The sequence below is a fragment of the Hordeum vulgare genome, chromosome 5H (assembly GCF_904849725.1).
Source record: "Hordeum vulgare subsp. vulgare chromosome 5H, MorexV3_pseudomolecules_assembly, whole genome shotgun sequence".
Classification (NCBI taxonomy): domain Eukaryota; kingdom Viridiplantae; phylum Streptophyta; class Magnoliopsida; order Poales; family Poaceae; genus Hordeum; species Hordeum vulgare.
Window position 1 is genome coordinate 411798545 of NC_058522.1, and position 144179 is coordinate 411942723.

The following is a 144179-nucleotide window of genomic DNA, read 5'->3' on the forward strand; positions in this document are numbered from 1 at the left end:
GGCTAGATTCCCGTTCGAGACGGCAGGATACCAGTTGGTCCACTCCTGCGCAAAACACAGTCGGCAACGTCAGTCGGCGGGACAAGAAAAGCAATAAATCTAAGAACATTAAAAGCACTCGACAAGATGTACTCACCTCATTCGGAGGAGGATTGTCGACGCGGAAGGGATTCACCCGCCGGGCTCCCATGGGGTTATCACATGCGCCTGTGATGCCGCGGACCCAAGCACTCACAGTCTCCCCGCTCACGCACTCTGGATGAGACCGAGTGGAGTCCGAAGGCCTCGCGTAGTTCCACATGGCGTGGTGTCGGGCCTGTAGCGGCTGGATGCGCCGACCCAGAAAAGTCTCCAGCAGATCCGTGCCAGTGACTCCCTTACGGACGACGGCTATCAGCGCGTCGACCAAAGGCTGGATCTGGAGCCTCTCCCCCTTAGAGAGCGCAAGCTTCCTGGGAGGGCCCAGACGGTCTAAGCTAAAAGGTGGCAACCCACTCGAAGCATTCGGACAAGCAATGTACTGGCAATAGAACAAGGACGATTGCCAGTTCCTAACTGACTCAGACAGCTGGAGGGGGGGTAGCTACTCTTTGTTTTCTTCTGGAAGCCTAAACCCCCGCAGAGCTGGAGGATATGGGTCTTATCGTCCGACTGGCTAAGCTTTTTGACGGTTTGGGATCTAGCGGAGAAGACGTACTTAAAGAACATCCAGTGGGGGGGGACATCCAATAAAGCACTCGCACAGGGTGACGAATGCAGCAAGGTGGGCTATTGCGTTCGGAGGAAAATGATGGAGCTGCGCCCCGAAGTAAGTCATGATACCTCGGAAGAAAGGATGGGGAGGCAAGGAGAAGCCTCTGAACACGTGGCTGAGCAGCTGAACGCGCTCCCCCTCCTTCAGCGCCGGCTCCGTCTCGCCTTCCGGCAGCCTCCAGGACTTGTTGACGATCATGCCATGCTCCACCAGCTCTAGCAAGTCGTCCTCCGTCACCGAGGAGGGGAGGAAATCCCCCTGGATCCAACCCGTCGGCAGCGCCCGCTGCCACCGCTGAGTAGGGGCCGCCCCCTTCTTCATCTTCTTCTTCTGCGACTCGAGTTTGCTACTCTGCCCCTTCGTCATGGCGAAGGCGATGGATTCACAGAGGAGGAAGGGAAGGAGGAGGCTTGAGGCGTGCAGAGAGCTGCGGGAGGAGCAGGATTAATGCGAGGAAGATGAGTAGTGCAACAGGAAATCCCGCCGGAGAGGCGTAAATAGGCTTCCGACTGGGTCACTAACAGGTGGACCCGAGATCTTATCCCCCCAGCCTGCTGCTGCGAGGTTAGTGGAGAAGATAAAGGCGCGGTAATCGAGGAGGCAAAACCTACTCGATGGTGATGTCGTCATCCCTGCTGAGCGCGCGGCAACCGAAATTTGAGGATCCCGAAAAATCCGGCGTTGTCAGTTTGACCAGTCATGTCGAAAGATTCCGCGGAAGCACTCGGTCCCTGGCGGTTCGTTTCACTGGTATATTCACTCGGATCACTGGTTGAAAGGATAAAATGGATCAAGGCAAACAACGCTAAAGTCACCTCCATACCAGTCGGTTCCATACTCCAGACATCACTTCATCGTTCCAACCCCGATCCATTAGGGGACTAATGATGGGGTTATAGTCCCAGGGTAGCGTCATAGGCCTGTCCTATAGGTCCTACCCAAGGACTACACTTCATAGAGGACAAGGACCTTAGACAGTTCTGACTGAACTAAGGACGCCTCCATCATCCAGTCGGCGACGAGCACTCGGAGCATATTTAACGTACCGACTGGATTCCACTCTGTACATCGTAACCTCCCAAGAGGGCAACGGTCATACGTTTTCATACACCATTACTAACATTTAAGGCTTACGTTACCTGTAACGTAGGCATTTATTCACCACTATTCCACCCCTGTCCACCGGGCCATTATGAAGGGCAGCGCACTCTATATAAGCCGCCCTTCCCCACTGGTGCAGGGGTTGGCACTTGCAGTAATCATGTAATCCACTCGACACTAAGCTCCCAAGAGCACTGAGACGTAGGGCTTTTACCTCCACCGTAGAGGGGCCTGAACACATACATCCTCGCCGTAGCTAAGTCTTTGCCCATCCTTTCGTACCCTACACTTCTACTGTCAGACTTATACCCACGACAACTTCTAAAGGAGGATGATATTTAAACCACTTATCTTTGGGGAGATCAATATGAGCAGCAAAGTATTCACACAATGAAGCTACTATCTCAGAGTCAAGTCCATACTTAGCGCTAAAATCACTAAAGGTATTTATCTCAACAAAGGATTTAACGCAATCAAACGTGAAATTCATACCTGACTCCTTACCTTCTTCAAGCTCCCAATCTTCAGAGTTGCATTTAATTCTCTCCAATAAATTCCATCTGAAGTCAATATCTCTCTTCATAAAACAACCGGTACAAGAAGTGTCGAGCATGGTGCGATCATCATGAGAAAGCCAAGCATAGAAGTTCTGAATGATAATTTTTCTCGAGAGCTCATGATGGGGGCATGGATATAGCATTGATTTAAGCCTCCCCCAAGCTTGAGCGATGTTTTCTCTGTCACGAGGCCAAAAATTGTAAATATAATTCCGATCACGATGTACTAAATGCATAGGATAAAACTTTTGATGAAATTCCAATTTCAACCGATTGTAGTCCCATGATCCAGTATCATCACATAGGCTATACCATGTCAACGCCTTATCCTTCAAAGATAAAGGAAAGACCTTATTCTTGACCTCATCCTCGAGCACACCAGCAAGCTTAAATAAACCACAAACTTCATCTACATAGATCAGATGAAAGTCTGGATGTGATGTTCCATCTCCTCTAAAAGGATTAGCGAGCAGTTTCTCAAGCATACCCGAAGGAAATTCAAAGAAAATATTTTCAGTAGGTGCAGAAGGTTGAGGAGAAACTCTTTGTGCTTCCGTTCGAGGTGAAGATACCCCGAACAAGCCCCACAAAGGATTAGTATCCATAGTGACAAGTGACAATAAATTTCAGCACACTATATGAATGTTTCCTTACCAAGTTCCACTTACAAGAGGCGCTTCACTCCCCGACAACGGAGCTAGAAAAGAGTCTTGATGACCCACAAGTATAGGGGATCAATCGTAGTCCTTTCGATAAGTAAGAGTGTCGAACCCAACGAGGAGCAGAAGGATCTGACAAGTGGTTTTCAGCAAGGTAAAATCTGCAGGCACTGAAATTGTCGGTAACAAGTGATTGTGTAGTGAGATGATTCGTAGCAAGCAACAAGTAACAAAAGTAGCAACGGTGCAGAATGGTAGACCAATCCCTTTTTTATCAAGGGACAAGCCTGGAAAAAGTCGTATAGGAGGAAAAACGCTCCTGAGGACACACGGGAATTTCTGTCATGCTAGTTTCATCCTGTTCATATGATTCGCGTTCGTTACTTTGATAGTTTGATATGTGGGTGGACCGGCGCTTGGGTACTTCCCTTACTTGGAAAAGCATCCCACTTATGACTAACCCCTCTCGCAAGCATCCGCAACTACGAAAGAAGAATTAAGACAAAGTCTAACCATAGCATTAAACTAGTGGATCCAAATCAGCCCCTTACGAAGTAACGCATAAACTAGGGTTTAAGCTTCTGTCACTATAGCAACCCATCATCTACTTAGTACTTCCCAGTGCCTTCCTCTAGGCCCAAATAATGGTGAAGTGTTATGTAGTCGACGTTCACATAACACCACTAGAGGAAAGACAACATATCAAATTACCGAAAAAATACCAAATTCACATGACTACTATTAGCACGACTTATCCTAGGTCCTCAGGAACAAAAGTAACTACTCACAAAGCATAATCATATTCATGACCAGAGAGGTAATGAGTAGCATCAAGGATCTGAACATAAACTCTTCCACCAAACAATTCAACTAGCATCAACACAAAGAGTAATCAACACTACTAGCAACCTTAAAAGTACCAATCAAAGTCGTGAGACAGAGATTGGTTACAAGTGATGAACTAGGGTTTGGAGATGAGATGGTGCTGATGAAGATGTTGATGGTGACGAGTCCCCTCCGATGAGAGGAGTGTTGGTGATGACGATGGCGACGATTTCCCCCTCCAGGAGGGAAGTTTCCCCGGCAGGATCATCCTGCCGGAGCTCTAGATTGGTTCTGCTCAAGTTCCGCCTCGTGGTGGCGGCAAAACCACGAAAAAGATCCTCCCTGATTTTTTTCCTAGACGAAACCCTTCATATAGCAAAAGAGGGGGGCAAGTGGGCCAGCAGGGTGCCCACAAGCCCCCATGGAGTGGCCTAGGGGGTGGCCGCGCCGTGCAGGCTTGTGGCCACCCCTTGCCGCCCCTGTGGCGCTTCTTCGGCCCAGTATTTTTGATAAATCGGGAAAAAATCCTCGTTGATTTTTACAGCATTTGGAGTTGCACAGAATAGGTATCTCAACTTTGCTCCACTTTCAGGCCAGAATTCCAGTTGCCGGCATTCTCCCTCTTCATGTAAACCTTGCAAAATAAGAGAGAAAATGCATAAGAATAGTACCGTGAAGTGGAATAACAGCCAAAGAAATGATAAATATCAACATGAAAACCTGATGCAAATGGACGTATCAGAGCACAAACTTGAAGAAGTCTTGAAGGAGACACCGGTAAGAATTGAAAGAAATGAGACGAACATGAATGAATGAAGATACATGAGAATGAAGAGATAATGAGACACGTGAGAAAAAACACTTGAACAAAGCACCAGAATAATTGAGAGACGAACGAAGAGACAACAATTCAGAAGAATTTGAGGATGAAACCTGAAAGCTGAGAACGAAGAAGTCTTCTGAAATGATGGCCTTCCGAGGAACGAGAAATGAACACAACATTGAAATGCACCGGATAGATATGGAAGGAATGAATCACTCATGATTGGGAACAATTCAAGATGATGCCACAAAGCTGAAAGCTGAATCTCCAAGAGAATGGACCAAGATTTGAGAGAAACACCCCTTTGGTCTTCCAAGCTGGAAAAAATGATGGGGAGAACACCACCAAGAACTACTAAGACACTCCAGAATAAAGAAGAATGAAAGGTTAAACCAAATATGAGAATTAATTCAAATTGATCTTGAAGAAGAAATATGACTGATGAAATTCATACTTACGTCACAGTTGAAAAGAATTAGAGAACTCCGGAAAGATTACGAGAGCCAGATGAGATCCTGGGAAAGAACATGTGGGTTATGGGCCCACTCAAAGAAACCACCATTGGAAATATTGCTCAGAAAGAGAGATGTTGCACCGGTAAAAAGAAAACTAGATGAGGTTAGCACCTCGAAATAACTAAAAGCATTGAAAACAAGAAACTTCTAAGATATCTTCAGCACTCCGGATAGAATAAAGAGAAATGACAGCAAGAAGACTTGATAAGAATCTCCACATAGGAAAGAATTTAAAATATGGAAAGGATATGATGAACACGGATAACTGAACTGAATTTGCCGGAAAAGATAACAAGATTGAATAAAGATGAACATGAATCTCGTGAGAATCTTCACAATGAATCACCGGATAGGAGACGGAAGAGAAGAGAGCGGAAGCACTTGGATGAAAATTGAATCACTGAGGAAAAGGGTGGGAGGGCGGGAAAACAAAGACAACTTGGAACAGATGAGAGAAACTCCGGAAAGAAAAGAGAGATTGAACTTGCCAATATTGGAGAGGATTGAGTAACTTGAAGAGAAGCACATTGGTTGAAAAGGATTGACATGACAACTCCGGTTGACAAGAATTGATAAGACACTTGGTTGAGCAAAAGGATTAGCACTCTCATAAAAATATGAGAACACCTCTTGCAAAGATATGAATTCACCACTTGACATTGAAGCAAGTTGAATTACCATCTCTAACAAAACAAAAGATGAGGCTTATGAAACAAGCCAGAACAAATTCATGAGAGATATTTCGTCCGATATTTTCGTGGACAGGATCGCACGAGCTCGATCCTTGCAGGAGCCATTCTGTGCAAGGAAGTGCACACGACATACGAAGCGTCCCCAAGTCGTAGCAAGCTACAAGGACTCTTTAAGACACAACGAGAACCGTTGTAAGTAGACCGTGAACAAACAAATCCACTAGATGTCGAACCCCAACCTAACATCATGCATTTGTTGGAGGATTGTCCTATAAGTAACTACTTGAATTCCCACCTAAGAACTCCCGAAATTTCTGGTAATGCAATCTGGTCCACGGATACAAGGAGTAATATATCAGTCAACTCCTATACTAACCCGTCCATTGTATCACATCCGTCAACACATAGCCAGAGATCTCGGAAACTCATCTATCTCACATCCTCGTAATCAGAATGATACTAAGCATGGCGATACATCCGGAACTCTCTGCACCAGTACTGGGAAGCCGGGCTCCTCTCGCCACTACTTGTATTGAAGAAATTTCGAACATCTTCCGTCCTGAGATACTAAGAAATCTGAATGATAAAGATGTGCTCAAGAATCCCCTAGAGCTCAACTCCCCGGAAGAAATCAAGTCAGGCAGCAGGCACCAAGACAGAACTCCGTCACATCGACATCATATAGATTTCAAAAATATCCGCGTGATCCTAAAAAAATTGGAGTGAGAAAAGGAGTAGAATTAAAATTATTACGTCAGGATTCCTCACCAGAGCATAGCTGAGGAGAAAAAAGAATCCTACCCTCCGATATATAACTAGGCTCAAAGCAATTTTTCACTAGACTCGACTCGGCCAAGTTCGATCAATCAAGGGGGCTCCTAGGTCGGTACTGCTCTGATACCAACTTGTAACGCCCAAGATGCAATCCTATCCTTATTTTGGCGGGAGGGACTCGACAGGGATAGAAGCGCATCTTGTCGTTTCGCAAGAATGGATATCGTTACAAGTACATGTACTGAAAAGATGAGACATATGGAATTGGCTTACACTCGCCACAAGCTACATCAGAGTCACATCAATACAATACATAAACATCACGAAGAAGAGCAGGGTCCGACTACTAACGAAAACAAACAAGAAAAGAAAATGACGTCCATCCTTTCTATCCCACGCTGCCGGCCTCGAACCCATCCTAGATCGATGAAGAAGAGGAAGAAGAAGCAACTCCAAATGAACAATCAACGCGCTCGCGTCAAATAACCTTTACCTGTACCTGCAACTGGTGTTGTAGTAATCTGTGAGCCACAGGGGACTCAACAATCTCATTTCCAAAGGTATCAAGACTAATAAAGCTTAATAGGTGAGGTATGGTTAAGTGGTGAGGCTGCCGCAAGTGACTAAGCATTATATGAGGTGGCTAACTTACGAGTACAAGAATAAAGAGGGGAAGATCTACGCATAGCGGACTTGAACTACTGATGATCAAATGAATGATCCTGAACAACTACTCACGTCAAACATAACCCCACCGTGTCCTCGATCGGAGAAGGAGCTCACAAAAGATACAGTCACGGTTACGCACTTAGTTGGCATATTTTCATTAAGTTAACTTCAAGTTATCTAGAACCAGTGTTAAACAAAGTTTCCATGTTGCCACATAACCACAGGTACGACTTTCCAAAAGATTTAACCCTTCGGGGGTGCTCCAACTAGTCCATCACAAATTACCACAAGCCGCATAGAAATCCTGAATCACGAAGCTGGCGATCTCATCGGACTCCTTAGTGGAAAACCTCAACTCTGAGATTACCCAAAGCATCACCGGAATCCCCATGCACAAGATATTTTGTAAAAGGTAAAACTAATCCAGCAAGGCCGCCCGACGTGTCGACGAACCCGATAGGAGCCGCGTATCTCATTCTCAGGACACGACTGGATGGAAAAGCCTACACGTACCAAACCTCGAGTTGCCCCGTGATGGCCCCGCAGTCTGCCCTTTTTGGACCAACACTCATGAGGAGCACTGGACCGGGGATTGATTAATTACTCCGCGGGTGCCGGCGGGTCCCTATGCATTACTTAGTTATTAGGAAAATGTAAAACCAAAGTTGGGCCTTGCCAGACCAGCCTTAATCTAAAACGAATTATCAAGGGGGTCCCCATAACAAACCCGATCGTGTTAGGGGCGCTCAATTGTCGAACATATCACCGGTAGCCGAAACTAAGGGGGGCAAAGGTGGAACAAAACATCGGGCTAGAAAGGCCAAGCCTTCCACCTTTTACCAAGTATATATATAGGTGCATTAAATTAAATAGCATCAATATGGTGATATAACAAGGACCCCATGTTATCACATGGAAGCAACTGCACCTGCAACTAGCAACGCTAACACATGGTTAAGCAAGCGGTAACATAGCCAATCAGTGGTTTGCTAGGTTGTGAACAGGTTGAGGGTTATCATGGCAATGTTGGGAGGCTGATATTTAACTTGTGTTAGGCAGTGAGACATAATGATAGAACCCGTAAAACTAGCATGGCAATGATAGTAATGGTATCTGGGGAAATCTTCATCTTGCCTGAGATCCCACTGAGAAGAAGATCGACTCCATGAAGCAGACGAACCGATGTAGTCGAACGGGTCCTCACTTTCCTACACGCTTGCGGAACTCTATAGAGACAAAGGGAACCGGAAACAAGCATCAACACAGGTATTCACCACGACAAAAGCACGACAAGATGCAATCCATATATGATGCATGATCAGTTGAATATATGCAAGACATGGCATGGCATTTCACAACAATCACACACTACACATTAAGTGAAGTTCAATATGCAACGAGTTGCACATTGACGAAACTCCACATACGAATTATTTAGTTCACTCTCGATTAGGTACACGGCAATATTAAATGTGGTTAAACATGTCAAGAGGTTAAGAGTAGTTAATCTATCTATCTAAGCATTTTAAATGAGGTGGGAAACGTCATATAGCATCTCCGAGATGACCTCATACGTCAATTAACAATTCTGGCCAGATCTAAATAAACACGTTTAAATGTTTGTTAACCAGCAAAATAAATAGGTTCACGTGATTCTACGCGTCGTTCCAATCAATTTACACATAGAGAACGTCTCCAACGGAGCTACGGTTCAAAACAAACAAACACCGCAAGATATGATGCATGAATGCAATATGTATGCAATGAAAGTCACAAGCATCCCAAACCAAGAAGGCAACAACAAAATATGAAACTACACAAGATTCCAAGCAAGTTTCATATAGGACACGATCAAAATGGAGCAACGGTTCAACAAGTACAAGCTAAACAAGGAATAGACATAATCTACCAAAATCAGCCACATAGCATTTTTTACACCCTTGAACAACTAGCTTCACAAATCCAAAATGCTCAAACAAGGCATGAGTCAGTAGAGGGCAAGATGCACTACAACATACTACCAATAACATTTAGCATGGGAGCATGGATCACTAGGAAAAGAACTCACAAAATGGCATCCCACACACAGTTTCAGACTTAGTGAAAATATCAGTTTTAGACAGTGTAGTTTTCGATCTGAAGGCATATTGACAGCAGCAAAACTATAATCTACAGGGCTCCAAATGGCATGAAAATTTACAAAATGCTAGAGAATCTTAAAGTCTACAACAAACTCCATGGCACCAACCTCAAAAGAGCTATAGATCACCAGATAAACTCATGGCAAGACAACAACAAAATATAACAGATTTCAGACTTAGAAATATTTCAGCATCTCCAAATCAGCACTAATTTCTAGCAAGTTGAGAACAACCAAACCACACCTAAACATGGATTTCTATTGCAACCAAAATTACCAGAGGCTAGCATACATATCCAAGGGCATATCTCTAGTTGACAACTCCTTCAAATTATGCACGGAATAAATCCCATAAAATAAAGAAAAGGGCAACATGGAAAAATATCAGGCGCACTAACTTGCTTAAAAGCTAAAACTAAAAGCAGAGTTAAATTCTATGGATTTTTCTACCCTGAAAACATATATAACATGTGGGGTTCAAAATAAAAATAACGCCACACAAATATGCGAAATTATGTCCTAATCGCGATATAACAAACTACCGACGGAACCTACATACTAAAATGCAAACAACTACTCTAAAATACATGGCAAAAGGTCACTAAAAACATGAGCATTATATCCACGGGTTTTGAGCAATCTAGGCACGCATGAAAATTAATACGGGACAAAACCATAATAAGACAGCACGCGTTTCTAGGCATATGGCCAGTCAAATCACTTCAAACATGCATGCACAACGCAAATTATGAATCTACGCGAAAAACTACACAAGTTTCATATGTAAAACATTCTGATTCGACACGCGAAATTCTACGAGCGTTAAAATAAGACATAATCCTTAGATAATTAAATCGCAAATAAAATCCCAAATACTTAACGGGCCGAATCTGCAGCTAGTGGCCTAACAGGGGCAGTGCAATATGGCTATCTCGCGCCATGAGCGAGGGATGGCGCTGTCGGGGGGTTCTCACCTTGGGCCGAAAGGCCGACGCGGAGAGGAGGCGCAGGGCCGACGGCTTGCTGGGGAAGGCCAGCCTGGTCTGGGGCCGCTGCGGCGCTGATGCTGGGTCGGTCGGCTTGAAGGGACGGGGCCCACGTGCGGGAGACGAGCAGGCACGCGCTCGGCCGCGTCGTCCTCCCCTGCTCGCTCCCGAGCTTGGGCCATGGGGGCGTAGGGAACGACGACGCTCCGGCGAGGTGGAACGAGGGACGACGAGCCCAAGGATCTTGGGTGGCGGTGGATCCGGCCACAACGGGTCCGTTCCCGGCGGAGGCGGGACGAGGCGGACTCCAAGGCGGCGACGGCGGGACGAGGCAGGCGGACGGCAGGGAGGCCGAGGGCGGCACGCAGGTGAGGTGGAGGCTGGAGGGAACGGGGCGGTGGCGGCCGGCCGGATCTGGCCGTGGGCTCAGGTGACGGGATCTGAGGGAGTGCCGGTAGATCTGGCAGGGAAGGCCCAGGGGCGGCGATGCGGGAGCTTGGGGCGAGGGAGTAGTTGCCTCGGGCAGAGCTCGGGAGGTGCTGGCCAGATGAGTTTCGGGGCGGGCCGCGCGGGCTCGGGCTGGCCCGGTGGCTGGTGGAGGAGAGAGAGAGCAGGTGGGAGGCGGCTAGGGTTGCACGGATTTCGAGGCAAGGGGGTTGGCTGCCCAAAATTAGGAGGAGGGGTCTATTTATAACAATGGGGGGCTAGGTTTAGCAGAATTTCGCCCCAGTTTCAACCGCGCGATCTAAATCGGACGGTTTCGCACGCGCGGACAGGCTAAGCGGCCGTGTAGAGTAGGCTATCCGGAGAAGAGAGGGAAAACGGGCACCCGGCAACGTATTTCAAAACACCGATAAAACATCCGACGATAGACCTAATACGGTGACGCTACGGTCGATCGTTCGGGTACCATACGGACTCCGATTACGACAAAATTTGACACGCGGCCTACCTACATCTAAATAAGACTGCACGCAAAGTTTCAACCGAATCAGATAAATTTTTACACACACTTTTAAAAACAAGATTTGACGATATCGCGGGCGCGTGCGAGTGTGGTCGGGCTCAGAACGGGCAACGACGGACACGGAGAGAACCGAAAACTAATAACGGATGCAAATTTTGAGAACTGACGGCAACGTGATGCCGATGCAATGCGCATGATGCGATTATGATGCGACAAATAAAAATAATCACACGGCGAAAACGGAATAAAGGGTGAATCTTCTGGAACGTCGGTCTCGGGCTGTCACACACGACCCAGCTCGAGCATCCCTTTGGGAAAGAAGAAGGGTTCGGTCTACTGCACCCATAGAAGGTCAAACAATGGTCAGGGTAATAAATGCACCACTTTTGGGATATATTCCTCCTCGGCAATGGTAGGGCAGAAGGCCTCGGCGATCAGGAGGTGATCAACACGTTCCGACAGCTGCCATTGTGAGGGCATCCTTAGCGCCCTCGCCCGTCGCCGAGTCCAAAACTTCACTGAGATGTCAAACCTAGTGCTCAAATATTGCGCCATGGAAAGCACTTAGCAAATGTAGAAAATGCGCACGGAGCCGAGACACATCGAGCAAGCCAGAGGAACCCGAAGAAGGCTTGCTCCCCCATTCTCGGGGTCGAATACATCCGAGCCCGCAAAGAAGAAGAACAAAACGTGGACCAGATTGGTCCTAGCCACACATTACTGGACGAGCCTTGCCACATACACTCGGCCCCGCCTAGTACAAGCTCCACGCACAACTTTTGAGAATGTTGGGTCGTCAGGCAAGTTGCAAAAAGTGGAGAGGTCATCCTAAAGGCTCCAGTTGCAAAGGAAAGGTCGAGACCTCCACTAGTAAGCAACGCGGAGATCCTAACGATCTATGAAACATTTTCCTTAAAAAAATAGTATAAAAATATAAATTACTATGAGTGGTGCAAGTCTACTAGGTTCTTAATTTTTACTGAATTTATTATGACAAAAAACTAGGACATGATTTGAATTGAGTTCTAAGGTTCATAATTTGAAATTTAGGACAGAAATTGAGTTCTAAGCTTAATAATTTATATTAGGACATAATTTTTATTAGGATAGAAATATGTAAGGGTTCTAGGTTTCTAGGGTTCATCCATCTATATTTGGTTTTTGAATTGAGTTTGAGAGAGCATGAGATTTGTGTAGATTTTCTAGAAGTGTCAAACACTAGGAGATGCAAATTTGAAGTGGTCATGTTATCTGCAAATTCCTCAATAGTGTTTGCTCATGTTTATCTACTATTGTAGTTGCTCATGTACATGTTCTTAAGTGGTCCTATTATATGCAACATTGAAGTGGTTCGATTGTGCCCAAGTGGCACTTTGTTGTTTCCAGGGAATGAAGCCGAGTGGCCTATGTTTATGCACGATGAAATTTTATTTGTGATGTAATTAAACCATCCTCCTCAACTAGCGAAGATCACTCTAGTTAGGGCATTTTGGGTACTATGAACTTTGTTATTTATGCTTATGAGATGTTGCTTCTATTTTTGCCAAGTCTACCTCTTTCTGATACTAAACTATATACGTTGCATATTATCAACTCATGTGATGATGCAGGTACATAGATCATCAATAGCGAAGAAGTACTACGCCGGGATTATACGACGAGTGGCCGGAGTGTCGGTCCCAGGTATACCGGTTTCCGAGCGACAACCAGAGAGGGTTAGATAGCTGAGTCGAAGCAGAAAGTAGTTAGTTTAGGTTCACGCTAGTGCGAGAGAGGGATACAAACCGATGCCTCAAGAAGTACTACATTATGTATGATGAGACATGCCATGTAACTTGTATAGCTATATCATGATTATGATGTGACGACATGATTTGTGTTGGATGATATGATGAGACTATTATGTGTATGATATGATGAGCATATTGCCAGTTTATGATATGATTAGAATAATGTATAAAATCTATAAAAAACATTGCAAGTACGTAGCAAAAAAAGAAATGTGAAACAAGCTATAGTTGATGATGCAGTGTGCACTTTCCATTCATCTACACACGCTAGTCCTTCCTACTTGGAAAGTGAGGGTACTCTAGGGACGTACTTGTAGGTCTCATCCCATATAGGTCCTAAGGATGTAAATTTGGTCTGCTTGGTAGTCTGAGTTTCATCAAATTCATGGCCCGCACACACCTTAAAGAAGACCAATATTTTCCAAAATCGATATTTCTCAATTGTCTTCAAAAGAAGAAATCAGATGGATTTATTTATCAGAGAGAGGAGAGAAAGTGTGATGAGGCTAAGGATGGGTGATGTGACCGACCATTGCATCGCCGATAAGGGCTTGCCGAAACCTCTTTGAAGGTAGGACAAGGCACGACGTCGCTGCCAGAGGAGAGAAGGGTACGTGGGAGGGAGCAAGGAGTTGGGAGAGAAATGGTTGAAGGTAATAGATGGTCAGCTGATCAATCAGAAATGAAAATGTTTTCCAAATGATAAGTGTCACACGTGTGGCTTGAGTCATTCTGGTTCTGACATTTTTTCTATATGACTATTAAACAAGAAAATTTGTTTTTCCTCAAAAACACCCCATTTACTACCACTAAGAAAGTAAGAGAAGGCAAATCCAACTTATCATCTCAGAGTCTAATCAGATCATCAATGGTTAAAAATCTTTGTTGAAAAAATCGTTAACGAAATGCTAATCATGCTTCATCTTAGCTCGCACTCCCGTGTGTGCAAAACCGCCCACGCGCCATCGTCCCGACTCCTTCATTTTCTCCAGTAAACAAAGGTCTGTGTTTTCTCCCGCATGAACTATGGTTAGCGGCGGAAGTTACGGCCAGGGTACCGCCGCACTGCCTCTAACCCTTCGTCCGCCATTCGTCCTCATCCTATTCCCACCACTGCCCCGCCTCCTCCCCATGCTCCACCCGATGCACCACCATGGCCCCTCCCGCAATAGGGTCTTAGCTTCCCGTCCACGCGCACATCTCCTCCCTCGGGTCCTGCAAGTTGCGGCAGCGGCCACGATCCATCATGCTCCTCCTCCCACCACTGCCCCGCCTCCGCCCCATGCTCCACCTGATGCGCCACCATGGTGCCACCCGCAGTCGGGTCTCGCCTTCCCGTCCACCCGCACATCTCCTCTCTCGGGTCCTATGAGTTGCGGCGACGGCCACGTGATACGTCCAAAATGCATCACTATTTTGTATCATAATTCGTCTCTATTCATTGATATATTTCACATTATGATGTTGTTCTTATAATGTTTTGGCTTATTTTACACAGTTTAAAACTTTTCGGTGCCGAAACAGGAGACGTAGGATTCAGCGGAGAAAATAGCATGAAGAGTTGCCAAATTAGAACATCTCCAATTGAGCTGAAATTTACGGGGAAGGAGTTTCCGAACAGATCGCGAAGACAGGTCGAAGAAGGGTTGGAGGGGGGCCACCAGGCACCCAGCTGACCTGGTGGCGCGGGTCACCCTAGGCTGTGCCCAGAGGCCGCTTGGGTGGCCGGTCCCACCTCCGGTGCTCTCCTTTGGCATATATGACCCTCGTGACCTAAAAGTTACGAGAACAGAAGTTTTTCCGGAGTTCCGCCACCGCTCCGGGGCGGAAACCTACACAGAAGAAAAGACCTTTCCGGCGGGCAGATCTCGCAGGGGAGAAATCCTACCGGAAGGGGAGATCGTCCTCATCGTCATCACCATCGTCACGGGCATCATGGAGATCATCATCACCATCACCCTCAACACCAGCGCCATCTCCATCTTCACCCCATCTCACTTTACCATTGCAATCAGAGTTGTACCTTTCACTATTCATCCCCTTTACTCTACCGGTGTTGATTACTCTTTTGTGGTGAATACTATTGAGTATTTTTGGAGAATTATTATTATGACCAGATTGTTCATCATATTTTCATCACCTCTTATTATGATCTCTTTTATGTCTTGTGAGTAGTTACTTTAGTTCTTGAGGACATGGGAGAAGTCTAGTTGATAGTAGTCATATGATGTTGAAATAATATGTGTTGATGGATATTTAAGTTATGGTGTTATTCTTCTAGTGGTGTTATGTGAACATCGACTACATAACAGTTCACCTTTTAATGGGCCTAGGAGAATGCATCGTGTATAAAGAATGCTTATGGTGGGTTGCCGGAGTGACAGAAACCTGAAACGCAGTTCGCATGCTTTTGCATGGGGGAGTGTTGGATCCTAAAGCTTATTGCTATGGTTATGCTTTGCCTTAATTTGTCTCTTGTATTTGCGGATGCTTGCAAGGAGTTTAATCATAAGATTGTACTTGTCTTAGCCTAGACGGTGCACTAGTTAAGATTCACCCACATAACACTTGTCAATACAAAACATAGTACTAGACGGAATATGGCGAAATCACATGATTATCTCTCATGTATGTCCTCAGGAACGCCTTAGTCTTTATAAGTTTAGTCCCTCGGCTCATCCTTTGTATTCAAAAGGATTGGGCCACTTGCTGCACCTCAACACCATTTACTTTCCTTGCATTTATTTCCTTGTTGCTTATACCAGAAAACCCATAAGAAGTTACCTTTCAGTACTTGCAGTTATTCCTTGCTCAAGATCGCTTGTCAGTACCTTCTGCTCCTCATTGGGTTCAACACTCTTACTTATCGAAAAGGCTACGATAGATCCCCTACACTTGTGGGTCATCAAAACCATTTTCTGGCGCCGTTGCCGGGGAGTGTAGCGCTATTGGTAAGTGAAATTGGTACGGAAACCTTTACGATGTACGCGTTATTTTTATTTTATTTTTGTTTCCGCTTTTTATCCCTATGGACAACTCTGCTCTTGGTTTTTTGCTTTTGGGGAACCACCCCAACGCTATTGTGGTGGAGAAGCCTCCTCCACCTACGGAAATTGTGCCATTTAAAATACCGCGTTAAGCACACGTACAGCTGATGACGATCACCGCCTTCCTTATCTAGGAAGAGGGGTGGAGAGATGGATGAGTTCTCCAGCACGGCGGCGTGGTGGTGGTGGTGGTGAACTAATCTAGCAGGGCTTCGCCTAAGCACTGATAAAACTAGACTAGAGGAGAAACAGATCTAGAGAGAAGTAGAGGGAGCACGTGGCAATTAGAGTTAGCTATCCCCTCTAAATCCTCTAGTATATATACTAGGGAGGGAGGTGAGGAGGCAGCCTCAAACCCTCAAGGTTTGGCCAAAATTGGAGGTGGAGGAGTCCTACTCCAATCCTACTCCAAGTAGGACTCCTCCCACTTGGAATATTCCCCCTCTCCTTTTGGAAACCCTTTCCACCTTTGAGTATTTCCCACCCCTAGCAGCATGGGCCTTAGTGGTTGGTTTGGCCAGCCCACTAGGAGTTGGTTTGACACACCCCTCCCAGTGGTCCCCTGGTACCCTCCTGGCACTCCCGGTACACTACCGATGAGCAGAAAACTTTTCTGGTGACCAAAACAGGACTTCCTATATATTAATCTTTACCTCTGGACCATTCCGGAGCTCCTAGTGACGTCCTGGATCTCATCCGGGACTCCGAACAACCTTCGGTCACTAGCACCTATAACTCAACTATACCAAAATGTCACCAAACCTTAAGTGTGCAGACTCTACGGGTTCGACAACTATGCACACATGACCTGAGACACTGTCCGGTCAATATCCAATAGCAGGAAATAGATGCCCATATTGGATCCTACATATTCTACGAAGATCTCTATCGGTTGAACCTCTATGTCAAGGATTCAATTAATCCCGTATGGTGTTCCCTTTGTCCTTCGGTATGTTACTTGCCCGAGGTTTGATCGCAGGTATCCCCATACCTATTTCAATCTCGTTACCGGCAAGTCTGTTTACTCGTTCCGTAATACAAGATCTCGTGACTATTCCCTTACTCACATTGCTTGCAAGGCTTGTTGTGATGTTTTATTACCAAGTGGGCCCCGAGATACCTCTCCATCACACGGAGTGACAAATCTTCTTCTGGATCCATGCCAACCAACCAGACACCTTCGGAGATACCTGTAGAGCACCTTTATAGTCACCCAGTTACGTTACGACGTTTGATACACACAAGGTATTCCTCCGGTGTCCGGGAGTTGCATGATCTCATGGTCATAGGAATAGATACATTGACATGTAGAAAACAGTAGCAATAAACTGACACGGTCACATGCTACGTTTATAGTTTGGGTCTTGTCCATCACATCATTCTCCTAATGATGTGATCCCATTATCAAGTAACAACACTTGTCTATCGCCAGGAAACCTTGACCATCTTTGATCAACGAGCTAGTCAACTAGAGGTTCACTAGGGACAGTGTGTTGTCTATGTATCCACACATATATTTGAGTTTCCAATCAATAAAATTATAGCATCTTATATTTACTAATTGAATGCACGATACGAGCATTCACATTAATCCACATCAACTAAATTAATTTGACCGTTAGATCTGAAATTTAATGGTCATGATCTATTAAAAAATATTGGCTCATTAAGCGAAGGAAACACGTACGTAAATAGGATTTAGGCCACGTATACAAAAGTGAGTCCACAACTCCCACACTAGGCTATGACAAAAAACAAAACAAAAGTGCCTTCCCTCCTTGAATTGGAAAGAAAGATGTCCAAATAAAAAGTCATGCCCCACTTGCATTATTTACTAATTAAATGCATCATACGAGCATTCACATTAATCTACATCAACAGAGTTAATTTAACCATTATATTTGAAATTTAATGGTGATGATCTATTAAAAAAATACTAGGACATATGCCCGTGCGTTGCAACGGGAAAGAAACTCAATGTGCATTTACAAGCACAACCCCCCATACTTTGCTACAGAGAAAACCATCATTCCAAGGTAATTTAAGTCATACAATTGATCAAACACAGTTGTGTCCTTAATCAAATTATTTCATGTGCAAGAAACCTGTCTACGGAACACAACCGCACTGAGTGCAAACTGATTACACCGGAGACAGCGATCCTATTGTCTTTCTAGCCAAAAGTGGGAGCCAGATCCTCTAACATGCACAAATGTAGTCACAAATATTTAGTAAACTCTATGTATAAAATGAAGAAGGATGTCAGGGGGCTAGCACTCGCCATGAATTAGTGTAGACCGAATACTGCTCACGAATTCCTACAGACGATCACTATTCACAAATCCATGGGTTAGATCATGGTTTAAGGAAATCTAGAGAAGGGATTTCAGGGTACTGTAGCATTCCATATCATGTGCACCCATTGGACTTGTGTCTTGTTGTAAAATTTGTGCATTTGTTTCAGCAACAAGCCTTGGTTTTGCACTTTGAGGTTGATTCACACAGGCCGCCTTTGTTCTTAGGACGGCGGAAAATGGGTGATAACAGTCGAATGTGATGTTGAAATATTGGTTGTTTATTACCAAGTATAAACACCTAAAGATTCCAAAAAAACTCTTGGAAGCAACCAGAGTTGGCAGGTACCAAAGCACTGGTTAGATTGAGTGTCCTTAGTGTAAGTGCAGAGAATCATGACAAACAAGTGTATTTCCTTATTTCTTGTTTAACATATAGTTTTTATACTGGGAAATATATTTGACAACCCAACTTCAGACAGGATAAGAGCAGGGCTGCGCCGTAGCTGGTTTACTATCTGGCATGGCGCAACGAATCTGCAGGAAGCAGCTGATATTGGCCCATGAGTTGTGAGAAGAATTCAATGATTCATGCTGTTGTGAAAAGCTAGATGGAAATTTTACTCTTTCAAGAACACATCTCTATATGTTTAGCCGTAAAATTGGGGCGCTCTCGGCGGAGTGTCATGACTATCAAATAACAGAAAATGAGGATATTCTGCGGCCTACTGTAGACGAAGTTAAGAAAAGGGTTGGCTAATTACAAAGGTTCATCTTTTAGTGAATGTAGTGGACATCAAAATTACTGATAGGCAAAAATCCTCGTTCCTTTAGTAGCACTCCAACTTCATCCATCCATTGGAATTGGGACAATGACAAAAATAAAAGCAATGCCTTAGAGAAAGCTTGTGGGAGATGATCCACCATGTAAAATGGGTGTGAACAATAGTTTGTCAATATCTTCGAATAGTTTGTCACTATTCTCTTTGCAGTAAAGCCCTACCTCAGGGTATTAACCGATGACAAATACAGCATGACGACACAATTAACCACAGGAAAGCCTAAAACCAAATGACCAAAACAATGTAACTGATCATTTCGTCTACCCTACAGTGATCAATAGTTGAAGCTAGTCTGTGACCAGTTGACACATTTCGCATGGATAAAATTGTGACGAACAAGTGTATATCCTCATTTCTTGTTCGACCTATAGTTTATATACCTGGCAATATATTTGACGACCAAACTTTAGACAGGACAAGAGCAGGGCTGAACAGTCACCCGTTTACTCTTTGGCATTGTGAAAGGAATCTGATGGACGCAGATGATATTGACGCATGGATGGCAAGAAGAAGTCAATGATTCACGCGGTTGTGAACATCACTAATATGTTTAGCCATAAAATTGGGGAGCTCTCAGTGGAGTATCATGGCTATCAAAATAATAGAAAATGAGGAGACTCTGCAGCCTACTGCAGATGAAGTTAAGTAAGGGGCTGGCCAATTACAAAGGTTCATCATTGTGGCGAGTGTGAAGAGGATATCAAAATTAATGTTAGGAAATAGCCATCCTTCCTTCAGTAACACTAAAACTTCAGCCATTCAAGAGAATCGAGATAATGTCAAAAATAAGGCAATGTCTTTTGGAAAGCTTGTAGGGGACGATGCTCCGTGTTTGCAGAAAAAAATGCGTGCAGACAATAGCTCCCTAGCTCCCTTCCTAATTCCGATCCATCCGAGAAGAGGCGCACCTCGTTCACGAGGCCAACGCCCTCGCACCACTACGCCCCTGCCGCACCGTCGACCCCCTCCAGCGCTCGTCCACCGACTCTCAGCTCTGACGAGCTCCTGCCTAGGTTGCCACATCGTCCCTCCTTGCTCCCTTCTTCTCTCCCTCACCTCCCTGTCACCTCTCTGCCTAGGAGCCGCGGATGCCATGGATGCGCCCGGGAAGCCGCGCTCCAGCCTTCCTCGTCATCATCGGTGACTCCCGTCTCGCCGCCCACCTCTGGATCCGTCTCCCGAGCACCTGCCACGGATGGATCTGACCCCTTCAACTCCAGTCGCCGTCGCCTTTCTGCATCGAGCCGCTTTGTCACTCCGCCGCCTCCAGCAGCGGAGATCGGGGTGAGATGAGGCGGCGGCAGAGAGCGGGGTGAGGGGCGGCGGCGAGCGAGGTGCGGGGAGATGTCGGCGGCGAGCGGGATGAGGTGTGGCGGCGGCGAGGGAAAGGCTCGGGATGATTCGGGACGGGGTTCGCTCTGGCTCGGGTCGGGTCAGGGATCGCGAAACGGTTTTCTTTTTAGCAAACTTTATCCCAGATCCACCTATGTAGGGACTATGGGTTCAAATATCAGAAGTAGCAGGGGCGTTTTTGAAAAATTCCATGACGGAAATTCCGACAGAAGCGATAGGCTCTTTATTATTATTAGGTAAAGATTGGCTCATTAAACGAAGGAAACACCTACGTAGATACTAGGATTTAGGCCACGTATACAAAAATGAGTCCACAACCCACGCTAGGATATGACAAAAAAAAACAACGTGCCTTCCCTCCTTGAATGGGAAAGAAAGATGCCCAAATAAAAAGGCATGCCCCACGTGCATACAAAAATGAGTCGACAACTGCTTTCCCGTAAAAAGAATGAGCCCACAACTCCCGCACTAGGCTGTGAAAAAAAAAACGTGCCTTCCCTCCTTGAGGCCTTGTTTGGTTGCAACAGATTTAAAAGGGATTGTAGTGGATTGAGAAGGATTAAATCCCTTGTAAGTGAAATTCCACCTCAAGCCGCTTCAATCCTCTTTAATCCTTTTATGGTGAGGATTAACCGAACAAGCCCTGAATGGGAAAGAAAGATGTCCAAATAAAAAGTAACGCCCCACGTTACGAGGTGTCAAACTCCCGCGGTACTAGAAAAACAAAATCTGTGCAACTGAAAAAAAGGTGACCTTCAACCTCACGCTAAAAAAGGAGACATAAATAAATAAATAAAACAAAACGTACATGAATATAATTTTTTCATGAAACTAAATAAATAAATAGAAATATGGCCATGCGTACAAACAAGAGTCCCAACAACCCACTTCCAAATTATAACAGAAAAAATTTGCCTTTTTATCTTGAAAAGGGAAGCAAAGACATGTAGAAATAAGAAGTTAGGCCCCACGTTATCTCTCCCTAATAATAAAGCAAATACGGTTTTTGGTCGTCCGTCATTTAAATTACCCTCATAGTTGGCTAAAATTACCCACCAATGCCACTCGTAAGTGAAAAAAAGGTTCGTTTTTCAGATTTAAGAAGTCGCCGCCGTTCTTTGTTGTTATATCGTCCGATACATTAGCAGTACAAGAACCGACGAGTAGCGCGATGGCTAACGCTTCAAAGCTCCACACTTTTTCCTTCTCTAAATTAATTCCAGATTTCAAAAGAACAAAGTATAAAAAATTTATGAGTATAAAAAATGTAGGAAAAAGCAAAAACTGTTTGTGTATTCGAAAAATATATTTAAAAAGTCATAAAATATTAATGAGTTTGAAAATATTCATTTCTTTTTCTTCTCTAAATTAATTTCAGATTTAAAAAGAACAAAGTATCAAAAAATTATGATTATAAAAAATATAGGAAAAAGCAAAAACTGTTTGTTTATTCGAAAAATATATTCAAAAAGTCATAAAATATTCATGAGTTCGAAAATTGCTCACATATTATAAAACAAATCAGTATTTCAAATAAATTGTAATAAAATTCTAAATGATCATGATTTTTGTATAAAATTATCCAGTAATCAAAACATATTCATGAATTTGAATAGCTTGTCCATCATCTTTTAGAAAATCTTCATAAAAATTAATACACATCCATAAATAATGAACAAAACCAACTGTCGCTTACATAAAGGTTTTATTAGGAGTTCAGTAAAGGTCATTTTATGATTTTATTTAGACCTTTGCATATCAAAAAGTTGCGAGTCTGAAAAAAAGTAGGAAAATGATAAACCATTTGTGAATTCAGAAAAATATTAGAAGAATCGTAAAAAGTTCATGAGTTCAGAAATTGCTCACACATTATAAAAAAATCACAATTTCAAATAATTTTTCATGAAGTAAGAAATGATCAAAAATTTAAAAATCATCCGGTATTCAAAGGATATTCAGGAATTTGAAAAACATCTCCATCTATTTTTTGAAAATGTTCGCAAAAATTAAAACACATCCGTAAATAATGAACAAAACTAAATGTCGCTTACATACAGGTTTTATTACGAGATCTCTGGAGGTCGTTTTATGATTTTTTTAGTGCCTCGCGTTAGGCAAAGAAAGGTTTTCGTGTTTTGTACAACACTGAGCCCAATCAAATTGACACAACTTTTTATGGGTTAGTTTTGTACATAATTATGTTTATTCTCGTACCTGAATACTGGTTATGGTAAGCACCGCTATGCTAAGTTAAGTCGGGGCACATCATTCATCAGTATAGCTCAGGCAGGTCCGTAAATGCAGTTTGCTCAGCCACAAAATATAATGTTGTGACGCCTTAAGAAATCAAGTCGCGATGAGCATCAATTTTTTTGTTTATGAAATCATACTTTTTTATATCTACCACACCTGCATAATGTAATAGTTTTTTCCCGTTGCAATGCACGGACATATTTGCTAGTTAAAGACTAAGATCCCATAGAGCGAGAGAGACAGAATCCATGCACGTATAAAAATAAAGGGCACTATTCGGCGACGGCGCGTCGGTCGCAGCGCGGCAGTTAAATCCGTGGACCGCATCGTTAGATCTGTCCATGCAGCAAAATTCTCCCGATGCAGCAAATTTCGGTCATGATGCAACAATTTTCGTCTACGGTCGCAACAAAAATATAGTTATAGCAAAAAAATATCAACGCATTCGTAGCAAAGAAAACGACGCTGATGATGCGTGGTAGCAAAACAAAATATGGGTTGTAGCAAAAACAATTCGGTGAACTCGGGTTGCAACTGTGACGAACGTGTATGCAACTTTTTTAGTGAACGTTGCAGCAAAAAACGATACCGGTTATAGCAAAAATTAACACGGTTATAGCAAAAATCAAACGTCGGTTGTATCACAAATCCAACGAACACAAGTTACAACCGAACGTGGATGCACCTTTTTTAATGAACAAAAAATAGTAAAATAGAAAATGTTTATAGCAAATTTAAACATTGTTGCAGCAAATCTGAATAAGAAAATGTTACACGACTGGCCAGCAAGGAGCGCGAGCCGCGCGCGACCGGCCAAACGTTTCGGCCGGCGCGCCGGATGGAAACGTTTCTCAAAAATAAAAGTGATCAATCCTCACGTTAATAAGGAGAATATATGCCTGATTTTGAAAAGTAAATTTCAACACGGAGTAGAGCAAGCCAAACGTGTTGCCAGCGCCGAAGTCATTTCTATATGCATGATGCAGTGGACAACATGTTATTACAAATAATATTGTTTCATCTATCTTTCTATATGCATAACGCGTAGTGTACGACTTATCATTACAAATGACTCCATCGAAACTAATCAGTGCATGATATATGTTTTCATAAGTAGGTTTCATTTGTTTCCTTTAAGCATTAAACACATCATTTTCTCCTTTTAAAGGATTAGATCATTGATGTATACGTTCACATTCATGTTGCTAGAATATCATGTCTGTGTGTGTTTCTTACCTTTTGTTATAACAATAAAGCACTAAATATACTACATATTTCTATATTTATTACTTATTATGTTGTATAGTTGTTATAATATAAAACTGATTTTTTCTCTATTGTTATTTTGATATATATGGAAAGCTAGAAAATTCCTAAAAGTATATGTGCCAACTTCACATGCCTATTCATACCAATGATTTTGAAGTTAAAGAAATTATGTATGCTTACCATTCCTTGTTTCAAGAAAGTTTGAGATATGACATAGCATGAGGGTATTCAAATAAATTTTTTTAGTGAGGAGATTTATTTATTTTTAGTTAGTGGGATCGCGTATAAAATGATGTCTCACCCTAATCTCTCTGTGGCAATTGTTATTGATCCTGGCATATTTATGTCAAAAAAATTAATGCATAGTAAATAAAATACATTCGCCTGTGTAATCATATATAGGATGTAGGAATAGGAATATTGAACACATTTCTGAATCTCTTCAAAGTATGATTTTGTAATCAAGTTTGTTAATTATTTATATAAATATTAACATATGCATTGAATGATTTCGGAGAGAACATACTCATAAAAAGTTCGACTGGGGAAGATACTACCTTCCTTTTAGAAGACAATTCATTCAAACATACTCTAAAGTAGTAGGAATTCATGTTTGGAATTTAAACAATAATGCTGGAACATGGTAGTTCCTAGCCCGCGCAGGGGCGCGGGTTGATGTCTAGTGGATAATAAACGATTATCATGAACAAGCAAATATAATAATAACCAATTTATAATTGCCTCTAGGACATATTTCCAACAGTGTCCCACTTACGTTGCAATGGAACAAAAAAATCATAATCCCCAACACAAATATATGGATTTTTTTTGTGTGCTGCGTTTCGGTGTCGATGGTTTATTATGCAACATCAGGCAACTGGTAATTCTCTAAATATTTTAAAGAGCATGAAACTGGTAATTCAGCAAATAACATCACATTACCAGGTATGCCCAACCGTGGTCCAAGTGACTTGAATTTCATCAATTATTGCCATGTAGAAGAACAATCGATTATTATACCATAAACCACGTTTGAATCGATCAACACATCATTCCAATATAATATAGATGCAGTGCCATGGAGCTCATCTGCTGGAAGGAGCTTGCTCCCTTGCGGGTACAAACGACATGAATGAGTGAGGGAGCGATTTGTACTTTGAGTGACAACATGAATGACATGGTTTTGATTTTGAATCTATACTGAGATGAAACTGGAGACACCGAAGGAACAAAGCATCACAAACTGGATAATAAACGATTATCATGAACAAGGAAATATAATAATAACCAATTTATAATTGCCTTTAGGACATATTTCCAACAGTCTCCCACTTGCACTAGAGTTAATAATCTAGTTCACATCACTATGTGATTTTAACGAATCCAACACCCATACAGTTCTGGGGTTTGATCACGTCTTGCTTGTGAGAGAGGTTTTTAGTCAACGAGTCTGAACCTTTCAGATTCGTGTGTGCTTTACAAATTTCTATGTCATCGTGTAGGTCCTGCTACTATGTATCATTCGGAACTATTCCAAATGACCGCTCTACTATACGAATCCGGTTTACTACGCAAAGTCATCCGGATTAGTGCAAAGCTTGCATCGGCATAACCCTTTACGACGAACTTTTTTATCACCTCCATAATCGAGAAAAATTCCTTAGTCCACTAGTTACTAAGGATAACCTTTGACCGATGTCTAGTATCCACTCCTGGATCACTTTCATACCCCTTGACAGATTCATGGCAAGGCACACATCAGGTGCGGTACACAACATAGCATACTATAGAGCCTACGACTAATGCATAGGGGAAGACCTTCGTCCTTTCGCTTTCTTCTGTCGTGGTCGAGCTTTGAGTCTTACTCAAATTCACACCTTACAACACAGCTAAGAACTCCTCCTTTGCCGATCTATTTTGAACTCCTTCAAAAACTTGTCAAGGCATGCATTTCATTGAAAGTTCTACTAAGTGTTTTGATCTAACTCTATAGATCTTGATGCTCAATGTTCAAATAGATCTATCCATGTTTTCCTGTGAAAAACTCCTTTCAAACAACCTTTTATGCTTTCCAGAAATTCTACATTATTTCCGATCAACAATATGTCAATCACATATTCCATTGAGAAATTTTATAATGCTCCCACTCACTTCTTTGTAAACATAAGTTTCTCGTAAACTTTGTATAAAACCAAAAACCTTGATCATCTCATCAAAGCGTATATTCCAACTCCGAGATGCTTGCTCCAGTCCATAGAAGGATCGCTGGAGCTTGCATACTTGTTAGCATCCTTAGGATCGACAAAACCTTCTGGTTGTATCACGTACAACCTTTCCTCAAGAAAACCGTCGAGGAAACAATATTTTGACATCCATCTTCAAGATTTCATAATTGAAAAATGCAGCAACTGCTAACATAATTCCAACAGGCTTTAGCATCGCTACGAGTGAAAAATTCTCATCGTAGTCAACTCCTTGAACTTGTTGGAAACTTTCTTTGCAATAAGTCGAGCTTTCTAAATGGTGACTGCACCATCATCGTCTGTCTTCCTTTTAAAGATCCATCTATACATAACAGTCTTATGACCATCAAGTAGTTCTTCCAAAGTCTACACTTTGTTTTCATACATGGACCCTCTCTCGGATTTCATGGCCTCCAGTCATTTGTCAGAATCCGGGCCTACCATCGCTTCTCCATAGCTCGTAGGTTCATTGTTGTCCTAGCAACATGACCTCCAAGACAAGGTTACCGTACCACTCTGGAGCAGTATGTGACCTTGTCGACCTACTTGGTTTGTAGTAACTTGATCCAAAGCTTCGTGATCACTAGCATCAGCTTCCACTTCAATTGGTGTAGGCGCCATAGAAACAACTTCCTACGCCCTGCTACACAGTGGTTGAAGCGACGGTTCAATAACCTCATCAAGTTTCCACTATCCTCCCACTCAATTCTGTTGACAGAAACTTTCTCTCAGGAAAGGACACGTTTCTAGAACCAAACACTTTACTTCCGAATCTAAGATAGGAGATATACCCAATTGTTTTGGGTATTCTATGAAGATGCATTTATCTGCTTTGGGTTCGAGCTTATCAGACTGAAACTTTTTCACATAAGCGTCGTAGCCCCAAAATTTTAAGAAACGAAAGCTTAGGTTTCTCCAAACCATAGTTCATATGGTGTCATCTCAACGGAATTACGTGGTGCCCTATTTAAAGTGAATGCGGTTGTCTCTAATGCCTAACCCCAAAAATTATAGTGGTAACTCTATGAGAGACATCATAGTATGCACCATATCTTAATATGGCGTGACTACGTTGTTTGGACACACCATCACACTATGGTGTTCCAAGTGGCTTTTGTTGTGAAACAATTTCCACATTGTCTTAAATTATGTACCAAATTCGCAACTCAGATAATCATCTCTACGATCATATCGTAGGCATTTCACCCTCTTGTCACGACGATCTTCAACTTCATTCTGAAATTACTTGAACCTTTCAATAATTCAAACTTTTGTTTAATCAAATAAATATACTAATATCTACTCGAATCATTTGTGAAGTAAGAAGATAATGATATCCACTGCGTGCCTCGGCACTCATTGGACTGCATACATCGAAATGTATTACTTTCAATAAGTTACTTTCTTGTTCCATCTCACTGGAAAACGAGGCCTTCAGTCATCTTGCCCATGTGGTGTGATTTGCATATCTCAAGTGATTAAAAATCAAACGAGTACAAACGATCCATTTGGATGGAGTTTCTTCATGCGTTTTACACCAATAGGCATGGGTTGCATGTCTCAATCGATTTAAAAACGAGTGAGTCCAAAGATCCATCAGTATGGAGCTTCTTCATGCGTTTTACACCAATATGACTAAAGTGTCAGTGCCACAAGTAAGTGGTACTATCATTACTACTTTGCATCTTTTGGCATCAATATCATGAACATGTGTATTACTACGATCGAGATTCAATGAACCATTCACATCGATACATGACAATTGAAGGTATTATTCATGTAAACAGAACAACCTTTTATTCTCTGACTTAAATGAATAACCGCATTGCAATACACACGATCCAATCATGTTCATGCTCAACGCAAACACAAAACAACATTTATTTTGGTTCAACACTAATCCCGATGGTATAGGGAGCGTGCGATGTTGATCGCATCAACCTTGGAAACACTTCCAACACATCGTCACCTCGCATTTAGCTAGTATCCGTTTATTCCGGAGCTTTTATTTCAAGTTACTAACACTTAGCAACCTGAACCGGTATCTAATACCCCGGTGCTACTAGGAGTACTAGGAAAGTACACAGCAACATCATGTATATCCCATATACTTTTGTCGACTTTGCCAACCTTCTCATCTACCAAGTAACTAGGGTAGTTCCGCTTTAGTGACCGTTCCCCTCATAATAGAAGCACTTAGTCTCGGGTTTGGGTTCAACCTTGGGTTTCTTTACTAGAGTGGCAACTGGTTTGCCATTTCATAAAGCATCCCTTTTAACCTTTACCCTTTTCGGAACTAGTGGTTCTACTAACCATCAACACTTCATGCTCCTACTTGATTTCTACCTTCGTGGTGTCAAACATCGCAAATATCTCAAGGATCATCAACTTTATCCCTGATATGTTATAGTTCATCACGAAGCTCTGTAGCTTGGTGGCGGTGAGTTTGGAGAACTATGTCAATCACTATCTTATCTAGAAGATCAACTCCCACTCGATTCAAGCGATTGTAACACCCAGACAATCTGAGCACATGCTCAACGATTGAGCTTTTCTCCCTTACTTTGTAGGCAAAGAATCATGTCGAAGGTCTCATACCTCTCAAAACGAGCATGAGCCTGAAACCTCAATTTCATCTCTTGGAACATCTTGTATGTCTCGTGGCATTCATAACATCTTTGGCGCCTTACTTCTAAGCCGTTTAAGCATTACGCACTGAACTATCATGTAGCCATAAAAAACGTGTATGTCAGATGTTCGTAACATCTACAAACCACGCTCGGGGATTAGCACACTCAGTAGTGCATTAAGGACATAAGCCTTCTCTGCCTCAATGAGGACAATCCTCCGTTTATGGACCTAGTCCATATAATTGCTACTATCATCTTTCAACTAAATTTTCTCTAGGAACATATCAAAACAGTAGAGCTACAGCTCAAGCTACAACATAATTTACAAAGACATTTTGACTATGTTCATGATAATGATCTCAATTAATCATATTACTTACGAACTCCCACTCAAATAGACATCCCCCTAGTCATTCGAGTGGCGCATGATCCAAATCCACAAACTCAAGTCCGGTCATCACGTGAGTTGAGATTAGTTTCAATGGTGAACATCTCCATGTTGATCATATCAACTATATGATTCATGCTCAACCTTTCGGTCTCTTGTGTTGTGAGGCCATGTATGTACATGCTAGACTCGTCAAGTTTAACCCGAGTGTTCTGTGTGTGCAACTGTTTTGCACCCGTTGTATGTGAACGTTGAGTCTATCACACCCGATCATCACGTGGTGTCTCGAAACAACAAAATGTCGCAACGGTGCACTGTCGGGGAGAACACAATTTTATCTTGAAATTTTAGTGAGAGATCACCTTATAATGTTACCGTCGTTCTAAGAAAAATAAGGTGCATAAAAGGATTAACATCACATGCAAATCAGAAGTGACATGATATGGCCATGAACTTGTGCTTCTTGATCTCCATCACCGAAGCACCGACATGATCTCCATCGTCACCCGCGCCGCACCATGATCTCCATCATAGTGCCGCCATCGAGGTTGTCGTGCTATCTATGCTATCACTACTAAAGCTACAACCTAGCGATATAGTAAAAGCATTTGCAAGCATAAACGTTAGTTTAACGACAACCATATGGCTCCTCTCGGTTGTCGTAGCATCGACGTGCAAGCCAATATTTAACTATTACAACATGATCATCTCATACATCCAATATATCATATCATGTCTTTGGCCATATCACATCACATGCATATCCTGCAAAAATAAGTTAGACGTCCTCTAATTTGTTGTTGCAAATTTTATGTGGCTGCTATGGGTATCTAGTATGATCACATCTTACTTACACAAAGCCACAACGATGATTTGCAAATTTCTATTTAACCTTATCCAAGGACCACCTCGGTCAAATCCAATTCAACTAAAGTTGAAGAAACAAACACCCGCCAGTCATCTTTATGCAACAAGTTGCATGTTTGCCGATGAAACCGGTCTCTCGTAAGCGTACGAGTAATGTTGGTCTGAGCCGCTTCAATTCAACAATAATGCTGAATTATGAAAAGGCTAAGGAGGGAAGCTCGAACATCAACACCCAAAAACTCTTTTGTGTTCTAATCGAGATATCATCTACGCATGAACCTAGCTCATGATGCCACTGTTGGGGAACGTAGCATGGGAAACAAAAAAATTCCTACACACGCGCAATACCTATCCATGGTGATGATCATCTACGAGTGGGAAGATAGAATCTACATACCCTTGTAGATCGCTAAGCGGAAGCATATATAATGCGGTTGATGTAGTGGAATATATTTGCGATCGAAATCGCATCCCGTCCCGTGATCTCATCACGATCCTTCCCGTGATCCCATCACGATCCATCCCGATCTAGTGCCGAACGGACGACACCTCCACGTTAAGCACACGTACAGCTCGATGAAGATCACCGCCTTCTTGATGCAGCAAGAGGGGAGGATAGATAGATGAGTTCTCCAACACGGCGGTGTGTTGGTGGTGGTGGGGAACTAATCCAGTGGGGCCTCGCCTAAGCAGCGCTGAAACTAGACTAGAGGAGAAACAGATCTAGAGAAAAGTAGAGGGAGCACGTGACAATTAGGGTTAGGTATCCCCTCCAAATCCTCTAGTATATATAGGAGCGAGGGAGGGTAGGAGGCAGCCTCAAACCCTCAAGGTTTGGCCGAAATTGGAGGTGGAGGGATCCTACTCCAATCCTACTCCAAGTAGGACTCCTCTCACTTGGAATATTCCCCCTCTCCCTTTGGAAACCCTTTCCACCTTTGGGTTTTTCCTCGCATGTGACTTAGTGGTTGGTTTGGCCAACCCACTAGGGGCTGGTTTGACTCCTCCCACAGCCCATGAGGTCTTTTGGGTCATCACACCCCTCCCGATGGTCCCCCGTAGCCTCCCGGCACTCTCGATATACTACCGATGAGCCCGAAACTTTTCAGGTGACCAAAACAGGACTTCCAATATATCAATCTTTACCTCTGAACCATTCCAGACATTCTCGTGATGTCCTGTATCTCATGTGGTACTCCGAACAACCTTCGGTCAGCAGCACCTATAACTCAACTATACTGAAATGTCACCGAACCTTAAGTGTGCAGACCCTGCGGGTCCGAGAACTACGTAGACATCACATGAGACACTCTCCGGTCAATATCCAATAGCGGGACCTGGATGCCCATATTGGATCCTACATATTCTACAAAGATCTCTATCGGTTGAACCTCTATGTCAAGGATTCAGTTAATCCCGTATGTTGTTCCCTTTGTCCTTCAGTATGTTACTTGCCCGAGATTCGATATTCAGTATCCCCATACCTTGTTCAATCTCGTGGCCGGAAAGTCTCTTTACTCGTTCTGTAGTACAAAATCTCGTGACTAACTCCTTAGTCACATTGCATGCAAGGCTTGTTGTCATGTTGTATTACCGAGTGGGCCCCGAGATACCTTTCCGTCACACGGGGTGATAAATCCCATTTTTCATCCATGCAAACCCAACAAACACCTCGAGAGATACCTGTAGAGCACCTTTATAGTCACCCAGTTACATTGCAAAGTTTGAGACACACAAGGTATTCCTCCGGTCTCCGGGAGTTCCATGATCTCATGGTCATAGGAACAAATACATTGACATGTAGAAAACAGTAGCAATAAACTGACACGATCACATGCTACGTTTATAGTTTGGGTCTTGTCCATCACATCATTCTCCTAATGATGTGATCCCGTTATCAAATGACAACACTTGTCTATGACCAGGAAACCTTGACCATCTTTGATCAACGAGCTAGTCAACTAGAGGCTCACTAGGGACAGTGTGTTGTCTATGTATCCACACATGTATTTGAGTTTCCAATCAATAAAATTATAGCATGGATAATAAAAGATTATCATGAACAAGGAAATATAATAATAACCAATTTATTATTGCCTCTAGGGCATATTTCCAACAAGCAACACCCGCAGTTAGGTCCCGCCTTCCCGTCCACCTGCACATCTCCTCCCTCGGGTTCTGCGAGTTGTGGCGGCAGCCACGATCCGTCGTGTTCCTCCTCCCACCACTTCCATGCCTCTGCCCCATGCTCCACCCGATGCGCCGCCATGGCATGAACTATAGCCGAGTCTCGCCTTCCCATCCACCCGCACATCTCCTCCCTCGGGTCCTGCGATTTGCGACGACGACCACGATCCGTCCTGCTCCTCCTTGATACGTCTCCGTCATATCTACTTTTCCAAACTCTTTTGCCCTTCTTTTGGACTCTAATTTGCATGACTTGAATGGAACTAACCCGGACTGACGTTGTTTTGAGTACAATTGCCATGGTGTTGTTTTTGTGCAGAAATAAAAGTTCTCGGAATGTCCTGAAAATTTACGGAGATTTTTTCTGGAATAAAAGAAAAATACCTGCACAAAGATCCACCGGAGGAGGTGGACCAGTGGGCCACAAGCCCACAGGCCGCGGCCACCCCCCTGGCCGCGCCGTGAGGGCTTGTGGGGCCCACGTGGCTCCACCGCCCCGAAACTCAGCTCTATATCTTCCGTCTCACCCGGAAAAAAAATCAGAGAGAAGGTTTCATCGCGTTTTGCGATACGGAGGCGCCGCCACATCCTGTTCTTCATCTGGAGAGCAGATCTGGAGTACGTTTCGGGCTCCGGAGAGGGGAAATCGTCGCCATCGTCATCATCAACCTTCCTCAGTCGACAATTCCATGATGCTCTTCATCGTTCGTGAGTAATCTCATCGTAGGCTTGCTGGACGGTGATGAGTTGGATGAGATCTATCATGTAATCGAGTTAGTCCTTGATGGGGATTGATCCCTAGTATCCACTATGTTCTAGATTGATGTTGCTACTACTTGGCTACGCTTAATGCTTGTCACTAGGGCCCGAGTGCCATGATTTCAGATCTGACCTATTATGTTGTCGCCAATATATGTGTGCTTTAGATCCTATCTTGCAAGTTGTAGTCACCTAGTATGCGTTATGACCCGGCAACCCCGGAGTGACAATAGCCGGGACCACTCCCGTAGATGACCATAGTATGAGGAGTTCATGTATTCACCTTGTGTTAATGCATTGGTCCGGTTCTTTATTAAAAGGAGAACTTTAATATCCCGTAGTTTCCATTAGGACCCCGCTGCCACGGGAGGGATGGGCAATAGGTGTCATGCAAGTTCTTTTCCCTAAGCACGTATGACTACATACGGAATACATGCCTACATTAGATTGACGAACGGGAGCTAGTTACATATCTCTCCGTGTTATAGTTGTTACATGATGAATCACATCCATCATACTCATCCATGACCGATCCACTGCCTAGGAGTCTTTTACTACTGGTCCTTGCTACGTTACTTTGTCTAGGCTTGTCCCTTGCTACAAAAGGGATTGGGCCACTTTGTTGCTACTGTTGCTACCGCTGTTACTCCGCTGCTGCTGCTACTGCTGTTCCTTGTTACTTTTTTGTTACTTGTTGCAAGACCTTTTCCGACACCGCTGCCGGGGAAGAATATTTCCCATCCACGTGCAACCTACTGGCGCCATTGATACAACAGTTAGGAATAGTCTGCCATCAACAGATCGTTTCTTGTACCGTTGCTATCATACTACTTTGCTACTGATACTTTGCTTGCAGACACTAATCTTTTAGGTGTGGTTGAATCTGACAAACTCAGCTGCTAATACTTGAGAATATTCTTTCTCTTCCCCTTGTGCGAACCAACAAATTTGGGTTGAATACTCTACCCTCGAAAACTGTTGCGATCCCCTACACCTGTGGGTTATCAAGGCTTTTTCTGGCGCCATTGCCGGGGAAGCACAACTATATTCTCTGAGTCACTTGGGATTGACGTCTGCTGGTCACTATGAGGAATCCGAAAGATCCAAGAACTAAACTCTTGCCTTCCACTACGAGGAGAGGTAAGTAACTGCCATCTAGCTCTGCACTTGATTCACCTTCAGTTTTGAGTAAGTTTGCGACTTCGTCTCCTGCTAGAAATCTTGATATGTCGCCTGTGCTTGATGATGCTACTTCTGCTGCCCATGATGCTATGCTTGATACTATGCCTGATGATGCTATGCTTTGCTTGATACTGCTTTGCCTGATGATGCTATGCCTGTTACTGCTTTGCCACTAAGTGCATTCCTTGATGCACATATTGCTAGAGTTGCTGCTAGATGTGATGATACTTCTGAAACTGTTGATACTATTGAAGTAGAACCTGCTACTATGCCTGTTATGCCTGATACGCGCTATGTTATGGAAGGAGAGATAGCTGAGGACTTTCTTGCGTGTAAGGATAGCTATGATGTTGAGAAACTACTACGCAAGTGGAAATAAAAATCTTTGAACGCTATGATGAAATACGACCCGAAGTTTGCCACTTTGCCTATCTTTGTGACCGATAAGGATTATGAATTCTCTGTCGACCATGAGTTAATCACTCTAGTCGAATCTGATCCTTTTCACGGTTATGAGTTTGAAATGGTTGTAGCCCATCTTACTAAACTGCACGATATAGCCACCCTATTCACTAGTGAGGAAAAGATCCGCCACTACTATATGCTCAAGTTGTTTCCTTTCTCGCTAAAGGATGATGCTAAGACCTGGTTCACTTCTCTTGCTCCTCGTTGTGTGCGAAGCCCCCAGGATATGGTCTACTACTTATCTAAGAAATATTTCCCTGCCCATAAGAAGCAAGCTACCTTGCAGGAAATATACAACTTTGCTCAAGCTGAGGAAGAGAGTCTCCCACAAGCTTGGGGGAGGCTCATCCAGCTACGGAATGCTTTGCCTGATCACCCTCTTGAGAAGAATGAAATACTTGATATCTTCTATAATGGACTTGGCAATGCTTCCAAAGACCACCTAGATAGTTGTGTCGGTTGTGTTTTTAGGGAACGAACCGTAGAACAAGCTGAGATCCTATTGAATAACATCTTGTGCAATGAGAATTCTTGGACTATTCCCGAACCACCTCCTAAGCCAACTCCAAAGAAAAGAGGTATTCTATTCCTCGGTCCTGAAGATATGCAAGAAGCTAAGAAATCTATGCGAGAGAAAGGCATTAAATCTGAAGATGTCAAAAATCTACCACCTATCGAAGAGATCCATGGTCTCGATAACCCGATACAGGTAGTTGAAGTAAATTCTCTGCGTAGGTTTGATGAGAGTGATATTCCTTTTGATAAACCTGCAAGCTTATGCCTGGATGAATTTGATAACTTCGTTGCCAAACAACAGAGTTTCAATGATTATGTTAGCAGACAATTGGAACAGAATGCTCGTATGCTTAGTCATTTAAGTGCTTGTGTGGACAGAGATGTCAATGATGTTAAACTTCTGAGTAAACATGCTTTTATGGTTACTACTCAGGTAGAACAAGTACTTAAAGCTCAGAATGATTTGCTCAATGAGTTGAATGACAATTCTGTCAGAGTCGTTACTAGAGGCGGTAGAATGACCCTAGAACCTTTGTATCCCGAGGGTCATCCGAAGAGGATTGAACAAGATTCTCAAGGAGTTAGCAGTGATGCACCTAGTCATCCTAGAAAGAAGAAGGAAGATGATAGGAACCTGCACACTAGCAACCCTGTTGCTGCTACACCCGAGAGTCCAAATGATGCCTCTGTCTCTCATGCTAAAACACAATCTGGTGATGAACATGAGCCTAATGATAATATCAATAGTGATGTTCATGAAGATGCTCAACCTAGCAATGATAATGATGTGGAGATTGAACCTAGTGTTGATCTTGATAACCCACAGCCTAAGACTAAGAGATACGATAAGAATGACTTCGCTGCTAGGAAGCATGGTAAAGAAAGGGAACCATGGGTTCAGAAACCTATGCCCTTTCCTCCCAAACCATCGAACAAAAAGGATGATGAGGATTTTGAGCGATTCGTTAAAATGATCAGACCTGTCTTTCTGCAAATGCGTTTGACAGATATGCTCAAAATGTCTCCGTATGCTAAGTACATGAAAGATATTGTGACAAATAAGAGGAGGATACCTGAGGTTGAGATTTCCACCATGCTTGCTAACTATACCTTCAAGGGTGGAACTCCCCAGAAACTAGGTGATCCCGATGTGCCCACTATACCTTGCTCCATTAAAGGAAACTACGTTAGAACTGCGTTATGCGACCTTGGAGCCGGTGTTAGTGTTATGCCTCTCTCTCTTTATCGTAGACTTGAACTAGATAAGTTGACACCCACTGAAATCTCTCTGCAAATGGCCGACAAGTCAACTGCTTTTCCTATCGGCATTTGCGAGGATGTGCCTGTTGTGGTTGCTAACACCACTATCTTAACAGACTTTGTTATCTTGGACATTCCCGAGGACGATGCCATGGCTGTCATCCTCGGAAGACCCTTTCTAAACACTGCAGGGGCTGTTATAGATTGCAACAAAGGCAATGTCACTTTCTATGTCAACGGTAATGAGCATACGGTGCACTTTCCGAAGAAACAATATCGAGTACATTGCATCAATGCTATCGAAAAACTTCATCGATTCTTATTGGGAGCTTTGAATGCCCTATTCCTCGTGTCAAGATGAAGTATGACTTGCTTGTTGGGGAGATACACATCCCCACTGAGGTGACCTAGTGACTGTTCGAAAATTCTCTGTCTTCTTTTGCGATTCGAAAAGCTTTGTCGAGGGGATTTGATCAACCCCATTGACGGATTTGTTTCGACGACCATGAGATGGATGAATCGAGGAGTCACAAACCTTTGTTCCAAGCTTTCACTTTAGGTTGCTTAGAAGAAAAGTGATAGATTTAGTTTAGTTTTCCCTGTTTTCTGTTTTAGCGTCTGGTAGAAAAGTACCCCGAAAATAAAAGTTCTCCGAATGCTGTGAAAATCAAGTATGATTTTTTCTGGATTTTTGAAAAATACTGGGACAAAGAGTCTGTCTGGGGGCCACACCAGTGGGCCACAAGCCCTAGGGGCGCGGGCACCCCCCGGCCGCGCCACCCAGGCTTGTGGGGCCCACAGGCACCCCCTCCACTACTTCTTGCTCTTATCTCCTTCTCCTACCTCCAGAAAAAACCGTTTCGCAGCTCAAACCCGTGTTCTTGCTGCTCTCGCTGGGATTTTCGATCTCCTTGCTCAAATCACCATTCTCCGAACTGTTTTGGGGAAATTACACCTTGGTAAGTGACTCCTCCATTGGTCCAATTAGTTTTTTCTCTAGTGCCTTATACTCCACGTATTTTTGCTGCCTTGGTGGCCATGTTCTTGAGCTTTGCATGCTAATTTTAGCTGGTCCCAAGTAGTTTTCATGCGTAATATGGCCTCTAGTCATTTGTGGGAGTAGTTGCTACGAGTTTTGTTGAGCCTTATTCACTTTTCCTTAGAATCACTAAAAATTTCAGAAATTTTCAGAGATAGGAAAAGGGAAAAGATGAGGAGGTTCTTAAGAGGCTCGTCAAGCCGTGACCCCAAGGATGATGGGAGTGAGAAGAGGCCGAAGTATCTGGTCCCTCAAGTCGCGGATGTTCGAGCGTGCGAGTGGCCAAGCGATGTGTTCTTACACGCCGCTGGAATTTATGAGGACTTTTATCACCTGGTAGAGAATGCAGGCCTTACTGCCTTCGTTCAAGATAAGTGCCCGCAATACCTCCTCCTCACTAATATCTTCGTAGAAAGCTTTAACTTTTATCCGAGGAAGAATCCTCCTATGGTTGAGTTCAAACTTTATGATATACCCCAGCGCATGTCACTCCAGGATTTTTGCAGTGTTTGCAAATTTCCTTATGTTGGGGATATTCGTGAACCTCGTCCACGAGACTTGGAAGCTTTCATCGATACTATTACTGTAGGAGAGGAGAGAGGAGTGTCTTGCGCTAGAGCTGCTAGCATTCCTTTTCCCGTGCTTCGGTACTTCTCATTATTTGTGGGAAAATGTTTAATTGGCCGTGGGAAAGCTGGGTCACTTAGTTCCCCAGACCTTGCGGTCTTGCGCGAAGCCCTTTATAACAATAAAACTTATAGCTTGGGCGCTATAGTAGCTCAACAGTTGACCCTGAACCGTTCTAAAGGTGTTGTCTATGGAGGAATCTATGCTACTCGTCTTGCTACACACTTTGAGATACCTATTATACTGGAGGAGGAAGAAGAGATTCTTCTTCCCGAGAGATATCTAGATTACGATAGCATGGTTCGCCATGACTTTCTTGATAGAGATATAAATAGAAGGATGATTTATAACCTGGTGTTTAGTCAGGGTACTCGCGAGACTATTACTTTGCCTGCTCCTTCTTTGTTCAATCTTCATGCAGGCAGGTACACTATTATGCCCTCGAACATCTACGCATATTGGGGCCTAGCCCAACCACAGGTGCCCGTGCCCGAGCCACCAGTCGAGTACCAGACGTCGGTTTATCAGTGGGAGCCAGAGGAGCTCACACAACAGTGGCATCCTCAGTCCACTCTGGAGTATCCCGGAGCTGGTTATTTCCCTCCTTGGGAGTAGACCAACTTAGGCCAAAAGCCTAAGCTTGGGGGAGTACGTGTTCTCACCGACTTTACATTCTTGCTTATGCTTTCACTCTGTTCGTCGGTGTTCACACTTTGCCACTATATCATCCATGTTAGTTTATTTTCTTTTTCTCGTTTTCTTTTCGTGTGTCTGTCTAGTTTGAGAAAAACCAAAAAGATTTTCGTTTTTTCTTCTTTTGCTTGTTGGGAGCTTTCCCGTGTAGATAGTTTTCTTTTTCTTTGGGTCAAGGTAGAAGATATTGGTTACAATGTTTAGTGGCTCTTGCATGCATACCTGTTTAGCTTTCAAAGAGCCATATTACTTTGTCTTCTCCTTTGTGTTTGCCTGCAGATTCTAGCTTTAGTCCAATGCACGAGCACTCTTATTATTGTTCACATCGTGCGGTCGTGCAAGTGAAAGGCAATAACGATGATATATGATGAAGGGGGGTGAGCCTGGAAAAGCTGGTATGAACTCGATCTATTTTGTTTTTGTAAATATGACTAGCTCATCATGCCTGATTCAGCTTTGTTGTGAGAGAAACATGTTTGCAATGACAACTTAGAGATCATAGTTGCTTATGCCATGCTTACTTAGCTAGGAGCTTATAATGGTTTGTCTTGGACTCCCACATGAATTTTGAGATGACCGTGTTGTAGTATGATAGGATGGTATCCTCCTTTGAATGATTCAAGTGGCTTGACTTGGTGCATGTTCACGCATGTGGTTGAAACAAAATCAACATAGCCTCTATGATATTCATGTTCATGGTGATTTATGTCCTACTCATGCTTGCACTCAATGTTAGTTAATCTCAATGCATTTTGATGAATGTTGTCGCTCTCTAGATGGTCGCTTCCCAGTCTTTTGCTAGCCTTCACTTGTACTAAGCGGGAATACTGTTTGTGTATCCACTCCCATAAACCCAAAGTTGTTCAATATGAGTCCACCATGCCTAGCTATGTGTGGTATCTACCTGCCATTCCAAGTAAATTTGCATGTGCCACTCTCTAAACCTTCAAGAAATAATCTGTTTTGCATGCCCGAACCGCTCATGTTGTGACAGGGGGCTATCAGTAACTTCCATGCTAGGCGTGTTATCCTCGATATGTGTTTATTCACTATCATTCATGAGAAAGGGGGCGGTAATTGGAATCCCAGTTCCATGCTCAAATCAAAAAGATAATTGCAAACAAAACTCCCCCAGGATTGATGCTGGTATGGACGGTACCCGAGGATTCGACTAGCCGTGGAGTGTGATTGATTGGTGGTGGGGGAGTCAAAACTTTACTTTTCTGTTTGGGAACCACCTATAGCTTGTGTAGCGTGGAAGATGTTGAGAACTCTTAGTCATTGCATTGACAATGAAAGCATGCCACCCAAAATTATTATCTCTGTTTTCAAAGCTTGAGCTCTGGCACCTCTGCAAATCAATGCTTCCCTCTGCGAAGGGCCTGTCTATTTATGTTCCTATTGAGTCATCCTCCTCTTACAAAAGCACCAATTAAAGAGCACCTCTGTCATTTTTATGCTTTGCTTTTAACTATGTTGAGTATAACTATGACTGGATATTCATTGCCTTGAATTACAATGTTTAGTCAGCCCTTGGTCTTTGAAGGTGCTCTGCATTTATGTTTTGCGGTCACAGAAAGATCTAGCGAGATGCAATCTATTCGTACTGCTTCATGTTGTTTTGATTGAAGTGTTGACGTTTGAGACTTATTATTATTTGCTCGCTAGCTGATTATGCCATTGATATGAGTTTACCCTGATACCTAGATGTCATTTGCTTATGTTGTTTGCTTGTGATCTTGCTGAAATTCTGGTTATGAGTTAGACATAGTGGCAACAACAAGATCAAACAGAGTTCGTCAAAGTTTTTTTCTTTTGTCTCTTTTAGTTTGTCAACTGAATTGCTCGAGGACAAGCAAGGCTTTAAGCTTGGGGAGTTGATAAGTCTCCGTCGTATCTACTTTTCCGAACTCTTTTGCCCTTGTTTTGGACTCTAATTTGCATGATTTGAATGGAACTAACCCGGACTGACGCTGTTTTCAGTAGAATTGTCATGGTGTTGTTCTTGTGCAGAAATAAAAGTTCTCAGAATGTCGTGAAAATTTACGGACATTTTTTCTGAAATAAAAGAAAAATACCTGCGCAAAGATCCACCGGAGGAGGTGGACCAATGGACCACAAGCCCACAGGCCGCGGCCACCCCCCTGGCCGCGCCGTGAGGGCTTGTGGGCCCCACGTGGCTCCACCGCCCCCAAACTCAGCTCTATATTTTCCGTCTCGCCCGGAAAAAAAATCAGAGAGAAGGTTTCATCGCGTTTTGCGATACGGAGGCGCCGCCACATCTTGTTCTTCATCTGGAGAGCAGATCTGGAGTCCGTTTCGGGCTCCGGAGAGGGGAAATCATCGCCATCGTCATCATCAACCTTCCTCCATCGACAATTCCATGATGCTCTTCATCGTTTGTGAGTAATCTCATTGTAGGCTTCCTGGACGGTGATGAGTTGGATGAGATCTATCATGTAATCGAGTTAGTTCTTGACAGGGATTGATCCCTAGTATCCACTATGTTCTAGATTGATGTTGCTACTACTTGGCTATGCTTAATGCTTGTCACTAGGGCCCGAGTGCCATGATTTCAGATCTGAACCTATTATGTTTTCGCCAATATATGTGTGTTTTAGATCCTATCTTGCAAGTTGTAGTCACCTACTATGCGTTATGACCCGGCAACCCCGGAGTGACAATAGCCGGAACCACTCCCGGAGATGACCATAGTATGAGGAGTTCATGTATTCACCGCATGTTAATGTGTTGGTCTGGTTCTTTATTAAAAGGAGAACCTTAATATCCCGTAGTTTCCATTAGGACCCCGTTGCCACGGGAGGGATGGACAATAGATGTCATGCAAGTTCCTTTCCCTAAGCACGTATGACTACATACGGAATACATGCCTACATTAGATTGACGAACGGGAGCTAGTTACATATCTCTCCGTGTTATAGCTGTTACATGATGAATCACATCCGTCATACTCATCCATCACCGATCCACTGCCTACGAGTCTTTTACTACTGGTCCTTGCTACGTTACTTTGTCTAGGCTTGTCCCTTGCTACAAAAGGGATTGGGCCACTTTGTTGCTACTGTTGCTACTGCTGTTACTCTGCTGCTGCTGCTACTGCTGTTCCTTGGTACTTTGCTGTTACTTGTTGCAAGACCTTTTCCGACACCTTTGCCGGGGAAGAATATTTCCCGTCCACGTGCAACCAACTGGCGCCATTGATACAAAAGTTAGGAATAGTCTGCCGTCAAGAGATCATTTCTGGCACCGTTGCTATCATACTACTTTGCTACTGATACTTTGCTTGGAGACAGTAATCTTTCAGGTGTGGTTGAATCTGACAAACTCAGCTGCTAATACTTGAGAATATTCTTTCGCTTCCCCTTGTGCGAACCAACAAATTTGGGTTGAATACTCTACCCTCGAAAATTGTTGCGATCCCCTACACCTGTGGGTTATCTCTCCTCCCACAACTGCTCCGCCTGCGCCCCATGCTCCACTCGATGTGCCACCACGAAGCCGCCCGTAACCCAGTCTCGCCTTCCTGTCCACCCGCACATCTCCTCCCTCGGGTCCTGCGAGTTGCAGCGGCAGCCATGACGAACTGCCATGGGTGCGGCTAATCCGAGCTCCGGTGTAGGCAGGTCGACCGGGTCTCGACGGTGGCGCGGGTCAGCCCGGCGGCGATTGACGCTGCCAATATCGGCCGCCGCGTTATCGTGTGGATCACGCTAGACAGTAAGCCTCGTCTACTGATGATCCCCGCCCTTTATAATTAATCCAAACTCCTCTTCAATTCTCGCTGATTTGTGGTTTTGAGACCCACATGGTAGGGTCCGCGCTCATGGAGGAGAAGTTGTTGTTCCTGGAGGTCTGGCAGGCAGTTGACCGCGCTACTACCACAAGTTCTCTCTATGACGAGCCGATGAACATATGGGAATGACATGTATGATTGGAGATGCCATGTTGTGCAAAATCTGCTTGTACTGCTATCCATACTACCCTTGCAATATAGTTTATCTGCTGCATCAATGGCTCAGAGTTTTGCAAGTCATCACATGCCCCTTAATATTGCAGAAAGTACAACCGAATTTGATAATTGGATCAAAATCAAAGTTGTCATGCACCTCCTTTGGTTGAATCTGAAATTCTATTAGAAACATGACAAACCACTTAGATAGATCATCGATCTGTACAAAACTGATAGATGTCGTGTTTTTACAGTTATGGCGTCTAATCAAAATTTCTTATCCCACATTTCATTTTAGGTTCCGCAACCTTGGATGATTTGTTCACCTTATTCTTGAAATTGTTTCCCTTTTGTGAAGTAAGTCTGCCACGCAAGGTGCCCTCACGAGTGTATATTTATCCATTGGCTACCCATTGAAGCATTACTTGCAGGACTCTCTATTTACACAAAAAGTTCATGTACCCTTTCTACCGTTCTATGTATAACTACCTTTTTCTTAATTTAATTTAGCAAGGATTACTATATCCATACTTTGTTGGCATAAAATTGATGCTCAGTCTTGTTGCATACTTTCTGCAATAGAAGACACTTGCGCCAGATCTAATTCATTGATGGAACTAGAACAAATATGTACATAGTCTTAGGTAATTTATGTTCTAACCAAGTTATTTGGAAAACCAAATTCTGAATACTTAATCTGAGCTATTTCTCACTCAATTTCCTCTAGGTCTACCAATCAATATTTTCCTTTTAAGGTGAATGCGGCTGCTCGTCATAATTTAACCACATGTCAAATATAGGAGTGCAACACTCATAACCCACAAGTATAGGGGATCAATTGTAGCCTTTATCGATAAGTAAGAGTTTTGAACCCAACGAGGAGCTGAAGGTAGAACAGATATTCCCTCAAGTTCTATCCACCACCAATACAACTCCACGCACGCTTAACGTTCGCCTTACCTAGAACAAGTATGAAACTAGAAGTACTTTGTAGGTGTGATGGGATATGTTTGCAAGATGATAAAGACCACGTAAGTAAAAACTAGGGGCTGCTTAGATAAAGAATCAACTAAGTTAGTCTTAGTAGAGATCTTTTTGTCATAAGAAGGTTATTTGTCCCTAGGCAATCGATAACTATACCCGTAATCATTATAGCAATTCTATATGAGGGAGAGGCATAAGCTAGCATACTTTCTCTACTTGGATCATATGCACTTATGATTGGAACTCTAGAAAGCATTTGCATCTACTAAAGATCATTAAGGTAAAAATCCAACCATAGCATTAAGTATCAAGTCCTCTTTATTCCCATACGTAAACAACCTACTTACTCAGATTTGTGCTTCTATCACTCACGCCACCCACCATAAGTGAATCATAAACATATTGCAAACCCTACAACAGGGATCCCTCACGCTTGCATGACACCGAGAGCACCATAGGTCATCACCAATAATAAAACATGAAACTCAAACTAATCATGATCATCAATCAACCCATAGGACAAAACGGATCTACTCAAACATCATAGGATAGCCATACATCATTGGGAAATAATATATAGCATTGAGAACCATGTTTAAGTAGATATTACAGCAGGGAGAAGGGGTGTTACACTGCTGCATAGAGGGGGAGAGAGTTGGTGATGACGGCGACGAAGTTTTTGGTGTAGATCGCGATGATGGACCCGGTGGTGTTCCGGTGGCACCGGGAGAGGGGGGAGAGAGGCCCCCTGCTTCTTCTTCTTCCTTGTCCTTCCCCCTAGATGGGAGAAAGGTTTCCCCTCTGGTTCATGGCCTCCATGGTGGCGGAGGGGCGAGGTCCCCTCTGATACTCTCTCTCTCTCTCTCTCTCTGTTTCTTTCCATTTCTTCCTTCTTTTGCGTTCCTAGATTCTCACGTTTCACTGTTGCTTATATTCCCGGAGATCCGTAACTCTGAATGGGATGAAATTTTAACATGATTTTTTTTCATAAATTAGCTTTCTTGTGGCGAAAGAAGGGCACCAACCGCCTTACAAGGTGGCCACACTAGTAGAAAACAGGGCTTTGGTCCAGGGCCTGAAATCCCAATAGTCTCGGTTCACACACGAACCAGGACCTAAAGTGCCATTGGTCCCGGTTCGTGAGGCCAGGGCGCCGGCCGGGCATCATGGGCCATTGGTCCCGATTCGTCTCACCCCTTTGGTCCCAGTTCCAGACACGAACCAGGACCAATAAGCCGGCAACTATTCATATCCCCCTTTAGTCCCGGTTGGTGGCTCAAACCGGGACTAAGTGGTTGTGGCGGGCATTCGTACAACCGTTGTATCCCCCTTTAGTCCCGGTTGGTGGCTCAAACTGGGGTGGCGACCCTCCGAATCACCCCTTTAGTCCCGGTCTGTTGCTCAACCCGGGACTAAAGGTCCAAACAGTTCGCCTGCCGCGTCGTTTCTAGTGATGAAAATAGCAACCGAAGCAGAGACTATTGCCATTCTCTGTTCTTCTCCTCTAGCTCTCTCCTCTCTTCTTCTTCTTCCTCTCTTCTTCCCCTCTCTTCTTCCATTCTTCTTCCACCATGACAACTCAAACTGGAAAGGTGCCCGCACTATTGGAAATATGCCCTAGAGGCAATGAGAAATAGTTATTAATATATTTCCTGTTTAAAGATAATCGTTTATTTTCCATGCTATAATTGTATTATCACATCTACATAACATTGAGACCAAAAGAATTAGAGTTAACAATGATAGCACCATGTTTTTGTGGCACCGCCGCTTAGGTCATATTGGTGTAAAGCACATGAAGAAACTCCATTCCGATGGACTTTCGGAGTCACTTGACTTTGATTCACTTGACACGTGCGAACCATGCCTCATGGGCAAGATGACTAAGACTCCGTTCTCCGGAACAATGGAGCGTGCAAGTGACTTGTTGGAAATCATACATACCGATGTGTGTGGTCTGATGAGTGTGGAGGCGCGCGGCGGATATTGTTATTTTCTCACCTTCACTGACGATTTGAGTAGATATGGTTATGTCTACTTGATGAAGCACAAGTATGAAACGCTTGAGAAGTTCAAGCAATTTCAGAGTGAAGTTGAAAATCATCGTAACAAGAAGATCAAGTTCCTACGTTCTGATCGTGGGGGTGAATATCTGAGTTTCGAGTTTGGTGCTCACTTAAGACAATGTAGAATTGTTTCACAGTTGACACCGCCTCGAACACCGCAGCGTAATGGTGTGTCCGAATGTTTTAATCGTACTTTGTTAGAGATGGTGCGATCTATGATGTCTCTTACCGATTTGCCATTATCATTTTGGGGTTATGCATTAGAGATAGCTGCATTCACTTTAAATAGGGCACCATCAAAATCCGTTGAGACGACACCATGCAAACTGTGGTATGGCAAAAGACCAAAGTTGTCATTTCTTAAAGTTTGGGGATGTGATGCTTATGTCAAAAAGCTTCAGCCTGAAAAGCTAGAACCCAAAGCGGAAAAATGTGTCTTCATAGGTTACCCAAAGGAGACAGTTGGGTATACTTTCTATCTCAAATCCGAGGGCAAAGTGTTTGTTGCTAAAAACAGAGCTTTTCTTGAGAAGGAGTTTCTCTCGAAAAAATTGAGTGGGAGGAAGATAGAACTTGATGAGGTTGTCCAACCTCTAGTCCCTCTAGATGCTGGCGCAGGGCAAGGGGAAACCCATGTCGTTGCAGCGCCGGTTGAGGAGGAAGTTGATGATGATGATCATGAAACTTCGGATCAAGTTCCTATCGGACCTCACAGGTCGACAAGATCACGTCCTGCTCCGGAGTGGTATAGTAATCCTGTCTTGTCAATTATGTTGTTAGACAACAATGAACCTGCGAATTATGAAGAAGCAATGGTGGGCCCGGATTCCACCAAACGGATGGAGGCCATGAAGTCCGAGATAGGATCCATGTACGAGAACAAAGTTTGGACTCTGGAAGTACTACCTGAAGGCCGCAAGGCTATTCAGAACTAATGGATCATTTAGAAAAAGACGGACGCAGACGGTAATGTGACCGTTTATAAAGCTCGACTTGTGGCAAAGGGTTTTTCACAAGTTCAAGGAGTTGACCACGATGGGACGTTCTCACCAGTAGTGATGCTTAAGTCCGTCCGAATCATGTTAGCAATAGCTGCATTTTTCGATTATGAAATCTGGCAGATGGATGTCAAAACGGCGTTCCTTAACGGTTTTCTTAAGGAAGAGTTGTATATGATGCAACCTGAAGGTTTTTTCGATCCAGAGAATGCTAACAAAGTGTGCAAGCTCCGGCGATCCATTTATGGACTGGTGCAAGCATCTCGGAGTTGGAATAAGGGCTTTGATGAGGTGATCAAAGCATTTGGGTTTATACAAGTGGTTGGAGAATCTTGTATTTACAAGAAAGTGAGTGGGAGCTCTGTGGCGTTTCTAATATTATATGTGGATGACATAATGCTGATTGGAAACAACGTGGAGTTTTTGGAGAGCATAAAGGATTACTTGAATAAAAGTTTCACTATGAAGGACCTAGGAGAAGCTGCTTACATTCTAGGCATTAAGATCTATAGGGATAGATCGAGACGCGTGATAGGACTTTCACAAAGCACATACCTTGATAAAATTTTGAAGAAGTTCAAAATGGATCAGTCCAAGAAAGGGTTATTGCCAGTGTTACAAGGTATAAAATTGAGTAAGACTCAGTGCCCAGCAACTGCGGAAGATAGAGAACAAATGAGTTCCGTCCCCTATGCTCTAGCCATAGGTTCTATCATGTATGCAATGCTGTGCACTAGACCAGACGTCAGCTTAGCCATAAGTATGGTAGGCAGGTTTCAAAGTAATCCAGGAGTGGATCACTAGATGGCGGTCAAGAATATTCTGAAGTACCTGAAAAGGACTAAGGAAATGTTTCTCATTTATGGAGGTGACGAAGAGCTCGTCGTAAAGGATTACGTCGACGCAAGCATTGACACCGATCCAGATGACTCTAAGTCGGAAACCAGATACGTATTATTCTGAATGGGGGTGTGGTAAGCTGGTGCAGTTCCAAGCAGAGCGTCGTAGCATATTCTACATTTGAAGCGGAGTACATGGCTGCCTCGGAGGCAGCAAATGAGGGTGTCTGGATGAAGCAGTTCATGACGAATTTTGGAGTTGTGCCGAGCGCACTAAATCCAATAACTCTGTTCTGTGACAACACTCGTGCCATTGCCTTAGCAAACGAACCAAGGTTTCACAAGAAGACCAGACACATCAAACGAAGCTTCAACCTCATCCGCGACTACGTCGAAGGAGAGGACGTGAATATTTTCAAAGTGCACACGGATCTGAATATGGCAGACCCGCTGACTAAACCTCTTCCACGGGAAAAACATGATCAACACCAGAACTGTATGGGTGTTAGATTTATTACAATGTAAATCGCATGGCGATGTGAGGACTAGATTATTGACTCTAGTGCAAGTGGGATGTAACATCCCAAATTTTGGAATGTTAAAATAATTATTAGATTGTTTGTTTGTTTGCTTGAGTGATTGAAACTTGTGTGAAATTTGAAACTTTTCAAAAACTTTTGAATGAGAGGGAATAAAATGACTTTCCCCTTCTCCGGTGAATTCAAATTCAATCATTTGAAAGCAAAGAGAGAAGATGACATGACTTCTTCAACTATAAAGAATTTGAACGGAGATATTTGCATTTGAATTCTTTTGCATTTCTATTTGTTTTCTTCGTGCAAGAAATATCGGGAAATACATTCTGTCAAACAGAAAAGAGAGGAGGAACATGACCCTCAAACACACGGGCATTTTGAGAGTTATTTGAACCCTAAAACTTAGAGGGTCATTTGAAAATTATTTGCAAACGAAAATAAATCTTTTAGGTAATTTTGTGAAAATAATTTTTTCTGAAGTTTTTATTTTTGCCGTGGAAAAATGCCCGTCATTTAGATTTTATTTTTCTGATAATTTTAGTATATAGAAACTCTATATTCCGAATTGATTTGATTTCCCTTTTATCGTTTTAGTTTCCTAGTTTTGAAGAAGGAAAGAAATCGTGTTTAAATGGAAATAAACTGTGGCCCATTAAGACCTTTCCAAAAACTGGCCCAACAGGATCTTCTTCTTCCTCTATCTCCTTCCTCACGTGCACAGGAAACTTCCATAGCCATGGTGAGAGGAATCTCCACCTTCCCGATCTCCTTGCTCCTTCCTTCTCCGAGCACCCCGAGCCCCTATAAATACTCCCCTCAACCTCCTCTCCCCATTTTCCCCATAGCCCAGCCCCTCCCCTCGTCGGAACGCAGCCCCCACCTCGCCGGAGTTCGCCTCCAACAGGAACTCGTCGGAGCTCCTGCTGCTCCCTCCCGTCGCCCCCACGCTCCGCCGACGCCACCAACCTTCTGCCCCAGCCCTCCTCCATCACCTGGACCCCTCCACCGCCTCGGCCGGCCACCGGAGCAACCTCCCCGCCGTCTTCTCCAACTCCGACGACTAACTCCGGTGAGATCCACGAAATCCCGTATTGCAGTTTTTTCAGAAAATTGCAATCTTAGAAAATTCATATCTATTAGTGTGTAACTCCAAATTCGATGATTATTTTTGCATTGGATCACAAATTTTATGCATTTTCTGTAGATATATAATGTTTTTATGTTTGGATTTATAAAAATTGAGTTAGATCATATTTGAATTAAAGCTTGTTCTGCTTATTCCGGGAGTTTAAAAATAGCTTTTAATTTGATTCTTTTTGCTGTTGTTTCCTATTGATCATATCTTTCAGTAGTTTAAGTTTAATTTTTTTAAAATAATTTTACTTAGGGTTTTAAGCAAAACAGATTCTGTTTTAGCCTTTTTTGTTTTCTTGCTATTTCTTTTGTATTAATTGTTCTTAATTTGATTTTTTGTAAGTGTGACAAGTTATATTTTGTTTTCTGATATTTACCAGTAACTTTTCAACAACAACAAAATTTATTTATTCTTATTTGTTTGCATGGAATCAATTCTAGTTCTATACTAACTTGCGAATTGATTGCATTGCTAGTTTGATTTCCTCTTTTGAAAATACTTATAAAAAATATTGTTTTGTAAATTTTACTTCTGTTATCTTAGTTATTTTATATTTTGTTTTCTGTTATTTTTTCTATTTTAGTGTTTTATTTTCTGTTAGACAAAAACTATTTAGTGTTTGACGTAGTAGAAGACTCCCTAGTCTTATTTGAAGTTTCCTTCGGATTCCTATTCGCTCTCTCTGTTGTTTTGATTGCTAGAATGATTGCTAGTATGAGTGCTTATGTGAATGATATGTTTGTTATATAGATTTCATCGGAGAGTGACGAGTAGTCTATCAAGTTATTTTGTCGAGAAATTCTTCTTCGTCAACATCACCAGGCAAGTCATTTGATCATGTGTCACCTATGTTTTATGCATTGTAGTTCTACCATCCTATGCCCAATTGCATGCTGACTAGGTACTTGGAAATTATGGTTACATATTGTAGTATCACGTGGTAGGCACCCAACAACCCCGTTACTAGGCCCGGGACGACAAATTTCATATTGCTATGTTTGAGTAGACGGGATTCGGTTGAGTGCATAACACGAGTGATGCGAGGTTGATTAAATAATCAAGACTGGTTAAGACAAGATTTTCAAGACCTCGGATGCAATGCAACTCTGGTGAAGGACGGTTGATCGGCTCCCTGGAGAATCTAGTGGATGACCCGGGATGCTGGAGAGGCCATCACATCCTGCGGAAAGCTTCACCCAGGCTCAAAGGGACGGACGGATATTTTCAAGACCCAAGGCTTACCTGCACAGCCACAAGTCATTATGGGCTCTGGCTTGGTTGGACAATGCGGCGACTCTGGACAGGCGGTGCTAGCAGATGTAGAAGAACGGTAGGAATGGATGGGCACCGATAGGGATTCAGATGGACCCGTTGAAAGACCATGTTTTGATCATCCGGTCTTCAAACACCCTGAAGTGCGAGGACATACACGGAGGCGATCAAATCTTGTGGGGAACGTGTGCAAAACTCTGCAGAGTACTCAAACCTAATCGATTAGCCGTGTCCACGGTCATGGACAACTTGAGCCAAAGGAACTGAAGTTATCTGAAATTCTCAACACAAATAATAATATTGATGTGGGTATTATTGATAACTTGGGTATGAGAACTGGTTGGCGGAACCATCTCATTAACAACCAACTACGTAGTAATATTTTGCTTTTAGCCCCCTCTTGATGTAGGAGAAAACTTGCTTTTCGCTAAAAACTTATAGCCCCACCTGCCATATATGCATATAGTATAGATGATTACTTTTCACCCCTCTCTTATGTGACTTGCCGGCATATTCAATATGCTGACCTACACGGCTTCAACGTCTTATGTTGCAGATATTTTTCTTCGACGAGTAAGAGTACGATTCAGGGTTACGGTCTACACTCAACTTGCCGTTGGTGTTTATTGGGACTCCACTCCCTTGACTGCTTCCGCTGAGATATTTAAGGTATATATCAGTTTTACGCTATTTACATGTGATTGCACTTTGATATATACATTGATGTACTGTGTGTGCCAGCATACTGATCCAGGGATGGCACAGATACACAGAGGCTTGACTCGTTTTGAGTCGGGTCGCTACAGAGATGGTATCAGAGCACATGTTGACTGTAGGACGTGACCCTAGAAACTGGAAATTTCTTAGGAAAGGATCTCTCAAAATTTCTATTTTTCAAGAATACCTTTTACTTCTCATCTCTTCTGATTTCATCAAACGTTATCTCTCACCTCCACTAGTTATACAATCCCCTTACCCCTTTGACCTCATGAAGAATCAACGGAGTTCTACTTCAAAGTAAAGAGGATTTCATCATGCAATTGAAGCTACACAAATTGAAGACTCTCAAGACCCGAAGAACTCGAAGACCCTGAAATGTCCGAATAATTATATGACCATTAGAAGTCCAAACCCTGTTATATACCCACGTTAGTTACGATGATTTGTGAGCCGTCATTGGTGTGTGTTTTCCCACGGCCACAACTAAAAATCTATTCTCAAAAATATTGTTTGTATTGTGTGTATCTTCCTCCCTCTCTTACCCGTCTCATCCCCAAAAACCTCAACCCTACCAGATGGAGTATGAAGCTGGACTTGTAGTCTCTGGACCAATGACCCAGCTGGAAGCTGAGATATGGATTCAGAACATGGAGAACCACTTCGGGAGCAACTTGATCTCAAGGAAGTATGAAGTGGAACACGCTCTTGAGTACTTTACACAAAGTGCTGCTATGTGGTGGAAAATGCACCATGCCATACAAGGATTTAGTGGAGCAGAAAGTTGGGACGAATTCAAGAAGACTTTGTTAAGATCCCGTCTCATTCAGAAGTGCTATGATAATCCGGAGGAGAAGACTTGTGCATGCAAGATCTGTGGAGAAATAGGACACACCCAGGAAGAACACACGGATGGATGCACTCATTGTGAAGAAAATCACCCAGCTGAGGAGTGCCCAAGTAGTCAGGTGACTTGTTTCCTTTGTGAGGGAACCACCCACTACCCAGCTCAGTGTCACATTTACCCCAAGGTGCAACAAGTTGTCAAGCAGCAGAAATATGCAGTGAAGGAAACCCTCAAGAAGAAGATTCTAGAAGAACATGTGATGAACGAAAATATTGAAGACCCTGATGGACAAGGCCTGACCAGATTTTTCTCCAATGCATGCTACTCATATGGAGAAGAAGGACATTATTCACAGGATTGCACGAAGAGAAGCCGAGAGTATCTGGGAAACTTCCCGACGGAAGAAGTGGAGTTTGATCCACTTGAAATAGAAGAACTGGCCAAAATAAAGGAGTCCGGAAAGAAGAACAGGTACCTTCGGAAAAACTGAATCTCTGCAGACAAAGACCTGAGTCATGTCAGATGTTACAAGTGTATGAAATTTGGCCACCACAAATACATGTGCTCAGGAAGGAAGCCGGGAACCCAAGGAGCAAAGGCAAACACTAAGACTCCTCGAGACTTGTCAGAAATCATTTGCTTTTGTTGCAAGGAAGCAGGACATTTTGCCAGCGATTGTCCACAAAGGAAGAAAGCTAGAATGGAGTAGTTAAGTTTTGACCATAGCAATAAGTGTAATCCGAAGCACTCTTGTTTTTCATAAGATCATGGAGTGAAAAAATTTGTAATAGAAGTCCCTGAGATTGTAATAACATCATGAATAAATGGAATTTATTGTCTCATGATTGCCTATGTTGAAACTGTATGCGTTGTTTCTCTACGAGAAAAGATCTCTGAACACTTATGAGGATATGATAAAATATGGTCTATGCAGGCATGAGTATAATTCATTTTAAGTGTGGTAGTAATCGGCAACCCCACAGGATCCATTGAGTAGGAGTGTACCATGATTACCAAGGAGACACATACATTCCTCTGAGTACCTATTTACTGACACCTGTAGATGACAACTCTCTATGAGTCATTCCTCAAGGGCCCCAAAACGACCATGACCCTGACCAGTGATCATGATTACCCAAAAATCCTGAAGGACATGATGAAGCACATTCACCTTGAAGGAGAGGCAGTCTACAAAGGCTACCCATTCGTGGAAAATGGAGTGGAACTTTGGTATGTGGAAGTACACCTCCACCATGTGAAAGGAGTTTGTCCAAAGACTATGGGGCAATACTTTTTCATTTCACGTGTACCATGAGCAACCTTCTTTGATGCTGTTCGTGAAGCTGCCATGGAAGCCATACGTCAGATTGGAGAAATACTTGAAGCAAGAGTCCGTCATACCCAGGAATACCTGAGTGAGGTACGTGCGGAGATGATGGAGATGAAGCTCATGACCACCATAATGAAGCAAAAGATGGATGATTTCAAGGAGCACCTCGGAAAGTTCGAGTGGAACTAAAGCACCTCCAAGAGAGGCAGTTGAATAAAGTTGGCAGAAATGCTCGACCATACCGAACAATGTGGATGGCAGCATTTGTAATAAATTACTTTTGAGTTAGAATTTTGAAGAAAGCAAGGATGTAATAAAGGATTGATTTTTAAATGAATATGATTTATGGAAGAAGCTATGGTGGATCAGCAAACGTTTTCTTAGGAGCATACGAAAACCTGAGAGTTGTGAAGATACGATAGATGTTTCGTTCAGGTTGCAGAACCAATGGATTATCCGAACTTCGTTCGTGAACAAGAGAAATTCTGCAACGCTTGTGAGGATGCCCAAGTGTTAGAATGCGAGATTCGCTAAACCTTATACAGAGAAATGATTTGGGTGCGGAATGGATTGATCACCATGACGACTTACTCTTATCATTTATCTTGCTATTCGGAATGGTAAATCTGAGAGACTTACCCATATAGGGAGACGACGTTCTTTGAAGCTTTTGTTTAAGCCTTAGAATGGTACTAGGAACGCCCCATGTACATGGCACTTGTTGTCACACGTAGGAAATTTTACGGTGAGGATGAAAACCAAGACCCCTCTCTCTGCAGGATAACCACAAATGGTAGACCACCATGAGAATCGTCGATAGGTCATTTAGAATTGACCACGAGACTGTCAGTTAAGAAGACCCAGTAACGGAAGAAGCTTATATCAACGGAAGAGCCCTCGTTTTTTATGGAGATGTTATGAATATAACGGAAGATATGAAGACTGTGAGGAGTCAGATGCCAAAAACCCCAGAGGATTGTTAAAATCTTAAGGGACCAGTACCCCTCATTTTAAGTGTGGTAGCATCCACTTTGCAAGAGATTGGATTGCTAGAAGACCCTCAAACCCAAACCTTTTCTTTCTAGCCTCTTCGAATCTCGAGGACGAGATTCATTTTAAGTGTGGTAGGTTTGTAACATCCCAAATTTTGGAATGTTAAAATAATTATTAGATTGTTTGTTTGTTTGCTTGAGTGATTGAAACTTGTGTGAAATTTCAAACTTTTCAAAAACTTTTGAATGAGAGGGAATAAAATGACTTTCCCCTTCTCTGGTGAATTCAAATTCAATCATTTAAAAGCAAAGAGAGAAGATGACATGACTTCTTCAACAATAAAGAATTTGAACGGAGATATTTGCATTTGAATTCTTTTGCATTTCTATTTGTTTTCTTCGTGCAAGAAATGCCGGGAAATACATTTTGTCAAACAGAAAAGAGAGGAGGAACATGAGCCTCAAACACACGGGCCTTTTGAAAGTTATTTGAACCCTAAAACTTAGAGGGTCATTTGAAAATTATTTGCAAAAGAAAATAAATCTTTTAGGCAATTTTGTGAAAATAATTTTTTCTGAAGTTTTTATTTTTGCCGTGGAAAAATGCCCGTCATTTAGATTTTATTTTTCTGATAATTTTAGTATATAGAAACTCTATATTCCGAATTGATTTGATTTCCCTTTTATCGGTTTAGTTTCCTAGTTTTGAAAAAGGAAAGAAATCGTGTTTAAATGGAAATAAACGGTGGCCCGTTAAGACCTTTCCAAAAACTGGCCCAACAGGATCTTCTTCTTCCTCTATCTCCTTCCTCACGTGCACAGGAAACTTCCATAGCCATGGTGAGAGGAATCTCCACCTTCCCGATCTCCTTGCTCCTTCCTTCTCCGAGCACCCCGAGCCCCTATAAATACTCCCCTCAACCTCCTCTCCCCATTTTCACCATAGCCCAGCCCATCCCCTCGTCGGAACACAGCCCCCACCTCGCCGGAGTTCGCCTCCAACAGGAACTCGCCGGAGCTCCTCCTGCTCCCTCCCGTCGCCCCCACGCCCCGCCGACGCCACCAACCTTCTGCCCGAGCACTCCTCCATCACCTGGACCCCTCCACCGCCTCGGCCGGCCACCGGAGCAACCTTCCCGCCGTCTGCTCCAACTCCGGCGACTAACTCCGGTGAGATCCACGAAATCCCGTCTTGAAGTTTTTTCAGAAAATTGCAATCTTAGAAAATTCATATCTATTAGTGTGTACCTCCAAATTAGATGATTCTTTTTGCGTTGGATCACAAATTTTATGCATTTTCTGCAGATATATAATTTTTCTATGTTTGGATTTATAAAAATTGAGTTAGATCAGATTTGAATTAAAGCTTGTTTTGCTTATTCCGGGAGTTTAAAAATGGCTTTTAATTTGATTCTTTTTGCTGATGTTTCCTATTGATCATATCTTTCAGTAGTTTAAGTTTAATTTTTTTAAATAATTTTACTTAGAGTTATAAGCAAAACAGATTCTGTTTTAGCCTTTTTTGTTTTCTTGCTATTTCTTTTGTATTAATTGTTCTTAATTTGTTTTTTTTTTGTAATTGTGACAAGTTATATTTTGTTTTTTGATATTTACCAGTAACTTTTCAACAACAATTTTTTTTTATTTATTTATTCTTATTTGTTTGCATGGAATCAATTCTAGTTCTATACTAACTTGCGAATTGATTGCATTGCTAGTTTGATTTCCTATTTTGAAAATACTTATAAAAAATATTGTTTTGTAAATTTTACTTCTGTTATCTTAGTTATTTTCTATTTTGTTTTCTGTTATTATTTCTATTTTAGTGTTTTACTTTCTGTTAGACAAAAACTATTTAGTGTTTGACGTAGTAGAAGACTCCCTAGTCTTATTTGAAGTTTCCTTCGGATTCCTATTCGCTCTCTCTGTTGTTTTGATTGCTAGAATGATTGCTAGTATGAGTGCTTATGTGAATGATATGTTTGTTATATAGATTTCATCGTAGAGTGACGAGTAGTCTATCAAGTTATTTTCTCAAGAAATTCTTCTTCGTCAACATCACCAGGCAAGTCATTTGATCATGTATCACCTATGTTTTATGCATCATAGTTCTACCATCCTATGCCCAATTGCATGCTGACTAGGTACTTGGAAATTATGGTTACATATTGTAGTATCACGTGGTAGGCACCCAACAACCCCGTTACTAGGCCCGGGACGACAAATTTCATATTGCTATGCTTGAGTAGACGGGATTCGGTTGAGTGCATAACACGAGTGATGCGAGGTTGATTAAATAATCAAGACCGGTTAAGACAAGATTTTCAAGACCTCGGACGCAATGCAACTCTGGGTGAAGGACGGTTGATCGGCTCCCTGGAGAACCCAGTGGATGACCCGGGATGCTGGAGAGGCCATGACATCCTGCGGAAAGCTTCACCCAGGCTCAAAGGGACGGACGGATATTTTCAAGACCCAAGGCTTACCTGCACATCCACAAGTCATTATGGGCTCTGGCTTGGTTGGACAACGCGGCGACTCTGGACAGGCGGTGCTAGCAGATGTAGAAGAATGGTAGGAATGGATGGGCACCGACAGGGATTCAGAGGGACCCGTTGAAAGACCATGTTTTGATCATCCGGTCTTCAAACACCCTGAAGTGCGAGGACATACACGGAGGCGATCAAATCTTGTGGGGAACGTGTGCAAAACTCTGCAGAGTACTCAAACCTAATCGATTAGCCGTGTCCATGGTCATGGACAACTTGAGCCAAAGGAACTAAAGTTATCTGAAATTCTCAACACAAATAATAATATTGATGTGGGTATTATTGATAACTTGGGTATGAGAACTGGTTGGCGGAACCATCTCATTAACAACCAACTATTGTTGGAAATATGCCCTAGAGGCAATAATAAATTAGTTATTATTATATTTCTTAGTTCATGATAATCGTTTATTATCCATGCTATAATTGTATTGATTGGAAACACAATACTTGTGTGGATACATAGACAAAACACTGTCCCTAGTAAGCCTCTAGTTGACTAGCTCGTTGATCAAAGATGGTCAAGGTTTCCTGGCCATAGGCAAGTGCTGTCACTTGATAACGGGATCACATCATTAGGAGAATCATGTGATGGACTAGACCCAAACTAATAGACGTAGCATGTTGATCGTGTCATTTTGTTGCTACTGTTTTCTGCGTGTCAAGTATTTGTTCCTATGATCATGAGATCATATAACTCACGGACACCGGAGGAATGCTTTGTGTGTATCAAACGTCGCAACGTAACTGGGACTATAAAGATGCTCTACAGGTATCTCCGAAGGTGTTCGTTTAGTTAGTATGGATCAAGACTGGGATTTGTCACTCCGTGTGACGGAGAGGTATCTCGGGGCCCACTTGGTAATACAACATCACACAGAAGCCTTGCAAGCAATGTAACTTAGTGTAAGTTGCGGGATCTTGTATTACGGAACGAGTAAAGAGACTTGCCGGTAAACGAGATTGAAATAGGTATGCGGATACTGACGATCGAATCTCGGGCAAGTAACATACCGAAGGACAAAGGGAATGACATACGGGATTATATGAATCCTTGGCACTGAGGTTCAAACGATAAGATCTTCGTAGAATATGTAGGATCCAATATGGGCATCCAGGTCCCGCTATTGGATATTGACCGAGGAGTCTCTCGGGTCATGTCTACATAATTCTCGAACCCGCAGGGTATGCACACTTAAGGTTCGACGTTGTTTTATGTGTATTTGAGTTATATGGTTGGTTACCGAATGTTGTTCGGAGTCCCGGATGAGATCACGGACGTCACGAGGGTTTCCGGAATGGTCCGGAAACGAAGATTGATATATAGGATGACCTCATTTGATTATCGAAAGGTTTTCGGAGTTACCGGAAATGTACCGGGAATGACGAATGGGTTCCGGGAGTTCACCGGGGGGGCAACCCACCCCGGGGAAGCCCATAGGCCATAAGGGTGGCGCACCAGCCCTTAGTGGGCTGGTGGGACAGCCCAAAAGGGCCCTATGCGCCAAGGATAAGAAATCAAAGGAAAAAGGAGTAAAAAAGGGAGGAGGTGGGAAGGGAAGGGAACTCCCTCCCACCAAACCTAGTCCAACTCGGTTTGGGGGGGGAGAGAACTCCCCCTTGGCTCGGCCGACTCCTTGAGGGTCCTTGGACCCCAAGGCAAGGCCCCCTCCCTCCCACCTATATATACGGAGGTTTTAGGGCTGATTTGAGACGAATTTTCCACGGCAGCCCGACCACATACCTCCACGGTTTTTCCTCTAGATCGCGTTTCTGCGGAGCTCGGGCGGAGCCCTGCTGAGACAAGGTCATCACCAACCTCCGGAGCGCCGTCACGCTGCCGGAGAACTCTTCTACCTCTCCGTCTCTTTTGCTGGATCAAGAAGGCCGAGATCATCGTCGAGCTGTACGTGTGCTGAACGCGGAGGTGCCGTCCGTTCGGTACTAGATCGTGGGACTGATCGCGGGATTGTTCACGGGGCGGATCGAGGGACGTGAGGACGTTCCACTACATCAACCGCGTTCTCTAACGCTTCTGCTGTACGGTCTACAAGGGTACGTAGATCACTCATCCCCTCTCGTAGATGGACATCACCATGATAGGTCTTCGTGCGCGTAGGAAATTTTTTGTTTCCCATGCGACGTTCCCCAACAGTGGCATCATGAGCTAGGTTCATGCGTAGATGTCTTCTCGAGTAGAACACAAAAGTTTTTGTGGGCGGTGATGTGCGTTTTGCTGCCCTCCTTAGTCTTTTCTTGATTCCGCGGTATTGTTGGATTGAAGCGGCTTGGACCGACATTACTCGTACGCTTACGAGAGACTGGTTTCACCGTTACGAGTAACCCCCTTTGCTCAAAGATGACTGGCAAGTGTCGGTTTCTCCAACTTTAGTTGAATCGGATTTGACCGAGGAGGTCCTTGGATGAGGTTAAATAGCAACTCATATATCTTCATTGTTGTGTTTGCGTAAGTAAGATGCGATCCTACTAGATACCCTTGGTCACCACGTAAAACATGCAACAACAAAATTAGAGGACGTCTAACTTGTTTTTGCAGGGTATGATTGTGATGTGATATGGCCAACGATGTGATGTGATATATTGGATGTATGAGATGATCATGTTGTAATAGAAATATCGACTTGCACGTCGATGGTACGGCAACCGGCAGGAGCCATAGCGTTGTCATTATACTAACGTTTGTGCTTGCAGATGCGTTTACTATTTTGCTAGGATGTAGCTTTAGTGGTAATAAAATAAGTAGCACGACAACCCCGATGGCAACACGTTGATGGATGATCATGGTGTGGCGCCGGTGACAAGAAGATCGTGCCGGTGCTTTGTTGATGGAGATCAAGAAGCACGTGATGATGGCCATATCATGTCACTTATGAATTGCATGTGATGTTAATCCTTTTATGCACCTTATTTTGCTTAGAACAACAGTAGCATTATGAGGTGATCTCTCACTAAAATTTCAAGACGAAATTGTGTTCTCCCCGACTGTGCACCGTTGCTACAGTTCGTCGTTTCGAGACACCACGTGATGATCGGGTGTGATAGACTCAACGTTCACATACAACGGGTGCAAAACAGTTGCGCACGGAACACTCGGGTTAAGCTTGACGAGCCTAGCATGTGCAGACATGGCCTCGGAACACATGAGACCGAAAGCTCGAGCATGAATCGTATAGTTGATATGATTAGCATAGAGATGCTTACCACTGAAACTATTCTCGACTCACGTGATGATCGGACTTGAGATAGTGGATTTGGATCATGTACCACTCAAATGACTAGAGAGATGTACTTTTTGAGTGGGAGTTCTTAAATTAATATGATTAATTGAACTAATTGTCATGAACATAGTCTAATGGTCTTTGCGAATTACGATGTAGCTTGCACTATAGCTCTACTATTTTTATATGTTCCTAGAGAAAATTTAGTTGAAAGTTAATAGTAGCAAACTTTGCAGACTAAGTCTGTAAAACCGAGGATTGTCCTCGTTGCTGCGCAGAAGGCTTATGTCCTTAATGCACCAATCAGTGTGCTGCACCTCGAGCGTCGTCTGTGGATGGTGTGAACATCCGACATACACGTTTCTGATGACTACACGATAGTTCAGTGCAAAATACTTAAATGGCTTAGAAGCAAGGCGCCGAAAACGTTTTAAAACGTCACGGAACATAAGTGATGTTCTAAAGAGATGAAATTGTGATTTCATGCTTGTGCCCTTGTTAAGAGGTACGAGACCTCCGACGAGATTCTTTGTCCACAAAGTAAAGGAGAAAGGCTCAATCGTTGAGCGTGTGCTCAGATTGTCTGAGTACGACAATCGCTTGAATCAAGTGGGAGTTAATCTTCCAGATGAGATAGTGATAGTTCTCCAAAGTCACTGCCACCAAGCTGTGAGAGCTTAGTGATGAACTACAACATATCAAGGATAGATACAATGATCCTTGAGCGATTCGCGATGTTTGACACTGTGAAAGTAGAAATCAAGAAGGAGCGTCAATAGTTGATGGTTTGTAAAACCACTAAGTTTCAAGAAAGGCAAGGGCTAGAAGGGATACTTCGTGAAACGGCAAAACAGTTGCTGCACTAATGAAGAGACCCAAGATTAAACCCAAACCCGAGACTAAGTGCTTCTGTAATGAGGGGAACAGTCACTGAGGCGGAGCAACTCTAGATACTTGGTAGATAAGAAGGCTGGCAAAAGTCGAAAGAAGTGTATTTGATATAAATGATGTTGATGTGTACTTTACTAGTACTCCTAGTAGCATGAGGGTATTGGATACCGGTTCGGTTGCTAAGTGATTAGTAACACGAAATGAAAGCTACGGCATAAACGGAGACTAGCTAAAGGCGAGGTGACGATACGTGTTGGAAGTGTTTCCAAGGTTGATATGATCAAACGTCGCACGCTCCCTCTACCATCCGGATTGGTATTAAACCTAAATAATTGTTATTTGGTGCTTGCGTTAAGCATGAACATGATTGGATCGTGTTTATTGCAATACGATTATTCATTTAAAGAGAATAATGGTTACTCTGTTTTCTTGAATAATCACCTTCAATGGTTTATTGAATCTCGATCGTAGTGTTACACATGTTCATGATAATGGTGCCAAAAGATACAGTTGATGATGATAGTACCACTTACTTGTGGCATTGCCGCTTGAGTCATGTTAGTATAAATTGCATGAAGAGGCTCCATGCTGATGGATCTTTGTACTCACCTGATTTCGAATCACTAGTGACATGCAAATCATACCACATGAGCAAGGCCTTGTTTTCATTGAGATGAAATAAGATAGTAACTTGTTGGAAGTGATACATTTTGATGTATGCAGTCCAATGGGTGCTGAGGCACGCAGTGGATATCATTATGTTCTTACTTCACTGACGATTTGAGTAGATACTAGAGTATTTACTTAATGAATCACAAGTCTGAAATATTGAAAAGTTCAATTCTGTTTCGGAGTGAAGTTCGTCGTAACAAGAGGATAAACTGTCTACGATATGATCATAGAAATGAATATCTGAGTTACGAGTTTTGGTACGCAGTTAAGACAATGTGGAAATTGTTTCGCAGTTCATGCCACCTGGAACATCATAGTGTGATGATGTGTCTAAACGTCATAGCCACGCACTATTTGGTATGGTGCATACTATGATGTCTCTTATCGAATTACCACTATCGTTTATGGGTTATGCATTAGAGACAACCGCACTCACTTTAAATAGGGCACCGCGTATTTCCGTTGAGATGACATAGTATAGATTGAGGTTTAGAGAAATCTAAACTGTCGTTTCTTGAAAGTTTGGGGCTTCGACACTTATGTGAAAAAGTTTCAGTCTGATAAGCTCGAACCCAAAGTGTATAAATGCATCTTCATAGGATATCCAAAATAGTTGGGTACATCTCCTATCTCAGATCCGAAAGCAAAGTGTTTGTTTCTAGAAACGGATCCTTTCTCGAGGAAAGGTTTCTCTCAAAAGAATTGAGTGGGAGAGTGGTGGAACTTGATGAGGTTATTGAACCATCACTTCAACCAGTGTGTAGCAGGGCGCAGGAAGTTGTTCCTGTGGCACCTACACCAATTGAAGTGGAAGTTGATGATGGTGATCATCAAGCATCGGATCAAGTTACTACAAGCCTTGTAGGTTGACAAGGTCGCGTACTACTACAGAGTGGTACGGTAACCATGTCTTGGAGGTCATGTTCTTGAGCAACAGTGAACCTACGAGTTATGGAGAAAGCGATGGTGGGCCCAGATTCCGACAAATGGCTGGAAGCCATGAAATCCGAGAGAGGATCCATGTATGAAAACAAAGTGTAGACTTTGGAAGAACTGCTTGATGGTCAGAGGACTATTGAGTAAAGATGGGTCTTTGGAAAAAAGACAGACGATGATGGTGATAAATCACTATTAAGAAAAGCTCGACTTGTCGCAAAGATGTTTTCGACAAGTTCAAACAGTTGACTATGATGAGACTTTCTCACTCGTAGCGATGCTAAAGGTCTGTTGGAATTATGTTAGTAGTTGCTGCATTATTTATGAAATATTGCACGTAGGATGTCAAAACATTGTTTCCTCGACGGTTTCCTTGAGTAAACATTGTATGAGATACAACCATGAGGTTTTGTCGATTCTAAGGATACTAACAAGTATGCAAACTCCAGCGATCCTTCAATGGACTGGTGCAAGCATCTCGGAGTTGGAATAAGCACTTTGATGAGATGATCAAAGATTTTGGGTGTGTACAAGGTTTAGGGGAAACTTGTATTTCCAAAGAAGTGAGTGGGAGCACTATAGAATTTCTGATAAGTATGTGTCGTTGACATATTTTGGATCAGAAGTAATGTAGAATTTCTGTAAAGCATACAAGGTTGTTTGAAAGGAGTTTTCAAAGGAATACCTGGATTGCACTACTTGAACGTTGAGCATCAAAGATCTATGGAGATGGATCAAAAGCGCTTAATGAAAGTTTCAATAAGATGCATGCCTTGACAAGTTTTTGAATGAGTTCAAAATAGATCAGCAAAGAAGGAGTTCTTGGTTGCGTTGTAAGGTGTGAATTTGAGTAAGACTCAAAACCCGACCACGGCAGAATAAAGAGAATAGACGAAGGTCGTCTTCTATGCCTTAGCCGTAGAATCTAAAGTATGCCATGTTGTGTACCGCACCTGATGTATGCCTTGACTCAAAGTCTGTTGAGAGGTACAGAGAGTGATCCATGATTGAATCACTAGCAGCGGTCAAAATTTATCCTTAGTAACTAATGGACTAAGGAATTTTTCTCGATTATGGAGGTGGTTAAAGAGTTCGTCGTAAAGGGTTACGTTGATGCAAGCTTTGACACTAATCCGAATAACTATGAGTAGTGAAACGGATTCGTATTGTAGAGTAGATGTTTGGAGCATTTCCGAATAGCACGTAGTAGCAGCATCTATAAGATGACATAAAGATTTGTAAAGGACACACGGATCTGAAAGTTTCAGAACCGTTGACTGAAACCTCTCTCACGAGCAAGACGTGATCAGACCCCAGAACTATATGGGTGTTGGATTCGTTGGAATCACATGGTGATGTGAACTAGATTATTGACTCTAGTGCAAGTGGGAGACTCTTGGAAATATGCCCTAGAGGCAATAATAAATTAGTTATTATTATATTTCTTAGTTCATGATAATCGTTTATTATCCATGCTATAATTGTATTGATTGGAAACACAATACTTGTGTGGATACATAGACAAAACACTGTCCCTAGTAAGCCTCTAGTTGACTAGCTCGTTGATCAAAGATGGTCAAGGTTTCCTGGCCATAGGCAAGTGTTGTCACTTGATAACGGGATCACATCATTAGGAGAATCATGTGATGGACTAGACCCAAACTAATAGACGTAGCATGTTGATCGTGTCATTTTGTTGCTACTGTTTTCTGCGTGTCAAGTATTTGTTCCTATGACCATGAGATCATATAACTCACGGACACCGGAGGAATGCTTTGTGTGTATCAAACGTCGCAACGTAACTGGGTGACTATAAAGATGCTCTACAGGTATCTCCGAAGGTGTTCGTTTAGTTAGTATGGATCAAGACTGGGATTTGTCACTCCGTGTGACGGAGAGGTATCTCGGGGCCCACTTGGTAATACAACATCACACACAAGCCTTGCAAGCAATGTAACTTAGTGTAAGTTGCGGGATCTTGTATTACGGAACGAGTAAAGAGACTTGCCGGTAAACGAGATTGAAATAGGTATGCGGATACTGACGATCGAATCTCGGGCAAGTAACATACCGAAGGACAAAGGGAATGACATACGGGATTATATGAATCCTTGGCACTGAGGTTCAAACGATAAGATCTTCGTAGAATATGTAGGATCCAATATGGGCATCCAGGTCCCGCTATTGGATATTGACCGAGGAGTCTCTCGGGTCATGTCTACATAGTTCTCGAACCCGTAGGGTCTGCACACTTAAGGTTCGACGTTGTTTTATGTGTATTTGAGTTATATGGTTGGTTACCGAATGTTGTTCGGAGTCCCGGATGAGATCACGGACGTCACGAGGGTTTCCGGAATGGTCCGGAAACGAAGATTGATATATAGGATGACCTCATTTGATTACCGAAAGGTTTTCGGAGTTACCGGGAATGTACCGGGAATGACGAATGGGTTCCGGGAGTTCACCGGGGGGGGGGGCAACCCACCCCGGGGAAGCCCATAGGCCATAAGGGTGGCGCACCAGCCCTTAGTGGGCTGGTGGGACAGCCCAAAAGGGCCCTATGCGCCAAGGATAAGAAATCAAAGGAAAAAAGAGAAAAAAGGGAGGAGGTGGGAAGGGAAGGGGACTCCCTCCCACCAAACCTAGTCCAACTCGGTTTGGGGGGGAGAGTCCTCCCCCTTGGCTCGGCCGACTCCTTGAGGGTCCTTGGACCCCAAGGCAAGGCCCCCTCCCTCCCACCTATATATACGGAGGTTTTAGGGCTGATTTGAGACGACTTTTCCACGGCAGCCCGACCACATACCTCCACGGTTTTTCCTCTAGATCGCGTTTCTGCGGAGCTCGGGCGGAGCCCTGCTGAGACAAGGTCATCACCAACCTCCGGAGCGCCGTCACGCTGCCGGAGAACTCTTCTACCTCTCCGTCTCTCTTGCTGGATCAAGAAGGCCGAGATCATCGTCGAGCTGTACGTGTGCTGAACGCGGAGGTGCCATCCGTTCGGTACTAGATCGTGGGACTGATCGCGGGATTGTTCGCGGGGCGGATCGAGGGACGTGAGGACGTTCCACTACATCAACCGCGTTCTCTAACGCTTCTGCTGTACGGTCTACAAGGGTACGTAGATCACTCATCCCCTCTCGTAGATGGACATCACCATGATAGGTCTTCGTGCGCGTAGGAAAATTTTTGTTTCCCATGCGACGTTCCCCAACAACTATGTAGTAATATTTTGCTTTTAGCCCCCTCTTGATGTAGGAGAAAACTTGCTTTTTGCTAAAAACTTATAGCCCCACCTGCCATATATGCATATAGTATAGATGATTACTTTTCACCCCTCTCTTATGTGACTTGCCGGCATATTCAATATGTTGACCTACACGGCTGCAACGTCTTATGTTGCAGATATTTTTCTTCGACGAGTAAGAGTACGATTCAGGGTTACGGTCTACACTCAACTTGCCGTTGGTGTTTATTGGGACTCCACTCCCTTGACTGCTTCCGCTGAGATATTTAAGCTATATATCAGTTTTACTCTATTTACATGTGATTGCACTTTGATATATACATTGATGTACTGTGTGTGCCAGCATACTGATCCAGGGATGGCACAGATACACAGAGGCTTGACTCGTTTTGAGTCGGGTCGCTACATGGGAGACTGTTGGGAATATGCCCTAGAGGCAATGATAAATAGTTATTATTATATTTCCTGTTTAAAGATAATTGTTTATTATCCATGCTATAACTGTATTGAATGAAAACATAGATACATGTGTGGATACATAGACAAAACAATGTCCCTACCAAGCCTCTAGTTGGTTAGCCAGTTGATCAGTGATAGTCAAGGTTTTCTGACTATATGCAAGTGTTGTCACTTGATAACTGGATCACATCATTAGGAGAATCATGTGATGGACTAGACCCAAACTATGAATGTAGCATATTGATCATGTCATTTTATTGCTATTGTTTTCTGTGTGTCAAGTATTTGTTCCTATGACCATGAGATCATATAACTCACTAGCACAGGCAGAATACCATGTGTGCATCAAACGTTGCAACGTAACTGGGTGACTATAAAGGTGCTCTACATGTATCTCCAAAGGTGTCCATTGAGTTAGTATGGATCAAGACTAGGATTTGTCACTCGATGTGATGGAGAGATATCTTAGGGCCCACTCGGTCATACAACATCACACACAAGCCTTGCAAGCAATGTGACTAAGTGTAAGTCACGGAATCTTGTATTACGGAACGAGTAAAGAGACTTGCTGGTAACGAGATTGAGATAGGTATGCAGATGCCGACGATCGAATCTCGGGCAGGTAACATACCGAAGGACAAAGGGAATGACATATGGGATTATACGAATCCTTGACACTGAGGTTCAACCGATAAGATCTTCGGAGAATATGTAGGATCCAATATGGGCATCTAGGTCCCACTATTGGATATTGACCGAGGAGTGGGTTGGGTCATGTCTACATAGTTCTCGAACCCGCAGGGTGTGCACAATTAAGGTTCGAGGATATTTTAGTATAGTTGAGTTATATGTGTGGTTAACGAATGTTGTTCGGAGTCCCGTATGAGATCACGGTTGTCACGAGGGTTTCCGAAATGGTTCAGAAATGAAGATTGATATATAGGATGGTTTCATTTGGTTATTGGAAAGTTTCGGGCAACTCTGAAAGTGTACCGGGAGTGACGAATAGGTTCCGGGTGTTCACCGGGAGGGGACCACCCCCCCAGGAGTGAGACCAAGGCCCTAGGGTGGCGCCACAAGTCCTTAGTGGGCTGGTGGATTCAGCCCAAGGAGCCCATGGTGCCACATAAGAAAATACCAAAAAGAAAAGGGAAAAAGGGAGGTGGGAAGGAAGAGGAGTACTCCTCCTTCCCAAACCGAATTGGAGGAGGAGTCCTCCTTCTCCTAGCGCTGGTGCACCCTTGAGGGCCTTGTCCATCAAGGCTAGCCCCTTCCCCTCCCTCCTATATATAGTGGAGGTTTAGGGCTTTTTGAGACACAACTTTGCCACGTGCAACTCTAGCCTAAACCACATAGTTTCACCTCTAGATCGAATTTCTGTGGAGCTCGGGCGGAGCCCTGCAGGAGTAGATCATCACCACCACCGGAGTGTCATCACGCTGCCGGAGAACTTGTCTACTTCTCCGTCTTGCTTGCTGGATCAAGAAGGCCGAGATCATCGTCAAGCTGTACGTGTGCTGAACGCAGAGGTGTCGTCCGTTCGGCACTAGATCGGAACGGATCGTGGGACGGATCACGGGACGGTTCGTGGGACGGTTCGAGGGACATGAAGATGTTCCACTACATCAACCGCGTTTCTTAACGCTTCCTTCTGTGCGATCTACAAGGGTACGTAGATCCAAATCTCCTCTTGTAGATGGACATCACCATGATAGGTCTTCGTGTGCGTAGGAAATTTTTTGTTTCCCATGCAACGTTCTCCAACACACACATGGCACGGCCCAACTCGAGGTCCCATACACGAACGAGCGCACGGTGGTGCCAAATTATCTTGGACGGTTGCAAGCGTGGGTTGACACCGCAGAGGAGCATGAGGCTTTCTTGGGGCTTGATCTGGAGTACACGGCCGACCAACAAGGTGTTGCCGTCATCCAGCTGTGTTTCAAACACCATCTCTTGATCTTCTAATGGGCGAGCTAAGTTTTGAGACTTTCTTTGATCCAAGGTTATGAAAATTGCATATAGTGATCTCTCTAGGTTCCATTGGATAGCAATATGCAGTTTCTATATATGTTCCACTGGATAGTTAATTGAGGGTTTCTTGATCAATTCATAGGATATGAAAATTGCATAGGATAGCAATATGTTACAATATTGGAATCCTATAAAGATTAATTTCTCTTTAGTTGTAGTGAAACAATTTTCCATTGGTAAGTTTTGAGGCTTTCTTTGATCCAAGGTTATGAAAATTGCATATAGTCATGTCTCTAGGTTGCATTGGATAGCAATATGCAGTTTCTATATATGTTCCATTGGATACTTAATTGAGGGTTTCTTGATCAATTCATAGGATATGAAAATTGCATAGGATAGCAATATGTTACAATATTGGAATCCTATAAAGATCAATTTCTCTTTAGTTATAGTGAAACAATTTTCCATTGGTAAGTTTTTAGGCTTTCTTTGATCCAAGGTTATGAAAATTGCATATAGTGATTTCTCTAGGTTCCATTGGATAGCAATATGCAGTTTCTATATATGTTCCATTGGATAGTTAATTGAGGGTTTCTTCATCAATCCATAGGATATGAAAATTTCATAGGATAGCAATATGTTACAATATTGGAATCCTATAAAGATCAATTTCTCTTTAGTTATAGTGAAACAATTTTCCATTGGTAAGTTTTGAGGCTTTCTTTGATCCAAGGTTATGAAAATTGCATATAATGATCTCTCTACATTCCATTGGATAGCAATACACAATTTACGGTTTCTTGATCAATTCATAGGATATGAAAATTGCATATAATAGTAATATGTTCCATTTGAATCGTTATGATAAATTTCTCTTTAGTTGTAGTGAAACATTTTCCCTTGTGGCGGTAGTATGTAACATTTGTTCCATTTTAATTTGTTGTTGTTGCTGTAGTGACAAGCATTGTCCACTTCCTTGTCAGCGGCATACTTTTTGCTAGCGTTGACATAAGGAACGACAAGCTGAAGATGAGGCACAACTTTGGTATTAGATACTAGCTAATTGCCACATTCATATCTAAGGCCTATTCCAGCTTCAAAATGAGAGGACTTCAATGGCTGATATGGTACTCGTTTTGATCAACAAGCAGTACCATAATATGAAGACTTCATTCCCAAAGTATTAGCATAAACAGTGGGGGAGGACCCCACTTGACCCTATCAACATTAGTATGCAGCAAAAGATGCATACGTTTCATACGAGTTGTACCGCAAGATTAGAATCATGAACTATGGCCAACGTCACCTTGCACCAGCTTGGGGACATTCAGATTCAGATTCAGATTCAGACGAATAGCGTTCACAATGGCGAACACTTGTATATATATGTATGCTAGCTATTATTATGTACTACTTGGACATGTATTATTATGTACTGCTTGGACCAATTTATATATATCTAGTTTCTGTTTGTGCCATTATAGTTTCCAAATTTAAATGGTTTAGCCCTTTCTTTATTCATCACCACTTTAGGTACTGTTGTGAACTAATCAGTTATTCATATTGGTGTAATATTTAATGTATTCCAACTTCTCCATGGTTCATACCCCCCGATACAACACATAGATACATCGAAATAAGCAAGCAACACAAAGAAAACAAAATCTTTCAAAAACAGAATAGTCTGAAGTAATTTGTATAATTCGAATACTTATGTAACTCCCAAAATTATGAAAAATTAAGACAATCTCGGTAAATTGTATATGAATCTTGTGTAACAAATTGAGATCAAAAGCACGTTCTAGTGAATTTTAAAAAATTCCTGGGCTGAGGTCGAATGTTTCTGTTTTTTCAGCAAAATTAAATTGCAAACACCGTAGACCATCCCAAAGGTCTTACTTGGTTCGAAGACTAATGATGATACCATGCCAACTTTCTACCTATTTAGAGTTCATTTGTAGTGTTTTTCAATTTCTAGGTCATTTAGCTCCAAAAAATCAGTAAAAGCATGAAAAATACCAAATGAAGTCAGAAAGTGTAGAAAATTGATGATGTGGCCTTGAATTGTTCATTTTTAACACACAAAAAGTGTAGAGTTCAAATAATTTCAAAAAATGAAATCCCTTTTGTAATAGATGAGTTTTCGTATGAAACCCTTATACTTCGAAAGGGATTGTCCAATTTGTACACGAAGTGCATCTAGTTTTTGCTTCAACCCTCTCAACTTTTTAGCACATGCTATGTGGGTGAAATGATGATACCATGCCAACTTTCAACCTATTCTGAGTTCATTTGTAGTGCTTTTCAATTTATGGGTCATTTAGATCCAAAAAATGAGTAAAAGCATGAAAAATATCAAATGAAGTCAGGAAGTGTTGAAAATTGATGATGTGGCCTTGAATGGTTCATTTTGAACACACAAAAAGTCTGGAGTTCAAATAAGTTCAAAAAAAAGAAACCCCATTTGATTTTTCATATGAAACCCTCATACTTCGAAAGAGATTGTTCGTTTTGTACACGAAGTGCATCCAGTTTTTGCGGCAACCCTCTCAACTTTTTAGCACATGCTATGTGGGTGAAATGATGATACCATGCCAATTTTCAACCTATTCAGAGTTCATTTGTAGTGCTTTTCAATTTCTGGGTCATTTAGCTCCAAAAAATGAGTAAAAGCATGAAAAATACCAAATGAAGTCAGAAAGTGTTGAAAATTGATGATGTGGCCTTGAATGGTTCATTTTGAACACACACAAAGTCTGGAGTTCAAATAAGTTGAAATCCCTTTTGTAACAGATGAGTTTCCATATGAAACCCTAATACTTCGAAAGAGATTGTCCGATTTGTACACAAACTGCATGTAGTTTTTGCGACAACCCTCTCAACTTTTTAGAACATGCTATGTGGGTGAAATGATGATACCATGGCAACCTTCAACCTATTGAGAGTTCATTTCTAGTGCTTTTCAATTTCTGGGTCATTTAGTTCCAGAAAATCAGTAAAAGCATGAAAAAAAACAAATGAAGTCAGAAAGTGTTGAAAATTGATGATATGGTCTTGAATGGTTCATTTTGAACACACAAAAATCTGGAGTTCAAATAAGTTCAAATAAGTTCAAAAAATGAAATCCCTTTTGTAACAGATGAGTTTTCGTATGAAACCCTGATACTTCCAAAGAGATTGTCCGATTTGTACACGAAGTGCATCCAGTTTTTGCGGCAACCCTCTCAACTTTTTAGCACATGCTATGTGGGTGAAATGATGATACCATGCCAACTTTCAACCTATTCAGAGTTCATTTGTAGTGCTTTTCAATCTTTGGGTCATTTAGCTCCAAAAAATCACATATTTAAAATAACCAAATTTGTCTTTGATTAAAACAGACATTTAAAATAACCTAAAACCTAACAAATTGAATATAAGGATAAAACACAGTAATATTAAATAGCAGGAAAAATAATCACTCAAAAATCTATTTTTTAGTAAAGTTATTCACAAACTAGTGATTCACACAAATTTCACAAAATTCAAATTTAAACTATTCAAATTTGAAAACTAATGGCACTAACAAATTTTTTTAATTTTGGTGACCTAAAAGCAAAAATAATCACTGAAAAACAGTAAGTAGGAATAAAATAAAATAAATAAAGTAAAAAAGGAAACAAAAAAACTAGAATTGTTTAAAAAAAATACCACCTACTGGGCCACCGCGGCTTGAATACGACTAGAAACCCACTCTCATAGTTGGGCCAGGATTCAAGCCCGCAGAAGACCCAATAGGCCCACATGCAATGACAATTTAGGCCCAGAAGCCTACAGTTGAGAGGAGATCGAGGTGGTTTGCGTAGCAGCTCTTAGAAACCACTCGCGAGCTCCCTCCGCTAGCGATGTGGGACTAAACATCCAACCGCACCGCCGCTGTGGCAGGCACAGGCCTTTCGTGTCGGTTTGTGGCACCAACCGGGACCAAAGACACCCTTTCGTGTCGGTTGGTGGAACCAACTGGTACCAATGCCACCCTTTCGTGTCGGTTTGTGGCACAAACCGGGACTAAAGGTCTCTTATTCCCGCCCGTTGGGGTGCTGATAATTGACCTTTAGTCCCGGTTGGTGGCTCCAACTGGGACGAAAGGGTAGCATTGGTCCCGATTTGTGCCGCGAACCGGGAGAAAGGTTATCGCATATAGGGCAGGAGTTATCGAATTTTCCGCAACCTCTCCCATTTGCCCCGCGTCGCCGCCCCCGAGCTAGTCGTCGTCGTCGCCGTCGTCCCCGAGTCCGTCATCGTCGCCGCCCCCGAGCTCGTCGCCATCGCCGCCATTTGCCTATCATCGTCACCCCCGAGATCACCGCCCCCACGAGACCGTCGTTGTCGTCGCCCTCAAGCCCGTCACCGTCGGCGCCCGAAGCCCATCGTCATCGCCACTGAGCCCGTCGTCGTAGCCCCGAACACGTCGTCATCGTCGCTGCCGCCTCGAGCCCGTCGTCGTCGCCCCGAGCCCGTCGGCCCAGTGAGCTCCTCCGCTACCTAATTAAATTGTAATTTGCATATTTGTTTCTCTATTTCCGCAAATTTGTTTCTCTATTCCTGCCCATGGGTGGATAATCAAATTGGAATTTGCAAAGAAATCATCAACGGCATATACTAATTCCAGATTTATTCTTTAAATAGTAGGGTTTTAAATAGTTATAGAAATTGTACTCGACGTAGACTATGCCCATCTCGCATCCTCGTCGTCGACTCGATGGCGACCACCTACTTGATACGCGCCAGCATGTGTGGGACTGGGCTCCGCTGGGCTGGCACTAGGAGGTGCTACCTTCTGGGGCGTGCATCCTGGCGAGGAATCAAGCTCCCGTCATCGACCCGGAGCTTCTTTGGTGGCGGTCGCGTGGGCCACTTTCAATGCGGAGGTAGCCGGCCCCGAGGAGGAGGTACTTCGCCGTGTGAGGGAGGAGGACGAGCACGTCCGTCCGTACTTGGTTGCGTTGGACGCCAAGTTCCCCAATACCTGGCATGTTCTTTAGGGATCTCACCGGAGCTGTGATCCTGTTATGGTTCCTTCTCTGTGGGTTTCCACCACCCGTCCCTCAGTACAACGACAGATCTTTAATGATCAGTTTGATGATGAACCATGAGTGGAAGATATTATACTAGATGTATTCGAGATTATATTCGATAAATTTCGAGATGTATTAAGTTGATTTTTGGTTGTAACTGAAAGAAAACCTTTTTGCCTCTTGAGTCTATTGCATTATATATCATAACGTACATCTATGAACTATTCAACATTTGGAAATGAAACATAAAAAGTTTGTGCATGTTGAAAACATAGAAGTTCGTTTATTTCGGTTATTCATACAAGGAGCTGAAATATTTGCAGAAACTATGGATCAAAGAGACATGGAAAAAAGAACAGTTGTTGGGGGAGATAATCCTCGGCGGAGGTGATGTCTTCTCGTATTTCAACGACATCGATGGTTTGGAAGGAGAGGATGACGGCACGGGTAATCGAACAATGGAGGAGGAATGACATGATGATGATGGCTCCCGTGACCGAACGCCGGAGGAAGAAGGAGACCATGATGACGGCTCCAGTGACCGAACGGAGGAGGGAGCTGTTGCAAAGTTCGACAAGTTATATATATTAATTAAGCCGGAAGGTATGTACATATATTAACTCTTCTTTCTTCTTTTATAGCCCTCCGGATCGAGCCAAACTTCGGTAAAGAGACGAGGCCCGAAGAGAAGGTTACGCATGGATGAAAAGTTCATGATCACAGCACTCGCGGACGATGGCCTATCGATTAAACCCAATCGGACCAAGGACACATTTTCTACTCAGTGTGGAGCTATTGTTGGGGACAACATCCCAATCAGCATCAAGCAATGGAATAAGCCTAAGGGCGACAAGGTCCCTGAAGGTGATTTTGTCACCGATAGGCATAAAGATGTTCTTTGGACCGCACTGAAGGCAGATTTCACCCTACCGCCAGAGGAGGATCCGAATAAGCTAGTTATAGAGCCACTGGTCAAGGCGTGTGCTCTTAAGAAGATGGTACATATATTCAGGTGGAAGAATGAGTTGAAACCAATGTTTGTCAACAAAGGGAAGACTCCACAATTCAAAGGTCGATTTGAGAAGATAAGAGATCACTGGCCCGCATTTGTGTCCTACAAGACATGGTACAAGAGTAAGAAAATGTGAGAGACAAACAAGAACAATGCCGCAAAGAAGCAGTTTCACCATCACAAGGGGTTAGGTCCTTACCTCAAAGCCCGGCCGTTGTGGGACAAAGCTGAGAATGAACTGAATCCTAAAGGGGTTGAACCACATACATTGAATTGGCCAGACCGTTCAAGGACTTGGTTCTTTAGGGTTGGGGGAACTTTGGACCCTAAAACAGGGAAGTGCCGTTGGACGGACGAACAAGTTGCAATACCCATCAACAAGCTTTAGAAGTGTATCACCGCAGCGCAGGAAGGGACGTTCCTTCCTAAGAGAGAGAAGGACGAGATGATTGAGGCCCTAGGGAATGCTGAGCACCGTGGACGAACATTGGCACACCAGGCTCCGTCCCGTGGAAGGTTGGGTTTCCCGACGCAGGCGGTTACATAAGCCGGGAGAGAAAGAGGAAAGCGGAGCTGAGCGACATACAGAAGATCAATGCAAGGCTACAAAAGCTTGAGGAACTTTAGAGCCAGCAAGATGCCGACCAACCATCTCAGCAGCACGAAACTACCCAGAAGGTACCCCGCCATCTCGGTGGAGAAGCAGCGTGGCTTCCACGGTGCCCATTCAGCTTGACTTCATGGCTCCTAGCTACCCCGAGGATACTATCATAGAGGCTCAACATTGTGAGTTTATGATGAAATGTCGGAACCTCACTTTCAAGGCGATTGTCATCTCTGTTGCACCTCCTCAACGCAATGGAACTTTTCACTACCTTCCAATTCCACATGGGTATGCTGTTGTGATGGTGGATCAAGTAATGGAGGGATTTGAGGAGCTCGAGCTTGACCACCCTACAGGTGAAGGGGAGAATTAGCTGGTTCATGCTCTGAGGAGTACATATCTAGGGCACAGGGAGTTCATCAAGCTTCCAAACTGGACACCTCTGCCTCCTCCTCCTCCGACGACGAGTCAGGGCACTCGGCCTCCTCCCCCTCCTCCTCCTTCGGCGAGTGATCAGGGCACTTCGCCTCCTTCTTCGTCTCCTTCGACACGTGAGGGAACTTCGCCTCCTTCTTCGCCTACTCCGCTGCGTTAGAGTAGTCCGCCTTCCTCCTTCGCCTCGTCTGCAATGTCAGAAGACAAACGTCGCCACTCGGTCTCCTCCGATGCGTCATAGCAATCCGCCTCCCCCGCCTCATCAGCAACGACGAAATAGATACGCCGCTGCTCCGGCGGCTAGAAATACAAGCAGATGCGGGAGGCAACTCAGATACGGTCCATCTCTCAAGCCTATGGAAAAGTTACCATCTGAGAGGACCAAGGAGGAAAACAAGGAAAAATGTCGTGCCCAATTAAGGGATCATTTTGCAAAGAAAAATCCACCTCCGAAGGAGAAGCTAGATCCGGTGAAAGTGACCTACACTATCAATGCCCTGAAGCGACCACCCTCTCCCCGCTGGATTCCAACTATGACCGCATTCTCAAAAAGACACATGCGGCAGCGTGGCAGTCGGGAACTACTTCCAGTGATGCAAGGTTAGCACAACAAAGAAGTGGGAAAACAATTCCCTAGCTCGGCAAACAGGAGAAGCAATCGTGCCCCCCGCTCAAGGTGTCTAGCGATATCGTTGCTAATCCTCCGGGGATGGTGCCCAGTACCAATCCTGGTGATTACTTGGGGGTGATGTAATTTTTCAAATGGCTGAGGTAAAAAAAGAACAATATAAATACGTGCATGGGAAGCCTCTCGCCCCCCGATCATCCTCCTCTAACAACAGTGATGCATAGATTGCATGAGTGGTACATGAAAACTTACAGGGAGTCTGGGAAAGAAACTCTGTATGTGGTAGTGAAACCAGAGCAAAAATCCATTGGAGCTCAAGTCATGCATATTGAATTTGTGGAGTTATTTCAGTTATACAATCAACTGGAACTCGACAAACAACTCATGACTTCCTACTGTCTGTCAGTATTACTTATATAGTTAAGTCTCTTGCTCAGCTCGTTCATTGCATGTATATATAATTATCCTCACAATATTATGCATATTGAATATCGTCGAATGCAAACAAGAAGGAATCTTCGATGTTGGGTTCATTAGCCCGGATGTCGTAAATGAATGGTCGGTACGAAATAGAACCAAAGAGACCGAGGATAACTTGCTAAAGTCATTACTTCTACATCAAAACAAAAAGGAAATACTCTTTCCTTACAACTTCAAGTGAGTGTTGTTGTCTTCTCTGTATACTCGGTTTCCCTTACTCAAGGTCAAGTAATGTAATTGATGAGTAATATATGCGTGCACAGTTGCCACTTTGTTCTGCTATCCATTAAAACTGACGAGGCATTAGTAACTGTCTTAGACTCGAGACATAAAAATCTCGAGGATTATGAGGACATTACTGCAATGCTCAAGAAGTAAGTGCAGTCAATACCGGGACCATATCGGCATGCAACTTTCGTTAATTTCCTGATATCAAGTAACCATTTTCTTTGCGTGGCAGGGTTTGGAAGATGTTCACCAATAAGGCTCTCAGTCTGAACAAAGTCTTGCGATTTAGGCACCCTAAATTAAGTAGTACTAGCTAGTTCCGCACATCTCTAATTTATTCAAATTTTCATCAATATATCATTACCATGCTTGCTTGACAGTTTGATTGAACTCTATTCTCGTAAAGTGCATATACCAACTAGGTGGGACTGTTTTATGTGCATACTACGTATGCGACTTAATTAGCCTCTCGACCTCTGAGAGGGGCTTCCCTGAGAAACAGTTTCAAGTATGTAAATAATATTCACAATTTTATTTTATATATTACCATCAATTGTGTTGAGTTTTATTCATATATATGCATGTATTGACCCCCTTCTTTAAATTAGATCTCGCAGATGCGGGATAAACTCCTACCACATGATCGTATACGAGCAATTCAAGAGGAATTGGCGGGATTCTTTCTTGACCACGTCATACCTAAAGACGGTGAATACCATGTGGATTTGTCATTGGATCTTAGGTAGATGATGTTACGGATTAAGTGTAAAAGATATTATATTGTATATATGTAATAGCGTATGATAGATATACGAAAACTTGTTGTTCGACCAAGCACGGAGAAAGAGAGGACACTTCTCTCTATTTGCTAGCAATAACACAATATAAAACCCCTAAATTAACCCTCCAAAACCCCCAACCCCCCCCCATTCAAAAAAACCCAGCTTCTGGTCCCGGTTGGTGTTACCAACCGGGACTATAGGCCCTCCTGCCAGGGCTCCTTGCAGAGGCCACGTGGAGACCCATCTGTCCCGGTTGGTAAGGAAACCGGGACTAAAGGTTTTGGGATTTAGTCCCAACACTTTAGTCCCGGTTCCGGAAACGGGGCTAATGAGCCTCTGGAATGGGGACAAATGAGACATTTTCTACTAGTGCCACAAGCCAGCTTGGCGCGCCCTACCCCCAGGTCGCACCCCTCTGGCTTGTGGGCCCCTCAGGCATCGCCTTTTGTTGATTCCACTTCCCAAAATTCAGATATATTCCAAAAAAAATCTCCGTAAGTTTTTATCCTGTTTGGACTTTGTTTGATATGGATTTTCTGCAAAACAAAAAAACTTGCAACAAACAAGAACTGGCACTAGGCACTAGATCAATATGTTAGTCACAAATATAGTATAAAAAGTTGCCAAAACTATATGAAAGTTGTAGAATATTGGCATGAAACAATCAAAAAGTATAGATACGATGGAGACGTATCAGACACCACCATCCTGTGCCACAAACCATGCCAAGACTTATAGGTGGTGTAATCCTATGATGGCTAGAGTGATAGGCTGTTTTAAGACACTCTTCGAGCTCATCTTTTGTCCTGAAACACTAATAACTAACCCGCCACAACAGTGACTAATGAGTAATTACAACATAGTTCATTTGATCCATCTCATAAGAAGACCTATTGGGGAAAAAGCATGAACATTATCAACCACTATTTTCGTAGTGGAATTGAGTTATACCCGCTCCTCTATTTATTTCACTGTTGTTAGATTGGTTCATCCTGGTCTGACATGTTCATGGAGTTTTTTCATTTTTCACACGATCCTTTTCACTTGGATCAATTCTCCTTTTTGAGTTACTCTATATTCCCTACGTATAACTTTATTATGGTCATTGAGACTTCAGAGTAAGACCTTTATTTTCTTCATACAACACTGGAGGACTAATGGCAATCAGTTCTGAATCTAATCAAGTGTAAGGTTCTCTGTTTTTTGAAGTGCACCCGTGATGATCAGAAGTTTAGGACCTCACTGTAGGCAGGAAAAAAAAGAATAATCTTGGTAAGCTACAGTCTTTTGATCACAATCTTACTTCTTTTTGTTATTGATTCCATTAGTTTCTATTAAATATGCTCAATGAGCTAGGGAGTGGACCTTTTTATTAAGTTATATATATAATTGGAGATTAATCGATTTTCTCATTCTTATCAGCTGGTTAGAGATTCACTCACAAAATCAAGTGATAATACATGCATGTTGCTTTGTGGCAGCACTTTGATCTCTAACTGTCGGTTGAGCGCTTCTTGGACTGCAATTTTTATGTACAACTTGAGTGACCATTATGTTGGTTTTTTCCTAAAAAACTGTGCAGTGACTCTTTGTGCTTTCCTATTGGAAAGAAAACAACGGGACATCTTATCCAATGCATTTTCCCCTTTCATCTACACTGAGTCAAATATTAGCCAATTCTTTTTTCCTCGGTCACTGCATCAAATCATCTAAAAACAACAAAACATAGGTGTTATTTGCAACAATGAACATAATACTAGGAGGTAGCACATGGCCATTCTTAATAAACATGCTCAAGAAGTTGTGTAACCGCTCGATACTTATAGCACAATAAAAACTACCAATGATTTACTAATTGGTTGTTCACATATTGGTATTACACAATTTTTCAACTTATTTTTACCATTTCAGTCAATCTTGTATTTCTTAACTATATTAAGTGCATGTTTGGTTCATAAAATGTTCTAGGGCAGGCTTGTCCTGGAACAAACGACCTATGTAGCCTGATTGACAAATAGAATCGTCCCTATTGTTTCTATCAAAATGAACATGTCTCTTTTGGTCTTTAGCTAGCTCATAAAATGCAACAACCATATTTTACCTTTCACAACTTTAAGAAAGTATTTGTGCTTCTTGGCTATGAGATGATCTTTCCAAGTTTGCAAAAGGCATGTTTACTTGTCAAGCCCATTATTTGCACTAGATAAAGCATACTTGGAAGAAACAACTATTGTTCTAGTGCTGAAATGGTTTCATGGACAAAAACTATTGTCTCCGATAGATAGCTTAACCATTCTAATTTTTGGGTGATGTATTGAAAGTAACTTTTTTTGCATGTCCAATTTTGACTATTTTATCCCACGCTCCCACTGGTTTCTTCGCCAGAAATGCCACATTTTCTTCATCGAAATGCTCACAGCTTAGCAGTGGCGCACAAATTTTAATAATTCCCAAGTTTGAATCAAACTTGATGGTGACAATTTTGCCCTTAAAACTTACATGTTGTTCTATGTTTCATGGGCATGGGTTTCTTTAAAAATGTATATGTGTTGTAAGAGAGGGTGTCCTGAGTGTGCCATGCCTACTTTATCCTCTATTTAGGTCCAGGGCTACCTATTAATGTCATTTGAGATATCCCATTAAGTCATTAACTCTCTAGCAAGATTAGGTTCACATCATTCATACTAAAACATTTGGTGCAAATGGTGGGTGTCTGGGTGCTGGGTGCTGATGGTACATATTCAAGAGTTAAATTTTCAAATCGAAATGTTCATGTTACCTTGTATGATTTGGAAACAAGTCAAAACATTGCATTTTTCAAGATAGGATTGTTTGAAAACGAACTATCCTCTTCTACATTTTGCAATTTTTATGATGAATTGTTTAACATTGTTAATGTGAATAGAAGCATTTCCAAGATTTCTTGAATTAACACTCTATAATTTGCAAAAAAAAATGAAAAACATTGGCGTTTGTAATTTTTATCAAAGGAGCTATTCTACTTCCTTTTTTGCAAATATACAACCATAAATTTCAAGCAAGATAAGTACATATAATATTACATCTGTCCCAAAAAACTTGTCTTAGATTTGTGTTGATACAGATTTATCCGACGGAGGGAGTAGTTGCTTAAAATTCAAAATGCTCTTTATTATCTTGATGAAGGAATTGTTCACTTGGAGGATGTGGGGTAAAGGTTGGATGAGAGAAACCTTGGTGGTTATCTGCAAGCATTTGAAGAAAATGGTGTCGGTGGAGAGTGTCTTCAAAGCATGTACATGTTTACAACTGAACATATTCTGCAACTTATGAAGTGTTGTCATATGAAACATATATATTTTTTACTTCTGGCCTTACTCTTGCTCATGATGGGGGATTCCACAAAATTGTGCTTCAATCTGATTTCTAGACTCTGATTCATAAATTGAATGCAAAGGATCGTTACAAGTCTCAAGTGGGCACTATTGTCACGTATATCAAGTGACATGTTGAATCTGTTTATTACCATTGTGTTGATCCATATTAGCCGTAGTCCGAATGAGGCAGCTCATCTGCTAGCTAAGTCAAGTGAGCTATCTGCTCCTTTGCTTTATCGACATTGTGTACGTGGCTGTGTCCTGGATGTTATATCGTGTGAATATTTTGTATAATTGTAGAGTTGCCGTTATCTAAAAAAGGTTCCCTTCAACAACGACAAGGACGAGATGAGGGAGGTTAAGGAGACACCAGGGTCACCACCCGTGTGCCTTATCTTACTTGCACGGATCTTTATAAATTTGTTCTCATATATGGTTGTATTATTTACTAAAACATACGTCGTGCATGCGTACTAGTCTAATTTAAAAACAACGACTCAAAGCAATTATCCCGCCAAAAAACGGATCAAAGCAATTAGAGCCTTATGATCAGATCTACTCATCTAAATCTAACCATTCAGATAGCAACTAACCTCATCGTCTGGATGCCACGCGACTGACCAGATGAGGAGTCTCATGGCACGCTTGAGGTGGTCTGCTGCCGCGCGACTGAGCAAACGTGGCGTCTGATGCTACGTGCGGCTCCTTCCACGACAGAAAGAGAGGAGGGTTTCTCGTAAGGTTTTCTAGTTACTCGCGATCTAGGGCTAGTACATCATCACCGTCGGCTACAGCTGCTGACCCTGTCTTCTTTGTTGGGCCTGAGGCCTGCCTGATGTCCTGAAGAGGTGTTTCCTCTCTAGTTTTTGTCCCCTAGCAATTAAGCTAGGGTTTTGCTCTCCTCCGGGGGCTTCGTTGTAAGAGAATTTTTTTCCGTCAATCTTCGCTAGAAAGTGATTGTTGGACGTGATTGTTTCAACTACCTATGACGGTTGGGGTCGCTTTTTCTGTTCTCAAGCACGTTGTGAAGAAAAGACCTGAAGCTGAAGCATTTGGGTCATTGGATTCGTCGACCCCCGTGACGGGTCAACCGGAGCAATGAAGCTAATTATCTAGAACTGTCGGGGCCTAATTGGGGCCCCGATAGTTCGTTCGCTTCTGGGCATCCATAGGCCACATGAACCGGATATGTTCTTTTTGTCCGAGACACATTTTGATGAGGAAAGGGCACAAGTTCTGATGAAAAGACTTCGCATGGATCACCTGTTGATTGCGCCATGCACGGATGGAAGAAAGGGTGGGTTGCGAATGGTTTGGAAGAAGGAGGTTAGGACCTACTCCCGGACTACCACTCTCGATTTCATTGACGTTTCAGTACAAGAGGTAAATGGGGATCTGTGGAGATTGGCATGGATATATGGTGAACCCAATTGGGAGCACAAAGACCATATGTATGGCTGCATGCCCAATCAAGTCTGCCCTGGTTGGTGATTGGAGAATATTACGAGATTCTATTTTCTCATGAAAAACATGGGGGTGCTCCACGTCAGCAAATAAGCATGCAAGCATTCTAGGATGCTCTCTCAGATTGTTCTTTGGAGGATATTGGCTATACAGGTGATAGCTTCACCTGGTTTCGCGGAGGGCTGCGAGAGAGGTTGGACCGTGCGGTTTCAAATTCAGATTGGATGCTTTTCCACCCTTTTGCTGGACTAAATAATCTCGAGATGGGTAAATCGGATCATCGGCCAATATGTTTAGATACAAAATATCTAGTGGATGTAGCTGTCAACGGTAATTCTCGAATAAAGAAATTTGAGGCAAGATGGTTAGCAGAAGAGACTGTAGAGGAGATCGTCAAGACCGCATGGCCGAAAGCTTTGCACAAAGGCTTATGTCCAACCGTTAGTTCAAAGTTAGATTCAGTTCACAATGGCTTGCATCGCTGGGACTGACATGTACTTAAAGAGCCTCGCCGACGGCTTCGGGAGGCATAGAAAGAACTAGATGTTCTCATGAGACAAACTCCCATAGAAGAGGTCAGAATGAAACATAAGGAATTATCACTTTATGTGGAAAACCTGCTCGAACAAGATGAGGTGTATTGGGCGCAGTGGGGAAGAGTCAGTTGGCTTCGCAAGGGCGATCGCAATACTGCTTTCTTCCATCACTTTGCGTCAGCTAGGAGACGGTGCAACCTGATAAAAAAGCGGAAGAACGATTCAGGGGGCCGAGTCAAAGGGAATGAGGGCCTTCGGCCTCTTATCAGAGACTACTTTGGCGGCCTGTTTACGTGGAATGCACAGGAGATCGACCCATCTTTACTTAACTGTATAAAGCCTATAGTAACCAGCGACATGAATGATCTACTGATCTCTGATTTTTCTAGAAAGGAGGTCAAGAAAGCCCTGTTTTAGATTGGAGATATGAACGCCCTCGGACCTGATGGACTTCATGCAATCTTCTTTAAAAGGTTTTGGCATATTGTGGGAGAAGAGCTCATAGATGAGGTACCCGATGCTATTAACAAGAAGAAGATTCCGGATGGATGGAACTCAACTAATGTTGTTCTAATACCCAAAGTGAAAAACCGCGAGGCAATTACGCAGTATCGGCCTATTTCCCTTTGCAACGTGGTGTACAACATAATATCTAAGATGCTCGCAAATAGGCTTAAGAAAATATTGCGAGAGATGATTTCACCAACTCAGAGTGCTTTTGTGCCGGGTAGGCTTATTACTGATAATGTACTCATTGCTTATGAATGCTTTCATGAGATAAAGAAGAGGACCCATGGGTCTAATGGTTATTGTGGTGTGAAATTAGATATGAATAAAGCATACAACCGTGTTGAGTGGGGCTTCTTAGAGAAAGTGATGCACAAGATGGGGTTTCATGATCTCTGGATAAAGTTGATAATGGAGTGTGTTTCTTCACTTGCATATAGAGTAAGGTTCAACAACATAGAGACGGAGGAGTTTATTCCTACCCGAGGACTGAGACAAGGGGACCCCTTGTCCCCTTATCTATTTTTGCTCTGTTCGGAAGGATTATCTAGCCTCTTATTGCATGAGGAGGAAATTGGGGGCCTCGAGGGGGTCCGAGTCTGTCGGAATGCTCCTTCCATATCACATTTCTTGTTCGCTGATGACTCACTGATATTGATGAAAGCGAATGAGCATAATGCAAACACTCTGAAAAGGGTGTTGAACACTTATTGTCGCAACTCTGGACAGGTTGTAAGTAATGCAAAGTCTAATATATTTTTCAGCCCTAACATGAGTGTCCTGGTTAGAGAAAATTGCTGCAGAATTCTGAATATTGATACAGAGGCCCTCTCAGATACTTATCTGGGCTTACAGACGATGGTGGGATTGGATAGATCGGATTGCTTCCAACATCTTATAGCCACAGTATGTCAGAGGCTAAAGCGTTGGAAGGAGAAGACTCTCTCAATGCAAGGTAAAGAGATCCTGGTAAAATCAGTTGCCCAAGCTATTCCTTCTTATGCCATGTCTATTTTTAAGCTGCCAAAGGGAATTTGTAAAGCAATTACAGATGAGATCTCTGGTTTCTGGTGGGGGATAGTGATGAACAGAAGAAGATGCATTGGTTCGCATGGTGGAAATTGTATATACCGAAGAAGAAAGGGGGGTTGGGGTTTAGGGACCATCACAATTTTAATCTTGCTATGTTAGCAAAACAGTGTAGGCGACTTCTCCAAAACCCAGACTCTTTGTGTGCACAGATCTTCAAGGCAAAATATTATCCAGATGGAAATTTGTTAAAAGCTGGCCGAAAGAAGGGATCTTCCTACACTTGGCATCGTGTAAGGGATCCAGACTTTCAATAGAGGGTGTATATGGAGAATTGGGACGGAATCTCAGATTGACATATGGAATGTTCCCTGGATTCCAACTAGTGCAAGATGGAAGGTAATCACACCAAGGGGGTGATAATGCTCTCAAAAGTTGTTGAGCTTATTAATCCACATACTGGCAGGTGGGATGAAGAGCTCTTGGGAGACTGCTTCTCACTAGATGATGTAATTTGGATTCTTCATATACCCCTAAATAGTAATATTGAGGATGATTTCATAGCTTGGAATTATACTAGATCAAGTACATTCTCAATGCGCTCAACATACTACAGAGAACTTGATCATCAATTCAGGACTAGGCTCTCAACGTCTGGTGGAAGAGGAAGTATCCAGGTAAATGGTATATGGAAACATGCATGGAAGCTGAAAGTTCCTGGGAAAGTAAAATAGTTCACTTGGAAGGTTCTACATGGGGTACTGCCATGCTTGGGGGTCTTGGCTGCTCGGCACATTCCGTTGATGCCACAGTGCCCATGGTGTAGGATTGGAATGGAGGATATCCAACACACCTTGTTTACTTGTTGTGACGTCCAGGATATTTGGGCTCAGCTGGGGCTTATTGATACACTTCGAAAGGCGATCGCTAAAGATAGATCAGGGTCAGTAACAATGGAAATTTTAATCAAGATGAATTCAACAACAGATGGCCTGCTGACTGCGGAACTAGTTACTATAGCAGCATGGTTTTTATTGTGGCAGCGAAGGTAGCTAGCTAAAGAAGTGTAGGTGCAATTACCTGAAAGGACAACTATATCTATCAGAGCTTTAGCAACAAACGACACAAGATGACTCACTCCAAAATTGCCAATGAGGCCGAGGGATCATATGTGGAAGAAATCTTCCCATGGCATGGTGAAAGTGAACATCGATGCATCCTTTCGTGCGGACACACTTTCGAAAGCAAGTGGAGCTGTTGTTCGAGATGACAAGAGAAATTTCATTGCTGCAGCTTCCTGGTTTATACCGCCTGTTCGGGATGTTGATTTGGCTGAGCTCATGGCAATAAGGAATGGTATTTATGTTTTGTCAATTATTGGATGCACTAAAGTAGAGGTAGAATCAGACTGCTTGTTTGCAGTGGAGACACTTCAGAGCATGGATGATTATATGGGCCTGACAATGTTGTCATAGCGGAGTGCAAGCAATTGTCCATCGACTTTTACAAACTTTCCTTCAAACATTGCTTGAGAGAAGCGAACCAGGTAGCAGATGAGTTAGCAAAACATTGCTTTAGTATAAGAGTTTCTAGTTCTTGGGACGATGTTTGAGGAATAAAGCATGTTTTTGATAAAAAACCTCATCGAAATTACGTTTAGCAATTTTTAGAGGCGGACGAAAACTCTCCCATCCGTCGAATCCTCACGAAAAGGAAAGCCCACCTCTCCCGTTAAAAAAAGAGAGCCCACATTTTGTCCTGTCCTGCCTCCATCGTTCCCCAGTCTCCTCCATCCCTCCTCTCTACTCCTCGCCGCCATCACAGGACGCCGTCGGGGTCCCTCTCCTCCCTCAAGCAGCGGTGGCGGCGCAATAAGCAGCAGGCTCGGCCTTCTTCGGTGGCGGGGTTCTTTTCCTCCGTCGAGCAGCGACGGCGGCATGGTACGCAACCCTATCGACTTGCATCGGTCGAGGGAAGGCGGCTGCGTGGGAACTGTATGCCTCAAAAATAGATTCAGGGATCACTGTGGGCAGTGGGAATGCGGCGGCCGAGTCGATGTGGCGGTAGAAGAAGTGGCGCTCAACGGGGTTATCCATGCAACGTCGTCGAAGAAGGTGATGCGGAGCTCCGGAGACGGCGACCCCGTCGCCGGCACCATGCGGATCCGCTCGAGCACATGCACCTCCGCTTCCGTCATGAATTCGCTGTTTGCTTGCTTCGGTGGGTCAATTCGATCTCCTCTCTCTGACTATCCTTGTGCTCTGTTTGATGGCGTGTGACTACGGATACACGAGATAGGATTGGCACTAATCTGATGGGGTAATTTAGCTCCCATGCTGCAGCGAACACGTTTCGTCCAGCTACCCCTCATATTTCAGTCATTCACAAGACCATCAAGACCGTCAAAACGAAGGTTCATGCATCTATGAATGCTTGTCAATTTTATGCAATTTTGTAAATGAATGGGTATGTTTAATAATGGCTTAAATCAAAGTCTGAAACATATCAAAAGTCAACCAGCGTATGTTTTTAGCTTAGATTTCTGCTAGCGTGTTATGTATTTCAGGTGTATTTGTATTAGTCCAGACGTGCAGCAAAATTACTATTATCAGACAGAAAGTCTAAAAAATTATATGTTTTGATGCTTCCTTGAGTCTACTACTAATAGGATTGCATTGTGTTTTTACTGGAAAGCAGTAGGAGCCTATCCTTGATTCAAGTCGGACAATGAAGTATGAACCCATTTTTATCCAATTTACGTGGATTGGCTACCCATAGAAGGCGTTGCTAAGCATCACTTCTATATTATAAAAAGATTACCTTTTAATTGAGAATTACTACCCTTAATAAAATATAGTTGGCCGGTGCAAATAAAAGAGCAGCGTTGTTGCACTACAAATTATATGGTACACTAAGAAGGTACTTTCCTTTGGTACATGTTTCTCTCTCGTGTATATCCTTTTGTTTCGTCGAACTAGCAATAGTACAGCTATGTCAATGAAATTGATGCTGCAATATTGTGTTTGAGATTGTAATACCATATTTAAAATATTTAAGTGCAGATGTGAGAGTGGTTCTCATTTTGATCATGGAAATCTTGATTAAAGTTGATCATCCAGAATTAAAGAAGCATATGTAATCTGTGTAATAAATTGTGTTTTCATTAGAGATGTCTTAGTGGAGATGTATTCTAATTTAACTTCACATATCACAATATTGTTTTCATGATTTTTATCTATAACCATTCAGGTCAGGAGTTTGTGGAATGCGTTAGTCGATGATTAATCGGTTTGAAGTACCATCTTCTTGATCAAGGAAGGTTGTCTGCATTTTTACCATTGTCTTCAATGGTCTTCCTCACCGGACACGAGGAGGTATGCACTATCACCGCACTCCATCGCTATCGTTATCCCTCCCCGGGATTGGGTTCTATATGTGTTGTTTTCTATAGTACATCGTGAGGGTCGGGCATAACCTCTTCCCGTTGCTCCCTGAAGCGTTCAAGGGCGTCAAGCAGATTGGTGTTGTCGGATGGGGCTCCCAGCTTCAGTCCCAGCTTAACTTTCCTCCCCTCTATGCATGTTTCTTTCATAACTCTCAAGATTTACATGACTATCTACTCGAGACACTACTTGAATATAGTGTCTGTTACTTTTGTTCAAATTGAGTGATGGACTTAACATATAATTGTTCTCTTCTGCTACTTGGGTTGTAAGTCGGTGCATTGGCTCACGAAATATTTTTGGGGTGCTTTTTCAGGGTACGGCGCAGGCACAAATCTTGAGAGATTGTTTGGTTGAAGACAACTCTGATAGTGTCATTAAGGTTTGTTATTCTCATGTATCTCTATCTTTAGACATGACATTGAGTTTTCACCGCGTGTTGAGTGAAAATCTCTGACGCTTTGGTTGGCAGCCCTGAGTGCACACCCACTACTATTGTTTATTGTTTTCTTTAGCTTTATAACTTGCACTGGGCACTTTTTATTGATTGTTCTTGCTTAAGTTGAGCATTTCATGTACAACTTAGAATATGGAAATTATGTGACAACTGGTATTTTGTCTCATTTGGTAGGTACTTTGGACTATCATGTCATGTGTTCAATAAGCTATTTTTCGAGGAGGCACATGCAGCAGGGTTCACTGAGGAGAGAGGGACATTGAGAGACATATGGGAGATGGTTTCAGACAGAGATCTTGTGCTTATGTTCATCTTAAATTCTGCATAGGTGCACATCATGCTAACTAGCTTTCTGCATGATTTTAAGCTTTCCTTTGTCAAGTGTTTCTTTAGATCAGGCTCAGTTTCAGGATGATCTTTCCTTGCATCATATTGGTTTAATTAATTAATTTGACTTGCATGCTGTGTTTGGAGCAAACTATGAATCATTCACTGCATGATACACTTGTCGAGTCCCGCCATCACTTTATTCTACCCTTGTAACTGAAGTTCTCATCTGTTTGGAACTAAAGAAAATGATTTGGGGTGAAGAGTTGAAGGCCTGAAGCCAAGTGTTCCTAATCAGGAAGATGACCCACACAACTCCTGAGATTGTATTACTTCACGTAGACACTTATCTTTCATTTTTATTATTCAAATATCTATATGGGCGTGAACTCGTGATAGCTTCTATTACATGGATTTATCACTGTTTTTGATGTTTTGTTGTAAATAGAGCTCCCTCTGTACTATCTATTTGTGAAGAGGGGGTAGTATACAACAAGCTTCATTTCGCGCAGGAGAGTTTCCATGTACGAAAGTTAATTAATCTCAATATAAATGCAGAATTCAATACTCACACAAATAATTACTTTCAATATGAATGCGGAATTCAATACTCGCACGAATTTCACAGGTTGCTTTGATTGAGATCGTTGCACGTGCATACTTACCACTCCCTCCGCCTCGGTGTACAAGTCGTCTTATGAAAACCAAATAATCACAAAACACTTAGGCGTGCTACATAAACTTTCACGTTGTTTCTTATTTTTTGACATAAATAAAGGAACCAACCAATAAGATACATGAGACGTGTATCTTTGTAATGACTTACTAACTAGCATGACATGAAGTGGTCAATTCATTGCATGTGATGGTTTTAATTAGAAAATTAGCATTTATTTCTCTCATTTTCCTCTCCGTCTTGGTCATGGTGCACAACCTAAGACGACTTATACACCGGAACAGAGGGAGTAGTACAATTACAGTTATCATCTGAAAAGAAAGAAAACCTCAAAAGAAATGAAACTTTCCTCCGACAGAAAGTAGTCATGCTTGACTATTAAAATTATTATCCCCGCATCAGTAAGCTTGTCAGAAAAAACGGTCGGAGTTGCCATATGTGTGACATATCACGGTCCAAATATTTTGAGTTAACTAACGCATAGTTGCCGGAGGTGCATAACCACACCTTGTTGGACGTCCCGCGCCTATTAGGAATGTGCAACCATTTTAAGATGTGTGCTCTATTTTTGTATGTAACCCTTTGTCTTTAGAGCATCTACAGTCAGACTAGATAAGTTTGATCCCTATAAGTCCGCGGACGCGCGTGGCTTCCCTCGTGGACGCATCCGGATAGTCCCTCATATTCGTTTCCCGCATCCACATATCTCATATTCGGACTCTTAAATTCATGCAAAATCACGCATGTCGATAACACAAACTAATGTCACACGTAAATACTCTAAATGCCCTTTCCACATCCTTCCTAGCTGCTTCTTGCATTGTTGTGAAAAGCTTTCTTTGTTGCCATGTGGTTCAGATATGGTCTTTAGAAACGCATCCCACTAAGGATATATGCCATTGGTAAGATAGCATCTCATGTTATAGCCTTGGTCGTTGACGGTGTAGTTGCATGGAGGTGGTTCCACATTGCAAAGCCTTTTGAACAGCGGAGATCGTTGAAGCACGTTGATGTCATTGTCAGAACCCGACAATCAATTGTTCCCTCAACAGAAACATAACGTTTAACATGAACATGGAGATATGAAAAGGTTAAGGTATCCACTTATTATCATAAATAACGATGACCATGAAAGGAAACATGAATAAAATAATGAACAAGAAAAGTGAGAATTCCAAAAATAAGAATCATTCTCATTATGTTCATAAAAGGGTAGAGACCATGGTGTTGGGGAACATTGCATGGGAAACAAAAAATTTCCTATGCACACGAAGACCTATCATGGTGATGTTCATCTACGAGAGGGAGCTCGGATCCACATACCCTTGTAGATTGCTAAGCAGGAAGCGTTAAGAAACGCGGTTGATGTTGTGGAACAACTTCATGATTCAAATCACCATCGTCCCACGATCCCTTCTGATCTAGCGCCGAACGGACGGCACCTCCGTGTTCAGCACACATACATCTCGATGACGATATCCACCTTCTTGATCCTGCAAGAGGGACGGGGAAGTAGATGAGTTCTCCGGCAGCGTGACGGCGCGCCGGTGATGGTGATGATCTACTCCTGCACGGCTCCGCCCGAGCTCCGCAGAAAACCGATCTAGAGGAAGAACTACGAAGTAGAGGTTTAGGGTTGCACGTGGAAAAGTTGTGTCTCAAAAACCCTAAAACCTCTAGTATATATAGGAGGAGGGGAGGGGCTAGCCTTGGGGCTCAAGGGATCCCCTAGGGCGTCGGCCGAGAGAGGAGGAGGAGACTCCAACTCCAATTTGGTTTGGGAAGAAGGATTCCCCTCCTTCCTTCCCACATCCCCTTTTGTTCCTTTGGTTTTTTTCCTTAGCCGACATAGCCCACTAAGGGCTAGTGCGCCATCCTTGGGATATTAGGCTAACTCCCGGGTGGGTGGGCCCCTCTTGGTAGAAACTCAGAACCCATTCGTCACTCCCGGTGCACTCCCGGTAATGCCCGAAATCTTTCCGGAGACCAAATGAAACAATCCTATATATCAATCTTCGTTTACAGACCATTTCGGAAACCCTCGTGACATCCGTGATCTCATATGGGACTCGGAACAACCTTCGGTAACCAACACCTATAACTCAACTATACCGAAACGTCATCGAACCTTAAGTGTGCAGACCCTGCGGGTTCAAGAACTATGCCGACATGACATGAGACACTCCCCGATCAATATCCAACAACAGGACCTGGATGTCCATATTGGATCCTACATATTCTACGAAGATCTTATCGGTTGAACCTCTGTGCCAAGGATTCATATAATCCCGTATACCATTCCCTTTGTCCTCTGGTATGTTACTTGCCCGAGATTTGATCGTCGGTATCCCAATACCTATTTCAGTCTCGTTACCGGCAAGTCCCTTTACTCATTCCTTAATACAACATCTCGTGACTAACACATTAGACACATTTCTTGCAAGGCTTATATGTGATGTTGTATTACCGAGTGGGCCCCGAGATACCTCTCCGTCACACGGAGTGACAAATCCCAGTCTTGAGCCATGCTAACTCAACAGACACCTTCGGAGATACCTGTAGAGGACCTTTATAGTCACCCAGTAACGATGCGACGTTTGATACACACAAGGTATTCCTCCGGTGCCAGCGAGTTACATGATCTCATGGTCATAGGAATGAATACTTGACACGCAGAAAACAATAGCAACAAAATGACACGATCGCATGCTATGTTTATAGTTTGGGTCTTGTCCATCACATCATTCTCCTAATGATGTGATCCAGTTATCACGTGAGAACACTTGCATATGGTCAGAAAACCTTAACCATCCATGATCAACTTGCTAGACAACTAGAGGCTTACTAGGGACATTGTTTTGTCTATATATCCACACATGTATCTATGCTTTCATTCAATACAATTATAGCATGGACAATAGTGTTGGAAATATGCCCTAGAGGCAATAATAAATTAGTTATTATTATATTTCTTAGTTCATGATAATCGTTTATTATCCATGCTATAATTGTATTGATTGGAAACACAATACTTGTGTGGATACATAGACAAAACACTGTCCCTAGTAAGCCTCTAGTTGACTAGCTCGTTGATCAAAGATGGTCAAGGTTTCCTGGCCATAGGCAAGTGTTGTCACTTGATAAAGGGATCACATCATTAGGAGAATCATGTGATGGACTAGACCCAAACTAATAGACGTAGCATGTTGATCGTTTCATTTTGTTGCTACTGTTTTCTGCGTGTCAAGTATTTGTTCCTATGACCATGAGATCATATAACTCACGGACACCGGAGGAATGCTTTGTGTGTATCAAACATCGCAACGTAACTGGGTGACTATAAAGATGCTCTACAGGTATCTCCGAAGGTGTTCGTTGAGTTAGTATAGATCGAGACTGGGATTTGTCACTCCGTGTGACGGAGAGGTATCTCGGGGCCCACTCGGTAATACAACATCACACACAAGCCTTGCAAGCAATGTAACTTAATGTAAGTTGCGGGATCTTGTATTACGGAACGAGTAAAGAGACTTGCCGGTAAACGAGATTGAAATAGGAATGCGGATACTAACGATCGAATCTCGGACAAGTAACATACCGAAGGACAAAGGGAATGACGTACGGGATTATATGAATCCTTGGCACTGAGGTTCAAACGATAAGATATTCGTAGAATATGTAGGATCCAATATGGGCATCCAGATCCCGCTATTGGATATTGACCGAGGAGTCTCTCGGGTCATGTCTACATAGTTCTCGAACCCGCAGGGTCTGCACACTTAAGGTTCGACGTTGTTTTATGCGTATTTGAGTTATATGGTTGGTTACCGAATGTTGTTCGGAGTCCCGGATGAGATCACTGACGTCACGAGGGTTATCAGAATGGTCCGGAAACGAAGATTGATATATAGGATGACCTCATTTGGTTACCGGAAGGTTTTCGTGCATTACCGGAAAAGTTTCGGGCTCATCGGTAGTGTACCGGGAGTGCCAGGAGGGGTGCCGGGGACCATCGGGAGGGGTGTCACGCCCCAAGGGGTCTCATGGGCTATGCGAAGAGATAAACCAGCCCCTAGTGGGCTGGAATAAGTTCCCACTAAGGCCCATAAGGTTTGAGAAGGAAAAAAACACAAGGTGGAAAGAGTTTCCAAGTGGGAAGGTGGAATCCTACTCCAAGTAGGATTGGAGTAGGACTCCTCCACCTCCAATTTCGGCCAAACCTTTAGGTTTTGAGGCTGACTCCTCCCCTCCCTCCCACCTATATATACGGAGGTTTTAGGGCTGATTTGAGAGGACTTTTCCACGGCAGCCCGACCACATACCTCCACGGTTTTTCCTCTATATCGCGTTTCTGCGGAGCTCGGGCGGAGCCCTGCTGAGACAAGGTTATCACCAACCTCCGGAGCGCCATCACGCTGCCGGAGAACTCTTCTACCTCTCCGTCTCTCTTGCTGGATCAAGAAGGCCGAGATCATCGTCGAGCTGTACGTGTGCTGAACGCGGAGGTGCCGTCCGTTTGGTACTATTTCGTGGGACTGATCGCGGGATTGTTCGCGGGGCGGATCGAGGGACGTGAGGACGTTCCACTACATCAACCGCGTTCACTAACGCTTCTGCTATACGATCTACAAGGGTACGTAGATCACTCATCCCCTCTCGTAGATGGACATCACCATGATAGGTCTTCGTGCGCGTAGGAAAATTTTTGTTTCCCATGCGACGTTCCCCAACAAATAGACGATTATCTTGAAACAGGAAATATAATAATAACTATTTTATCATTGCCTCGAGGGCATAATTCCAACACATGGAACACATAAACCATGGAAAATTTAGGAACGGTGTTTGAGTCAGCATTTGCAACATTATATTTTCTTCTTGTTCTGATGCCACTCGACCCTGCGAACCCCAAGCAGTGCATCACCATCGGTGCTAATCTCAGAACCAAATAGGAAGGCGAGCTCGTCGACTTCCTCCGTGAGAATCGGGACATCTTTTCATGGTCTCCAAAAGACATGCCAGGGGTTTCGAGGAAGTATGCCGAGCACAAGCTTCATGTGCGGCCGGATGCCAAGCCGGTGAAACAACCCTTGCGCCGCTTCAGCGAGGGGAAGCGGCGCACAATTGGAGAAGAGATAGCCCGGCTTCTCACAACAGGCTTCATAATGGAGGTTTTCCACCCGGACTAGTTGGCCAATCCAGTCCTGGTGCTGAAGAAGAACAACACATGGCGAATGTGTATCGACTACACGAGCCTGAATAAGGCGTGCCCGAAAGACCCATTCGCCCTGCCCAAGATAGATCAAGTGATCGACTCCACAGCCGGCTGCGAACTGCTGTCCTTTCTAGACGCTTATTCAGGCTACCATCAAATCAAGCTGGATCCAGCTGATCACCTGAAGACCTCTTTCATCACGCCCTTCGGGGCCTACTGCTACGCCACCATGACGTTCGGTCTGAAGAACGCTGGTGCTATATTTTAGCGCTGCATGCAGCAATGCATCCTGCCGCATATCGGCAGGAACATCCACGTCTATGTGGATGATATCATCGTGAAGACCAAGCAGCACTTCAGTCTCCTTGAAGACTTGCGGGAGACATTCACCAATCTGCGCGAGTACAAGATCCGGCTCAACCCGGAGAAATGCGTCTTCGGGGTTCCAGGCGGCAAGCTCTTGGGGTTCTTCGTGTACGCTTGTGTCATCGAGGCGAACCCTGAGAAGATCGGAACCATCAAGCGGATGGTGAAGCCGGCTCGAATCCTTGACGTCCAAAAGTTCGTCGGTTGCCTGGCGTCCCTTAGCCGGTTCATCAGCCGGCTGGGCAAGAAGGCGCTTCCACTCTACCAACTAATGAAGAAAACAACCAAGTTCGAGTGGAACAACCAGGCGGACGAAGCCTTCCGTGACCTCAAGCGCGTCATCTCAAGCCTGCCAATCTTGGCGGCGCCGGCTGAAAGGGAACCCATTCTCATATACATTGAAGTGACCACTCGCGTGGTTATTGTGGTTTTGGTAGTAGAACACAAGGAGGAGGGCAAGGTACTGTTAGTGCAACGCCCTATCTATTACCTTAGCGAGGTCTTGTCCACCTCCAAGCAAAACTACCACCACTATCAAAAGATGTGTTATGGTGTTTACCTTGCTGCAAAGAAGTTGAAGCAATACTTCCAAGAGCATGCCATCACTGTGGTGAGCACTGCTCCACTTTCAGAAATCATGGGAAACCGTGATGCTATGGGCCGGATTGCCATGTGGTCCATCTCCATGGCCGACCATGACATCCGCTACGAGCTGCTGACTGCCATCAAATCCCAGGTGGTGGCCGACTTCCTCGTCGATTGGTGCGAAAGTCAATTCATGCCGCCGCCTCCAGACTCCACTCATTGGCGGATGCACTTCGATGGATCGAAGATGCGAACTGGTCTGGGAGCCAACATCGTCTTGACGTCTCCGAAAGGAGACCAACTCAAGTATGCTCTTCAGATACACTTCTCCACCTCCAACCACGTCGCCGAGTACGAAGCACTCGCTCATGGACTCCGGCTTGCCACAGAGATTGGCATCCGACGGATCCTTTGCTTTGGTGACTCAGATCTCATGGTGCAGCAAGTCTCTGGTGAATGGGACGCCAGGGATGCCAACATGGCGAGCTATCGCTTCCTCATCGATCAGCTCAACGACCCTTTCGAGGGTTGTGAGTTTCATCATGTCCCCAGGGCGGACAACGAGGCGGCTGATACCTTAGCCAAGATCGGCTCTACAAGGCAGGCAATTCCAGCCGACATCTCCCTCGAGCAATTACACAAGCCCTCCATCAAGACATCTCCGGAGTCGGCGTCAATTTTTGTGCGGGCAAATCCTTCAGTACCAACGACGTCGGCTACAGCTACTGTGCCGGCTACACTAGCTCTGCCGACTCCAACTGTTGTGCCAGCTACATCTACTTCGTCGGCTACGACTGCTTCGCCGGCTACAACAACAATTCCGGCTAGGCCAAGCCTCGAATCCTGTTGGCTCGACACCCAGTGGGTGGCCGTCATGGAGGTAGTTGGCGTGCCGGCTACCACAACGGCATCAGAGATAGAAAGTCTCGAGAATGCGGCTGCTTCAACAAGCGCGGGGGCTACTGAAGCCCCTGATACTCAAGTCGAGACAGAGCCAGCCCTTGTGTCGGCTCCGTCGTGGGCTCAATCCATCTTGGCCTTCCTTCTTCGCGGCGAACTTCCTCAACATGTGGCCGAGGCAAGGCAGATTCAGCTTCGATCAGCGGCCTACACCATCATCAATCGCGAGCTGGTTCAGCGTAGCGTGACTGGCGTGTTCCTGCGCTGCATCAAGTCAGAAAAGGGGTAGGAGATCCTCAAAGACATACATCAGGGTGAGTGTGGGCATCATGCCGCCTTTAGAACCGTGGTGGCCAGGGCGTTCCGCCATGGATTCTACTCGCCCACGACCCTCGAGGAGGCTGTGGACATGGTCAACAAGTGTGAAGGCTGCCAATGCTTCGGCACGTAGAGCCACATGCCGGCTTCAGCCCTCAAAACCATCCCCCTGTCATGGTCGTTTGCCGTGTGGGGGTTGGATATGGTGGGGCCATTCAAGGCGGCATGACGCACCTCTTGGTGGCTATCGACAAATTTACCAAATGGATTGAGGCTAGGCCCATAAAGAAGCTTGACAGCCCCACGACCTTCAGGTTTATCAAGGACATTATTGTCCGCTACGGCGTCCCCCACAGCATCATCACCGACAACGACACCAACTTCGCCAAGGGTGCTTTGGCACTCTACTGCTCCAAGGAAGGCATCCGACTCAACTTGGATTTGGTGGTGCACCTGCAATCCAATGGCCAAGTGGATAGGGCGAACGGCCTGATCCTGGCCGGCATCAAGCCAAGGCTGGTGGCACCACTTGTCAGGTCAGCCGGCTGCTGGATTGAAGAGCTGCCGGCTGTGTTGTGGAGCCTCCGCACCATGCCAAACCGGTCAACCGGCTCGACACTATTCTTTGTGGTATACGTGTCCGAGGCAATCATCCCCACGAATGTCGAGTTCGACTCGCCTCGGGTCACCTTATACACAGAGACAGAAACGAAGGAGGCAAGAGAAGATGGTGCCAATCTGCTCGAGGAGGCATGGGATCTAGACTTGAGCCGGACGGCCATATATCAACAGAAGCTGAGGTACTACCACAACAAGAAGATCAAGCTTCTCTCCTTCAGAGAGGGGGACTTGGTGCTCAGAAGAATCCAGCAAATAGCCGGGCAGCACCAGCTCTCTTCTCCATGGGAGGGACCTTTCATTATCAGTCGGGCGTTGCACAACAATGCATACAATCTGATCGACGCTCAGAAGCCAAGGAAGTGCAAGAGAGAAGACTCCGGCCAGGAAAAGGAGCATCCATGGAACATGGCATTGCTTCGCCCGTTCTATTACTAGAATGCAAGAGAGAAAAAAGAAAAGAGCATGTACGTATGTATCTTCCTCCCTTTTTGGGATTTTCAATGAATGCAATTGGTGTTTCAAGATGATGCTTGGGACACACCTCTTTCAGATTCATGGCAAGAGTTTTTCACTCATTTGTGAGTCCCCTGGTCTAGCTCCATAGGCTCGGGGGCTCGCTAGCCGGCCCGAACGATTTCCTTAGTTGTAGATGAGCTTATAGTGTACGACGGGTCGAACCCTTGCCGTCTCGCACAAGCTACAGACTGGCTCCCAGCTGTCCGGCTAACGAGGCAGTGGCAGGGCAGGCTGGTTGCATAAAAGTTCAACTACAAAAAAGGGTTTCCGGCTCGGGTCGGTTTGATCACTTTCGATCTTATTTTCTAGCCGGCCTCTGCTGGCTCGTTTTTGAATCTTAAAGTCTTGATGGCTTCGAAAAATCTAAGTCCGATATTCTCAAAGGCAGAAGCCTCGTCCAAGTCACAGACCGGCTCCTGGCTGTCGGGCTGGCGAGGCGGATGTTAGAGAGAATAAAGGAGTTGGAGAAAAAGGAGTCAAACAGGAGTCAAAAGATGAAAATACGAGTCAGCAAGCATGGTGCTTACGAATTGAATGCAGAATGGCATAACATATATTACATTAAAAATCATTCAAAGGCCCATGACCAAAGTTCATTACAATAAAACACCCCCAGTGGGTCGAACTGTTGGACTGATGATAAAATGCAGACAACGAAAAACAAAAAGGACAAGCTAAGGGGCGGCAGCTCCGTCTGTGGCCCCGGTTGCAGTTCCTGAAGTGGTGGCTTCAGCATCGCCGGCTACGCCTCAGTCGGATGCGCCGTCTCCTCCTCGAGAGCCTCCGGCACCATCCTTCACAGTGGAGTCGGCGTAGGCCTCGCGGCTGGAGTCGGCAGCCTCCTCCTCAAGGGCCGCCTTGGCAGAACTGTCGTCGGCATAGTAAGGCTGAAGGTGGAACAAGTCCTCAGGGACCATGTTGCCATCTTCATCAAGCTCCAAGTTGAGCTCGTCCCAGGTGGCGAAAGAAGCAATGCCGCTGGCCCTCACCTGCAGCTGATCCTTGGACTTGGCCAAGCGAAGTGCCAGCTATGCACCAGCGCGCGCGGCTAACGCGCGCCAGGCATCGAGGCGGGCACTGTCGGCTTCAAGCCAGTGGGAAAACTGCCTCATTGACGCGGGCTCCACAGCGTCGGACCACATCACCCTCATCATCGACAAACCCACGCTCTAGAGCCGCTCCAGGGAGTCGGTTGATACGTCTCCAACGTATCTATAGTTTTTGATGGTTCCATGCTATTATCTTATCAAACTTTGGATGTTTTGTATTCCTTTTATATCTTTTTTGGGACTAACTTATTAACTCAGTGCCAAGTGCCAGTTCCTGTTTTTTCCATGTTTTTGACCCTTTTCAGAGGAGAATTTTAAACAGTGTCCAAACGGAATAAAACTTCCGAAAAGATTTTTTCCGTAACAGAAGATACGCACCAGACTTGAGAACCAAGGCAAGGGACACCAGGGGACCCCACAAGCCCCCAAGGCGCGGCCAGGGGGGCCCGCGCCTAGCAGGCTTGTGGGCCCCGTGTGGCTCATCTGACCTATAAATTCAGAAAAAATCCAAAACTGCGTGAGAAATCCACGAAAATACTTTTCCGCCGCCGCAAGCTTCTGTCTCCGCAAGATCCCATGTGGGGCACATTCTGGTGCCCTGTCGGAGGGGGGTTTCGGATACGGAGGGCTTCTTCATCAACACCATCACCTCTCCGATGATGCGTGAGTAGTTCACCATAGACCTTCGGGTCCATATCTAGTAGTTAGATGGCTTCTTCTCTCTCTTGAATCTTCAATACAAAGTTCTCCATGATCTTCAGGGAGATCTATCCGATGTAATCTTCTTTTGCAGTGTGTCTGTCGAGATCCGATGAATTGTGGATTTATGATCAGGTTATCTATGAATCTTATTTGAGTTTCTTCTCATCTCTTATATGCATGATTTCATATCCTTGTAATTCTCTTCGAGTTGTGGGTTTTGTTTGGCAACTTGATCTATGATTCTTGCAATGCGAGAAGTGATTGGTTTTGCATTCATACCGTGAGGTGACCTAACCCAGTGACAGTAGGGGTAGCGATGCACGCATCATGTTGTTGCCATCAAGGGTAAAAAGATGGGGTTTTCATCATTGGTTTGAGTTTATCCCTCTACATCATGTCATCTTGCTTAAAGCGTTACTCTGTTTGTCATGAACTCAATACACTAGATGCATGCTGGATAGCGGTCGATGTTTGGAGTAATAGTAGTAGATGCAGAAAGTATCGGTCTACTTGTCTCGGATGTGATGCATATATGTATGATCATTGCCTTAGATATCGTCATGACTTTGCGCGGTTCTATCAATTGCTCGACAGTAATTTGTTCACCCACCGTATTATTTGCTATTTCGAGAGAAGCCTCCAGTGAACACTATGGCCCCCGGGTCTACTTCACACCATATTTTCAGCCTTACAATTTTACTTCGTTGCACTTTCCGCCTTTAGATCTTACTTTGCAATCAATCTTGAAGGGATTGACAACCCCTTTATAGCGTTGGGTGCAAGCTCTTTTGTGTTTGCGCAGGTACTCTGGACTTGGCGCGATTCTCCTACAGGATTGATACCTTGGTTCTCAAACTGAGGTAAATACTTACTGCTCCTGTGCTGCATTGCCCTTTCCTCTTCAAGGGAAAAACCAACGCAAGCTCAAGAGGCAGCAGAAGGATTTCTGTTGCCGTAGCAGAAGAATTTCTGGCACCGTTGCCGGGGAAGATCAAGTCAAGAACTCATCCAAGTAAGTTTCGCAAACTCATCTCTTGCATTTACTTTTTTTCCTCTCATTTTCCTCTCCCCCACTTCTGAAAAACAAAAATTTACAAAAATATTTGCCCTTTTCTTCGTTTGCCTTTTTCGTTTGCCCTTTTCTCTCGCTTGCTTTCTGTTCGCTTGTGTGCTTGTTTGCTTGCTGAAGTCACCATGACTGAAAACACCAAACTTTGTGACTTCTCGAATACTAATAATAATGATTTTATTTGTACTCCGATTGCTCCCGCCACTAGTGCGGAATCATACGAAATGAATGCTGCTTTGCTGAATCTTGTTATGGAAGAGCAATTCGCCGGCCTTCCTAGTGAAGATGCCGCATCCCATCTTAATACCTTCATTGAGCTTTGCGATATGCAAAATAAGAAAGATATGTATAATGATGTGATTAAATTGAAGCTTTTTCCGTTCTCGTTGCGAGATCGAGCAAAAACCTTGGTTTTCGTCTTTGCCCAAAATAGTATTGATTCTTGGAACAAGTGCAAAGATGCTTATATATCCTAGTATTTTCCGCCGGCTAAGATTATCTCTCTCCGTAACGATATCATGAATTTTAAGCAACTTCATCATGAACATGTTGCACAATCTTGGGAGAGAATGAAATTGATGATTAGAAATTGTCCCGTTCACGGCTTGAGTCTTTGGATGATTATACAAATCTTTTACGCTGGCTTGAATTTCGCTTCTAGAAATATCTTGGACTCCGCCTCAGGTGGAACGTTCATGGAAATCACGTTAGGAGAAGCCAAAAAAATCCTAGACAATATCATGATGAACTACTCTGAGTGGCACACTGAAAGGTCACCTACTAGTAAGTAGGTACACGATATAGAAGAAATTAACTCGTTGAGTGCTAAGATGGATGAGTTAATGAATTTGGTTGCCAGTAGAAGTTCTCCTTTAGATCCTAATGACATGCCCTTGTCTTCCTTGATTGAGAGTAGAAACACTAGCTTGGACATTAATTTTGTTGCTAGGAATAATTTTGGCAACAACAATGCTTTTAGAGGAAACTATGTTCCTAGGCCTTTTCCTAGTAACCCCTCTAATAACTTTGGCAACTCCTACAACAATACTCATGGAAATGACAATAGATTACCCCTCATCTAGAGAGTAATATCAAAGAGTTTATCAACTCGCAAAAGATTTTCAATGCGTCCATAGAGGAAAAACTACTCAAAATTGATGATTTGGCTAGGAGCGTTGATAGAATGTCTAGTGATATTGATGCTTTGAAAGTTAGATGTGCTCCGCCCAAGATCAATATGGATGAAACTTTGAAAGCTATGCATGTTTCCATGAGCGAGAGCAAAGAAAGAACCGCCCAAATTCGTGCTAGACATGAATGGCTTAAAAGGGCGTGTTCTCGTTATAAGAATCACAAAGATCTTAAAGTGCTTGGTGTGACTCCCATTGAATCTTTGTTTTCTTGTGTCAAACCTAATGATGATGGGTCTGGATATGAATCCACTTTGGTTGAAAAACGCCCCAATGATTCGGAGTCCATCTATCTTGATGCTAAAAGCATTGAAATTGGAGTAGAAGATATTAAAACCTTGAGTAGTAATGAAACTACTACTTTGGATTTCGAGGAATTCAATTATGATAGTTGCTCCTTGATTGAATGCATTTCCTTGATGCAATCCATGCTAAACTCTCCACACGCTTATAGCCAAAATAAGGCCTTTACCGATCATACCATCGATGCTATGATAAAATCTCTTGAAGAGAAACTTGAATTGGAAGTTTCTATCCCTAGAAAGCTTCATGATGAGTGGGAACCTACTATCAAAATCAAAATCAAAAACTACGAATGCAATGCTTTGTGTGATTTGGGTGCTAGTTTTTCCGCGATTCCAAAGTCTCTATGTGATGTTCTGGGTTTTAATGAGATTGAGGAGTGTTCTCTTAATTTGCATCTTGCAGATTATACTGTCAAGAAACCCATGGGAAGGTTCAATGATGTTCTTATTATTGCAAATAGGAACTATGTACCCATGGATTTCATTGTGCTTGACATTGATTGCAATCCTACATGCCCTATCATTCTTGGTAGACCTTTCCTAAGGACTATCGGTGCTATCATCGATATGAAGGAAGGGAATATTAGATTTCAATTTCCTTTAAAGAAGGGCATGGAGCATTTTCCTAGAAAGAAAATAAGGTTGCCTTATGAATCTATGATGAGGGCTACTTATGGTTTGAGCACCAAAGACGACGATACGTGATTCTATCGCCTTATGCCTAGCTAAGGGCGTTAAGCAATAGCGCTTGTTGGGAGGCAACCCAATGAATTTATCTTTTTCTTTCTGTTTTGTGGCATTCACACCATCATAATTCTGTTATGATTGTGTCTTTTGTGTTTCTTTTTGTGTTTGAGCCAAGCAAAACCTTTATGACTAGTCTTGGTGATGGTTGTTTAATCCTGCTGGAAAAAGACACAAACTTTTCGCTCACGATATTATTTTTCATTTTTATTAAGAAAGAGATTTTGAGTTGATTCTTTTTTATGCTGCTTTATATACCTTTTGCCGAGGCAGTCGTAATTTTTCAGAATTTTTGAGGTACCAGAAGTATACGAAGTATACAGATTGCTACAAACTGGTCTGTTTTTGACAGAGTCTATTTTTGTTGAGTTGGTTGCTTGTTTTGATGAAACTATGGATAGTATCGGGGGGTACTAGCCATGGAAAAGTGATAATACAGTAATCTAACACCAATATAAATAGAAATCAAGTTTGCTAAAGTACCTAAAGAGGTGGTAGTTTGTTTTCTTGTGCTAATGATATCACGAGTTTCTGTTTAAGTTTTGTGTTGTGAAGTTTTCAAGTTTTGGGTGATGTTCTCATGAACAAAGGGATAAAGAGTGGAAAGAGCTCAACCTTGGGCATGCCCAAGGAATCCCAAGCCAAATTCAAGGACGCCAAAAAGCCTAAGCTTGGGGATGCCTCGGGAAGGCATCCCCTCTTTTGTCTTCAATCCATCGGTAACATTACTTGGAGCTATATTTTTATTCACCACATGATATGTGTTTTGCTTGGAGCGTCTTGTATCACAGGAGTCTTTTCTTTTTGTTGTGTCACAATCATCCTTTCTGCACACCTCTTGAGAGAGACATGCACTCATCGTGAATTTGCTAGAATGCTCATTGTGCTTCACTTATATCTTTTGAGCTAGATAATTTTGCTCTATGTGCTTCACTTAGATCTTTTAGAGCACGGCGGTGCGTGACTTGGTAGTTGGTTTGTGCTATGAAAATAGTCCCAAAGGTGATAGGTACCCAAAGAGGATACAAAAACTTCCATCTTCATGTGCATTGAGTAGAAAGAGAAGTTTGATTCCTCTGAATTAGTTTTGAGACGTGGATTTGGTAATATTAAGAGTTATGTTAGTAGGGTGTTGTGAATCTAGAAATACTTGTGTTGAAGTTAGTGATTCCCGTAACATGCACGTATGGTGAACCGTTATGTTAGGAAGTCGGAGCATAATTGATCTATTGATTGTCATCCTTTGTGTTGTGGTCGGGATCGCGCGATGGTTAACACCTACCAACCCTTCCCCTAGGAGTATGCGTTTAACACTTCGTTTCGATTACTAATAAAAACTTTCGGAACAAGTATGTGAGTTTTTCATGACTAATGTGAGTCCATGGTATTGATGCACTTTCACCTTCCACCTTTGCTAGCCTCTCTAGTACCGCGCAATTTTTGTCAGTGCACAAACCCACCATATGCCTTCCTCAAAACAACCACCATACCTACCTACTATGGCATTTTCATAGACATTCCGAGATATATTGCCATGCAACTCCCACCGTTCCGTCTCATGGCTTGTGCCGTCACTCTCATATTTCCATTGCATGATCGTAAGATAGCTAGCGAGATGTTTCAATGTCATACGCCAAGCTAGATCGTTGCACATCCCGGTACACTGCCGGAGGCATTTCCTATAGAGTCATCATCGTTCTAAGCTTTGAGCTGTGAATAAATAAAAGTGTGATGATCATCATTATTAGAGCATTTTCCCATGTGAGTAAATAAAATAATAGAAGAGGCCAAAGTTGCCCACAAAAAAAAACAGAGTCCCAAGAGCCCAAATAAATAAATAAAGAGAGAAAAAGAGAGAAGGGACAATGCTACTGTCTTTTTCCACACTTGTGCTTCATAATAGCACCATGTTCTTCATGATTGAGAGCCTCCTGTTTTGTCACCACCATATGCTAGTGGTAATTTTCATTATATAACTTAGCTTGTATATTCCAAGGATGGGCTTCCTCAAATTCCCCTAGGTCTTCGTGAGCAAGCAAGTTGGATGCACACCCACTAGTTCTCCTTTTGAGCTTTCACACACTTATAGCTCTAGTGCATCCTTTGTATGGCAATCCCTACTCATTCACATTGATATCTATTAATGGGCATCTCCATAGCCCTTTAATATGCCGAGTCAATGTGACCATCCCCTCCTTTTTGTCTAACAACCACCACCACACTCTATTCCACCCATAGTGCTATATCCATGGCTCACGCTCATGTATTGCGTAAGAGTTGAAAAAGGTTTGAGAAAGTAAGAGTGCGAAAACAATTACTTGGCCAATACCGGGGTTGTGCATGATTTAAATTAGTTGTGTGAGGATGATGGAGCATAGACAGACTATATGATTTTGTAGGGATAACTTTTTTTTGCCTTGTTATTTGCAAAGTTCATGATTACCTTGCTAGTTTGCTTGAAGTATTATTGTTTTCATGTCAATAGCAAACTGTTGTTTTGAATCTACGAATCTAAACATTCATGTCACACGGAAGAAGTTACAAATGACAACTATGCTAGGTAGCATTCCACATCAAAAATTCAGTCTTTATCACTTCCCTACTCGAGGACGAGCAGGAGTTAAGCTTGGGGATGCTTGATACGTCTCCAACGTATCTATATTTTTTGATAGTTCCATGCTATTATCTTGTCAAACTTTGGATGTTTTGTATGCCTTTTATATCTTTTTTGGGACTAACTAATTAACTCAGTGCCAAGTGCCAGTTCCTGTTTTTTCCGTGTTTTTGACCCTTTTTAGAGGAGGATTTTAAACGGTGTCCAAACGGAATAAAACTTCCGAAAAGATTTTTATGGAACAGAAGATATGCACCAGACTTGAGAACCAAGGCAGGGGCCACCAGGGGACCCCACAAGCCCCCTAGGCGTGGCCACGGGGGCACGCCTAGCAGGCTTTTAGGCCCCCTATGGCTCGTCTGCCTTACCTTTTCCGCCTATAAATTCAGACAAATTCCAAAACTGCGCGAGAGATCCACGAAAATACTTTTCCGCTGCCGCAAGCTTATGTCTCCGCAAGATCCCATCTGGGGCACATTCTGGTGCCCTTCCGGAGGGGGGTTTGGATACAAAGGGCTTCTTCATCAACACCGTGACCTCTCCGATGATGCGTGAGTAGTTCACCATAAACCTTTGGGTCCATAGCTAGTAGTTAGATGGCTTCTTCTCTCTCTTGGATCTTCAATACAAAGTTCTCCATGATCTTCATGGAGATCTATCCGATGTAATCTTCTTTTGCAGTGTGTTTGTCGAGATCCGAAGAATTGTGGATTTATGATCAGATTCTCTATGAATCTTATTTGAGTTTCTTCTGATCTCTTATATGCATGATTTCATATCCTTGTAATTCTCTTCGAGTTGTGGGTTTTGTTTGGCCAACTTGATCTATGATTCTTGCAATGGGAGAAGTGCTTGGTTTTGGATTCATATCGTGCGGTGACCTAACCCAGTGACAGAAGGGGTAGCGAGGCACGCATCATGTTGTTTCCATCAAGGGTAAAAAGATGGGGTTTTCATCATTGGTTTGAGTTTATCCCTCTACATCATGTCATCTTGCTTAAAGCCTTACTGATGTCCCACAAGCATATGGGATCGCAGCAGTTTTCGAGGGTAGAGTATTCAACCCAAATTTATTGATTCGCTCACAAGGGGAAGCTAAAGGATATTCTCAAGTATTAGCAGCTGAGGTGTCAATTCAACCACACCTGAAAGATTAGTGTCTGCAAGCAAACTATCAGTAGCAAGGTAGTAAGATAGCAACGGCACCAGAAAAAGCTTTGACAATCCCTGTCAGCGGTGCTAGAAAAAGCCTTGTTGAAGGGATGTTAGCGCCAACAAAGTCTTGCAACAAGTAACAGCGGAGTAGCAAGGAATAGTAGTAGTAGCAGCAGCAGAGTAACAGCAGTAGTGACAGCAGCAAAGTGGTCCAATCCCTCTTGTAGCAAGGGACAAGGCTAGGCAAAGTAACATAACGAGGACCAGTAGTAAAACACTCGTAGGCAGTCGATCGGTGATGGATGAGTGTGACGGATGTGATTCATCATGTAACAGCTATAACAAGGAGAGATATGTGGCTAGCTCCCGTTCATCAATCTAATGTAGGCATGTATTCCGTATGTAGTCGTACGTGCTTAGGGAAAAGAACTTGCATGACATCTATTGTCCATCCCTCCCGTGGCAGCGGGGTCCTAATGGAAACTACGGGATATTAAGGTTCTCCTATTAATAAAGAACCGGACCAACGTATTAACACGCGGTGAATACATGAACTCCTCATACTATGGTCATCTCCGGGAGTGGTTCCGGCTATTGTCCCTCCGGGGTTGCCGGGTCATAACACATAGTAGGTGACTACAACTTGCAAGATAGGATCTAAAACACACATATATTGGCGACAACATAATAGGTTCAGATCTGAAATCATGGCACTCGGGCCCTAGTGACAAGCATTAAGCATAGCCAAGTAGTAGCAACATCAATCTAGAACATAGTGGATACTAGGGATCAATCCCCGTCAAGAACTTACTTGATTACATGATAGATCTCATCCAACTCATCACTGTCCAGCAAGCCTATGATGAGATTACTCACGAACGATGAAGAGCATCATGGAATTGTCGATGGAGAAAGGTTGATGATGACGATGGCGACGATTTCCCCTCTCCGGAGCCCGAAACGGACTCCAGATCTGACCTCTAGATGAAGAGCAGGATGTGGTGGCGCCTCCGTATCGCAAAACTCGATGAAACTTTCTCTCTGATTTTTTTTCCACGCGAAACGGAAGATATAGGACTGAGATTGGGGGTGGTGGTGCCACGTGGGCCCCACAAGCCCTCATGGCACGGGCATAGGGGGTGGCCGCGGCCTAGGGGCTTGTGGCCCACTAGCACGCCCCCTCACGTGGATCTTTGCGCAGGTATTTTTCTTTTATTCCAGAAAAAATCATGGAAATTTTCAAGACGTTCCGAGAACTTCCATTTCTGCACAAAAACAACACCATGGAAATTCTGCTCAAAACAACGTTAGTCTGGGTTAGTTCCATTCAAATCATGCAAATTAGAGTCCAAAACAAGGGCAAACGAGTTCGGAAAAGTAGATACAACAGAGACGTATCAACTCCCCCAAGCTTAAAGCCTTTCTTGTCCTCAAGCAACTCAGTTGACAAACTGAGAGAGACAAAAGAAAAACTTTGACGAAATCTGTTTGATCTTGTTGTTGCAATTATGTCTAACTCACAACCAAAATTTCAGCAACATCACAATCAAACCACATAAGCAAATGACATCTAGGTCTCACGATAAACTCATATCAATGGCATAATCAACTAGTGAGCAAATAATAATAAGCCTCAAACGTCAACACTTCAATCAAAACAACATGAAGGAGTACGAATAGATGGTATCTCGCTAGCTCTTTCTGAGACCGCAAAACATAAATGCAAAGCACCTTAAAAGACCAAGGGCTGACTAAACATTGTAATTCAAGGCAATGAAGATCCAGTCATAGTCACACTCAACACAGCTAAAAGCAAAGCATAAAATGACAGAGGAGCTCTCTAATTGGTGCTTTTGTAAGAGGATGATGACTCAGCAGGAACATAAATAGACAGGCCCTTTGCAGAGGGAAGCATTGATTTGCAGAGATGCCAGAGCTCAAGCTTTTAAGACAGAGATAATAATTTTGGGTGGCATGCTCTCATTGTCAATGCAATGACTAAGAGTTCTCAACATCTTCCATGCTACACATGCTATAGGCGGTTCCCAAACAGAAAAGTAAAGTTTTTGACTCCCCCGCCACCAATCAATCACACTCCACGGCTAGTCGAATCCTCGGGTACCGTCCAAACCAACATCAATCCTGGGGGAGTTTTGTTTGCAATTATCTTTTCAATTTGAGCATGGAACTGGGAATTCCAATTACCGGCCCCTTTCTCGTGAATGATAGTGAATAAACACATATCGAGGATAACACGCCTAGCATGGAAGATACCAATAGCCCCCTGTCACCACATGAGCGGTTCGGGGATGCAAAACAAATTATTTCTTGAAGGTTTAGAGAGTGCCACATGCAAATTTACTTGGAACGGCAGGTAGATACCGCACATAGGTAGGTATGGTGGACTCGTATGGCACAACTTTGGGTTTATGGGAGTGGATGCACAAGTAGTATTCCTGCTTAGTACAAGTGAAGGCTAGAAAAAGACTGGGAAGCGACCAACTAGAGAGCGACAACAGTCATCAAAATGCATTGAGAGTAACTAACATTGAGTGCAAGCATGAGTAGAACATAAATCACCATGAACATGAACATTATAGAGGCTATGTTGATTTTGTTTCAACTACATGTGTGAACATGCGACAAGTTAAGCCACTTGAAACATTCAAAGGAGGATACCATCCTATCATAGTACATCATAGTCATCTCAACATTCATATGGGCATCCAAGACAGACCATTATAAGGTCCTAGCTAATTAAGCATGGCATAAGCAACTATGATCTCTAAGTTGTCATTGCAAACATGTTTCTCTCACAATAAAGCTGAATCAGGCATGATGAGCTAGTCATATTTACAAAAACAAAATAAATCGAGTTCATACCAGCTTTTCCAGGCTCAGTCACTTCATCATATATCGTCATTATTGCCTTTCACTTGCACGACCGAACGGTGTGAACAATAATAAGCGTGCTCGTGCATTGGACTAAAGCTGGAATCTGCAAGCAAACACAAAGGAGAAGACAAAGTAATATGGCTCTTTGAAAGCTAAACATGTATGCATGCAAGAGCCACTAAACATTGTAACCAATATCTTCTACCTTGACCCAAAGAAAAAGAAAACTATTTACACGGGAAAGCTCCCAACAAACAAAAGAAGAAAAATAAAATCTTTTTGGTTTTTCTCAAACTAGACAGACACACGAAAAGAAAACGAGAAAAAGAAAATAAACTAGCATGGATGATACAGTGGCAAAGTGTGAACACCGGCTAACAAAGTGAAAGCATAAGCAATAATGTAAAGTCAGTGAGAACACGTACTTCCTCAAGCTTAGGCTTTTGGCCTAACTTGGTCTACTCCCAAGGCGGGAAATAACCAGCTCCAGGATACTCTGGAGTGGACTGAGGATGCCACTGTTGTGTGAGCTCCTCTGCCTCCCACTGATAAACTAGCATCTGGTACTCGATTGGCGGCTCGGGCACGGGCACGTGTTGTTGGGCCAAGCCCCAATATGCGTAGATGTCCGAGGGCATAATAATGTACCTGCCTGCATGAAGATTGAACAAAGAAGGAGCAGGCAAAGTAATAGTCTCACGAGTACCCTGACTAAATACCAGGTTATAAATCATCCTTCCACCTATATCTCTATCAAGAAAGTCATGGCGAACCATGCTATCGTAATCTAGATATCTCTCGGGAAGAAGAATCTCTTCTTCTTCCTCCAGTCTAATGGGTATCTCAAAGTGTCTGGCAAGACGGGTAGCATAGATACCTCCATAGACAACACCCTTAGAACGGTTAAGGTTCAACCGTTGAGCTACTATAGCGCCCAAGCTATAAGTTTTATCGTTATAAAGGGCTTCGCGCAATACCGCAAGATCTGGGGAACTAAGTTACCCAGCTTTCCCACGGCCAATCAAACATTTTCCCACAAATAGTGAGAAGTACCGAAGCACGGGAAAATGTATGCTACCAGCTCTAGCGCAAGACACTCCTCTCTCCTCTCCTACAACAATTGTACTGATGAAAGCTTCCAAGTCCCGTGGGCGAGGTTCATGAATATCCCCAACATAAGGTAATTTGCAAACATTGCAAAAATCCTGGAGTGACATGCGCTGGGGGACATCATAAAGTTTAAACTCAACCATAGGAGGATTCTTCCTCGGATAGAAATTAAAGCTTTGTACGAAGATATTAGTGAGGAGGAGGTATTGTGAACACTTATCTTCAACGGAGGCGGTAAGGCCTGCGTTCTCCACCAAGTGATAAAAGTCCTCATAAATTCCAGGGGCGTGTAAGAACACGTCGCTTGGCCACTCGCATGCTCGAACTTCCGCGACTCGAGGGACCGGATACTTGGGCTTCTTATCACTCCCATCATCCTTGGGGTCACGGCTTGACGAGCCTCTCAAGAACCTCCTCATCTTTTCCCTTTTCTATGTGTGAAAATTTCTGAAATTTTTAGTGATTCTAAGGAAAAGTGAATAAGGCTCAACGAAACACGTAGCAACTACTCCCACAAGTGCCTAGAGACCATATTACGCATCAAAACTACTTGGGACCAACTAGAATCAGCATACAAAGCTCAAGAACATGGTCACCAAGGCAGCAAAAATACGCGGAGTATAAGGCACTAGAGAAAAAACTAATTGGACCAATGGAGGAGTACCTTACCAAGGAGCAATTTCCCCAAAACAGTTCAGAGAACGGTGATTTGAGCAAACAGATCGAAAATCCCAGCAAGAGGAGCAAGAACACGGGTTTGAGGTGCGAAACGATTTTTTCTGGATGAAGGAGAAGTGGATGGGAGCAAGAATGAGTGGAGGGGTGCATGTGGGCCCCACAGGCCTGGGTGGCGCGACCAGGGGGGTGCCCGCGCCCTTAGGTCTTGTGGCCCACTGGTGTGGCCCCCAGACAGACTCTTTGTCCTAGTATTTTTCAAATATTCTAGAAAAAATCATACTAGATTTTCACAGCGTTCGGAGAACTTTTATTTTCGGGGTATTTTTCTACCGGATGCTAAAAAAGAAAACAGGGAAACTAAACTAAATCTATCATTTTTCTTCTAAGCAACCTAAAGTGAAAGCTTGGAACAGAGGTTTGTGACTCCTTGATTCATCCATCTCATGGTCACTGAAAGAAATCCGTCAATGGGGTTGATCAAATCCCCTCGACAAAACTTTCTCGAATCGCAAAAGAAGACGGAGCATTTTTGAATAGTCACTAAGTCACCTCGATGGGGATGTGTATCTCCCCAACAAGCAAATCATACTTCATCTTGACACGAGGAATAGGGCATTCAAAGCTCCCGATAAGAATCGATGAAGTTTTTTCGATAGCATTGATGCAATGTACTGGATATTGTTTCTTCGGAAAGTGCACCGTATGCTCATTACCGTTGACATGGAAAGTGACATTGCCTTTGTTGCAATCTATAACAGCCCCTGCGGTGTTTAAAAAGGGTCTTCCGAGGATGACAGCCATGGCATCGTACTCAGGAATATCCAAGATAACAAAGTCTATTAAGATAGTGGTGTTAGCAACCACAACAGGCACATCCTCGCAAATGCTGATAGGGAAAGCAGTTGATTTGTCGGCCATTTGCAGAGAGATTTCAGTGGGTGTCAACTTATCCAGTTCAAGTCTACGATAAAGAGAGAGAGGCATAACACTAACACCAGCTCCAAGGTCGCATAAAGCAGTTCTAACGTAGTTACCTTTAATGGAGCAAGGTATAGTAGGCACACCGGGATCACCTAGTTTCTTAGGAGTTCCACCCTTGAAGGTATAATTAGCAAGCATGGTGGAAATCTCAACCTCAGGTATCCTCCTCTTATTAGTCACAATATCCTTCATGTACTTAGCATACGGAGACATTTTGAGCACATATGTCAAATGCATCTGCTGAAAGACACGTCTGATCATCTCAACGAATCGCTCAAAATCCTCATCATCCTTTTTCTTGGATGGTTTGGGAGGAATGGGCATGGGTTTCTGAACCCATGGCTCCCTTTCTTTAGCATGCTTCCTAGCAGTGAAGTTATTCTTATCGTATCTCTGATTCTTAGGCTGTGGGTTATCAAGATCAACAGTAGGTTCAATCTCCACATCCTTTTCATTTCTAGGTTGAGCATCTTCATGAACATCACTATTGATATTATCATTAGGTTCATGTTCATCACCAGATTGTGTTTCAGCATCAGAGATAGAGGCATCGTTTGGACTCTCAGGTGTAGCAGCAACAGGGTTGCTAGCGTGCAGGTTCCTATCATCTTTCTTCTTCTTTCTAGGATGACTAGGTGCATCAGTTCTAACTCCTTGAGAATCTTGTTCAACTCTCTTCGGATGACCCTCAGGATACAGAGGTTCCTGGGTCATTCTACCGCCTCTAGTAACGACTCTGACGGAATTGTCATTCAACTCATTGAGCAAGTCATTCTAAGCTTTAAGTACTTGTTCTACCTGAGTAGTAACCATAGAGGCATGCTTACTCAGAAGCTTAAGATCATTGACATTTTTGTCCACACAAGCACTTAAATGAGTGAGCATACGAGCATTCTTTTCCAATTGTCTGCTAACATAATCATGGAAACTTTGTTGTTTGGAACAAAGTTATCAAATTCATCCATGCATAAGCTAGCAGGTTTATCAAAAGGAATATCACTCTCATCAAACCTACGCAGAGAATTTCCTTCTACTACCTGTATCGGGTTATCGAGACCATGGATCTCTTCGATAGGCGGTAGATTTTTGACATCTTCAGATTTAATGCCTTTCTCTCGCATAGATTTCTTGGCTTCTTGCATATCTTCAGGACTGAGGAATTGAATACCTCTTTTCTTCGGAGTTGGGTTAGGAGGTGGTTCAGGAATAGTCCAAGCATTCTCATTGCACAAGATGTTATTCAGTAGAATCTCAAGAGGTCAGGCAAAGCATTCAGTAGCTGGATAAGCCTCCCCCAAGCTTGTGGGAGACTCTCTTCTTGAGCTTGAGCAAATTTGTATATTTCCTGCAAGGCAGCTTGCTTCTTATGGGCAGGGAAATATTTTTCAGAGAAGTAGTAGACCATATCCTGGGGGCTACGCACACAACCAGGAGCAAGAGAAGTGAACCAAGTCTTAGCATCATCCTTTAGCGAGAGAGGAAACAGCTTGAGCATGTAGTAGTGGCGGATCTTTTCCTCACTAGTGAATAGGGTGGCTATAACCGCTTTAGACTCATAACCGTGAAAAGGATCAGATTCGACAAGAGTGATCAACTCAGGGTCGACAGAGAATTCATAATCCTTATCGGTCACAAAGATAGGCGAAGTAGCAAACTTCGGGTCGTATTTCAACCTAGCGTTCAGAGATTTTTCTTTCCACTTGCGCAGAAGTTTCTCAACACCATAGCTATCCTTACACGCAAGAAAATCCTCAGCTATTCTCCTTCCGTAACATAGGGCGTATCAGGCATAATAGGCAATTCAGGCATAGTAGCAGGTTCTACTTTAATAGTATCAGCAGTTTCAGAAGTGTCATCACATCTAGCAACAACTCTAGCAAGTTGTGCATCAAGGAATGCACCTAGTGGCAAAGCAGTATCAGGCATAGTATCAAGCATAGCATCATGAGGCATAGTATCTAGCATAGCATCATCAGGCATAGTATCTAGCATAACATCATAAGCAGCAGAAGTAGCATCATCAAGAACAGTAGTATCAAGCATAGCATCATCAGGCACATGCGACATATCAAGATTACTAGCAGGAGGCGAAGTCGCAAACTTACTCAAAGCTGAAGGTGAATCAAGTGCAGAGCTAGATGGCAATTCGTTACCTCTCCTCGTAGTGGAAGGCAAGATTTTAGTTCTTGGATCTTTCAGATTCCTCATAGTGATCAGCAGATGTCAATCCCAAGCGACTCAGAGAATATAGTTGTGCTTCCCCGACAACGGCGCTAGAAAAAAGCCTTGATGTCCCACAAGCGTGTGGGATCGCAGCAATTTTCGACGGTAGAGTATTCAACCCAAAATTATTGATTTGCTCACAAGGGGAAGCTAAAGGATATTATCAAGTATTAGCAGCTGAGTTGTCAATTCAACTACACCTGAAAGATTAGTGTCTGCAAGCAAAGTATCAGTAGCAAGGTAGTAAGATAGCAACGACACCAAAAAATTCTTTGACAATCCCTGGCAATGGCACTAGAAAAAGCCTTGTTGACGGGATGTTAGCGCCAACAAAGTCTTGCAACAAGTAACAGCGGAGTAGCAAGGAACAGTAGCAGCAGCAGCAGAGTAACAAGAGTATTGACTGCAGCAAAGTGGCTCAATCCCTCTTGTAGCAAGGGACAAGCCTAGGCAAAGTAACGTAGCGAGGACCAGTAGTAAAAGACTCGTAGGCAGTGGATTGGTGATGGATGAGTGTGACGGATGTGATTCATCATGTAACAACTATAACACGGAGAGATATGTGGCTAGCTCCCGTTCATCAATCTAATGTAGGCATGTATTCCGTATGTAGTCATACGTGCTTAGGGAAAAGAACTTGCATTACATCTATTGTCCATCCCTCCCGTGGCAGCGGGGTCCTAATGGAAACTACGGGATATTAAGGTTCTCCTTTTAATAAAGAACTGGACCAACGCATTCACACGCGGTGAATACATTAACTCCTCATACTATGGTCATCTCCGGGAGTGGTTCCGGCTATTGTCACTCCGGGTTGCGGGGTCATAACACATAGTAGGTGACTACAACTTGCAAGATAGGATCTAAAACACACATATATTGGCGACAACATAATAGATTCAGATATGAAATCATTGCGCTCGGGCCCTAGTGACAAGCATTAACCATAGCCAAGTAGTAGCAACATCAATCTAGAACATAGTGGATACTAGGGATCAATCCCCGTCTAGAACTAACTCGATTACATGATAGATCTCATCCAACTCATCACCGTCCAGCAAGCCTACGATGAGATTACTCACGAACGATGAAGATCATCATGGAATTGTCGATGGAGAAAGGTTGATGATGACGATGGCGACGATTTCCCCTCTCCGGAGCCCGAAACGGACTCCGGATCTGCCCTCCAGATGAAGAACAGGATGTGGCGGCGCCTCCATATCGCAAAACGCGATGAAACCTTCTCTGTGATTTTTTTTCCAGGCGAAACGGAAGATATAGGACTGAGATTGGGGGTGGTGGTGCCACGTGGGACCCACAAGCCCTCATGGCACGGGCATAGGGGGTGGCCGCGGCCCAGGGGCTTGTGGCCCACTGGCACGCCCCCTCACGTGGATCTTTGCACTGGTATTTTTCTTTTATTCCAGAAAAAATCTCCGTAAATTTTCTGGACGTTCCGAGAACTTTCATTTCTGCACAAAAACAACACCATGGCAATTCTGCTGAAAACAATGTCAGTCCGGGTTAGTTCCATTCAAATCATGCAAATTAGAGTCCAAAACAAGGGCAAAAGAGTTTGGAAAAGTAGATATGACAGAGATGTATCAGTGACCTCACCCAGTGACAGAAGGGGTAGCGAGGCACGCATCGTGTTGTTGCCATCAAGGGTAAAAAGATGGGGTTTTCATCATTGGCTTGAGTTTATCCCTCTACATCATGTCATCTTGCTTAAAGCGTTACTCTGTTCATCATGAACTCAATACACTAGATGCATGCTGGATAGCGGTCGATGTGTGGAGTAATAGTAGTAGATACAGAAAGTATCGGTCTACTTGTCTCGGACGTGATGCCTATATGTATGATCATTGCCTTAGATATCGTCATGACTTTGTGCGGTTCTATCAATTGCTCAATAGTAACTTTTTCACCCACCATATTATTTGCTATTTTGAGAGAAGCCTCTAGTGAACACTATGGCCCTCGGGTCTACTTCACACCATATTTTCAGCCTTACAATTTTACTTCGTTCGACTTTCCGCCTTCAGATCTCACTTTGCAATCAATCTTGAAGGGATTGACAACCCCTTTATAGTGTTGGGTGCAAGCTCTTTTGTGTTTGCGCAGGTACTCTGGACTTGGCGCGATTCTCCTACTAGATTGATACCTTGGTTCTGAAACTGAGGGAAATACTTAATGCTCCTATGCTGCATCGCCCTTTCCTCTTCAAGGGAAAAACCAACGCAAGCTCAAGAGGTAGCAGAAGGATTTCTGTTGCCGTAGCATCGGCCAGTACGAGCAGGGGGGCCCTGATGCCAACGACAATCTCCTCCACAGACCAGCCGACGTTGGCATCCACCTCCTCACCACCAGCGCGACGCTCCTCGCGGATGGTCACCACAGCCATTTTTGTCGCTTCTCGTGTCCCGGGAAAGATCCCTGGGGTATGGGAAGCTGTGCGAAGAAGAATAAGGGGGGAGGCCAACAAAAAGGAAAGATCAAGACAAGATAAAGAAAAGCTTACGGTTGAAATGGATGTCGGTCTCGCGGGCCTCCTCCACGGCTTCGCGCTCCCGTACCGCGCTCTCTTGAGTCACGCGGGAGAGTTCGCCTCGGAGGGCCTCGGTCGCCTCCATCGCCTTAGCCAGTTGCGCCTGCATTTGGGTCAGGGCTCCCTCCTTCTCCTTCAGGGCAGTGTCCTTGAGCTTCATCTCCTCGAGATGAGCCGTCTTAAGGCGCTCCATGTCGGCAGCATGGGAGGTGTCCTTCTCCTGAAGGGTGGCGCGCAGCTGCTCAAGTTCTTCCTCACGGTCCGCCTCATGATCCTTCTTCTCCATCTGGAGAAGACCCAGCTGCTGTTGGAGCTGCTTGTCCGCCTCGTGCAAGGCGTCTCACTCCGAGACGGTAGCGTCCAGCCGACCCTGAAGATCGCCAACTTGGCCATCAGCCACCTGGATCTGGGCCTGCAGCACGTTATACTCCTTCACTTGGGCGTCATGAAGCTCCTACGAACAAGACAAATAAGGCAAGAAGTAAGATTCGGTCTGGCTAACTCTTAGTCGACCCGATTCTCGGGGGCTAAACCCAATGGGTGCGCTAGCGCGCCCCCACTAAAAAAGCAAATATGAGCATAACACAATGAGATTCGGCCCGGTCAATACTTGGCCGGGCCGATTCTCGGGGGCTACACCCAGTGGGTGCGCTGGAGCTCCCAATGATTCAAGAGCAAAAAAGAAAAAGCCAAACTAAGGCAGAGAAGATGCAAAAGATAGAGGACTCACCCTGGTTCGTTCTTCAAGGCGTTCCAGGTTGCATTGGGCCACCAGGGCTGCCTGCTTCACCTTGTCACAACTGCTGGAGAACAACGACACCAGCTCCGGGACGTGATACGTGTCAAACGTATCTATAATTTTTGATGGTTTCATGCTGTTATCTTGTCTTCTTTAGTTGTTTTATGTACCTTTCATATCTTTTTTGGGACTAACTTATTAATTCAGTGCCAAGTGCGAGTTCCTGTTTTTTCTGTGTTTTTGACTCTTTTCAGATCTGATTTTGGAACGGAGTCCAAACGGAAGAAAAACCCCGAAATGATTTTTTCCCGAACGGAAGAAGACCAGGGGCTTTTGGGCCAAGCTAGGTGGGATCCAGGGAGCCCACAAGACCCCACTCCGCCACCAGGGGGAGGCGGCGGTGGGCAAGCTTGTGGCCTCCCTGGACGCCCCCTGACCTAGGTCTTTGGCCTATAAATTCCCAAATATTCCGCAAAAAATCAGGGGAGCCTCGAAAATACTTTTCCGCCGCCGCAAGCTTCAGTTTCCGCGAGATCTCATCTGGAGACCCTTCCCGGCGCCCTGCCGGAGGGGACTTTGGAGTTGGAGGGCTTCTTCATCATCATCATCGTCCCTCCAATGGCTCATGAGTAGTTCACTTCAGACCTACGGGTCCGTAGTTAGTAGCTAGATGGCTTCTTCTCTCGCTTGGATCTTCAATACAAAGTTCTCCATGATCTTCATGGAGATCTATCCGATGTAATCTTCTTTGGCGGTGTGTTTGTCGAGATCCGATGAATTGTGGATTTGTGATCAGATTATCTATGATATATATTTGAGTCTTTGCTAATTTCTTATAAGCATGATTTGATATCCTTGTAAGTCTCTCCGAGTCTTGGGTTTTGTTTGGCCAACAAGATCTATGATTCTTGAAATGGGAGAAGTGCTTGGTTTTGGGTTCTGCCATGTGGTGACCTTTCCCAGTGACAGTAGGGGCAGCAAGGCACACATCAAATAGTTGCCATCAAGGGTAAAAAGATGGGGTTTTTATCATTGGTTTGAGATTATCCCTCTACATCATGTCTTCTTGCTTAAGGCGTTACTCTGTTCTTATGGACTTAATACACTAGATGCATGCTGGATAGCGGTCGACGTGTGGAGTAATAGTAGTAGATGCAGAAAGTATCGGTCTACTTGTTTCAGACGTGATGCCTATAGAAATAATCATTGCATAGATATCGTCACGACTTTGCGCGGTTCTATCAATTGCTCGACAGTAATTTGTTCACCCACCGTCTACTTGCTTTCATGAAAGAAGCCACTAGTAAACACTATCGCCCCCGGGTCTATTCACATCCATCGTTTACATCTCCGCTTTTACTTTGCTTTGTTACTTTGTTGCTTTCAGTTCTCACTTGGCAAACAATCTATAAGGGATGGACAACCCCTTCATAGCGTTGGGTGCAAGCTTTTGTGTTTGTGCAGGATCTTGAGATACTCTTCCGCCGGATTGATACCTTGGTTCTCAAACTGAGGGAAATACTTACCGTCGCTGTGCTACATCACCCTTTCCGCTTCGAGGGAACACCAACGCAAGTCTCCAAGGCCACGGGGGAAATCCTTTGCATACTTGCCTAGGAAGTCCCTTAAGGCGTAGCCGTAGCTGAAGGATTCCTGGTGCCGTCGACACAACTATTTCTGGCGTCGTTGCAAGGGAAACACAACAAACATCAGGACACCGCTGAGCTTGGTGCCTGGGGGCAATGCTGCACGCTCAACATTGGCCACGCGCGAGGTCCTCATGGGCTGGCTCCCAGCGATGGGGCCGACTCCTGGGGCGGTCGGGCCGCGGTTGACCACGACGATGGTGTCGTCTCCAGGTGGTGGGTTGGCGTTCCGGCTCCTTTGGCATTCCGGCTGGCACCGTCTCTGCAGCTGGGGGTGGATCGGCCGTCTCTGGCGCATCCATTGTCGCCTCCGGTGCCTCCATGGTCATCTCCGGTGCGCCATCTACATCAGCTTCAGGCGTGTCGGGGATCACCTCGAGGTCCACCGGTGTGGAGGCGGCCGGCTCGGCCACCAGGGCGTGCTTCAGACCCGCCTCACTAGATGGCTCCACCACGAGCTCTCGCTTGGCGGGGTCATGCTTAGTCTTTGACCATTTCTCCTTGGCGGGCTTCTCGGTCCGGCTGGGCTTAGATTGGCCCACAGCCGTCTTGTTCGCCGTCATTTCCCAGCGAAGGGTGGACTCGTCGTCCAACGCCTTCTTGGCAGCATCAGCAGCTGCCCAGCCGGCTCGCTTGGCGGCGGAGGCGGTTTCCTCCTCCACATCCTCAGTGTCCCTGCCCAGTACTATTTGAGGAATCTATCCTCACACAACAAAGCAAAAAGAGATAACAAAGGACTCTTACCCCGCCACGACGGGCATCCGCTTCCTGCCGGCGCCAGCGCGATGCTTATTGGCGCCGCCTCCTCGTCCTCCGGCTGGAGGTCCTGTTGCGGCACGCTTAGGGGCCGGCTTGGATGTGGCTGCCCCTTGCCCTTGTTCCTGGCCGCCTCGCCAGGCGCAGCCGTCTCACGAGCTTTGCGGCGGCCTCGCGTCAAGGGAGGGCTGGTGACTTCCTCCAGATCATATGGATCCTCCACGAAAGCTGCATCAGGGGAGTAGGCGGCGTCTCATCATCATCTATCCAGTCAAGAAGGGAGGGCTTTAGGTGCTCACCAGGTGGCTCGGAGCCCTCTGAACCCTCGGAGACGGCGGCCCGCGACTCTATCACCCCCTCATTCTCAAATTCCGAGGGGTCCGATGTCTCCACGTCGGCGGCTGGCGGGTCGAGCACTTGCAGGTTCTCGAATAGCTAAGCAATGGAGTCGGCAGCCGGCTCAAAAGAGAGAACAACAAGTTCAAAGATAAGTAAAACAAGATTCAGTAAGGTACTTACCACTGGGGCCGGATGGGCTCGGTCGTAAGGGGCTATTCCCCATTCCCAATCTCCACCTTCGTCCATGTTGGCGGAGGAGATCAGGTTCACGTTCTGAGCCACCGCGCCGGCTCGGAAGTTCTTGGTGGAGAGCCGGCAGGGGTCACACCGGTCTCCCATCTGACAAATCATATGCGGTCGCTGCTACGGCGACAGAAATACTTCTGTCGTCTCTTGAGCTTGCGTTGGTTTTTCCCTTGAAGAGGAAAGGGCGATGTAGCACAGGAGCAGTAAATATTGCCCTCAGTTTGAGAACCAAGGTATCAATCCAGTAGCAGAATCGCGTCAAGTCCAGAGTACCTGCGCAAACACAAAAGAGCTTGCACCCAACGCTATAAAGGGGTTGTCAATCCCTTCAAGATTGATTGCAAAGTGAGATCTGGAAGTGGAAAGTGCAACGAAGTAAAATTGTAAGGCTGAAAATATGGTGTGAAGTAGACCCGGGGGCCATAGTGTTCACTAGAGGATTCTCTCAAAATAGCAAATAATACAGTGGGTGAACAAATTACTGTCGAGCAATTGATAGAACCGCGCAAAGTCATGACAAAGGCAATGATCATACATATAGACATCACGTCCCAGACAAGTAGACCGATACATTCTACATCTACTACTATTACTCCACACATTGACCGCTATCCAGCATGCATCTAGTGTATTGAGTTCATGACAAACAGAGTAACGCTTTAAGCAAGATGACATGATGTAGAGGGATAAACTCAAACCAATGATGAAAACCCCATATTTTTACCCTTGTTGGCAAGAACACGATGCGTGCCGCGCTACCCCTTCTTTCATTGGGTGAGGTCACCACACGGTATGATCCCAAAACCAAGCACTTCTCCCATTGCAAGAATCATAGATCAAGTTGGCCAAACAAAACCCACAACTCGAAGATAATTACAAGGATATGAAATCATGCATAAGAGAGATCAGAAGAAACTCAAATAAGATTCATAGATAATCTGATCATAAATCCACAATTCATCGGATCTCGACAAACACACCGCAAAAGAAGATTACATCGTATAGATCTCCATGAAGATCATGGAGAACTTTTTATTGAAGATCCAAGAGAGAGAAGAAGCCATCTAGCTACTAGCTATGGACCCGAAGGTCTATGGTGAACTACTCACGCATCATCGGAGTGGTCATGGTGTTGATGAAGAAGCCCTCCGTATCCGAATCCCCCCTCCGGCAGGGCACCATAATGTGCCCCAGATGGGATCTTGCGGAGGCAGAAGCTTGCGGCGGCGGAAAAGTATTTTTGTGGATCTCTCCTGCAGTTTTGGAACTTTTCTGAATTTATAGGCGGAAGAGGTAGGGCAGACGAGCCATAGGGAGTCCACAAGACTGCTAGGCGCGGGCCCCCTCTGGCCGCGCCTAGGGGGCTTGTGGGGTCCCATGGTGGCCCCTGCCTTGGTTCTCAAGTCTGGCGCATATCTTCTGTTCCGGCAAAAAATCTTTTCGGAAGTTTTATTCCGTTTGGACACCGCTTAAAATCCTCCTGTGAAAAAGGGTCAAAAACACGGAAGAAAACAGGAACTGGCACTTGGCACCGAGTTAATAAGTTAGTTCGAGAAAAGATATAAAAGGCTTACAAAATATCCAAAGTTTGACAAGATAATAACATGGAACCATCAAAAATTATAGATATGTTGGAGACGTATCAGCCACCTCTGCAGAGGCACGATTCGGCGGGTCATCATGGCGGTGAGCAGGTCGGGGCCCAGGAGGCCGCGAGTCTTCATGCTCTCGAGGTAAGCGCATATCTGCGCCACCTCAGCAATCGGCTTCGGATACGAAGCTTTCCAATTCTTCTTCACCGTCAGAGGAGTGACGGCGAAGGGGGGCAGGTTGAGGCCATCGTGGGAGGGGTTGACATTCTTCACATAGTATAATCCCCTCTTCCACATTTTGATGGAGTCCTGCAGCGGCATCTGGGGGAAGTCGGACGTCGTCCGATGATGCACCAGTGCCTCGCCGCACGGGGTCATCGTGTGGGGGCCCTTGAGCTTCTCCGCCTCGGCCTTGTCCATTTTCACGGACTGCTGCTTGAAGAAAAACAGCTTTTGCAAGAGGTCGAGGCGGGGCTCAATGCCCAGGAGCCTTCTCACAGGACGACGAAGGAAGCAAGTTGAAGAATGGCGTCGGGTGCCAGATGGTGTTGCTACAAGCCGAAGAAGATGTGGAAATTGGCAAAGAAGTTGCTTGCCGGGAGCCCGAAGCCTCAGTAGAAGTGTTCTTCAAACATGACTACCTACCCCTCCTTCGGCGTCGGGGCATTTTCAGCTCCGGGCACCCGCACCGCCATAAGATATGCAGGAGGGAGTAGGCGGCGATGGCAGAGCGCCTCAATGTGGCCGTCGCAGATGTCGTTGTTGGGCCAGGTACCCTTGTGTTGTCCCTTCTTAGGGGCACTGCTCGACATGACGGCGGACGGCGATGGCTGGGGGGCCTCTGGATGTGGTTGGCGGCAATGGCTTGTGCGGCGACGAAGACGAAGCAATGATCCTTATTTCTCTGGGTCGGGGAAGGAAGTGGCGTAGGTGCGGGGCGAGAAGGGGGCGAATGGCCTCCTCGGTGCTCCTGCACCCCATTTAGACCCCCACGATGGATGGTGGGGAGGGGGTCCGGTGCGCACGATGCCCACCTCCCCCGATTATTACGGGCACATTAACGCCTCCTGAAACCCAACCGTCGCGGAGTAAATCCGCAAAGGATCCGTCGTGCGGGGGCCGAGGGGGCGTCCTGGCGGGACCCATGGATCATGTCCAGTCCCATCATCTGAGAAAATCATCATCACGCCAGGCCAGGGCCTGGCACGTGGCGCGACCTGCGCAACTTGCGACCAAGCCGAGGTGTCCCTTGGAAGCCAGTCGGCTTTTGTGCCGGCGTCTCCTGTCGCACGCGCGTATGGAGATCAACAGTAAATAACTCAAGCCGGCGAGGCCTCCCACTCCGAGGCGGCGGGCCTCCCCTACTTCGGGGACTACTAACGGGGGGTAACCCCGGGGTAGGCTCATCGAGCCTACTCCTTTGCCTTCTACCTTGAAGGAACATCACGACTCATTCTATGAGGCCCAATCCCTCTGGCCACCTAGGAAGCTCTTGGCTGGTGGGGGCGAGACGAACGAATCTGTCTGGTCGGCTAGGAAGCTCCTGGCGGCTAGGGGCAAGACGGCTATCTCCCTCTGGCCGTCTAAACCACGCCGACCGTCTAGAGGCGAGATGGTCGTTCCTAGGGCGGCTAGTGAAGCGACTAGCCGGCTAGGGAGCTCAAGTCACATCAGACAGTAGGTGATGACAATACCCTATGGTTAAAGGTGGCTACATGTCATCCAAGGTACAGGATTGGAGCGCACGGTAGGTATAGAGTCAGCGGCATGGCCGCTGACCTACTCCGGCTCCGATCCATCATCTTGCACAGTGTCAGCCCGTCAAACTCCCACTCCGTTATCACACTCGGTGTGGGAACAGTGGAGATGGCCGTACTGGCACCCCAAGACGAATCTCGCAAGACGACGCCGGACGTACTACACGTGTCCTGCGTCGGCCTTACGCGAGAGCCTCACTAGCTAGCCGGCGGGCCCCATAGCCAGATGGGACCTCGCAGCCGTGGGCTCCTCCAGCGAGAAGACAAGACCCCCGTGGGCCCCCTAGCCAGCCGGGCCCCACTCATGTAGTTTTATCCTTACTGTAGGTCGGTGGGTTCGTCTATAAAACCCCCGACCCCCTCCATGCAGAGGGTCGGTCAATCCTTCATACACACACTCATACATGAGAGGTTGACGCGAGCCGGCTGATCCTTCTTCCTCCTCCATAGAATAGCTCCAGGAGCACATTGTAGCCTCATTGGTGCATTATACACTTCGGCAGGATTAGGGGTGTTATCTCTACGGAGAGCCCTGAACCTGGGTATATCGTGTGTTCCATGCTTGTACCAACCTCGTCCCCAGCGCTCGCATGTGTCACTTTGGTTCCCACCATCTTTAGCCTATCCATGGCATATGTTGTCAGTAAACACCGACAACCGGCAAGTCTCTTTACTCGTTCCGTAATACAAGATCCCGTGACTAACACATTAGACACATTGCTTGCAAGGCTTATATGTGATGTTGTATTACCGAGTGGGCCCCGAGATACCTCTCAGTCACACGGAAAGACAAATCCCAGTCTTGATCCAAGCTAACTCAACAGACACCTTCACAGATACCTGTAGAGCACCTTTATAGTCACCCAGTAACGTTGCGACGTTTGATACACACAAGGTATTCCTCCGGTGCCAGTGAGTTACATGATCTCATGGTCATAGCAATAAATACTTGACACACAGAAAACAATAGCAACAAAATGACACGATCACATGCTACGTTTATAGATTGGGTCTTGTCCATCACATCATTCTCCTAATGATGTGATCCAATTATCAAGTGACAACACTTGCATATGGTCTGGAAACCTTAACCATCCTTGATCAACTGGCTAGTCAACTAGAGGCTTACTCGGGACATTGTTTTGTCTATATATCCACACATGTATCTATGCTTTCATTCAATACAATTATAGCATGGACAATAAACGATTATCTTGAAACAGGAAATATAATAATAACTATTTTATCATTGCCTCTAGGCATATTTCCAACAGTCTCCCACTTGCACTAGAGTCAATAATCCAGTCTCACATCGCTATGCGATTTACATTGGAATGAATCTAACACCCATACAGTTCTGGTGTTGATCATGCTTCGCTCATGGAGGAGGTTTAGTCAGCGGATCTGCAACATTTAGATCCGTGTGCACTTTGCAAATATTTACGTCCTCTCCTTCGACATAGTCGCGGATGAGGTTGAAACGTCGTTTGATGTGTCTGGTCTTCTTGTGAAACCTTGGTTCCTTGGCTAGAGCAATGGCACCAGTCTTGTCACATAACAAAGTTATTGGATTTAGCGCACTCGGCACAACTATAAGATCCGTCATGAACTGCTTCATCTAGACACCCTCCTTAGGTGCCTCTGAGGCAGCCATATACTCCGCTTCACATGTAGAATCTGCTACGGCGCTTTGCTTGGAACTGCACCAGCTTACCGCACCCCCATTGAGAATAAATATGTATTCGGTTTGAGACTTAGAGTCATCCAGATCAGTGGCAAAGCTTGCATCGATGCAACCCTTTACGACGAGCTCTTCATCACCTCCATAAACGAGAAACATTTCCTTAGTCCTTTTCAGGTACTTGAGAATATTCTTGACCGCCGCCCAGTGTTCCACTCCTGGATCACTTTGAAACCTGCCTGCCATACTTATGGCCAGGCTGACGTCCGGTCTTGTGCATAGCATTGCATACAAGATAGACCCTATGGCTGAAGCATAGGGGACGGAACTCATCTTTTCTCTATCTTCCGCAGTTACTGGACACTAAGTCTTACTCAACTTTATACCTTGTAACACTGGCAAGATCCCTTTCTTGGATTGCTCCATTTTGAACTTCTTCAAAACTTTATCAAGGTATGTGCTTTGTGAAAGTCCTATTAGGCGTCTCGATCTATCACTATAGATCTTAATGCCTAATATGTAAGCGGCTTCTCCTAGGTCTTTCATTGAAAAACATTTGTTCAAATAATCCTTTATGCTTTCTAAAAACTCCACATTGTTTCCAATCAGCAATATGTCATCCACATATAATATTAGAAACGCTACAGAGCTCCCACTCACTTTCTTGTAAATACAAGATTCTCCAACAACTTGTATAAACCCAAATGCCTTGATCACCTCATCAAAGCGCTCATTCCAACTCCGAGATGCTTGCACCAGTCCATAAATGGATCGCTGGAGCTTGCATACTTTGTTATCATCCTTTGGATCGACAAAACCTTTGGGTTGCATCATATACAACTCTCCCTTAAGAAAACCATTAAGAAACGCCGTTTTGACATCCATCTGCCAGATTTCATAATCGAAAAATGCAGCTATTGCTAACAAGATTCCGACAGACATAAGCATTGCTACCGGTGAGAATGTCTCATCGTAGTCAACTCCTTGAACTTGTGAAAAACCCTTTGCCACAAGTCGAGCTTTATAAACGGCCACATTAACGTCCACGTCCCTCTTGTTCTTAAAGATCCATTTGTTCTTAATAGCCTTATGACCTTCAGGTAATACTTCCAAATTCCACACTTGTTTTCGTACATAGATCCTATCTCGGACTACATGGCCTCTAAGAATTTGTTGGAATCCGGTCCCACCATTGCTTCTTCATAATTAGCAGGCTCATTGTTGTCCAACAACATGATAGATAAGACAGGATTCCCGTACCACTCAGGAGCAGTACGTGATCTTGTCGACCTGCAAGGTCCGATAGCAACTTGATCTGAAGCCTCATGATCATCATCATTAGCTTCCTCCTCAACCGGTGTTACCTCGACAGAGATTCCTATCTGCCCTGCGCCACCATCTAGAGGGAGCAAAGGTTCCACAGCCTCATCAAGTTCTATCTTCCTCCCACTCAATTCTTTCGAGAGAAACTCCTTCTCAAGAAAAGCTCTGTTCTTAGCAACAAACACTTTGCCCACGGATCTGAGATAGAAGGTGTACCCAACTGTCTCTTTTGGGTAACCTATGAAGACGCACTTTTCCGCTTTGGTTTCTAGCATTTCAGGTTGAGGCTTTTTGACATAAGCATCACATCCCCAAACTTTAAGAAACGACAACTTTGACTTCTTGCCATGCCATAGCTCATATGGTGTCGTCTCAACGGATTTTGATGGTGCCCTATTTAAAGTGAATGCAGCTGTCTCTAATGCATAACCCCAAAACGATAATGGCAAATCGATAAGAGACATCATAGATTGCACCATATCTAACAAAGTACGATTACGACGTTCGTACACACCATTACGCTGTGGTGTTCCAGGCGGTGGCAACTGTGAAACGATTCCACATTGTGTTAAGTGAGCACAAAACTCAAAACTCAGATACTCGCCCCCTCGATCAGATCGTATGAACTTGATCTTCTTGTTACGATGATTTTCAACTTCACTCTGAAATTGTTTGGACTTCTCAAACGTTTCATACTTGTGCTTCATCAAGTAGATATATCCATACCTACTTCAATCATTAGTGAAGGTGAGAAAATAACGATATCCGCCACGTGCCTCCACACTCATTGGACCGCATACATCAGTATGTATGATCTCCAACAAGTCACTTGCACGCTCCATTGTTCCGGAGAACGGACTCTTAGTCATCTTGCCCATGAGGCATGGTTCGCACGTGTCAAGTGATTCGAAATCAAGTGACTCCAAAAGCCCATTAGCATGGAGTTTCTTCATGCGCTTTACACCAATATGGCCTAAGCGACAATGCCACAAAAAGGTGGCGCTATCATTGTTAACTCTACATCTTTTGGTCTCAATGTTATGTATATGTGTGTCATCACAATCAAGATTCAATATGAACAAACCCCTCACATTGGGTGCATGACCATAAAAGATATTACTCATAAAAATAGAACAACCATTATTCTCTGACTTATCTGAGTAACCGTCTTGCAATAAACAAGATCCAGATATAATGTGCATGCTTAACGTAGGCACTAAATAACAATTATTTAAGTTCATAACTAATCCTAATGGTAACTGAAGTGAGACTGTGCCGACGGCGATTACATCAACCTTGGAACCATTTCCCACACGCATCGTCACTTCATCCTTCGCCAGGCTTCGTTTATTCCGCAGTTCCTCCTTCGAGTTGCAAATATGAGCAACAGGACCGGTATCAAATACCCAAGCACTACTATGAGAGTTGGTTAGGTACACATCAATAACATATATATCACATATACCTGGTTTCGTGTTGGCCGCCTTCTTATCAGCCAAATACTTGGGGCAGTTGCACTTCTAGTGACCCATCCCCTTGTAATAATAGCACTCTGTTTCCGGCTTAGGTCTAGCATTGGGTTTCTTTGTCGAATTGGCAACAGTTTTGCCGCTCTTCTTGGAGTTACCCTTCTTGCCTTTGCCATTTCTCTTGAAACCAGTGGTCTTATTGACCATCAACACTTGATGTTCTTTCCGGAGTTCTAACTCTGCGACTTTCAGCATCGCGAATAACTCGCCGGGTGACTTGTTCATCCCTTGCATGTTATAGTTCAACACAAAGCTCTTCTAGCTAGGTGGCAGTGATTGAAGAATTTTGTCAGTGATAGCCTCTTGCGGAAGTTCAACTCCCAGCTCAGCTACACAGTTTGAGTACCCTGACTTTTTGAGCACATGTTCACTGACGGACGAATTCTCCTCCATTTTGCAAGCATAGAATTTATCGGAGGTCTCATACCTCTCGATCCGGGCGTTCTTCTGAAAGATAAACTTCAACTCCTGGAGCATCTCATATGCTCCATGAAGTTCAAAGCGTCGTTGAAATCCCGGTTCTAAGCCATACAAGACTGCACATTGAACTACTGAGTAGTAGTCCTTACGTGCTTGCCAAGTGTTCAAAACATCTTGATCAGACGTAGCGGGTGGTTCATCTCCTAGCGTTGCATCAAGCACATAATTATTTTTCCCAACTTGTAGGATGAGCCTAAGATTACGATCCGAGTCTACAAAGTTTCTACCATCATCTTTGAGCTTAGCTTTCTCTAGGAACGTATTGAAATTCAGGGTTGCTACTGCGTGAGCCATTAATCTACAACATAAAATATTTCAAAGTGAACTTAGACTATGTTCAAGACAATTAGAGTTTAACTAATCAAACTACTAATAAACTCCCACTCAAATAGACATCCCTCTAATTACTTGAGTGTGGCATGATCCAAATTCACTAACTCAAGTCCGATCATCACGTGAGTTGAGTGTAGTTTCAGTGGTAAACATCTCTATGCTAATCATATCAACTATACGATTCATGCTCGACCTTTCGTTCTCTTGTGTTCCGAGGCCATGTCTGCACATGCTAGGCTCATCAAGTTAAACCCGAGTGTTCCGCGTGTGCAACTGTTTTGCACCCGTTGTATGTGAACGTTGAGTCTATCACACCCGATCATCACGTGGTGTCTCGAAACGACGAACTGTCGTAACGGTGCACAGTCGGGGGGGACACAATTTTACTTGAAATTTAGTGAGGGATCACCTTATAATGCTACGGTCGTTCTAAGCAAGATAAGGTGTATAAAAGGATTAACATCACATGCAATTCATAAGTGACATGATATGGCCATGATCTTGTGCTTCTTGATCTCCATCACCAAAGCACTGGCATGATCTTCATTGTCACCGGCGCCACACCATGATCTCCATCATCGTGTCGCCATTGAGGTTGTCGTGCTATCTATGCTATTACTACTAAAGCAACAACCTAGCAATATAGTAAACGCATCTGCAAACACAAACGTTAGTTTAAAGACAACCTTATGGCTCCTGCCGGTTGCCGTAGCATCAAGGTGCAAGTCAATATTAACTATTACAACATGATCATCTCATACATCCAATATATCACATCATGTCTTTGGACATATCACATCACAAGCATACCCTGCAAAAACAAGTTTAGACGTCCTCTAATTTGTTGTTGCATGTTTTACGTGGCTGCTATGGGTATCTAGTATGATCGCATCTTACTTACGCAAAACCACAACGGAGATGTGCAAATTGCTATTTAACCTCTCTCCAAGGACCGCCTTGGTCAAATCCAATTCAACTAAGGTTGAAGAAACAGACACCCGCGAGTCATCTTTATGCAACGAGTTGCATGTTAGTCGATGAAATCGGTCTCTCGTAAGCGTACGAGTAATGTTGGTCCGGGCCGCTTCAGTCCAACAATACCGTTGAATCGAGAAAAGAATAAGGAGGGCAGAAAATCGAACATCAACGTCCACGAAAAAATTGTGTTCTACTCGAAATTACATCTATGCATGAACCTAGGTCATGATGCCATTGTTGGGGAACGTTGCATGGGAAACAAAATATTCCTACGCACATGAAGACCTATCATGGTGATGTTCATCTACGAGAGGGAGATCGGATCCACATACCCTTGTAGATCACTAAGCGGGAAGCGTTAAGAAACACGGTTGATGTAGTGGAACATCTTCGTGATTCAAATCACCGTCGTCCCACAATCCATTCTGATCTAGCACCGAACGGACGGCACCTCCGCGTTCAGCACACGTACAGCTCGATGACGATCTCCGCCTTCTTGATCCAGCAAGAGTGGCGGTGACGTAGATGAGTTCTCTGGCAGTGTGACGGCGCACCGGTGATGGTGATGATCTATTCCTGCAGGGTTCCGCCCGAGCTCCGTAGAAAACCGATCTAGAGGAAGAAGTATGAAGTAGAGTTTTAGGGTTGCACGTGGCAAAGTTGTGTATGAAAAACCCTAAAACCTCTAGTATATATAGGAGGAGGGGAGGGGCTAGCCTTGGAGCTCAAGGGAGCCCCTAGGGCGCCGGCTGGGAGAGGACGAGGAGACTCCAACTCCAATTCGGTTTGGGAAGGAGGAATCCCCTCCTTCCTTCCCACCTCCCCCTTTTTTCCTTTGGTTTTTTCCTTAGCCGACATAGCCCACTTGGGCTGGCCTCACCAGCCCACTAAGGGCTGGTGTGCCACCCTTGGTCTATTAGGCTCACTCCTGAGTGGGTGGGCCCCTCCCGGTAAAAACTCGAAACCCGTTCATCACTCCCGATACACTGCCGGTAATGCCCGAAATATTTCCGGAGACCAAATGAAACAATCCTATATATTAATCTATGTTTCCGGACCATTTTGAAAACCCTCGTGATGTCTGTGATCTCATCCGGGACTCTGAACAACCTTCGGTCACCAACACCTATAACTCAACTATACCGAAATGTCACCGAACCTTAAGTGTGCAGACCCTGCGGGTTCGAGAACTATGCAGACATGACCTGAGACACTCCCCGGTCAATATCCAACAGTTGTACCTGGATGTCCATATTGGATCCTACATATTCTACGAATATCTTATTGGTTGAACCTCTGTGCCAAGGATTCATATAATCCCGTATACCATTCCCTTTGTCCTTTGGTATGTTACTTGCCCGAGATTTGATCGTTAGTATCCCTATACCTATTTCAATCTCATTACCGGCAAGTCTCTTTACTCGTTCCGTAATACAAGATCCCGTGACTAACACATTAGCCACATTGCTTGCAAGGCTTATATGTAATGTTGTATTATCGAGTGGGCCCCGAGATACCTCTCCGTCACACGGATTGACAAATCCCGGTCTTGATCCATGCTAACTCAACGGACACCTTTGGAGATACCTGTAGAGCGCCTTTATAGTCAGCTAGTAATGTTGCGACGTTTGATACACACAAGGTATTCCTCTTGTGCCAGTGAGTTACATGATCTCATGGTCTTAGGAATGAATACTTGACACGCAGAAAACAATAGCAACAAAATGACACGATCACATGCTATGTTTATAGTTTGGGTCTTGTCCATCACATCATTCTCCTAAAGATGTGATCTAGTTATCAAGTGACAACACTTGCATATGGTCAGAAAACCTTAACCATCCTTGATCAACTTGCTAGTCAACTAGAGGCTTACTAGGGACATTGTTTTGTCTATATATCCACACATGTATCTATGCTTTCATTGAATACAATTATAGCATGGACAATAAACGATTATCTTGAAACAGGAAATATAATAATAACTATTTTATCATTGCCTCTAGGGCATATTTCCAACACATGGAACACATAAACCATGGAAAATTTAGGAACAGTGTTTGAGTCAGCATTTGCAACACTATATTTTTCTTCTCTTTCCGGATAAAATGTTGTTCATGTTTTATTTAGGACCAGAGAATATAAAATTAAAATCATGCTCATATGTATTCTGCATAGGATATAGCTAAGTCGACTGAAATTGTTTGGGTGTAAGTCTATTTTGTGAAGTGCGAGGCCAAAGGTGGGGATGGCGAGGCTGAGTCGTGATCGAGCAGGAGGTGGCGATAGTCGGTGGGAGCGAGTCCAAAACTTGATTGGTGTGGGGGGTCACCAAAGCTGTTCATCGGGGAGGGGCTTAAAGGGATGGCTGGGGGCGAGGACTAGAAGGGCAATGGGGAGGTCGAGGGGAGGGCGATGCGGTGTGGTGGTCGCAGAAGCTCATGTGGACACAAATGATGGAGGCCGGCGATTAGGAATGGGTTGCGGCAGCACAAGAGGAAGAAGACAAACAATGACGGTGAGATCATGGTCGTTGGATGAAGATTTGACACTACTAGGAAATAGCTTATATGTAGAATATTACTACTAGCATGTGTATGGGCCCAAGCACTATTGTTAAGAACCAATAATGCTGCTCAGAACAAGCGTTATAGGTACAACTTAGCAACACCGTCGGGTAGAGCACACCGCGCAACTGCTAAGTGAGCCAAACGATACCCCAAGGTCAGGATTTACTAGCAGCGTCAGGTCCAACCCAGCGCTACAACTAAAACCATAGATGTAGCGCGTGGTGGATAAAAAGCACTACTACTATTCTTCTACGTGTAAGCTAGTGGGCTCTAAGTAGAAGCAACGTTGTGTTACCACCGGCGCTAGTACTGGTTTCCTTAGATGTAGCGTGTTTCTCTACCCAGCGCTACTGCTATGGTCGCCAGCCAAAATATCTACCACATTTCCTCCCCCTTCTTCTCCTCCTTCCCCATCCTCTTCCACTTGTGTGTTTCTTTTTTCCTTCAATGATCCCCATCCTCCCTTTCTCTTCTTCCCTCCCTCCATCACCTCCATTAACGCCTTTCCTCATCCCTCTCTTTCTATTTTTCATCCACCACTTCCATTAATTAATGCCCTCCCTCCTCCCTCTTTTAATATTTTAGCCTATCCACTAACTAGTTCTCTCTCTCCCTAGTTAGAGTTATCTAGCTACCTCAGTATCTAGATCTACTAGCTAATTAAGAAGGAGAATTTAATATCTTCATCGTGCTCGATCTCTCTCGACACAAGTGAGCAAAAAGAAGAGTTGTTCAAGAATGGAAATCTGTGTGTGTGTCTCTGTGTGTGTGTGTGTGTGTGTGTCTTTGTGTGTTTATGCGATATAATACCGAATTCTGCGTGGCATGTGAGTTGCCTATATTGTGTATTTGTTGATATGTATGTGACACGAGTTCCCTATGTGTTGCCGAAATATCAGTTCATTTCTATGTCGGTGAATTTCCAGCAAATTCGATATGTCATATGTTTAGGGTAGGTCATGTCAAAAATTTGTATGAATTTGATGCATGCGTGCATGAATGCATATGTGGTTATAATTATTTTGCTCCATGCAGGCGATCATGAAGGTCAATGTAAGGTTGGTGGAAAGATACAAGCAATCCGCGGTGGATGACATGTATGAAAAAAATGACAACATATTTTATGTCCGTGTCAAAAATGCAAAGGAGGAATATAGCTCGACCCCTTTAAGGGTGGCTGATAACCCACAAGTATAGGGGATCGCAACAGTTTTCGAGGGTAGAGTATTCAACCCAAATTTGTTGATTCGACACAAGGGGAAGCCAAAGAATATTCTCGAGTATTAGCAGTTGAGTTATGATTCAACCACACCTGAAAGACTTAGTATCTGCAGCAAAGTATCAGTAGCACAGTGGTGTGATAGCAATAGTAGCAACAGTAATAGTAGCAGCAGTGACAGCAGTAGCGGTAAAAGTAGCAGCAGTGACAGCAGTAGCGACAGAGTAACAGTAGCAGCCGTGAAAACAGTAGCGGCAAAGTAACTTAGCAAGGACCAGTAGGAAAAGACTCGTAGGCATTGGATCGGTGATGGATAATTATGCCGGATGATATTCATCATGCAATAGTTATAACACGGAGAGATATGTAACTAGCTCTAGTTCGTCAATGGAATGTAGGCATGCATTCCGTATGTAGTCATACGTGCTTAGGGAAAAGAACTTGTATGACATCTATTGTCCATCCCTCCCGTGGCAGCGGGGTCCTAATGGAAACTACGGGATATTAAGGTTCTCCTTTTAATAGAGAACCGGAACAACGCATTAGCGCCTAGTGAATACATGAACTCCTCATACTATGGTCATCTCCGGGAGTGGTTCCAGCTATTGTCACTCCGGGGTTGCCGGGTCATAACACATAGTAGGTGACTACAACTTGCAAGATAGCATCAAGAACACACATATATTGACGAGAACATAATAGGTTCAGATCTGAAATCATGGCACTAGGGCCCTAGTGACAAGCATTAAGCATGGCAAAGTAGTAGCAACATCAATCTCAGAACATAGTGGATACTAGGGATCAATCCGCGTCAAAACTATCTCGATTACATGATAGATCTCATCTAACCCATCACCGTCCAGCAAGCCTACGATGAGATTACTCACAAACCGTGAAGAGCATCATGGAATTGGCGATGAAGGAAGGTTGGTGATGACAATGGCGACGATCTCCCCTCTCCGGAGCCCAGAACGGACTCCAGATCTGCCCTCCAGAGGAAGAACACATGGTGGCGGCATCTCCGTATCGTAAAACGCGATGAACTCTTCTCCTTGATTTTTTTCCAGACGAAAGGGACTAAATAGAGCTGGAATTGGAGGCGGCGGAGCCCAGAGGGCCCCACAAGCCTGCTAGGCGCGGCCAGGGGGGCCGCGCTTGGTGGGCTTGTGGGCTCCTCGCTCCACCCCTCCGGTTGTTTCTTGCGCCAGTATTTTTTATATATTCCACAAAAAATCCTCGTAAATTTCCAGGTCATTCCAAGAACTTTTATTTCTGCGCAAAAACAACACCATGGCAATTCTGCTGAAAACAGCGTTAGTCCGGGTTAGTTCCATTCAAATCATGCAAATTAGAGTCCAAAACAAGGGCAAGACAGTTTGGAAAAGTAGATACGACGGAGACGTATCAACTCCCCCAATCTTAAAGCCTTGCTTGTCCTCAAGCAATTCAGTTGACAAACTGAAAGAGACAAAAGAAAAAAATTTATGAAGTCTGTTTGATCTTGTTGTTGCAATTATGTATAACTCATATTCAGATTTTCAGCAAGGTCATAAGCTAACCACATAAGCAGTGACATTTAGGTCTCATGGCAAACTCATATCAATAGCATAATCAACTAGCGAGCAATAATAATAAGTTTCAAACGTCAACACTTCAATCAAAACAATCATGAAGCAATCATGAAGCTCTTCCTGAGACCGCAAAACATAAATGCAGAGCACCTTCAAAGACCAAGGGCTGACTAAACATTGTAACTCATGGCAAAGAAGATCCAGTCATACCCATACTCAATATCAATTAAAAGAAAACCATAAAAATGACAGAGGTGCTCTCTAATTGGTGCTTTTATAGGAAGAGGATGACTCAACAGAAACACAAATAGATAGGCCCTTCGCAGAGGGAAGCATTGATTTGAAGAGGTGCTAGAGCTCAAGCTTTGAAAACAGAGATAAATAATTTTGGGTGGCATGCTTTCATTGTCAACGCAATGACCAAGAGTTTTCACCATCTTCCATGCTACACATGCTATAGGCGGTTCCCAAACAGAAAAGTAAAGTTTTGACTCCCCCACCACCGATCAATCACACTCCACGACTAGCCGAATAATCGAGTGCCGTCCATACCAACAACAATCCAGGGGGAGTTTTGTTTGCAATTATCTTTTCGATTTGAGCATGGAACTGGGCATTCCAATTACCGGCCCCTTTCTCGTGAATGATAGTGAATAAATACATATCGAGGATAACACGCCTAGCATGGAAGATACTGATAGCCCCCTGTCACCACATGAGCGGTTTGGGCATGCAAAACGGATTATTTCTTCAAGGTTTAGAGAGTGGCACATGCAGATTTACTTGGAACGGCAAGTAGATACCGCATATAGGTAGGTATGGTGGACTCATATGGAACAACTTTGGGTTTATGGAAGTGGATGCACAAGCAGTATTCCCGCTTAGTACAAGTGAAGGCTAGCAAAAGACTCGGAAGCGACCAACTAGAGAGCGACAACAGTCATCAAAATGCATTGAGATTAACCAACATTGAGTGCAATCATGAGTAGGACATAAATCACCATGAACATGAATATCATAGAGGCTATGTAGATTTTGTTTCAACTACATGCGTGAACATGTGCCAAGTCAAGCCACTTGAATCATTCAAAGGAGGATACCATCATATCATACTACATCATAGTCATCTCAAAATTCATGTTGGCATCCAAGACAAACCATTATAAGCTCCTAGTTAATTAAGCATGGCATCAGAAACTGTGATCTCTAAGTTGTCATTGCAAACATGTTTCTCTCACAACAAAGCTGGATCAGGCATGATGAGCTAGTCATATTTACAAAAACAAAATAGATCGAGTTCATACCAGCTTTTCCAGGCTCAGTCACTTCGTCATATATCATCATTATCGCCTTTCACTTGCATGACTGAATGGTGTGAACAATAATAAGAGTGTTCGTGCATTTGACTAAGCTGGAATCTACAAGAAAAGACAAAGGAGAAGACAAAGTAATATGGTTCTTTGATAGATAAACAGATATGCATGCGAGAGCCACTAAACATTGTAACCATGGTCTTCTACCTTGACCCAAAGAAAAAGAAAACTATTTACACGGGAAAGCTCCCAACAAGCAAAAGAAGAACAAGAAATCTTTTTGGGTTTTCCCAAACTAAACAAACACACCAGAAGAAAGCGAGAAAAAGAAATAAACTAGCATGGATGATACAGCGGCAAGGTGTGAACACCGACTAACAAAGTGAAAGCATGAGCAAGAATATAAAGTCGGTGAGAAACACGTACTCCCCCAAGTTTAGGCTTTTGGCCTAAGTTTGTCTACTCCCACGGAGGGAAGTAACCATCTCCGGGGTACTCCGGAGTGTACTGAGGGTGCCACTTCTGGGTGAGCTCCTAGATTCATCCATCTCAATGGGGATGCGCATATCCCCAACAAGCAACCCATACTTCATCTTAACAGTAGGTATAGGGCATTCAATGCTCCCAATAAGAATCAATGAAGTTTTTTCAATAGCATTGATGCAATGTACTCGATATTGTTTCTTTGGAAAGTGCACCGTATGCTCATTACCATTGACGTGGAAAGTGACGTTGCCTTTGTTGCAATCAATAACAGCCCCTGCAGTGTTTAAAAAGGGTCTTCCAAGGATGACCGCCATGGCATCATCCTCGGGAATATCCAGAATAAAAAAGTCCCTTAAGATAGTAATGTTAGCAACCACAACAGGCACATCCTCGCAAATGTCGATAGGGAAAGCAGTTGATTTGTCGGCCATTTGCAGAGAAATTTCAGTGGGTGTCAACTTATCCAGTTCAAGTCTATGATAAAGAGAGAGAGGAATAACACTAACACCGGCTCCAAGGTAGCATAAAGCAGTTCTAACGTAGTTTCCTTTAATGGAGCAAGGTATATATAGTGGGCACTCCGGGATCACCTAGTTTCTTAGGAGTTCCACCCTTGAAGGTATAATTAGCGAGCATGGTAGAAATCTCAACCTCAGGTATCCTCCTCTTATTAGTCACAATATCTTTCATGTACTTGGCATAGGGAGACATTTTGAGCATATCTGTCAAACGCATTTGCAGAAAGACAGGTCTAATCATTTCAACAAATCGCTCAAAATCCTCATCATCCTTTTTCTTGGATGGTTTGGGAGGAAAGGGCATTGGTTTCTGAACCCATGGTTCCCTTTCTTTACCATGCTTCCTAGCAATGAAATCGTTCTTATCGTATCTCCTATTCTTAGGCTGTGGGTTGTCAAGATCAACAGGTTCAATCTCCACATCCTTATCATTGCTAGGTTGAGCAACTTCATGAACATCGCTATCGATATTATCATTAGGCTCATGTTCATCACCAGATTGTGTTTTGGCATCAGAAACAGAGACATCGTTTGGATTCTCGGGTGTAACAGCAACAATGTTGCCAGCATGCAAGTTCCTATCATCTTTCTTTTTCTTTCTAGGATGACTAGGTGCCTCGGTGCTAACTCCTTGAGAATCTTGTTCAATTCTATTAGGATGACCCTCAGGATACCAAGGTTCCTGGGTCATTCTACCGCCTCTAGTGACGACTCTGACAGAATTGTCATTCAACTCATTGAGCAAGTCATTCTGAGCCTTAAGTACTTGTTCTACCTGAGTAGTAACCATAGAGGCATGTTTACTCAGAAGCTTAAGATCATTGACATTTCTGTCCACACAAGCACTTAAATGACTAAGAATGCGAGCATTCTGTTCCAATTGTCTGCTAACATAATCATTGAAACTTTGTTGTTTGGCAACAAAGTTCTCAAATTCATCCATGCATAAGCTAGCAGGTTTATCAAAAGGAATATCACTCTCATTGAATCTACGAAGAGAATTTACCTCTACTACGTGTATCGGGTTATCAAGACCATGGATCTCTTCGATAGGTGTTAGATTTTTGACATCTTCACATTTAATGCCTTTCTCTTTCATAAATTTCTTAGCTTCTTGCATATCTTTAGGACTGAGGAATAGGATACATCTTTTCTTCAGAGTTGGCTTAGGAGGTGGTTCAGGAATAGTCCAAGCGTTCTCATTCCACAAGATATTGTTCAATAGGATCTCAGCTTGTTCCACAATTCGTTCCCTAAAAACACAACCGGCACAACTATCTAGGTGGTCCTTAGAAGCATCGGTTAGTCAATTATAGAAGATATCAAGTATTTCATGTTGGAATTATGCCCTAGAGGCAATAATAAATATATAGTTATTATTATAATTCCTGTATCAAGATAATAGTTTATTATCCATGCTATAATTGTATTGAATGAAGACTCATTTACATGTGTGGATACATAGACAAAACACCATCCCTAGCATGCCTCTAGTTGGCTAGCCAGTTGATCGATGATAGTCAGTGTCTTCTGATTATGAACAAGGTGTTGTTGCTTGATAACTGGATCACGTCATTGGGAGAATCACGTGATGGACTAGACCCAAACTAATAGACGTAGCATGTTGATCGTGTCATTTTGTTGCTACTGTTTTCTGCGTGTCAAGTATTTATTCCTACGACCATGAGATCATATAACTCACTGACACCGGAGGAATGCTTTGTGTGTATCAAACGTCGCAACGTAACTGGGTGACTATAAAGATGCTCTACAGGTATCTCCGAAGGTGTTAGTTGAGTTAGTATGGATCAAGACTGGGATTTGTCACTCCGTGTGACGGAGAGGTATCTCGGGGCCCACTCGGTAATACAACATCACACACAAGCCTTGCAAGCAATGTAACTTAGTGTAAGTTGCGGGATCTTGTATTACGGAATGAGTAAAGAGACTTGCCGGTAAACGAGATTGAAATAGGTATGCGGATACTGACGATCGAATCTCGGGCAAGTAACATACCGAAGGACAAAGGGAATGACATACGGGATTATACGAATCCTTGGCACTGAGGTTCAAACGATAAGATCTTCGTAGAATATGTCGGATCCAATATGGGCATCCAGGTCCCGCTATTGGATATTGACCGAGGAGTCTCTCGGGTCATGTCTACATAGTTCTCGAACCCGCAGGGTCTGCACACTTAAGGTTCGACGTTGTTTTATGCGTATTTGAGTTATATGGTTGGTTAACGAATGTTGTTCGGAGTCCCGGATGAGATCACGGACGTCACGAGGGTTTCCGGAATGGTCCGGAAACGAAGGTTGATATATAGGATGACCTCATTTGATTACCAGAAGGTTTTCGGAGTTACCGGGAATGTACCGGGAATGACGAATGGGTTCCGGGAGTTCACCGGGGGGGGCAACCCACCCCGGGGAAGCCTATAGGCCATGAGGGTGGCGCACCAGCCCTTAGTGGGCTGGTGGGACAGCCCAAAAGGGGCCTATGCGCCAAGGATAAGAAATCAAAGGAAAAAAGAAAAAAAAAAGGGGAGGAGGTGGGAAGGGAGGGGGACTCCCTCCCACCAAACCTAGTCCAACTCGGTTTGGGGGGGAGAGTCCTCCCCCTTGGCTCGGCCGACCCCTTGAGGGTCCTTGGACCCCAAGGCAAGGCCCCCCTCCCTCCCACCTATATATACAGAGGTTTTAGGGCTGATTTGAGACGAGTTTTCCACGGCAGCCCGACCACATACCTCCACGGTTTTTCCTCTAGATCGCGTTTCTGCGGAGCTCGGGCGGAGCCCTGCTGAGACAAGGTCATCACCAACCTCCGGAGCACCGTCACGCTGCCGGAGAACTCTTCTACCTCTCCGTCTCTCTTGCTGGATCAAGAAGGCCGAGATCATCGTCGAGCTGTACGTGTGCTGAACGCGAAGGTGCCGTCCGTTCGGTACTAGATCGTGGGACTGGTCGCGGGATTGTTCGCGGGGCGGATTGAGGGATGTGAGGACGTTCCACTACATCAACCGCGTTCTCTAACGCTTCTGCTGTACGGTCTATGAGGGTACGTAGATCACTCATCCCCTCTCGTAGATGGACATCACCATGATAGGTCTTCGTGCGCGTAGGAAAAATTTTGTTTCCCATGCGACGTTCCCCAATAGTGGCATCGGTATGTAGTTGAATCGGATTTGACCGAGGAGGTCCTTGGATGAGGTTAAATAGCAACTCATATATCTCCGTTGTGGTGTTTGCATAAGTAAGATGCGATCCTACTAGATACCCTTGGTCACCACGTAAAACATGCAACAACAAAATTAGAGGACGTCTAACTTGTTTTTGCAGGGTATGATTGTGATGTGATATGGCCAACGATGTGATGTGATATATTGGATGTATGAGATGATCATGTTGTACTAGAAATATCGACTTGCACGTCGATGGTACAGCACCCGGCAGGAGCCATAGGGTTGTCTTTATACTAACGTTTGTGCTTGCAGATGCGTTTACTATTTTGCTAGGATGTAGCTTTAGTAGTAATAGCATAAGTAGCACGACAACCCCGATGGCAACACATTGATGGATGATCATGGTGTGGCGCCGGTGACAAGAAGATCGTGCCGGTGCTTTGGTGATGGAGATCAAGAAGCACGTGATGATGGCCATATCATGTCACTTATGAATTGCATGTGATGTTAATCCTTTTATGCACCTTATTTTGCTTAGAACGACGGTAGCATTATGAGGTGATCTCTCACTAAAATTTCAAGACGAAATTGTGTTCTCCCCGACTGTGCACCGTTGCTACAGTTCGTCGTTTCGAGACACCACGTGATGATCGGGTGTGATAGACTCAACGTTCACATACAACGGGTGCAAAACAGTTGCGCACGCGGAACACTCGGGTTAAGCTTGACGAGCCTAGCATGTGCAGACATGGCCTCGGAACACATGAGACCGAAAGGTCGATCGTGAATCATATAGTTGATATGATTAGCATAGGGATGCTTACCACTGAAACTATACCCAACTCACGTGATGATCGGACTTGGGATAGTGTAAGTGGATCATGAACCACTCAAATGACTAGAGAGATGTACTTTTTGAGTGGGAGTTTAGCATATAATTTGATTAAGTTGAACTCTAATTATCTTGAACATAGTCTAAGTCTACTTTGAATATATTTGTGTTGTAGATCATGGCTCATGCGACAGTCATCCTGAATTTTAATAGTTTCCTAGAGAAAGCTAAGTTGAAAGATGATGGAAGCAACTTTGTAGACTGGGCTCGTAATCTTAAGCTAATCTTACAAGCTGGGAAGAAGGATTATGTCCTTAATGCTGCGCTAGGAGATGAACCACCCGCTACGGCTGATCAGGATGTTAAGAACGCTTGGTTAGCACGTAAGGAGGACTACTCAATAGTTCAATGTGTAGTCTTGTATGGCTTAGAACCGGGACTTCAACGTCGCTTTGAGCGTCATGGAGCATTTGAGATGTTCCAGGAGTTGGAGTTTATCTTTCAGAAGAACGCCCGGATCGAGAGGTATGAGACCTCCGATAAATTCTATGCTTGCAAAATGGAGGAAAACTCGTCTGTCAGTGAACATGTGCTCAAAATGTCTCGGTACTCAAACCGTCTAGCTGAGCTGGGGATTGAACTCCCGCAAGAAGCTATCACTGACAGAATCCTTCAATCACTGCCGCCAAGCTATAAATGCTTTGTGTTGAACTACAACGTGCAAGGGATGAACAAGTCTCCCGGCGAGTTGTTTGCGATGCTGAAAGTCGCAGAGTCTGAACTCCGTAAAGAGCATCAAGTGTTGATGGTGAGCAAGACCACTAGTTTCAAGAGAAACGGCAAAGGCAAGAAGGGCAATTCGAAGAAGAGCGGCAAGCCTGTTGCCAATCCGCCGAAGAAACCCAAGGCTGGACCTAAGCCTGAAACAGAGTGCTTCTATTGCAAGGGTATGGGTCACTCGAAGCGCAATTGCCCCAAGTATCTGGCAGATAAGAAGGCGGGCAAAGAAAAATCAGGTATATTTGATATACATGTTATTGATGTGTACTTAACCGGCTCTCGTAGTAGTGCCTGGGTATTCGATACCGGTTCTGTTGCTCATATTTGCAACTCGAAACAGGAACTGCGGAATAGACGAAGGCTGGCGAAAGACGAAGTGACGATGCGCGTAGGAAACGGTTCCAAGGTTGATGCAATCGCCGTCGGCACAGTGTCACTTCAGCTACCATCGGGATTAGTGATGAACTTAAATCATTGTTATTTAGTGCCTGCGTTGAGCATGAACATTATATCTGGATCTTGTTTATTGCGAGACGGTTACTCTTTTAAGTCTGAGAATAATGGTTGTTCAATTTCTATGAGTAACATCTTTTATGGTCATGCACCGAATGTGAGAGGATTGTTCATATTGAATCTTGATAGCGATACGCATATACATAACATTGAGACCAAAAGAGTTAGAGTAA